We start from the raw sequence: 144,179 nt of genomic DNA, 5'->3' as shown, positions 1-144,179 counted from the left end.
CAAAAAGGAGTTAAGTCACATAGCCAGGAGGTGGCCCCCGGGGATTTGACACACGGCCGTGGACACCAGAGCTGCTGCTCACTCCACCACGGTATCACGCGACCTTCCGCGGGAGAGATGGTCTCGCCCCTCTTCCCTAATTTACAGTCTGTTGTCCTTCACTGAGTTTGCATTTGCCCCTCCCTGGGTCGGAGCAGCTGGAGAGGCCGTTTCCAAGGTGAGTCTTGCAGGAAGGACCCCCACCCCGGGGACTCATGCCAGAGGACTCCTTCTCCCCACGACACTCCGCTGACGCCTGGGACCCTGTCAGGGAGCAGGACCAGCTGCCCCGTCTCTGAATGGCCTCTCCACACCCTCGTTTTGTAGATAAGGGACCATGCTGTGAGGCGGTGGTGCGGTCCCCATCTGGGAACAGGTTTCCCTTTCAGCCAGCACGCTGGGGAACGGGCAGTTTGTTCAGTGACCGGGAGTGAAACCTCTCCTCCTTCCCATTCTCAGCTTGTGGAGGAGACAGCAACTCTCTGGTGACCTGGCGTCAGAGGACATGATCCAGCCCGCATTCATGAGGAAGCCCAACCCCATTCCCAGCCTTCTGATGGGAATGAGATGAAGAAATAATAAAGAAAATGCCAAGAAAACCAACCCCGCGTGCCAGGAAGCCCGGGGCCTTCGCTCAGCCCACAGGCCGCAGCAGCAGTGCCAGGTATTCAGGAAGACCCATCGAGGGGCCGGGCCGTGGCTCCCGGAAGGTCCCGGAAGGCAACTGGGTCATGGGGAAGCTAGGCTTCTTCATGTCATGGGAGATGCCAGTGTCACCTCCATCTGCATCGTGGCCCCTGCAGAGGGTGAGGGCCACTCTTCACACTCTGGGGGTTGTAACCCCCTGGTGGAAAAACACAGGTAATCGGGGAGCTCCCACAGCTCACCTGTGACACGGAGCAGAAGCATTCCTGACAGCAGTCCAGGGGCAGTCCACTGGTGCCGTGGGGAGGAGTTACCCCAAACCGGAGGGACAGGACGGGGCTGCGGAGGGTGCTGGGGTGAGAGTCGCCGCCAAGAGGAAGAGGCTTTGGCCTCCACCCACTCTCGTCCAATCTGCTGTCCCTGAACCTCCTACTCTGCATTTCCACAGCGACACTGAGTCTCTGTCCTCATCCACAGCTCAGCTGCCACCAGCCTGTCCCCTCCCTCCCTGTCCCCCCTCCTCTGCATAGCCCCTGCTCCTCCCCTGCCATCCTCTCACCCTCTTGCCCTCTGACCCCAGGGCATCCCCAGTTCCCTCTGGCTCCCTTTAACTGAGACTGAGCTGCCTCTTTTGACCCTACTCCAGAACATTCCCACTTTCCTTCCCTCCGCTCCCTCTAAAACGAATCTGATACACGGACCCATAGTCCTGTGATGACAGGTGTGGCGTTGGCATCTGACCCCACAGCCACACGTCTGTATTCTAACAGTGGCCACGCTCCACCCCAGCGGGCTGGTGTCACCGGCATTGCCGGCAGCGGGGCTTACCGGGCAGGGTGGGCTGGGGGATGTTCTTAGGCAGATGGTGCGTTTTTTGTCTCATAATCAAAGCACTGAGTCGCATGTTATTCCACTTCCCCTAAAACTTGTAGAGGCGCTGCTGGCACCCATCCACTCCCATGGGACCACTCCTGCACATGCACACTGCTCCCTTCAAGGGACAGCAAAGCCACCAGAAGGCAAGGGCTTCCCTGCGCAGAGTAATGGCTCACTCCTGGCAGAAGTTCTCTCCACCCTCGCACTTTTGTAGTGCGGTGTTTCTTTTCCCCAGATGTGTAGTCAGAATGGGATGAAATCAATTCTTTTTATTTAAGAGTGAGATCACTACATTGAGTGAGTAAATACACATATTTAAATGTCACATATAATTCAACCAAAAATCTTCTGCAAGTACATTTCTCTTCCCTTCCTAACATGTCGAGTCCCCCATCGAGTCCTTCCATGGGACTCTGGTGCCATAGAAAGAACACAAGCCTGGTGTCTGACAGCGGTGTGTCCTATCCAGCATTGAGCCACTGCTGGGAAAGAGGAATTGTCCCTCAGACTCTCAGCACACTGGTAGGAGAGAGCTCCTTCTTTCACAGTCCTCAGGCCTCTTTGTCAGAAGAAGAGAGGAAGGTTCTCTTGGGGGGCCATCGAGGCGGGTGCACTCACAGCTTGAGACCTCCACAGCCACGGGCTTTCCTGCAGAGACGAGAGGAAGCTCTGACCTCAGGACTTCAAGCCATTGCCCACGTACAACAAGCATGATCTGTGCAGATGGCATCTGTTTGTGACTTGTAAATACTGGTGACCCCATGATTCTGCCCTTGGCTTTCCCACTACTTGTCCTGTTCTTCTGAAGGGACTTCAGCTGCTACTCATAAGTCCAAAGATCCTAACCTCATTACTCCAGCTGAAATCCTTTTCTTGAACTAGTTCTCTGTTCCAAGTTCTTTGGAACTTGTTCCAAAGGCCAACTGCACATCTCCACTTAGGGACCACAGACATCACAAATGTAGCATGTCCATGTCTGAGTGTGCCATCTCTGCTCCCAAACCTGCCTCTTCTGTTTTTTCTGCCTCAGATGCTATCACACATTTAGTTGCCCCAACTAGAGTCCGTGGAGTCATCCTGTCTCGTGCCTTTCCTTCCCCGCCTCCCTCCCCTCACATCCTAGAAGTACCTAAGTCCCTAAGTCCCATGGGTCTCACCTCTCCGCGCCTCCATAGCTGGCACTTCTCCAGTCCCCCACCCCCAACTGCACTCATCTCCTGCCTGGAGGATCTCAGCAGCATCCTTAATGGGACACGTGCCACTCTGCCAGAATGGCCTTCCCTCTCCCCTGAGCATGGGACGAGTTCTCCTGCACCTTCATGTCACTGCGAGAGGCCTAGCATCTCTGTAAAGCCATCTCCAAACCCCCAGGTGGCCATGCATGCCCACTTCTGGATCAGACTCTGAGAACCGGGGCCTGTCATGATCTGTTTACGGAGCTGTTTCCCCATTAGACTAGGAACTTCCCCAGAGCTGCCATCCTGTCCTGCGGAACAGGCACATGGCATGTGCTCCATAAATGCTCGCTGATGCTAAGAGTAGATGAATGAGAGAACAGGGTGACTTTTGAAGAAATAGGCACAGGAAATAAAAGTGAGCATTAGTGATAACACACTGCTGTGGTCTGAATGTTTGTGTCCCCCCATAATTCATATGTTGAACACCCAATAGGGTGGGATTAGGAGGTGGAGACTCAGGAGGTGATCAGGGCGTGAATGGGATTAGCGCTGTGAGGACACGGGGAGAAGGTGCTGCCTATGGGCTAGGAAGTGGCTCTCACCAGACACCAAAATCTTTCCACTTCCTAGTCTCCAGAACTGTGAGAAATAAATTTCTGTTTTTCAAAAGCTGCTTGGTGTATGGTATTCTGTTACAGCAGCCCATATTAACTAAGATACAAACCAAAGCAATTTTATAATTATTTTTATAATTAGGAGTCTCATAATTTCTTATTCATGCAGAAATTTTTTAAATTTCAAAATATTAAGGGGTACAAATGTTTCCTTACATGGACACCCTTTATAATGCTTAAATCTGGCATTTCGTATGTGAATAATGTTCACTGTACCCGATAGGTAGGTTTTTACCCCTCCCCTCCTCCCACCTCTCCCTTCTTGGTTTCCAATGACCTTTACATCTCTCTGTGCCCATGTGTGCCCATCCATTAGCTCCCACTTATAAGTGAGAACATGTGGTGTTTGTTTTTCCTTTCCTAAGATACTTCACTTAGGATAATTGTCTCCAGTTCCACCCAAGTTGCTGCAAAAACATTATTTCATCACTTTTTATGGCTGAGTAGTACTCCATGGTATATATACATCACATTTTCTTTATCTACTCATGAATTGATGGACACTTAGGTTGATTCCACATCTTTGAAATTGTAAGTTGTGCTGTGATAAACATTTGAGTGCAAGTTTATTTTTGATAAAATGACTTGATTTCCTTTGGGTAGATACCCAGTAGGGGGTGACTGGGTCGAATGGTCAGTCTCCATTTATTTCTTTGCATAATCTCCATACCATTTCCATACAGGTTGTACTAATTTGCAGTCCCACCAACAGTGTATAAGCATTTCTTTCTCTCTGCATCCATGCCAGCATGTACTGTTTTTTGACTTTAAAAAAATTTTTTTAATATCATAATATTAAGGGGGTACAAATGTTTTGGTTACATAGATTGCTTTTGTACTGCTTTAGACAAAGTTATAAGTGTTTTTTGACTTTTTAATAATGGCCATTTTCTGACAGGGGTAAGGTGGTATCTCATTGTGGTTTTAATTTGCATTTCCCTGATGATTAGTGGTGTTGAGCATTCCTTTCTGTGTTTTTTGGCCATTTGTCTATCCTCTTTTGAAAAATTGTTCATGTCTTTTGCCCATTTTTAATGGAGTTTGTTTTTTTTCTTACTGATTTGTTTGAGTTCTTTGTAGATTCTAGATAGCCCTTTATCAGATGTATAGTTTGTGAATATTTTCTCCCATTCTGTAGGTTGTCTGTTTACTCTGTTGATTATTTCTTTGCTATACAGAAGCTTTTTAATTTAATCACAGGCATGCTTCTAGGCACAGCTGGTACGGTGATGAACAAAACAGATAGAAATGCTAGCCCTCGTGGAACTTACATTTTAGTGGCAAAATAAATAAAACATAAAATATGTCAAATCATATTAGTGCCAAGGGGAAAAAACAAAGCCAAGACAAGAGAAATGAAATAATGTATGGGGAGTCAGGAGACGGGAAGGCGACTTCTGAGAGGAGCTGAGGCAGAGGGACTCCCCGATGGGACATTCCAGGTAGAGAAACAGCAGACACAAGATCCGAGGTGTGCCAGGGGCATTCCTGGAGCAGTAAGTTATAGAAAAAAGGCACTTGTCATCAAAGGTGTGCGGTGTGTAAGAGAAAACACAGATGCAAAAATGAACCCATTCAACCTGGCTCTTGGAAAACTAAAACATTTGAGATGGGAGAGAGAAGCGAGAGTGACTGCGGGTGCCCAGGCAGGGGCTGTGATGCTCCTCCCGGGCTTTCCAGCTTCCTCTCTGCAGCACACTGTGGCTGGCATCCAAGGGGCCGGGGTGCCCACAGCACTAGGGGTTTCACCAGAGCCTGGCCTCCCCTGCCCAAGGGGCTGGCCGCCTCGTGTTACCCAGGAGCCCCGGCCAGGGCCAGCAGGCAGGCCAGGCACTCAATTGGGTACTGTCCGTGCACCCCGTGGCCTGCTTGCTGCAGGAGTGGCAGGGGCCTCAGACAAGGGGGCCTTAGAGAAGAAGTTGGCCACTAGCCCCACTGTGGCAAAAGAATTTGAAGGGGAGGGATTATTTCCAGTAAGAGAAAGAAGTGGCTCAAATGTGAGTTCACAGAGGGAGTCTGTCGTGTTTTGGAGGCAAGTAAAGCAGGAAGGAGAATTGCCCAAGAACCCAGGCAGGCTTACCTCTGCCCTTTGGAGTTGCTGCGGGCTGCCTGAGTGGGGACAACAGTGAGTGTCCCCCCCCTCACATGCTCCCCAGCTGGTCCTTAGGCTTGCCCTGTAGCCAAGGCTGGCAGGCCACGTGTGTGTCTGAAGACAGCCCTGGCTCCATGGACAGATGATAGGGACTTCGCAGAGCACCTGGCACCTGTGATCAGCCCCCCAGGGCCCTGCGCTGTCCCATCTACAGCAAGCCACCCTTTCTCTCTGCTCACCTGCCCCTCACGTCTCACCCCCTACTCTGTCAACACGATGACAAGTGCCAGATGCTGAGGATTAAACTCCCCGTGGCCCATCCATCCCCCACAATTTAGTGTGAATTCACCTAATGGGATTCTTTTCTCAGAGATCACCTGTCTGAGGCCGTGGGACTCGTAAAGCCCTGAGGAAGGGGACAGGGGTCTTTCAAGCTGGGGGTGCCCAGGGCCCTGGGCCCTAGCAGGATGTCCGGGGGCTGGGCTGGGGGTTTCCCAGATGTGCAGCAGGCTGTGCCAGGCACCCGGGCATGGGCCCAGTCCCCGTGGTGGTCCCCAGACCAGACCTGCAGCAGCAGCAGCGTGGGCTCCAGGGGGGACCATGGAGCTCACGCCCCCCCATCACTCAGGGAAGGATGCTAATGGGGGTCACTAGAGCTCCGTGTCCCGATCTGCAAAGGCAAGTGCCAACAGTGCCTTTCCCAAAGGGCTGAAGTATCAAACTTGGCCGAAATGACACAGCCTATTTCAAACGAGAATCAAATGAGGTGGATCCTGCCAAACGCTGAGGAGGCGCCTGGCAGTAGGGAGCCCTTCTGAAGGGTCAGGGCCGCACACCAACAGGTGACGGCTGCAGGACCGGCTGCAGGATCCCAGCTCTCAGGGCAGAACAGGAGGCCGCAGGCTCAATCCGAGGCGGCACCCCTCCCGGGGCCCAGCGGCAGGGTCTCCGTATCCCACCCTGGCTGGCCCTGCCTGTCCTCTGCTCAACCACTGGGCCTTCCCCCCAGGAGCAGAGACGTCTCCCACGCAAAGGGTCGTGGCCCCTTTCGCAGCTCACACCTGAGATCCTGAGATATTAACTTTAAATACATTAATGTGGCATGATTTTACCAAAGCTAAAATGCTGTCTATTGAAAGACACCCATTATTTTCAGTTTTCAAAAGAATGAAAATTTGCTGCCTATTAAACTGAGGGATTGGAAGTTGCTTCCTGAGATCAGAGATGTTAACATGCTGGGGGGGCTGCTTTTGGGAAACGAAGAAATGTGCTATATTATTTTGGCCAGCTTAGATGCCGTCTTGTGTTGCAGGTGGTATCTGTGGCAGGCACAAAACTTTTGAAAATGTTCAGAGCACTTAAATTAGGGACATTTCCCCCCATAAACTCTTCTGTCGGTTTGAGAGTTTCTCTCTGTGTTAGGTTTCACCAGCAGCGCTGGGGGCACCGTGTTTGCGTGGGGACACGCAGAACTCCTGGCAATGAGCAACCTGGGGAGCCACTTCACCCGGCCTTGGGCTGAGGCCACATGACGGGCTGTGTGACGGGCAGTGACGTGCTGTGGAGCCCGTGGGGGCCTGCTGCTCCTCCACCTTCACAGGTGAGGCGGCCTGGGCTCCTGGGCCAGGGGGCTCTGCCAGTCAGGGGGCCACTCGGGGCCGGCTGTGGCGGCTTGGTGGGGGACCCCATGTCTAGGTGCTGGGGACGTCATTGGACCCACGTCCCCTCTTTCCAGCCCCTGCCTGGCCGGCACCTACTGGCTGCCTAGGACGACGGGCGGAACTTGGACTTGCTTTAAGTCGGCGACCAGAGGGCGACAGGCCCCAGAACCCTTTGTGTCTTCTGGACCTTATTAATTTTAGGATGTTTGCAGACGTGCGCTCACACACGCATTGCCACACACCCCCACAGTCACACACGAGCACACACAGCGCACACTCACACACACCGGGGGCTTCACAGCCACCACCGGGACGAAACGGTGTTTTTGAAGAGGAGAAAGGCCATTCGGCCACCGAGGATGGGAGAAGGTCAGCAGAGCACAGAATCCTCCGCAGCCCCTCTGCCGTCCTAACCAAGGAGAGCAAATTCTACCTGCTTTGAAGCAAGCTAGTTTTCTATGAACAAAGAAGGAAAACTCCGTGGACAGCTGAGAACATCGTTGAGTGTTGTGGAAAGGTGTAGAGCTGGGAAGAAGCTTGGGAATCACTCACGTCTCATGCACACATGCACGCGTGACACAGCCTCGCGCACACACGAGCACGCACACACTACACGCTGGTCGCACACACCGCACAGCTCATGCACAAGCGCGCAGTCTGGCTGCCTGCAGATTTCTTTCTCTTGATAAAGAAACAATAGTTTCTTTTTTTTTTTCTGGATGTACCAACCTAAAAGCAGGGTGGTAGTTATAAAATTATCAATCCCGTTGGAGATATTTTCCTCACTAACCATAGTATGACAAGAACACTTACCTAGAAACAGGAACCCCAGGAATGGCCATGCTCACAGTTTTTGCTTTAGCAAACAGCTTGTGTTTAGCTGTTTTCTGCACTTGCACCTGGGAATCAAACGGTTCTCTCAAAGACCAAGCCTGAGACACGTTGGGCCTTTGCCATGGTGCTCCTGGTGCAACCTCAGCCGCGTGCAGGCCCGGAAAGCCGGTGTGAGCCGCAGGCTGCTGGGGAGGAAGGCGTCCTAGGAGAGTCAACCTGGCGAGAAGGCCAGTCTGTCCTGGGTGTGGCCGCGCTTAGGAAAGTACAGTCAGGTAGGTTTGCTTCCTCGGGACGAGGCCACTGCGTTTTCACATGTGAACAGTTTATCCTTGTCGTGGACAAAATCCAGCCCTGGGCCCTCAGAAATCCCTGGTATTGGAGCTGGGGGCAGGGAGGAAGGCAGGACGGGAGGGGGGGGCCGGCTGAAGACAGGGTGTGCTTTCTGGAAACTCACAGCTGGCAGGAGCGGTCACCTGACCAGCCTGCAGTTCCCCAGACAGGAGGGGCCTGCAGTGGCCGGGTGCGGGTAGGGGTGGGGTGCCTGCCAGGCTAGAAGCTCTCCTCTAGAAGTCTCCTCTCTCCACCTGCAGCCTGGAGTTCCAGAACTTTCCAGTACACTAGAAGCACTTGGAGAGTGGTTAAATAGAAAATCCTAGACGTTGCCTCCAGAGCTTTGGATTCACTAAGTCTGACATTGTTAATAAACACCATATATAATTCTGATACATGTTATAGCTGCTCTTGTTTCCAAATTTGAGACATTTCCTTACACCTAAGGAATCCTCAAGGAAACAAGAAAAGAAAGTAGGGAGAATCTGAACCATTCAACTTTTCTCCTCGTCACAAATCTGGAAAGGCAAGCAGGCATATTTAGCTCTACGTGGGCTTCAAGCCCTAATCGTTTCCTTCCCCATTCATCTCTAGCTAATGTGTCGTATTAAATTGGCCAATATCGTCTATTATTTGCCTACATGTTTACATTGGGCCTCCCGGATTGAGATCACCAGGATGTCTCAGAGTCACAGCAGTGGCATTTCTCTTTTACCAACCGATAAAATAATTTGGTAAATAAGATATGGAAGGCATGTTTGAAAGGAGGTAACTTAGGCAGGCACAGATTCCTAGAACTTCGACAGTTTAAAGGTTTACAGCAATTTTTATAATTCTATCATTTTTCAGACAAAGGAACTGAACCGTGGGGTTCAGTGATGTGACCAAGAGAGTATGCAGCAAAAGGAAAACTTCTAAAACCCACAAACTTAAGTACGCAACAAAGCAAAAAATCACTTTTCTCTCTTGAGGCATATTTATAAGGAAGATTTTCTGGGAGAGTCTCAATTATAGGTACTTTCATTCTTTTCCAAACGGCCATTTAAAATGGTTAAGTATATAGATCTATTTTTATTCCTTTGTTCAGGCTTATAAAAAATAAATTCCTTAGGCAAAAAGGAATTTTTTTTAAGAATGTTTTGATTCCTTTGTCAGGCCATATTTTGGGTTTATAAAATACCGTCACCATAACCACATTCTTCCCAAAAAGAGTAGGTGGCGGTGGCTTTGGAGCCCCCTCCCTTGCCCCTGCCAACGTTGTTAACTTACTAAACCCGAATTTCTACTTTACTCAAAATCTTTAATCACTCCCTGCTCTTCTTAGCCCCTTCATTATCACAACCAATTAAATGGCAGGAGTAATGTCATCTTTTTGACATCTGGAAGATATTACAAGTCTCCTTCCTCTCCCACAACTCCCACTCAGAGCCTGGGCAAAGACCCCGAGGGCTGGGGTCCGTGAGGGGCGTCTGGCCGGGGCAGGGAGACACCCGGGGGTCAGCTGAATCCTGGGACACTCCACGACTCCGGACACTTCATCCAACCCCTGGGGCCTCAGTCCTGCACCCTGAAAGTGAGAGACTCCGCTATCTGCATTTCTCAATCTGAGATGTTTAAACCCAGGGGTGCATGAAGACACAAAGGAATACATCAACTATTCTTCCTGCAAAGTCATTATTTGTTAGAAATTTAAAACATGATCTTATTAAAGCAATCAGGTTGATAAGAGAATAGCATACCAACTTTACAAAATACTACAGCTAAAATACAAGTTTTAAAAAAATTCCCTACATTCAGTGGAAACTTCTGGTTACACCGAGAGGCTCCCAGGGCACACTGCTTTCTGGCCACACAGGCCCCTCGGTGGAACGCTCTGGGAGCACCTCCCTGGCTAGAGGCGTTCTCGGGTCTACAGTCTGAAGACCCTACAAAGAGGGTGTAACAATTGTACTGAGGCCCTAATGCAGGCTTCATTTCACTAAGGAACCACTGCCTGGACAGCCTTGCTGGCAAGAGTGGCCTTTTTATTTAAACTGAGGTTTGGATTTCAACCCACGGGAGCAGTCCCTCCCAGCAGCAAACTTGGGGCAGATTCTCTGCAGTCCCTGGGCAGAGCCCCAGGAGTTTGCAATGCTTGAGAGGCCAGGGGAGGCTGCTGGGGTGTTGTGGGTGTGGACCGGTCCAGTGCCAGACCTTCGTCCCAGGCCGTGGTCCTTGGCCTCTCAGCTCAAGCTGCTCGGTGTCAAGTGTGGACCTGGGGTGTTTTTGTCAGAAGGAACAGCACACATTGCTGCAACAGCAACCAACCAATCCTCAAAGCCCACCCCTGTCTTAGGGAGGATGATGGAGAACACTGGGAGGGTGACAGAGGATTCCAAACAGGGCCTTAAAGAAAGGTGAGCATGCAGGCCCAGCCTCAGGGCAGCTCCCCTGGGAAGAGGACAAGGGCGTCCCCACACTGTCGGTTGCCACCGCACAGGGCAGTCCTCCGAGAGGAGGTGTCAAAGGGGACTCCATCTCTGCAACTGCCTGGTGATATAAATCCCAGAAACACCCTGAGGGTTGAGTTGCAATCTCTTCTTTTTTCATTTGTTTGTTTTCATTCTTTCATTTTCCACTTCAGTCTATGCATGGTTTATTTGATTCTAAACTTTGCTGTGATAATAGTACATATCATTGTGCCTACGTTTTTTCATAAGGCTTCTCCTATATTGATGGCAATTGCTTTGTGAATATTTATTTTTAGTGACCGCATCATATGCTGTGGCATTTCATTTTCAAAGATGTTCACAACAGTTCCTCCCACGGCCCTTTGCAGTAAGACTCTGGCACTTCTGCCTTCAACTCCTACCTTCAGCAGGGCGTTCTGTCCCCCCACGCCTGTGTCTGGCCCCAAACCACAGCACGTGGTGGGGATGATGCTCTGAGAATTCCAGGGCTGGGCCTCGAGAAGCCCTGTGGCTGTGCCAAGAGGGCCGTGTGGGGACGCATGGGGGATGAGAGGCCCCGTGGGGGGCGCCGAGGGCCTCCGCCTACAGCCAGCACAGCTGTGGGCAGGGGTGAGGCCTCCTCGGACCCGCCGGCCCATCTCGCCCCCCAGCTGAGTGACACAGGGTCGAGCAGCCACCCAGCCCAGCCACAGAATCCTGAGAAATAGTAAACTGCTGTTGTTTGAAGCCACCATGTGCAGGGGTGGTTTGTTGTCTAGCAGAGACTAACTGAAAGTAATGAAAAATTGTTAATTCAACAAATGTAAATCCCACCCCTCCAAAGCCTTAGAAGCATTTGCCCTAGCAGTCAGCCGAGCTGGGGAATTTATCTGATGGCGGCGGGAGGATTTACTAAGAAGAGAAGACTGAAAGGCACGGGCTCTCGCCGCCGTGTTACAGAGTTCTTGCACACACAGGCTGGCAGCTGCTAACACGTAGGCAGCGTTCGAGGGCACAGGTGTTGGCCCCAGACAGACAAGAGTTTGACTCCTGTCTCTGACACTTACACACTTAGCTGTGTGACCCCGGAACGTCTGAATGTGTTCACCTGTAAAGTAGAAACAATATCAAACTCCAGTGTGAGGATTAAATGAGAATATGTACAAAATGCCAGGCCAGGTGCCTGGCACACAGCTCTCCCCTCACCACGCACCTCGCCCAGGGCCCCCGGCGTGGGTGGGGGCTGGCGTGTCCCTTTCCCTGGCTGAGCGCACAGCGGAGCTCTTTCCACCGCTCTTCGCCCTACGTCCCCAGCGCTCAGCCCGGAGAGCAGCGAAACACAGACTGAGCTCGTGTGTGTGCTGGCACTCACTTCCTCGATGTATTTTAACTAAATACCCCCTGAGCACCGGGAATCAAGCTCTGCTCCAGGGGGATGTGGTGAGCAATGTGATGTGAAGGCCCGTCATGCGGGACAGATGCTAAGAGCACAGACAAATATGTCACCGTGAACTGTGACCAGCGCTGGGAGGAGCAGGACTGGGCCGGCAGGAGGCGAGAAGGTGGAGGCCCAACCTTGACCAGGTGCAGGAGGTGACACCGGCACTTAGCTCTCCAGGGGGAACAGGAGTTACCTAGGTAAAGTGGGGTGTGGGGGGACAAGTGAGGGCTATTCTAGGCAGAGGGACAGCAAGGTTGAAGCTCTTAAAGCCGGAAGGAACACAGACCTTTGGAGGCCCTAGAAGATGCTGCGGCTGGAGGACGGGGAGCGAGGACGAGGCTGGTCGGGCAGGAGGGGCCAGGTCAGACCTCACGGGCCTGCGGCCTTTGTGTTAAAAAACAGGCGGGCGGTGGAGATCTGAGCGGGCAGAGCCATAAGCAAATGGAGAGTCCCCTGGGGTGGCTGCCAGTGTCACGGCTCTTCAGGAAACAGAATGATCCTTTCGTGATGTTGGCCATGACCCTGGGAGATGGGAGGTACTAGCGACTCTCACCGAGGGGTCGGTCTACTCTCACACACGGCAGGCACAGAATAAGAGTTTTTGAACAAAGGAATGAATTAACAAATGAGGCTTTAGTGGTAAGCTTTCAAGCACCTCGGTGGGCTAGCAAGGAAGGAATTTAGAGGGACTGTAAGTGCGACTTCTCAAATTGCATCAATAAGGGGCTATTTATGCAGCTTTGATTAAGAGAAGAACCTAGGGTGTCAGAGATGGGAAGACAAAGGGGCTAGTTATGGTCAGAGTCCCCAAAACATGCCAAAAAGCATGTGAACTTCTCTTTTCATTACTTTCTGCTTTCCTCTGGATTCTCTGTTTTGTAAATTGCCAGTTAAGTCTCCGTTGAGCATCTGTTTATAAGGTGCTTAAAGATTCTGAAACGAAAGTCGTTGTGAAGACCCTGGAAGCTGTTGCTTTCTCCTCGTCTCTGCTTAACATCTTCCTCTGATTCTTTTCCCAGCCCCGACCTGGTCCTCTCTGATGGCGACCACTGTCATTTAAAAGAACCATTTTTTGCTTAAAAAACAGAAAGAGTTGAATTATGTTCTTTGGTGCCTATTCTCCTAAACACAAGTCCCTGCTGGAAATAAAGGAAGGGGCTCCTGCAAACATCCTCGCACGTCCCCCTCCGCGGAGTCCCGCTCTTCCTCGCTTCCCTCTGTGATCAAATGCACAGACAGAGACGCATGCAGATAGACATTGTGGGGAGAAGAATCAGGAGGAAAACCCACTAAAAATAAACACAGCTCTTTCTACTATGTATTTTAAAAGATGCATCCATGTAATTCAAGCTCAGTCATTTAGAAGCTGCCCCGCGCCTTGCCACATGGCATTGGAGTCCGGCCGCTGTGGAATGAGTCACCCTGTAAGAGCGGGTCGGACTGGAGGCTGTGTCAGAAGACATTTACATTCCTCTCCGAAATCTTTCTTTTGATAATGAAAGGGGTGAAGAGTTTAAAGTCACCACTTATGATGTCCTGGAATGTTCTCTTAAAAGAAGAGAAAAGACACTTGGAAAATGCACTCAGGGGTTCAAAGACATGGATGTAGGGACAGGAGGACTATGAAATTGCCTCTTCTGGGATAACGAGGGGCTGAGTAGCATTCTCCTTTTCGTAGTAACTTACCATTAAAAAGAAAAAGAAAAAGAAAGCTTTATTTCAGCATGAGGCATATGGCTGGCATTCACAGAGTGTTTATTAATAATAATGACTTATCTATGCCAAACTCCCTTTAGAGCAAATTGTCTCAGATCCAAATCCCACAATGAGCCAAAGGATTTCAATGCTCTGGCAGGAAGCTGGAAGGATCTGGACCAATTCACACATAGCAGAGCTCCTGCCCACACCACAGTGCATTTCCCCCCGACACTCAGCCCCACCCCCACCTCACCCCACAGCTAGTGGGGGGACCCCTGGAGGTCCCCCCTGCCTTTCCTTAGCTAATCAAGGGTATTGCTTTTTCTCCCCCATACCAGGCTTTCTGCATATTCTTCACAATGTAAACAAGGTTCTGACTTTGTTCTTCCTGCTGAGAGTGTGAACAAAGACAACCTTCATAAAGGGAAAAATGCCACAGTGGCCCTGTGACTCACCGGTGGTGAGAATGCTGGGTGGCTTCTCTGAGCACGGCCTCCTCCTGCAAGGGCGCTCAGGACCCTCCCAGTGGGCCATTTCCTACCCCTTCCCTGGGCTCAGCAGGATATTCACTTGCTCCAGCCCTGATTTTCTTAGTGAGCAGCCGGCACTTTGGGATGACACAGTCACCCAATGCATTTTTCTAAGTCTGCAGATGAGCAAGTCCAGGCCACAGTTTAGTCGCTCCACCTTTATGTCTGTCACAGATACATGCAAGGTGATGGGTGCCTGGCTTGGTGAGAATGAGCAGTATTGACCAGGGATGAAATCTGGACCCAACCTGTGCCACTCTGGGCTCACACTGCTCCACACCCCTTCCTTGAACCAGCGGTCCCCACCCGCTCGTCTGAAAGGAGCAGAATAGGATTCTTCATGTCACCTGGCAATCACCAGGCCGTAAAGGATTTTTGCCAACTTCAGTGCATTTTTGCCCCCAAACACATGTGCCCTCACAAACACAGGCAGCTATTCACACCCTCCTGACCATAAGCTGTTTCAGTTGCCGACATTTGCCAGAGTGTGTGGTTGGGGGTGGCAGGCGTGACTGCTTTGTTCATAGGTACAATAGAGAAAGAGTTTGCTTTGTTTTTCTAATTGTTATTCGAGTATACTTTCAAAAACGGCAATTTTACTGAGCTCTGTTGTGCATTAACATACACAGGAGAAATGTATTAGTAGCAGCCAAGGAGAAAGGAATTGCATGTTTTACAGATGCGGCTCAATTTATTTTCCATAAGAGCATGGCTCTATCTCCCGAATATCATAAATAAATTCCTTCAATAACTTAGGCCCCTCATGTAAATCAGGCATTCTGCTATAACCCTTGACCACAACAGTGAGCCACCAAGACACAGTCCCTGTTCTCAGGAAGCTTATGGTCAGTTTAAGAGCAGAGATAGCCAAGGAAAATAGGAATAAAATGCAATTTCAGTATTCTGGTTCTTGATCTGGGTGTCGGCTACACAGGTGTGTTCTATTTGTGAATATTTAAGAATTGTGCATTTATATATTCTTGTCTCTCTGTGTGTGAACATTATAATATAACATGTATAATCTTCATTTAAAGACTAAAGACACTTTCAAAATCTAAAATTACCATCTACAACAACTGTGAATGTAGAAAAACATAAAGGTTGGAAATTTCTAGATGATGTTATGGGATGCTGCAGAGATTTTAGTTCACTGAACAATGTCGAAAGGAGTGTGTCTGAAAGAAGAGGTTCTGGGACTGCAGAGTGGGGAGGGGCGTGGGCCCTGGGCAGGGCTCTGCTCACCAAGGAAGGGGTGGAGGGTGTCTTATCGGGTCCTGAAGTTAGCCTGGCCAACACGACCAGGTGAGTCCAAGCAAAGCATCTGGAATCCTGCACGGTTCAGGGAAGCATCAGAACGTCATGATTCAGGCCAAAGGCCAGAGCAGTTCCGGGGATGGCTGGTGCAACAGTGCTGCAGTGCTGTTCGCAGGAGCTCTTTCTGTTCAGGGAGGCTCACAGCCAGTGACTGCAAGGCACAGAGGAGTATCTGGCAGCCCAGGACTGGTGACAAAGAAGAGTGAAGGGAATATAACAGACTAAGTAAAGATGAGGCTCCTGGTCCTAATGGCACAGGAAGACAGAGGCAAAGCACAGGCAGATTACAGAGTGAGGATTAACCTGGAAACTCACTCCAAGAGGTCCAGACTACCTCTTCCAGCCAAAATAGAGCGGCAGGGCTTGGATCTATGCTTCCACCTAAAGCAACTAAAATCACTGAGCAAATCATCTGAAATAACAGTTTTCAGACATTACACAAAAAGCAGCAAGGGGTGATCCCCAAGGGGTGAGACACTAAATATACAAATGGACCAGGGCCAGACTACATGTAAAAATAAAGCTCTGACACACAATTGGCAGCCAGCCCAGGAAGTCAACCTACCATCTACACTAAACAGTCTGGAAGGCAACCTACCATCTACAGTAGCCAGCTCAGGAAGTCAACTTACCATCTATAGTAACCAGCCCAGGAAGTCAGCCTGCCATCTACAGTAGCCAGCCCAGGAAGTCAGCCTACCATCTACACTAAACAGTCTGGAAGGCAACCTACCATCTACAGTAGTCAGCCTAGGAAGTCAACCTACCATCTACAGTAGCCAGCCCAGGAAGTCAACCTACCATCTGCAGTAACAAGCCCAGGAAGTCAGCCTACCATCTACAGCAGCCAGCCTAGGAAGTCAACTTACCATCTGCAGTAACCAGCCCAGGAAGTCAACCTACCATCTACAGTAGCCAGCCCAGGAAGTCAACCTACCATCTACACGAAACAGTCTGGAAGGCAACCTACCATCTACAATAGTCAGCCCAGGAAGTCAACCTACCATCTACAGTAGCCATCCCAGGAAGTCAACTTACCATCTACAGTAGTCAGCCCAGGAAGTCAACTTACCATCTGCAGTAACAAGCCCAGGAAGTCAGCCTACCATCTACAGTAGCCAGCCCAGGAAGTCAGCCTACCACCTACAATTACCAGCTCAGGAAGTCAACTTACCACCTACAGTAACCAGCCCAGGAAGTCAACCTACCATCTACAGTAGCCAGCTCAGGAAGTCAGACTACCACCTACAGTAGCCAGCCCAGGAAGTCAGCCTACCACCTACAGTAACCAGCCCAGGAAGTCAACCTACCATCTACAGTAGCCAGCCCAGGAAGTCAGACTACCACCTACAGTAGCCAGCCCAGGAAGTCAACCTACCATCTACACGAAACAGTCTGGAAGGCAACCTACCATCTACAGTAGTCAGCCCAGGAAGTCAACCTACCATCTACAGTAGCCATCCCAGGAAGTCAACTTACCATCTACAGTAGTCAGCCCAGGAAGTCAACTTACCATCTGCAGTAACAAGCCCAGGAAGTCAGCCTACCATCTACAGTAGCCAGCCCAGGAAGTCAGCCTACCACCTACAATTACCAGCTCAGGAAGTCAACTTACCACCTACAGTAACCAGCCCAGGAAGTCAACCTACCATCTACAGTAGCCAGCTCAGGAAGTCAGACTACCACCTACAGTAGCCAGCCCAGGAAGTCAGACAACCACCTACAGTAGCCAGCCCAGGAAGTCAGCCTACCACCTACAGTAACCAGCCCAGGAAATCAACCTACCATCTACAGTAGCCAGCCCAGGAAGTCAACCTACCATCTACAGTAGCCAGCCCAGGAAGTCAGACTACCACCTACAGTAGCCAGCCCAGGAAGTCAGCCTACCATTATAGTAGCCAGCCCAGGAAGTCATCCTACCACCTACAGTAGCCAGCTCAGGAAGACTACCATCTGCAGTAGCCAGCCCAGGAAGTCAACTTACCATCTACAGTAACCAGCCCAGGAAGTCAACCTACTGTCTACAGTAACCAGCCCAGGAAGTCAACCTACCATCTACAGTAGCCAGCCCAGGAAGTCAGCCTACCACCTACAGTAGCCAGACCTAGGAATCAACCTACCATCTACAGTAGCCAGCCCAGGAAGTCAACCTACCATCTACAGTAGCCAGCCCAGGAAGTCAACCTACCATCTACAGTAGCCAGCCCAGGAAGCCAACCTACCATCTATAGTAACCAGCCCAGGAAGCCAACCTACAATTTATAGTAACCAGCCCAGGAAGGCAACCTACCATCTACAACCAGCTCAGGAAGTCATCTTATCATCTACAGTAACCAGCCCAGAAAGTCAACCTACCATCTACAGTAACCAGCTCAGGAAGTCAATTTACCATCTACCGTAACCAGCCTAGGAGTACAGCCCAGGAAGTCAACCTACCATGTACAGTAACCAACCCAGGAAACCAAGCTGCCATCTACACTAAGCAAGCAAGGAAACCAACCTACCATCTACAGTAACCAACCCAGGAAGCCAACCTACCATCTACAGTAACCAATCCAGGAAGTCAATCTACTATCTATAGTAACCAGACCGAGGATCCAACCTACCATCTATAGTAGCCAACCCAGGAAGTCAATCTAGTGTCTATAATAACCAGCCCAGGAAGCCATACCATAACCTCTGTAACAATTGTCCCCAAATATCCAGGACTTGATTAATAAGTGACAGCTTACCTACTTTTTGCCCCCAGCTTCAACCCAGGATCAACAGGAGAAAATCAGGTATGCACCTCTAACCAAACATACAGCTATCCTGCTTCTAGTTAGCCTACCTGCAGCTTCCCAGACCAAGAGCCCCCAATCTGGGCATTTGCCTGTTCTTATTTGGGTTGCTTTCATTTATTTCCACCTGAGGAACAACAAAATGAGCCATGACTACCTGGTTTACTTCCTGCAGGGAATTTCCATGCCATAGCACAGAGTGGAAGCCAGGTGGGTTCTCCCCGATTGGGGCAGAAAGAGCTGGAGTCTGAGGAGGTCAGGGTGATTTGAGTCAGAAGAGCAGAGTCTTGGATGGAGGAAAGCTGCACAGAAAGAGACCAGTGCAGAGCAGGATCAAGCCAGTTGCCACGGTAGTAACAGGAGCTCAGTGTCCTGGGCAGACCTCAGTTACCAGACCAGAAGGCTGATACCAACAGTGGCTAAGGGTTGCTTCTTGAAACATCAGCTCTCCAGCATTTCCAGCTTGCTCTTCCTTCAGGGTGGAGAAGAGCCCCAGAAAGGGAATCGTGGTTGGATATGGGTGAGGCACTAACGATGACTGCATTGTCTTTCTATTTCTAATTGGCTAAGAGCTTTGGTTTTTTTTTTTTTCCTCCTTCATGAACTGATGTTGAACTTGATTAAATGTGTTATTTGTATTTACTGAGGCCAGGAGTTTTGTTTTTCTACTTTATTCTGTTGATTTTATGAATTACGCTGATTCATTTTCAAGTGACAAACAAAGCTTGCTTCCTAGAATGAGCCCAACTTGTTTCTGATGAATCATCCTTTTTATATACTACTGGTATTGACTATATACTTTAAAGTGTACTTTATACAACATATCCCATAAAGTGTGTATAGTGCAAAGTACTTACTAATGCTTTATTTAGGGCTTTTGCAGCTCTGCTTATGATGGTTATTGGCCTGAAATTTCCTTTCCTTCTAATGTCTTTGTTGCTTTTGTTATTAGGTTATTCTGGCCTCATAAAATGAGCTGGGAAGTAGTCTCTTCTCTTTTCTGGAAATGTTTGTGGAAGATTGGTAAGATGAATTTTCCAGGATATGCTTCTAGACCTGGAGATTTGGGGAATGGGTTTAATTACAAAATCAATGATGTTACTAAAATAGTATTATCCTGATTTTCTACTTCTTCTAGAATTTGCTTTTGGTAAGTTGTATTTTTTAAGGAATTTTTATCTAAATTGAAAAATATGTGTAAAATTATGTCTTTATATGACTGAAAGTTGGCAAAATGTCAAAGATTACTGAATACAATTTTTATTGCATATATCGGAGTGTTCTGTTGATGGGCTGGTGATATTTGAAAAAGTAAAACAATAAAGACCAATGTGATTAATAAATTATTATGTGCTTATTTCATAAAATTTATTTTCTTACCTTCTGTTCAGTGAAGTCACTAGTTGTGCTTTCATAATTAAATTTTTTACATAATTTGTATTGTATTGATACTAATGCTAAATAAAGAAGATTTTCTTGAGTCTCTACAGTTATTAGATTGATTTTAATTAATTCTAGTTTGGAGAAACTGCTCTGCTAAGGCAGAAGCAACTGGAATTAGTAATAAAAATTTTAAAGAAATTCTTAGATTCAGTAAATTATAATACATATGCTATATTGAGTCATTTGTGAAAAATTACCTTTATCACAGAAAATGTTATAAAAACTTTTGTTTTAATCATATCACTTAAAATGTGATTTTTACCATTTATATCTTTATGTTATTTTAGTTTTTCTTTTTCCAAATTTTTAAATTTGGGGATGTTATGAAGAAATTTGAAAATAGCAATTTTATTGCTCAATTTAACTCTCTTCAATTAAGAGTATATTGTACCTTGATTTTTAATGGCCAGAAAAACAGTCTCTATAGAAATGAATTTTGGGATTCTTTGTATGTGACTCTTTTCCTTTTTGGTCATGTAAATATTTCATTTTTGTTTAATTCCCTTGCATTTTCTTGGACTGTAATTTCTTTTGCAAATTTCACATGTAATTTCTTTTTTTGTTCCAACATTTTATCATGAATATTTTCAGAGACACGGCAAAGTTGAATTTTCAGTAAATACCTACACATCCGCCACCTTGATTCTACCATTAACATTTACTATAGTTGGTTTTTTTACAGGTTTATTCACCAGTTTATCCCCTATACATCCATCGATTCATCTTACTTTTTGATTTATTATGAAGTAAATTACAGATTTCAGAATACTTCCCCCAAATACTTCACCTCACAAAATTTCCTTTGATTTTAAAGATATATATTTTTTAACATTTTTAAGTTTTAATACCTTTAAAAGTAAAATAGCTAAAGCTAGGCATATTAAGATAACATTATTAGTAGTAAGCAGCAGTTTATACTAAATATAACTATGAATAGCACAATCTAAAATTAAATTCATTTCGGCCAAAAACCACAATGAACTTTTTCATTTGATGATATTATGTTACTTTTAACTCTTCTATTTCATGCCCTATCCTGTCAAAATTAAATCTAATTTTTAAATACATTTAGTTGATATTCTATTGTGTCCCCCAAAGTAGTCATAAGGTCATATTTTATGTGTATTTCATATAGATGTTTCTTTCTAGTCAGATACAAAAAAAATCATAGATAATTATTGAATTGTTCTGAGTAATGTCATCTACATCTTTAGAGTTGAGAGCATATCTCCTTGGTAACAAGTTCAGACTAGACATCTACGTGGCACAAGAATGCTTTTGGATCTCTGGTCAAAATTCTGGCTATACCTTTTCTTTTACTAACCATGTGGTTCTAAGCTCTCCGAAGCTCCCCTAGAAAGTCTTTTAATTCAGTGCTTGTTTTAGTCCTTTTTCTGTTGCTATGACAGAATATAATAGACTAGATAATTTATAAAGAAAAGAAATTAATTTTTCAGTTCTGGAGTCTGGGAAGTCCAAGAGCATGGCACTAGCATCGGGTGAGGGCCTTCTTGCTGAGTCATAACAGGGCAGAGGGCAAACACGGTAAGAGAACAACAGCATTCATGTCAGTTCAGGTCTCTTTTCCTCTTTGTATAATGCCACCAGTCCCACGGGGACCCCACCCTAATGACTTCATCTAATCCTAATTACCTTTCCAAAGGCCCCACCTCCAACCAACATATGAATTTGGGCATTAAGTTTCCAACACATGAATTTTGGGGTACACATTCAAATCATAACAGTGCTGAATGCTAAAAGTTATTTTTCTTCAGGTCTCCATTTAAGTCAAACTTGTGCCTTTTACAACAGATATAAAACCAATGAGGTACTTAGTAACCCCAATTTTCTTGTCTTTGTTCTTCAGGTAGTTCAATAACATGTGTAATAAATATCAATTGTTCCACATGATTTTTGTTCCTGGTACAATCTAGTTGAAATAAGTAATATTTAATTTTTAAAATATTATGGGTGATTTTTTCTTCACTTTACTACTCCTTAAATTATTAATCTTATTTTGAATTCTCCATTCTAGAGAGTAGTCATTTATTTTATTACTTTTATCTGTCTTTCATGTTCACCATTCTAGCAACAAATTCTGAAATTATTTCTACTAAATCTATAAAGGCTCCATTACATTATGTAAATATTGTGCTGTGAATGCCTCAAAAAGGAATGCTATACTTAATTAATTAATGCTACTTATGTAGTCATTAATTCTACTTATTGATGTATGATTTTTTTGATATGCAAATGCCATGTCATGCTGTTTTAATCAAGAAGCTAAGTATTTCTAGTCATAAATAAAATCATTGGCTGAAGATAATCTGGAAGATTTGTTGTAAAACATTTCACTGTAGTAACAACATGTGTTCTTTGAGCCAAACATACAGAAAGTACATTTTTCCCCTCCATTTAAAAGATCTTGGTATAAAATGAAATCCTAAAATTTCTTCCATGTTCAACCAATTGAAAACCACAATTAATCTGAGCAGATTGTGTTTTTGTGGAAACATTCTCACACTGATGATGGGATAGCCATTTTCCAAGACGATCATTCAGTAAATAGAGCAAATCTCCTCAAGTTTCATCTTTCTACTCCAATTTACCTATTTTATCTCTGATAGGCAAGTCAGAGTTGCAAGTATTGCCTTCAGTTGGACTTTTTATTGTTATTTTCAAAATTGTAGTTAAATCTTCATTTAGTAAAGATTATAAAATTATGGGGATTTCATATGACCTTTTTAACTTGTGGATTTGATAAGAATAATTTTATTGCTCATATTTCTTGCTTTAATAAATGATTAAATATTTATCAATTAAAATGCACAATGTCTTCAAATTTCATGCATGTCATGTTCAGAAAAAAATTGCTAATTTCTATTTTTCCAATTATTAACCATTTAAGCAGATCTACTTTCTGAAAATATTAATTTTTTTCTTTCTGAGCTCTATTTTTGCATTTCTATTTCTGTTATGATCTCTACTTATACTCATTTTATCTTATTAAAGGGTTAAATATATAATTGTTTTTAAATGAGTGTATTTTCATCAATATTTATATATACGTAAATAACTAAATAAAACACTTGAAGTTCTTTTACACGTATCTTTCAAAAAGTTGTTTTTTCTAAAATTTTCAAAATTATTATTTAAAATCAAAAAAGAAAATACAAATTATAATTAATAAATATTGATATTCTAATTAAAATGTAGTTTTATGTTTTGAAATATAAATAAATCTTGTTAAATATTTATATAATTCTAGCATTTAACCTTATCTAGTTGCTAGTGTTATATTTCAATCAACATATTTACAGATTTAAGAGTAATACAAATTTTTCATATTACAAAATGTTCCTTAGATTTCTATGTCCAACTTTTACAAACGTATACTAATTTGTGATGAACCACAACTTAGAAAACCAAGAGAAGTAAAACAAAACCAGAGAAAAATGATGAAGAATCCTACTACATAACAATACATTGTTACATAAGAATCTATTGCCTTTGGGCTCTCTGAAAGGAAGGATTTGACAAGGTAATTAACATTTATTTTCTCTTAGGTAAGTCCTCCCATTGCTAAAACCCTCCCCACACCCCAAAGCAAAGTTCTTCTCCAAGGTCAGCAGGTGCACGAGCCTCAAACCTTTGTGGCATTTTGAAATAGTTGCCTTTTATGTGAGGTCACAGGGCAAGAGATATGGCAGAGGGTTTCCCTGGGGCCTGAACAGTGTTAGTCCTGAGAGTAAATGTTTGGGTTAGTAATTTTGTTTTCGGGCATTTGTGATATGCACAGGCCTCAAAAGTGTGGGGGCCTATGACAGAGGATGTCTTGCAAGGGTCTAAGTGTTATAGTGGTCATGAAAATACCATTTAAGTATATAGCTTCAAAATATATAAAGTAACAACTAAGAGGATCAAAGTGAGAAATACAGACTCAGCACTTTTAGCTGGAGTTTTTGATACATTCTAATCAGATTTATTAGATCAAGTAGATTAAATATAATAAAAGAAAGACAAGAACTGAGTAATACAATCAACAAACTCAACCTAAAAGATACATATTGAGCTTGATCCCAACAAACAACATACACGTTATTTTTGAGCACACATGGAGCATTCACTGACATAAGCCATAATATGGACCACAATATTCTATATTATTCAGATTATGTTTTCTGAAAATAATGTAATGAAAACAGAGATTAGCAATAATAAAATGGCTAACATAATCTTGTATAAATAAAAACTAAATTTGAAAAATTGTCAGATAATCCAGGCTAAAGAGAAAACTGTAAGAGTTAACAAAATATTCAAAATCTGCGAGATGGGCTGAAGCATCCTTAGAAAGAGATGAATGGTTCTGAGAACATATATCTGAAAACAAGAAAAATGGAAAACAAATGAGCTAAGGATTGCACTCAAGAAATTAGAAAATGAATAACAGAGAACACCCAAAGAAATAGGAAATAGGCAGGAAATATAAAAGCTGATATCTATAAAATTGAGAACAAAAACTTACATAGAAAAAGAACAAAAACCAAAAGGTGATTCTTTGAAAAGCTAATAAGTGAGATCACTGATAAAAATGATCGAGAAGAAAAGAGAGAAGATGCAAACAAACCACATTTAGAATAACTATAGCAAAATAATCTCAGATATAACAGACTTTAAAAATATTATGAAAGGATATTATAGAATACTATATCCTGATAAATCTGAAAATCTAGATAAAATAAATATATTTCTAGAAAGTAAAATAAAAAAACAAACTTCAAATGGATTAATAACCATTAAATTCATTGAAATGGTAATCAAAAACCTGTCCAATTTTAAATAGATAAATAAAATTCAACAAGTTCCTGATCTTGGTTTTAAAAACAAAGGCTACCAAACATTCAAGGAATTAATAGTCCTCATCTACTAAAAGATGTTGCCCCAGAACTTAGAAAATTAATTTTACAAAATTAGTATCTTGATACTGTGATCTGATAAGAACCACAAAATAAAATAAAATAATAGGCTAACTTTGCTTATGAATCTAGATGCAATAAGCATGATGTTTTAGAATTTAACAGTTCCAATTGCATACACTTAACCGAGTTCCAGACAGATTGAGTGAGAAAAGCCTTATGCCTAGGCATATCTTATTCTGAGGAAAAATAGAATGACAAACTTCCAGACAGAAAGAATTATTTATTTAAAAAAAAAAGAAATCAGAATAACAACAGAAGTTTTCATCAGTAGCACTGGATGCTGGACAACGGTAGAATAACACCTACAGCCTAGAATGAGTCAAGCAATGCAACTGAAGAATCCCATGTTCAACCAAAACTTCACTTATTTGTGAAGCTTAAAGAAAGATATTTGCGAATATTCCAAGGTTCAGAGAACATCGTCCATGTATTGTCGTCTCTGTGTCTAGGGGCTCCCCTTCCATGAACTCAAACAACCTAGGACCAAAAATATTCAAGAAGGCCAGGCGCGGTGGCTCATGCCTGTAATCCCAGCACTCTGGGAGGCCGAGGCGGGTGGATTGCTCGAGGTCAGGAGTTCGAGACTAGCCTCAGCAAGAGCAAGACCCCGTCTCTACTAAAAATAGAAAGAAATTATCTGGCCAACTAAAATACATATATAGAAAAAATTAGCTGGGCATGGTGGCGCATGCCTGTAGTTCCAGCTACTGGGGAGGCTGAGGCAGTAGGATCGCTTAAGCCCAGGAGTTTGAGGTTGCTGTGAGCTAGGCTGACGCCACGGCACTCACTCTAGCCCAGGCAACACAGCGAGACTCTGTCTCAAAAAAAAAAAAAAAAAAAAGTCAGGAAAAAACAATAAAAAATAACAATGCAACAATAGAAAATAATACAAATAAAAAACCAGTAGAGTATAACAACCATTTACATAGCATTTACATTGTATTAGGTATTTTAAGTAATCTAGATATGATTTAAAGGATGTGGGAGGATATGCAGAGGCTATATGCAAATACTATGCCATTTTACATAAGGGACTTGCACATCCACTGATTTTGGTATCTGCAGGGGTCCTAGAACCCATCCATGGATACTGAGGGATGAATGTAAATATATTAGGAAAATAATTTTTAAAGAGCTCTAATCAAAGGGTGAAAAGGAGAGGAAAAGTAATGAGCAACGAAACTTGAAATTAATGAGTAGTTTATAATAATCTAATCAAGGCAAACTTTGTAAGAATATGCAATATAAATTCAATATAAAAAAACTTAAAATGGAGGAAAACTGCAAGGGGGATTTTGATAAATTGACTGGAATATATATCTCAGCAAAATCTAGATGTCAGGATGGATAAAGAGGGAAGAAAGGAAGTAAAAACAGAAGACCAAATGTCTCTGTAGGGATGAGTGAGGAGTTGAGGACAGAGGAGAGTGGGAAAGTGACAATCTTCAAAACTCATGAACACCAGGGAAGGAACAGCCATTAACAGGAGTGAAAGGGGGCAGTAAATAAAACCTGATCTATGAACAAAAATAAGAAAAAGATGAAGTAGTAAAATGGTACAAATAATATTAATACATTTTATATATGAAATAAAAGCAAGTTATTAGAACAAACATAAAAAGACTAATTCTTTTTATTAAAACCAGATAACTCCTGATTGTATTAAAACCACAAAACCCAGCCAGCAGCTAAAATTTAGAAACTCACTTAAAGTAAAATAACAAAGAAGAATTTAAAATAAAGGGATAGGTAAAGGGCTAGTAGGCACATGCAAACAAAAAGAGAATAGAGATAACAGAGGACGTAAACAGATAGAAAACCATACCATGCTCATGGATTGGCAGAATCAACATTGTTAAAATGTCTATACTACCCAAAGTGATCTACAGATTCAATGCAATCCCTATTAAAATACAACATCATTTTTCACAGATATAGAAAAAATAATTCTACACTTTGTATGGAACCAGAGAAGACCCTGTATAGCTAAAGCAACCTTAAGCAAAACAAACAAATTGAAAGGCATCAATTTATCAGACTTCAAGCTATACTACAAGCCTATAGTAACCAAAACAGTATGGTACTGGCACAAGAACAGAGACATAGACCAATGGAACAGGACTGAGAACCCAGATATAAAACTATCCTCATATAGCCATCTGATCTTTGACAAAGCAGACAAAAACATATACTGGGGAAAAGAATCCCTATTCAATAAATGGTGCTAGGATAATGGATAGCCACATGTAGAAGATTGAAACAGGATCTATATCTCTCACCTCTCACAAAAAATCAACTCATAATGGATAACAAACTTAAACCTAAGGCATAAAACCACAAGAATTCTAGAAGAAAATGTTGGAAAAACTCTTATAGATATCAGCCTAGGCAAAGAATTTATGAAGAAGACCCCAAAAGCAATCAAATAAACAACAAAAATAAATAAATGGGACCTGATCAAATTAAAAAGCTTCTGCACAGCCAAGGAAACTATCACGAGAGCAAACAGACAACCTACAGAATGGGAGAAAATATTTGCATGTTATACATCTGATAAAGGGCTGATAACTAGAATCAGGAAAATCAGCAAGAAAAAAATCAAACAACCCCATTAAAAAGTGGGCAAAGGTCATGAACAGAAACTTTTCAAAAGAAGATAAACTCATGTCCAAGAATAATATGAAAAAATGCTCAACATCTCTAATCATCAGGGAAATACAAATCAAAATCACAGTGAGATATCAACTAACTCCAATGAGAATGGCTTTTATCAAAAAGTCCCCAAACAACAAATGTTGCCATGGATGTGGAGAGATAGGAACACTCATACACTGCTGGTGGGACTACAAATTATTACAACCTCTATGGAAAGTAGTATGGAGACACCTCAAAGAACTAAAAGTAGATCTGTCATTTGATCCAGCAATCTCACTATTGAGTATCTACACACAGAAAAAAAAAGACATTCTATGATAAAGACATATGCACTCAAATGTTTATTGCAGCACAATTCACAATTGCAAAGATGTGGAAACAACCCAAGTGCCCATCAATCCATTAATGGATTAATAAAATGTGGTATATGTATACCGTGGAGTACTACTCAGCCATAAAAAAGGTGAACTAATATCTCTTGTATTATCCTAGATGGAGCTGGAGCCCATTCTTCTAAGTGAAGTATCACAAGAATGGAAAAACAAACACCACATGTACTCATCATTAAATTGGTACTAACTGATCAAAACTTACGTGTATATATGGAAGTAACATTCATCAGGTGTCTGGCAGCTGGGAGAGGGGAGGAGGGTATGCATAAACTCATACCCAACAGGTGTGGTGCGTGCTGTCTGGGGGATGGGCACACTTGTAGTTCTGACTCGGGCAGTGCAAAGGCAATTTATGTAACCAAAGCATTTGTAACCCTGTAATACTCTGACATATGTATATATATGGGGGGGGGCGGGGAATGGCAATATTCCCTTTAAGTTCTTGAACAACTTTATATAAGAGCTGCTTCAAAATCTCTATTTGCTAATTTCACATCTAAGTCACCCTGGAGTTGGCATTTATTAACTTTTTTCTCTATCATGGGTCACAATTTTTTGCTTCTTTTTATATTTACTGAATTTTTATTGCATACTAAATATTGTGAATGATACAGGGGCTCTGGATTTAATTACGTTCCTGTGAAGTGTCAAGTTTTGTTCTAGCAGGTCTCCAAACTGTCTTTCCTGTGGCATTCAGCAACAGAAATCTCTCAGTTTGTTCAGCTTCCATCTGCTTTACTGGCCAGGCCTCTGGAAGTCTCTCAGCAGGCATGTTTTAATGGTTAGAAGAGGTTATTATTTGGGAAGAGTTTATATGCAGAGTAATGCAATCACTCCCTCCGAAGTTTTCTTCCTTTTGGGATTTTCCTCCTAATGGTCCAGTTGCCTTGTTAGACTTGAACTCTGACTTCCTAAACTTATAAAATGTTCTGTCCCTGCAGTGTAAATTAGGGAGTGCCATTAGACAAAACACACCAAACACTTAAATCTCATGGTAGTAGGCAAAGTTCTAAGGTAGTCCTCGAGATTCCTGCCCCAGCACGCATGCCCCAGCTGGCATCCCCCTGCATGTGGTGAGAGCTGTTAAAATGATAGTATTTTACTCCCATGATTAGGTTAATTCCATGGGAAAGGTGACGGGATTTGCAAATGTAATTAGGGTCCCTAATCAGTTGACAGAGTTAATCACAGGGGAGATTATCCTGGGTAGGCCCGACCTAATCACATGCACCCTGAAAAGAAGTCGGCGAGGTGAGGAGCAGCAGCAGCTCTCTTACCAGCTTTGGAGAGGCAGCCCCTGTGTTCCGGGGAGGGCCGTGGGGCAGGGCTCAGTAGGCAGCCGCAGGACCTGCGTGCTGCAGTCCTGCAGCTGCAGGCAACTAAATCCTACAGACAACCCAGTTTACTGCCTGGCAGAGGACCCCGCCTCAGAGGCGATTGCAGCCCCGGCTGTCCTTTTGCTTTCAGTCTGGAGAGACCTTGCACAGAGAACCCAGCTAACACGTATCCGGGCTCCTGCTCCAGGAAACTGTGAGATACTAAGTGTGTATTGTTTTCCGCCATTACATTTGTGGTACTTTGTTAGGACACAATGGAACACTGCTACATTTACTGCGTTTTCTCAACTCTTAAAGATCAACATTCCTTCAGTTTCTGGTAGCTCCCATTGGCTTCTATTTGCAATTTTTGGGGGTAGCATTTAATGCAGATTTTGTAAATGTTATCTGTGTTCAGGAGTGTTCATCTAGACAAGCTACTCCACTATTACTGGGAGGTTACTTTCTAACCTTCAACGAGTTCATATTTATCTCGGAAATCTTGAACAAATATGAAACTCTCTTTCGATCAAAAACAGTGCTTACTGAAAAGAAGGTAAAATTAATTGGTTTTAACCTTATTGACCTCGAGAGTATAAGAGGATCAGAGCACTCCAGGGAAGGGAACAGAGAGACAGCCCAGGAGAACGTGCCCTAATCCCAATTCTGCCTGACACTGGCCCCGGAAATTGAATTTTGCTCAAGAGAATAAGTGATTCACTAAGTAAGCTTCAATCTTCTCAACTGTGTCTTCTCTCATTACCACTTCTATTCTATTTCCCTTAAACCCTTGCTTGAGAATCATTTGTGCAGGGACATAAATCAGAATGTCCCCTCCTATGCAATGGCAGTGGCTTGTTTGGTAAACCACTTAGGAAATTTGGTTTCCCAACAACTTCTTAGGAACAAAAAAGTTAAATGTAATTTTTATTTGTGATTCTGTATTATTTCACAGGAGTGGGATCATCGTTTGCCAGTGTTTTAACTAGGCTAGAAGAGCAAACAAACAAACAAAAAGAACAAATGAGATTATTTCACATAAATCGATCTTAAAGGGTTTCATAGTCCCACATACACACTGAATGGTGAGGCCCCTGGAGTCAAGGGGCAGCAAGAGGAAGATTCGGTCTCGTGTTATTATTTGTGTACAATAGTAACACTGGTCGGCAACTCCTAGGAAGCTTCTCATCTTCTCCCCCATCTCTTCCAATGCTGCATAACTTAATGAATTTTCAAAGGGAAAATGATTTCCACTTCTGCATGTGGAGCAGTTTGTTTACAGCTATGCTTGCAAAAAAGAATCTGGAATTATTTATTGGTAATTTGCATGTTACTAAATAACAGATGGTCTGCAAAAGAATACCTCTTTTGCAACTTAAAAAAACGGTTGGATTTCAAATGCCTAATATGGAAGGAGTCTCATGTTTTATAAAAAGTCCTTCAAGGGACACCAAACAAGCAAGACCAAGCAAATACCTCAAAGATCAAAAAGATCTACTTAAAAAACAAGAGATCCTCTCTCAGTGGCTTGTGGTGGTTTCCACTGTTACAAATTGCTTTTTGTGAGATTGCTTGCAGGAGTTTCCTGGTGTCATGCAAGAACAGTAAAATACCAGTGAGGTCCTCAGTGCTGGGGTCATCACTGTGTTTCTCCAAAACAACCGAATAATAATAGTAACAAAATTTCATTTTAATTCTGTGGGTATGCTGCACGTAATGTCTTAAAACAAAACAAATAAACAAAAAAAAGAGAGAGAAGGGAAGAAAAGGGGAGGGGAGGGGAGGGGAAGGGTCAGACTCTGCTTGTTTTCACTGAATAGCCACCTGACCTTTCTTGGTGGAAGAGCCACCTCCAAGGACTCTTGTGTGGAGGTGTGTTGGGTGTGACACCTCTGTTTGCTTCTCAGTGACAGCCCTGCTCAATCGGGAAGCCCTGATGCTCTGAAGTCTGCTTGGAACATCCTGCCTAGCAGACTCCTAGACATGCTCCCTTAGGAAGATGCTGAGAGCTCTGATTCCAGGGCTCGGTTCACTTGTGTGAGTGGCTTTGAGTTCAGGGCTCAGGGATGGGTAATAAGGAGGTGGGGACACCAGCTGGCCGAGATGCCCTTGCACTTGTGAGACATGGGACTTGCTGCCTTGCACAGCATGGCTGGGCTGAGACTCTGGGAGAAGCCCTTGCTTTCTCTGGTGAGGAGCTGGTCCTCCTAAGAGCTCTGTGGGTGGGCAGGGATGCCCTCCTCCTCTGCCCCTCTCCCGGGGGACAAGGAAAGCTGATTGTCTGCAGGCTCTTCAACTATGGTGGAGGAGGGAAGTGTGGGGAGGTCGGGGAGGGGAGTGTGGGGAGGAAGATGAGGTCCTCTGGAGGCTTCAGCAAGGGCTGAAACCATTTTTGGTCCTCAGAGTTAGGATAACACAGTAGGATGAGTTGTGCCTTTGAACTAGGACCTCTTTAAGGGCTTAGCCATTCATTAGCAGGCTGGGTTTTTATTTTTTCAGAAGAAAGACAGGCAAGACTGACCTAAGAGCCGGAAGTTATTGGCAGTTGGCAAGAAACCACTGGGGCTCCTGTATAAGCTAAAGCATGTCAGCTACCAAGAGGAAAAGAACGTGAGGTGGCCATAAATGTCTCTCCAGGGCTGTCCAGGAGTTCCACTTTCTAAATGGGAGTCAGTCCTGTTCAAGTACGTGGAATTTGAGCCCAATCTGCCCTTTTTACCTCAGGTGCCCCCAGAAGATTCTAGTTCTTTAATAATAACTTGCTAACTGCTATCTGTAGAGTATGTTAGTGTCTGAAAGACTATTCACTCCACTGTTTTGTTGTATTTACATCATTTAATCTTTTCAAAATATTTTCCAGAACATATTTATAAAATTATTACCAAATGGAAAACAGTTGAAAAGCATCAGAATATCAACAGGGAATACTAGAAGGGTCCGTGTTCACACGGCTAGAGGGGCTTCCAGAAAGAAAACAAGGAGAAGGAAGGAAGGAAGAAAGGGAGGGAGGGTCCCTGGGATGTGTTATTTCAGTTTATTTATTAAATAGAAAGGATAAGTTGCTCTTGTTGCATCAGCCCTGTGAGCTGAGTGAGACTGGCTAACTTTATCCCCATTTTACAGATGAGGCAAAAGAGACCCAGCAGCAACGTGACTCACCTGAGGGTCACCAAGTTCCTTAGTGACACCACTGGGTTAGAGCCCAGATCTGTAGACCATGAGCAGCTGTTTCCACTGTTTCAAGAAGTGTCCCCAGGAAAAGTGATCTGAGAAGTTCAGGAAAAAGTAGGTGAAGTCATCTCACAAGGGGCTCACCGAGGAAAGGGTATCTCAGAGGTGCCTGGACACAAAAGACAGCCACTGGCTACTGCACATTGGGGTTGGGGTCAGGGTTTGGGGCTCATTAGAACTTCAGTGACAGGCTGAGGCTGAGTCAACTTCTAGCTAGGGTGTGCTTTTGTCATGACCAAGCCTGTAGCTTTAAGCTAATGGGCGTCCAGGAGAGAGAGGGAGAGGGAGAGGGAGCCAGAGAGTGAGCATGAGGGCTGGGGGCAGGAGGAGGGAGAGAGAGAGAGAGAGAGAGAGAGAGGAGGGAGAGGGAGATGGGAGAGACCCCTGCCTCAACACTGCCGTCTCCCTCAGCTTCCCCCAGCTCTTTGCCTCCACTTGGGCTACCCTTTCCCATGGGTCACCCTCGCCCAGGGCTCTGCACTCCTTGGTCTGCTGTGCGTGCCCTGTACTGCCATGGCCCCAACTGGGCCATGGCCTCACACAGGACCCTCAGCATCCACCTGGGGGTCAATGCCCATCTCGCACTCCCCCCCTCCCAGGTCCCGAGTGGAGCTGAGACAGATGTCCCCCGACCAGGCTCCCCAGAGCCCCCATGCACACGCTGAGGCGGGGCGGCCAGGAAGGAGGCTAAAGTGAGATTGGTTTATTTTGTCCGTCATTACCAACTCCGGTAAACAAGAAAGAGCTTGGCTTGGCACAGAAGGAATTTAAACTATTAGCGCAAATGGAGGTTTAAGGATTATCTGTGGATTTCCCTTATTTGTTCTCTTTCCTCCTTTGCCGCAGCTAATCCAAATTTGATGGGAAGTGAGGCATAAGCTCTTCCAGAAGCACCACAGACTCCTTTATGAGGTCGGCTCCCAGCCTGCTCAGGGGTTTATTTTTGTCACCCCTCACCTTCATGTCCCAAGCCTGTGTTCCTCCAGCTTAGTGCATTGTGCCATTGTCTTTCCTGAAGCCAGCGCCAAACAGGTTTTGAGCCAAAGCTGTTCTTGCAGGCCCAGGGCTTCCGTCAGCTCCTCCAGGGCATTAAACAGCAATGGCAAGCTCTGCCTTGACCGCAGCCTGACGCCTGGAGGTTTGGGGCCCCTGGGATAACACTTGCTCCTGCTGCAGACCTCCGCTCCTGACCCACAGATGTCCGCTAGCACCCGTGGCCCGCAGGTCCCCGAAGAGGAACAATGATCCTATGTCCATATCCCCTTGGGACCCTGGGGGCTGGGGTGGAAGTTTGTCCTTGCAGGAAGGGGGATGCGGACTGGCCCCAACCCCAGCCCTCACTAAAAGATGCACCTTCTTGAAAGCTGTAGTCTAAAAACCAAACTGCCTCAGGAAAATATTTGCATGGAGGCAAAAGAAGAAAAACAGTTTTTTCTTAAACTTTTAAAATCTTGAAGGCTGGTCCAACTTTTCCAAACATGACTCTGACCAGGCTTTGCTCAGTTTCTATAACAAATCATTTGCATCAAAGATTTTCCTTTTTAAATGAGTTTTATAGTCATTTAAGCTCTGTGTGAATTACTATCATTTATGATGTTCAAATTTGTTGTCAAATTATCAGAAAGCCAAAAGATAAGCTTTAATAAAAAAAGAAAAGTCATTTTATTAGAAATTAGAAAAAGAAAGATCTATGTCATTGAAGAATAAAAACTATACGCCTGTCCTCATCACATGGTGTACTTGAGGACTGATTTAATCGAATTAGTCAGGAGATGACAGAGATAAAAAGGAATCGTTTCTCTCCTGACGAATGAAAATAGACTGTGGATAAAATAAGCCAGATGATCAGTTGAACTTTAGAGCCCTGGTTCGGAGTTTGGGGCAGCGAAGTCAGCTGAGCCCGGGGCACGTGTCCGTCCGTCCCCCTTAGATCCCGGGAACCTGAGCTCCCAACAACCTTTTTGTCTTTTTAGATTCTGGGCTCTCAAATTCTAAGAATGAAAGTTACACAACTGATTTCTGAAACCAGCTCTTCCAGAGCTTCCACTAAAAGAAGGGTAAGGAAAGTTGTGAGATTTTAATTCTAGTTACCAGTTTGTCCCCAAACAGTTATGACTTAAGAACCATCCGTGGATTTCAGACCCCGCAGCCCGTGTGCGCATGCGCGCCAGCCGAACCCGCAGGCCCGTCCCCCCAGCCCCGGTCACGGTCACGGTCACGGTCACGGGTAAGCAAACGCTCTTCAGCTGGTCCTGAACACATAGCTTTATCTTTCTTTTTGGAATAATATAAAGTGAAGTTATTTGAGAAGTGGTTTCGGCCTCAGTGAAGACTGCGGCAGCCGGTGAGGAGTCTGCGACGGAGACGGCGCCACGCGGGTCCCGGCCCGACTCGCCCTCCGCAGGGCCCGCGGCGCTCGGCGGCTCCGTCCGCGGCCGCGCTCACTCCGTGCGCTATTCGGGGGCCTTTTGGAACCGTGCTTCCAAGAGGGAAAAGATGTAGCTTTTATGTTTTACCTATTAAAACTCCTCAGAGTGGCACATAAACATTTAGGGGGTTTTGTACGTTCCACACCTCACACTGATCGCGGATGGCAATTGCAGGCAGATGCCCTCCGTGTCACAGCTGGGTCCCAACCTCTTGACACGAAACCCCTGGGAAGGACCCAGCACATTTCTGTAACTTGTAGAAACAAATCACATCACTGCCTCTTACTTCCTGTCTCCCCATCCCCAATACCAAGGCCAGGTCAGATCTTGGGCCACTTTCCGGCTGGGGAAAAACTGGGGCTGAGTGCCCGAGGGCACCGGCGGTGGCCCACGCAGTTAAGGAGGAGATCAAGTTCACTGCGGTTCCTCTGCACAGAGAATCAGGGCCGACTTTAAGATTCCGACGGACATCAGCAGTCATTCAGAGTCCAGCCTGACTCCTAAACGCAGTCGACGCTCGCTTGACACGTGCCACTCTGCTTTGAACCACCTTTCGGTTTGGAGGGAAGTGAAAAAGGAACAATTTCTTAGTAATATTGAACTGAATCATAACTTGGCTAGAAAAGGAAGGTGTTATTAGAGATTTAAATGTATATATTTCTATGAAACAGAAATATATAGAACTTCAGTCTTAAACCTGTTCTAAAGACAGGCCGAATGGATTGGCAACCACTTGTCACAGACTCGCAGAGTCTTATCATGAACAAAACTTAGAGAGATCTTATTCTCAACCAAAACTATGTCACTAGTTGTGGTTGCCCTTCTGGCCTTGACAGGCACTACCCGAGTGCTGGCTGGACACTTCTGCTTGGACGTATCCAAAGCACCTCAAACCAAACTTGTCAAAAACGGAACATGTCGTCTTCCTCCACAAAGCGGCTTTCCATCCGTTTTCCCTCTGAGGGTCACAGCCTTCCCCATTCTCCTAACACAGAAGCCTGGAGTTTTCTCTCTTCTTTGTCCTCAGCATCTAACTGATCTGCAAGTCCTGTCAGTTGTGTTTCCCTGAGGAGCCGTCAAATTTCCTTTCCCTTCTCCTGCCCCATCGCCTCGGTTTAAACAGTCTTCTTTCCTGTGCTGGGTTGTTTCAGTAGCTTCCTAGTGGATCCTTCTGACTTGGCACCACCCTCAAAACCGTGATTTACACCACAGCCCAAGCCATCCTCCCAAGTGCAAACTAGTCCACGCTAATCCACAGCCATGCCAGGACCTTCAAGATGGTTTCCAGGGGAAAGTCTGTCATTGAGGACTCCGTCCCAGCCATCCAATCTTGACCCTGACGAGCATGCTGACAGTGTGCCATTGTGCCCACTGAGGGGGCCACAGCTGCCTCACAGAGCCGGCCGGGATTCCTCTGGGCACGGCGAGCGCGGAGCTGCAGAGGGTGTGCGGCACGGGTCGGCTGCACACGGCCAGAACCCGGAGAGGAAGGAAGACTCAAGAGAGAGGGTCAACGTCCACTTCATTACTGCTTCATTTCTTGAGATAAAATGATATGATATATGCGTCATGACTAACTGAACACTCTTGATAGACAAAGATCAAGAATACATGACCTCTGAAACATCATGTGTTGCTTGCAGATTATGCTTTATAACTCCCTTGGCTTTCGTTTCCATTCAGTTGGGAAGAGGCAGCAATGCTGTGGGATCTGGTTGCAAAGAGGTGGTGGCTGCAGTTTTAAAAACGTCTCGTGTATGAGCATGGGAGCATGGAAGCACACAGTAGGAGACCTGCAGCCCTGGACGTCGTAGCAGGGACCCGACCCAAGATGGGCTGCCTCACCCGGGACTGGAGGGCCGGCCCCGCGGCTTCCCGGACTTCACTCCGGTCGGATCCAGCTTGCTCGCAGCCTCCCCGGCTGGCAGTGCTGCTGCAGTCCGGCCCACTGACGCTTTCCGGGCTTTATGTAATTTTGGTTTACCTACGGAGGGGCCTTTAGAGTTTTATAAATGCTTTCTCAGCTATGACTACAACCACTCACTTTACCGAGAAGGAAACTGAGCCTCAGTAATGGAAATGTCTTGTTCAGATTCACAAGGCCAACGGGGAGGCTTGGGGAACAGAGACCCAGGTTTCCAAATCCTACTTCATAATACATGCAGATGTCCAGTGTACCTGTATTACACATGGGAGAGAGAAACACAGGAAACGAGCAGTTTGATGTGAGTTTTAAGCTTTGTTAATGGGAAGACTTGTGGGGCCGTGGGGAGGCTGGTCACCCCTGCATGCACTGGCGTGGCCCCGGTGCACAGGACGGCGTGGGGCCTGTTGCCTGCAGTGGGCTCAGTGCAGAGGGAGGGCAAGCCAGTGCTCTTGTTCTGAAGAGGCTGTGGACACATCAACCAGCATCAGAAAGGGCACCTGGCCTGTCTTGTGGGTGAAACTCCAGCTTGGGGACATGGCAGCATGTGGAACAATTGCATCGGATCAGCTTCTCCCAGGGAAATCTACAAGGACACCAAACCCTGCCAAGTGTCAGAACTTCATCAGTGCAGTGAAGGCCTGAGAGCAGAACGGCTTCCTAATAGTGTGCTTCCACTCAGGATTTTAAACAGCCACCGCTGGTCCTTTTATCTTGTCGTGACTATTTACTTTCCTGTTTTGCTCTGCTGGGACAGCCTCAGGCAGGGTATGATTCACACGGAACTGGTGACAGGCTGCACTGGACAGTTAGGGCCAAAGGCGACTGTCTTCCCAGGAGAATGGAGAGCACAAGTGGGTGGCGGTCACAGCACTGGTTCTGCAGCTGGGAGCAGGCGTCTGGATTCTGGCTCCCCTTGCTGAGCAAGTTTGAGCAAGTTGCTTAACCACGTCAGCCCCCGTTTCCTTATCTGCAACAAGGTGGCAATAGTGCCCGCATATCTACCTGCTTTGCAGACACTCTCCTTTGTGACATGCTGTCACCTCACTGAGTGTCTTACACACACACACACACACACACACACACACACACACACACACACACACACACGGGGCACATGCGTCAGTCTAGCTGGTTCCAAAAGAACTGCAAACAAAGTGTCAGCACTTTGGCCCACAGTGTCTAGCACCACCCCACACGGGAGGCAGGTATTTATCTACTTGATTTTCTTACGTGGGAGGGTATTAAGCAGCAGTGATGAAGGCAACAGAATCTAAGAAACGTCCAAACTCTACAAAGGTTTTTTTGGCCTCCCAGTCAGTTGCAAAATTTTATAGGTTTGACTCTAAGCCCTGACATTTACCTCAGGGGGCGGCAAGCTCTGGCCCACTGCCTGCTTTTGTATAGAGCCTGCGAGCTAAAAATGGCTTTTACTTTTTTAAATGGGTATGAAAGAAAAGCCGAAAGAACATGATTTTGTGACCTGAAAATTGTATGAAATGCACTGTCAGTGTCTGTAAATGATTCCTACTGGCACTGGCTAACTCACTGACACGCCGCCACCGCGCCTGGGTGCCACGACGGCAGAGTCGGGCGCTGTGACAGAGACTGCCCTGGGCCTGCCACATCCAAGGTATTTGCTCCCTAACAGAAGGTGTTTGCCAGCCCCGATGTACCCGGTTAAGTTACTCAGTCTCTGTAGGTCTCATTTTCTTGTCTGTAGAAGGGAGAAGATTCCGACTCAGGCTGAGATCACAATGGCAGCCCTGTGGCACAGTCGCTGGCACACGCCAGCCATGACGTGACTCTTGGTCCCTCCCTCCTGGCCCTCCTTCCCCTCAACAGCAGACAGACACGCAGTTGCCACACAGCGGTTTTGGGGGACACATCAGCCTCCCCGCTGTGGTGAGCAGGCCAGCTATGGCCTCGCTGTCACGTTGGCCCCCATATGAGGGCTGCTCAGGAACCCACAGCTGTGAGGGAGGCAGATGCTGCCTTGATAGTGTCAACCTTCCCCACCCGGGCCCTGCTTCCCTCCGACACATCGGCTCCTTATCACCACAGGGACGTGGCACCGCACACAGCCCTGAGAGCTCCCGCAGCCACAAAACATACCCTGACCTGGCTCAGGAGCCCAAGGAATTCCACCCATCTGCGTGGATTTGCTCACGTTTCAAGGACTTGGCTGGGTGTTGGCCATCCCAGGACCACCTGTGGGGGCTGCGGGGGCTGGTGCCCTGGGCTGGGATCTGTGCGGGTCCGGCTACCAGCAGGCCGGTGCACGCCTGTCCCACTGGCCACGGCAAGCTGTGAGGCCAAGCTCAGTATCAAGGGGCTGGGACTGGAAGATGTCCCCACCTCTGGATGGGGAAGCTGCGAAGTCCGTGGGGAAGGGCGCGGCTGGAGGGGGTGGCGACTGAGGCCAGGAGGGCAATCTTGGGGTTGCCTTCAGGGCAGTTCTGCCCTCTCCCCCTCCTCCGCTCAATACCTATTTTCCAAACAGGCTCTAAAGCCCATTCATAAGCGGAATGGGCTTGAAAGGAGTAACAGAAGTTTAAAATATCATCCCTCTTAATAGTATTTAAATTTTAACCGGGAAGCAACCTTGAGTAAGGCACGTCCGGCTAATGGTGGGATTTCAGGCAGCGGAGAGGAGAGAACCTGCTTTTCCATTTCCTTCGGGGGCACACGACTTAGGTGGTCCCCACCGGGCCAGCTGGCTGCAGGAGTGGAAATGGAAGCTATTTACTCAGGGAACTCTGACCGCACGACTGTTAAAATCCCTGGAAACCCTGACAGCCCCCCTCCGCTATCATTAAAGTGGCTTGGCTCCCTTGCCAGCTGGTGGGCCCGGGAATGACCCCCGCTCCCCACCTATTCCCACACGCCAAGTGTGCCAAAAACTACATTTGTCCTCCAATTGTCATAGAACTCACTGAACTTAGAACTAAGTCTCCAGACGTTCAATCCACTGATTCTTTTAAAAACAGTCTCTTTGTGTGGCTGTATTCTGCTTCAGGAATCAATGTTCAAGCTAAAATGTATTTATTTATCTGTAATGTCGCATTTTCTATATATGTTCTGCATCTATTTGGGTGATTTTGCCACTTTTTGCATATTCATGCCCAGCAGAGGGAATAGAAATGATCAGTTCTAGGAATTCTGTGCATGTGACTGGGAAGTCATGTGCATATTGTTGAATTATTTTTTGCTGGTGTGACCAGGAAGTCCGTGGGAACTATCTGTGTGTGTTCTCTAACCCGCCCTGAGCATTCAGTCACTTACTTCTTTAGATATTAAAACTCAGTGCACTTTTATTGTGCATGTGGTGGTTGGCATGCTCCATGCGGTTGATCCAGAGATGAATAAGACATGGATTTGTTCTCTAGAAGCTCAGCCCGTTGAGCACAGCTAACAAAAGAGAAGCTCGGAGACAATTCTGTCTGATGTGGCTGATAGTTCTCTACTTTTCTGGTGTTCAGAGACATGATTCAAGTGGAGCTGTGGCAATGCCTGAGACTGTACAGAGTCTGAAAAGGTGGTCTGCACTCCCCATCCACCCGCTTCCTGGGGAAGAACCGCGGCTCTTGTTTCTCAAAGTCCCACTGTGATGCTCTCTCTCCTTATCCAGCCAGCGCTAACCAGTTCCCTTCACTGCTTCCACGGAGAGGATGATAAAACTCAGCCAGAGTTCAGCCTCAAATCAATGAGTGAACATCCACTGTGCTCAGTGCTAGGGGCCACAAAGACCAGGCTAACGGTGGGGAGACCCTGCTCCCCATAAATAAATCCCAGGGCTACACACGCACATGAAATTCTGTCAGGACATAGATAAGGGAGAAATTAATGCTGATGGAGAAATTAAGGGCTTAGTGGACTTCCCCAAAGCCTTTGGAACCAGATCTGATTGTTTCCTTTAGTCAAATTCACTCAAACATGCCAGCATTTATATAAACATCAGTGCTTTGCTCAGTGATTCTGTGGGATTTCCAAAATGTGCATCTATTTAGTCTAAGATGAAACACTGGTTATAGGATGAAAAAAATTAAACATGCATTCCTTAGTTCTCGGACCTCAACCACAAACTGAAATCCCAAAAAGAGTCATTAAATCACAATGCGTGCTTAAAATAACAAATTTGAAATTAAAAGAAAAAAATGTTCCAAGACATTAAGCTTCAAAATGATCTCCGACTGTAATCCCTTCTGAACTTGGATCTGGACGTCATTTGAGTTCCCTGAAAACATCAAGGGAGAGACTGGCAGGGAGTCTTGGGAAGGAACACGGACAGGCCTTGCTGAGTGGGAATTTAGACAGTCGAGGTGCTTGTGTTCCTGTTGGATGCGGCGTTCCTAGCGACGTTGTGTGTGGACATCGGAGTCCAGAATCAGCTTTAAAACCTTACAGACAACCTTTTCTTTTTTTCCTTAAAGATGCCAAGTAGAGGAACAGATACAAGTGGGTTCACCTGGGGCTGTGAAGATGACTTCTTTGGATCCCAGGAAGGACAAATCAGGTGTCCTTAAAGGACAGAGCAGTCCTTGGGGCAGTGGTTCTCAATTCTTGAGAGGGGACATGTGCATATCAAAGTCACCTGGAAGCCTCTTACAAACTTCTACCCTCTGTCCCTCTGGAGAGATGGGGACTTTCTTGTCTGTTCCCACCCTTTGCCGAGAACCCCTGCCTCGGGGGAACGCCAGCTGGGGCTGTGGCACCAAGTCTCCAGAGAAAGAGAAACAGCCACTAGAGTATTAAAGCTTCAGCTTCACCTACCCCAACCTAGCACCCACCATAGCCAGAAGGCTGGATACATTTTCATAGCCTTCCAGTAATGATACTACAGCCAAAAATAATTACTTTCTGACTTTAATTGGTGGCTGGGTACTTACAATCTCTCAGAAGAAATCCAAAAAAATATTGCAAGGTGAGGGGGTGTCGTCACCTTGTACCCGGCCTAGGCCTAGTGCAAGGTCAAGGCAGGGCAGCCGAGGTGGAGGGGGTGGTGATAGAAGTAGAAACCAAGTCTTAAAAGGAATGCTTAAAGAATGAGATGTTTGCTGGAGGCAAAAAACAAAGGATGGATGACAGAGCTTCCTGCAAATGTTTATAGCACTATTGTGGGGAAGACGGGGAAGCTTTGTTTTGTTTGGCTCCAGAGGATAGAATTAGAACAGATAGGAAGAGGTTATGAAGATCCAGACTTTGCATTGACATAAAAAGAACATCTGAACAGAGTTGTTCAGGAAAGCAACGGTCACCCTCTAAGGAGGGAGGGGTCCCGTCTTTGAACTTGTTTGGGAAGAGCTGGTGAGCACCTGCGGGGATCTCAGAGGAGGCACTTCGGAGGTGGTTCAGTTGAACCAGATGACCTCCAAGGTTCTTTGTAGGAGGTGAACTGCATGTTTAGAAATTAGCCATAAAGAACCAGGGTGGCTTCCTGTGCTGATTTGCTGGGGGAGAGGAGCAAGGGGGTTGTTGATTCGTCCGTTTGTCTGCAGGATGAGTTCTTTCTGAGCTGGCGAGTGGGAATGCTGTAAACATTTTCCTATTCTGGTCCATATTTGTACAAACAAATGTGTTTTCATGGAAACTAATGTAAATATGTGCTTACTGATGAGTGCACTCGCCCCAAGCACTGACTAACCGAGACTCGACTTCCTTTTTCAACTCAAATATCTAAGCCCAGTTGTTTTAAGCATTAATCAACTAAGAAAAAAATTCCACATTTTTCTTAATTCTTAACTGTAGAAATTACTGGTAACAAAGCCAAAGCCATGGCACCTTCCAGACAAGCAGGGAGACAGACGGAGTTGGAAATATAACAGTGTGTGGTGAGAGGCCAGAACAGTGGGGCCATCGTTTAATGGAAAAGCCCCAAGTGGCACCACCCCACAGTGTAAACATGGACGGCCAGCACTTGTCCCTCTAAGAATCACAAGACTGCTCAAAGGCTCAGTCGCTGTTAATGCAATAGGCACACCAGTCACCGGGGAGTTGGGGTGACCACAAGGTCATTTTTACCAGATGATACCTCAATATCCAAAAGTAAATAGAGCAGGAAACAATTTACCCAAGAGTCAAAATACCAGAAGCATCCACACACCAGGATCATTTTACAGGGATTTAAAAATGAGCAGTAATTTTAGAATTTGCACCACTGTGGTAATGGAAGGATAATATGCTGTGGTCGGTGGGCTGGAGATGTCATAATCCGTTGGTTGCAAAGGACCTGTTACCCGGAGTTACCCAGGTAACATCGTGTGAGTGAGTGATGGAGACACACTGAGGTGCCTGCTAGCAGAACAGAAGCGGCTCCATCGCACTGCTTCCTGGCGTGAGAATTTCATACTGTTCATTGAACAAAGATCATTTCCTACTGAACTGAAGAGACACTGCACGTAAATGCAGAAAAATAGAACTCTGAAATGGAAAATTGTAGCTAGATCAAGCATATAATACTGGCAGATCTTTTCTAAAGAGAAATTAATTCTCCGCAAATGCTTTACGACAGATCCTAATGATAAGAGATCCTGCCAAATGCTCTGCTTCTCATCACCAAGATTTCCAGGAAATGATATTTCCATAAAGCATCTTCGGTTTGATGTTGTTTTGGGGCCACGTCTCAGAAAATAAGGGAGGATCACAAAGTATGACTTTCGAAGTAGAAACCACAGATGAACCTTGTCTGTGGACTTGGCATGAGAGAGTGTGTGCGCTGCTCTGGAAAGAACTCTGGACTGGACACAGTGGATGCGGGTTCAATGTAGGTTCCCCAAGCTACTAGGCGAGGGGACCTAGTCAAACCACTTAACATCCCAGAGGCTCCACTCCCTCCTCGGTTGTGTGGGAGCAACACGGCGCCCGTCCACACCTGCGCAGCTGCAGGAGTCCACGCCGTGTGTAGCATGAAAGCAACAAACGAGAGACTGTGTGGGGGTGGCGAGAGCACTGAATGCGGAGCCACAGAGGAGCTGGATTCCTGCTCACTCTCTCTCACTCCTGAGACTGGGAAGCTGCCTAATGTCGCCAAGACTTAGGTTTCTCCATTTGTTAAATGGAGATTATAATCCCTAACATTGGGGGGGAGGTTATGAGCATTAAATAGATAACTTTTACATGCTGCCAGCAGAGCGAACTGGAAATGGAAGGTGTGGACACAAACAACAGGTTGGCTGAGATTTATGGGCCTCCGTGTGTTCCAGGCACTGCGCTAAGTGCTCCACAGACGTTCTGCCACTTGATCTTCAGGACAACCTAGGGGTAGGCAGTGTTATGAATTCTACAACTTTATGAGGAAATTGAATATTAGAATAGTTCTGTAATTCACTAAATGTCACACAGTTATTCCTTTTTAAGGAAGTGCACCAGAAAACCTTCATCCAAATGAGGACAGTGACTCCAGGGGCTACCAGACCTATCCTGACAGTTGACCTCTGTTCCATTCTGGGAAATAGCATCGGAGTGAGGACATTAGCCACAAAAGAAAATGTCTTATTACTTTATATTTACTTCTCATTTTTTGTCCCAAAATGTTAGTACCCAGGTTCTTCACTTACCTTTGTCACTAGCCTCGGCTCAGAATGACTTTATTTTATACCACAAGTCTAGACGCCATCCAGAGACTTGCCACGGCTTTAGGCATTTGACAGAACCTATTTCAGGGTCCAAATTTTCTCCACAAAGAAAGTTTTGAGCAGAGGAAGCACTGCTGGGCTATGCACAAAACTTCCTCAGGTGATTTTGGTTTCAACAATCTGATTTATTCTCTTAGAATCACATGTGACATTCTCAGCTCTGGGGCTCCTATCTTCCCGACAGGATGTTCTCACCGGCCCCACCCCTGGGGCCATGTCCTCTGCCCTGCCATGTGGCTCTTGGCACGAGTCATTTCACACCCTGAAATGAAGCTTTCTCTTTGAGAGGTTTGGGTTGTTTTCTTAGTTGTATATGTTTAATATATACAACTCTATAATATGATGGTTTGATATATTTATTCACAGTGAAATGGTTACTGTAGTCAAGCTAACACAGCCATCGTCTCATATGGTTACCTTTTTAGTTTTGTGGTGAAAGTACCTAAAGTCTACTCTCTTGGCAAACTTCCAGTATACAATAGAGTATTATTAACTGTAGTCCTCAAGCTGCACGTTAGAGCTCCAGACTTATTTTTCCTACATTGCTGCAAGTCTATACTCATGGACTTCCAACTTCCCATTCCCCCCTCCCGCTCTGGTAGCCACCGTTTTACTCTCTGTTTCTATGTACTTGAGGATTTTTTGTTTTGTTTTATTAGATTCCACATATAGGAGAGATCATGTGGTATTTCACTTACCATAATGTCCTCCAGGTTCATCCATGCTGTCACAAGTGGCAGGATCTCCTTTTTTAAGGTTGAATAATATTCCATTATGTGTGTACATACATATATGTATATGTGTGTGTGTGTATGTGTACACATATACATGTCACAATTTGTTTATTCATTCATCTGCTGGTGGACACTTACGTGGCTTCCATATCTTGGCCGTGTGAATAGTGCCACAGTGAACACGGGAGTGCAAACATCTTTAGAAGGTGGTGATTTCATCTCCTTTGAATGTACACCCAGAAGAATCGCTGGGTCATATGAAAATTCTACTTTTAGTTTCCCTATTACCTTGATATTGTTTTCCACAGTGGCTGCGCTAATCCACACCCCATCAACAGCGTATAAGGGTTCCCTTTTCTTCACGACCCTCACCAATACTAACCTCTTGTCTTTTTGATAAAAGCCATGCTGACAGGTGTGAGGTGGTGCGTCCTGGTAGCTTTGATTTGCATTTCCCTGATGATTAAGAATGTTGAGCATTTTTTCATATACCTGTTGGCCATTTTTATGTCTTCTTTGGAGGAATGTCTATTTAGGTCCTTATCCCATGTTTGAACTGGGTTATTTGTACTTTTGCTATTGAGTTTGAGTCTCTGGTATATTTTGGCTCTTAACCCCTTATCTGATGTATGGTTCACAAGTACTTTCTCCCAATCCATTGACTGCCTTTCATTTCATTGACCGTTTCCCTTACTCTGAAGAAGCTTTTTAGTTTGGTGCAATCTACTTGTCTATTTTTGCTTTTGTTGCCTGTGCTTTTGGTGGGATATCTAAAATACCCTAGCCAAGGCTATTAATAATATCAAGGAGATTTTCCCCTCTGTTTTCTTCTAGGAGTTTTGTAGTCTTCTGTTCAGATTTTTGTGTATGGTGTTAGATAAGGGTCTAGTTTCATTCTTCTGCATGTGGATATCCAGTTTTCCCAACACCATTTATTGGAGAGACTATTCTTTCTCCATTGTGCCTTCTTGGTAGCCTCATTGAAAATTGGTTGACTGTATGTGCATGGGTTGCTTTCTGGGTTCTCTATTCTGTTCCATTTGTCTATGTACCATTTTTATGCCAGTATCATACTGTTTTGATTACTATGTCTTTGTAATATAATTTGAAATCAGGAAGTGTGATGCCTCCAACTTTGTTTTTCTTTCTCAAGACTTGGGGTCTTTTGTGGTTCCATATCAATTCTAGAATTGTTTTTCCATTTTCAGTGAAAAACGTCATTGAATAGGGATAGCATTGAACCTATATATCACTTTGGGTAGTGTGGACATTTTAACAATATTAATTCTTCTAATCATAAACACAGGCTATCTTGAAGCTGATGGAGCTTCAGTTTCACAACCCCTCATTTCCAGGAGCCCCTTCCAAGACTCAAGAAAGAGTTGTAGCAATTTAGTATTCATAATTTTGTATTCTTTCCCTTTGGAGGGTGCTCAACACTTAGAGTGTAACCTGAGCAGACTGTCTGTTTTCCTTTACTTCTCCTACCCAAGGCTGACTACTTCTGGCCCTGGAACATGTGCAAATTCATTATACGCTGGAGAGCTGTGTTGCATTTTCTCCACCATAGATGTACCTCTTGTTTTCATAGGGGTTTTTAGTTTACAAAGCTCTTTCAATAGTATTGCTTCATTTGATCCTCCTACCAATTCTGCAAATGAGGTTTAACAGGTATTAGAATCACATAAAAATATTAGGTGAGGCCAAGTGGTTTAATATTTAAGACCTGGGGTTTGGAATTATTCAGACAATTATAGGTTCCTCTTCTTGCTGGCTTTCCCTCCCATCTCTGAGCCTTACTATTTTCAAAAATAAAATGGCAATAGTAATGGCATCCACCCCAGGATCTGTGCGGATTTATTGAGATATGGCCCAGAGAGGTGAACACAATGTCTAGGCCACCCAGTTATTGAACGACAAGTCTCCTGCATCATGGCCCATGCCCTGTCCGAGGCACCCTGCTCTCTCTTCTGTCCTGCCCACTTCTTCCAGTGATGAGAAGGAGAAGGTGCAGGAGCAGTCTGCTACTTGCTTTGGGCCACAGCAAATATGCAGCGTGACTACGCTAACATCACATGCTGGCAGTAGTGTTGGGTGGTGTTGGCAATCTAGCTCTCAAGTCAGATCTCTGTATTCCAACCACAGCTCACCCTTTACTGTGGGAATCATGACATTGGGTGCGTTCCTTTACCCTCCCTACCCCAGCTCCCTCACCTATAAAATAGAGACAATAAAAATACTCAGCCTAAAATTTTGCTGGGAGTATTAAATGAGTGACTGCACATAGGACAATTACAGCATGTCTGGCATAGAGAAGCACCCAGCCAGTGTGAGCTATTGTTATTACTAGCCAGAGTCCACCTACCCCAGGGGTCCACCATCAGCTGCCCTCTGTGATGGCTTCACGCCCGGGGCACAAGGAGGACCTGCCTCTAGGAGCCCCTTTGTCTGAATCCAGGCCATCTGAGCTGAGGCAACTGATAAAGGTAAGTGAAGAACCTGGGTACTACTCCAGGCCGTCTTTTATTAATTTTCATTTTTTTATGACATCCTCTTTAGGAGCTTCCAGAATCTTAGGAGGATGGAAAGCATAACATATAGTTACATAAGGGGAAGGAGGGAGCAATTAATCCTAATTCATCATACTTAAAAAATATTTGTCATAAAAATGGCCAACAGCACCCATGCAGTGGCTGTAGTCATTCATGGGGGACCCATCAGCCATCAGCCACAACCCCACACCCTTGCATCAGGCCCAGCCTTGCCCCACCATCTTGCCACTGTTGGTGTTTGTGAGCCTTGGGAATAGGGGTCTGCTGAGGTCCACTGAGGCCCTGGGCTCAGGCCTTCTCAGCCTCTGGGTCTCTCAGTCATGAAGGACTAAGCCTCTCGTACACCCAGCCTGCCTCACCTTACCCAGTGCCACCTCCTGGCCCAAACTTGGGGATTAAGATCATTGTACCCTTTAATGGCATGACTAGAAATTCCAGCCAGCAGGTTCCAATCAATCAGCTCTACAAAGCAAGTCATAATTTGCTTTATTGCTAAACATTCAAAGTTCGGACATACCCTTTAATTCCTAATAGCAGAATCATGGCATAAACATCCCTCCAGGTCACTTCCAATGTCCTTGTCACTGAGGTTCTCCCCAGGTAGTCTCCCTGGAAGGTCTGGCTGAGGTCCTCTGAGTCTTGGTCTTCAGGGCTCTGCACTGCTGTTTCTTTCTTCCAGTACTCACTGCACAAGGTTGTATATTAATACATGTTATCTGCTCTTTCCTTCTCATTTTTAAAAAGTGCTTAGTATCAAGTTTAGCTATCTCTTGGTGAACACCTGCCACCTGCCAAGCATGCTGCAGGTATTTTAACATGCACGGTCTCACCCCGATTGTGCACAGGCAAGCCAGCCCCTTTTCTAGATAAAACTGGTGGGCTCAGACTTGCCAGCTCCCCGTCTTCCTCCCCTTTCTTCCCGCCTTTGCACTCCTCGCCTCTCTCTGGTCACTTCTCCAAGTTACCCAATCCCTTCCTCTGCCCCACCTGCCAGAGGGGGCAGCCTTCTAGCTTCCTACGTTATGATTCTGTGATACGTTTGGGCAAGTGCTGTGTTGTCTAGTTTTAAAGATGGAAAAATGAAGAGTTCAGTGACTTACCCAGGAACACACATATTAGTCCTCAATGGATATGGAACTATCTAGTTTCTTGGTTCCCATTTAAATATTCTTCTCAAAAGCAAATCCTTAAAACTTCATCATTCCACAGAAAATGGGGCTGCAGAAACTTGGAGTGCTATGTGCAGAGATACACCAGTGACTGCTGTTATCAAATACTGAAAACCTTGCTTGATTCCTGACACCGGACGCCTAAGGGCTAAGGAAGAACTTGTTGACCTTGGAGACAGCGTGTGAGGGGTGAGAGAGGTAGAGGTGGAAAGTCTGTATTAGCAGTTTTGCAAAAGACATGTTGCATCTGGAGCCCCGCGGGAAGTCTCGCTGCTCAGAAGATGCAGCCACAATTGTGGAATCCTAGAGCATGGGAGCCATAAGTGACCGTCCAGATCCCCACGTCCAGCTTGAGTCCTCCAGACAACATCTTGCCGCTTCACAAGGTCCTCTAGAAAGCAGAGCCAGCGGCAAGGACTCAAGCACTAACCCTTCACTTGGGAGGAACAAACCCAGAGATGTGTGTGACGAAATAAGAGGAGCCACACAGTGGTTCACAACAGCCACAAGGGAGCACAGCAGTGGCTCGGCAGGAGCGTCCACAGGGCACAGAGCATTTCTCCCAAAACGCTGCTGAAAGCGAGAATTTCTTTGGGGATATTCACAGATGGAAGAAGGAAGGGGAATTTGTCTGCCCAGCTGTCTCCCATCTCCCGGTTCTCATTGATCGAGGTTCACTGGGTGGGAAGATACTTCCCAGGGGAAACAGCAGCTCCTCGGTGATGCTCCGTGTCACATGGGATTGCATTCATTCAAGTCTGGAAGAGGAGTGGTGATTTGACACATAAGGGCTTGGCCTTTGGGCATATGGGCAGCAGGGCCCCAGGGATTCTACTCAGACACCAGTCTGCTCAGGGAGCTTGAAAGAAAGGGTGACAGTGGTGGTGCAGTCCAGGAGGGGCAAAGTGTCCTTGGGCAGAAGGAGGCAGTTAAGGGACTCTGAGAAGGTGCACAGGGTTTAGGTCCAAAACATCTACTATGTCATTGTTCAGCATCTAATCTACATCTCCAATGGTGAGGAACTTATTGCTTCATCAGAAAGTCTCTCTCTTTTTATTAGCAAAAGTCTGTATGATCCATGAGAGATTTAGCATCTTACCCTAGTTCTATCCTCCTGGAATCATGCAGAACAATTTTAATCCATAATCCACACGGTAGTTCTTTCGTGTGTTTGGACTTCAAGGGCAGAGTTTTGAGTTCTCATGGTATCACAGGCCTCCATAGTGTCTCATTTCATTTCAGTTATAAGATGTTTTATGTGTATCTGATTATTTTTATGTCTTCTCATAAAAAGTGTGTTCTTTTGTGTGCATAAATTTTTAACTTACACAAAGGGGCTGTGCTATAGATCTCACGGCGTTTCTTACTTTTTCACTCAGCACTGTTTTAATACAGTTCCATGCTGCTGTACTTGTCAGTTCACCCAGGCATTCACCACACCTATTTTTCCTCTTATTACTATGCAAAAAATATATTGTCATGCATGTCATTTTGTAGGACTGTATTAGAATTTTTCTAGAATATATACCCAGAAGTGGGATTGCTGGGTCATTGTTGACTAAGTACTTCCAGATTGATCTCCAAAGTGGCTGTCCTGTCTATATAACACAAGAGTTTTCTATATTCCTACATCTCTACCAACATTTGCACTTTCCCATTTTTTCAATTCATGTTTCTCATTTAAGTGCAAAGTGGAGTCTCATTATCATTTTAGTTCATGGTTTCCTAATCAGTAATAATTTTGAATATCTTTTTATATGTTTGGTCTCTTCCATGGATTGATTACTTGTTCACATCATTTGCCCATTTCTCTGTTGGATCCAGTCTTTCACTTACTTTTGGCAGATTCCTGGTAAGCATAGATATCAGTCTCTTTTTAGTTTATTCATTGTAAATATCTTCTCTCATCCTGACACCTGCTTGTTTTGTCTGTGGAGTCCTTCATTGACATAAACCTTTAATTTTAATGGAATCATTGTGCCTTTTGCTTTTTTGCTTTTAAGGTTATGTTCCGTTTTGTTTTGTTTCGTTTCATGTCTGACGGGTAACGAGGTTTGAGGGCTCATCTCGCACAATGGCATGAAAACTCAGTCATGGCGCTGATGAACCACAAACGCATCTACGGTTATGTTTGATGATCCCTTCCCCCTCCAAACATCAGTAATGCATTTCTCCTACATTATTTGATTATTTTATAGTTTATGCCTCCATTTTTTAGGTCCTTTGCCCACTTTTGTAAATAATGTTGGGCAAGAATCCAGTTTTATTTTTCTCCATAAAGAAAGCTGCTCAGTGATGTACTAGAGCAGCTTAGACTGGGTGACAAGAGCTGATTGTTAAATGTTGAGGAATTTTACAATTATCAGTAGTTTTAAATCAACCATCGTGGGAATTTTTGTACTATGGAAATCAGCAAATGCTATAAATCAAGTCTTTTTTCTTCCCCGTTTGGAGAACTGGTTTACCAGTACACCAGTGAAGCTATCTACTTAATCATCCTTTCTCTGCGGAGCTATACTGCTCCCTTTATTATGGATTAATGTCACATATATACAGGGATCTTGTCTGGGGTCCTCTGTGCCATCTAATTGGCCTATTTGTCTGTTCTTGACCAGGGCCATATTGCTTTGATTACTGTGTCTTTGAAGCTTATCTTAACAGCTCCTAGAACAAGATGCCACTCTGTGCTCCTCTTTTGTAAAGTTGACTTAACTCTTCACAGACCATTAAATATTAGAATATTATGTCTGATACATTTTAGAATAAGTTTAACAAAATATATCTGGCATTTGATTCATGTTGTTTTGAAATTATGGAATGATGTTGGGAGAACTAATATCTTCAAAAAATTAGTCTGTCCAAGAACATAGTTAAATCTTTATTTATTCAGATTCTTTTTTACAAAGTTAAATTCAGTTTTAACATGTTTTCCAAACAGCTTTTATTCATTATTTGTTAATTCCTGATGTTTTACAGATAATGTTACCATTGTGAATGGCATTTTCTAGTTAATTGTTGATCAGCTTGAAAAATGCTATTGATTTTGGAAATTTGAATTTTTGAAGTTTGCTGTCTTATTGTCTTCTGGGTTTTGCTGAATTTTCTATGCTCATAGTGTCTTAAAATAATGATAGGCTAATCTCTTTCTTTCCAGTGTTCACGCTGCTTTTCTTTCTTCCTTGGTGGCCAGCATTGCACTGCCACATTAGCTGCAACAATGACAATGAGCAGTCCACAGAGCCTGACCCAGAAATGGCCAATATGTGGGAACTAACATAACCACTATGTTAAATATTTTAATAAGCAAATATTTAAATACAGAAGTTAAATATGTCAAAGCATCTAGTACAACAGGTGGACAACATGCATGAACAGATCGGGGATTTCAGCAGAGGGATGTACACTGTAAAAAGAGTCAAGTGAAAATGTTATCAACAGAAATAAAAAATTAATATCAGAGATGAAGAACTCCTTCAATGGGCTTATCAGAAAACTGGATATATCAAAATACAGCATCAGTGAATCTAAAGATAGGTAAATAGAAATTATAAAAGGTGAAACATAAAGAAAGAAGAAAGAAAAAATAGACAAAGTGTACAGGAGCTATGGGATGATATAAGATACATATAATTGGAGTTGAGAGAGAGAGAGAGAGAGAGAATGGGCAGGAGAAACATTTAAAGAGACACTGGCTGAGAATTTTTTTTTTTAATTAATGAGAGTCAACTAACTACAGGTTGAAGAAGTTCAGAGAGCCTGAAGCAAGATTAAAAGAAAATACCTGGGTACATCATCATCAAAATGCAGAAAACCATAGATAAAAGAGAAAATCTTGAATGCAACCAGAAAATTAAAAAAAAAAACTTACAGAGAAAAAAAGTAAGAATTATAGACAACTTTTTATCAGAAATTAACCAAACCTAAATAAAATGGAGAGACATCTTTAAAGTATTGAAATAAAAATCAATCAACCCAGAATTCTATATCTGGTGAAAATGTCTTATAGAAATGAAGGCAGAATGAAGAGTTTTTAGACAAATGCTGAAAGAAATTTACTATCAAAAAATATTGAAGAAAGTAAGTGTTGGATAGCAAGGAAATTTGCATGAACACAGAGAAAAGAAGTGTGATAGAAATAATTAAAATAAAGTTAAATAAAATAGACATTTTTATTATCTTTAATACCTTTAAAAGATAACTCTCAAAGCAAAAAGATCAATAATGTATTGTGGGTCATATATATAGAAATAAAATGAATGACAATAATACCATGAACTGGGTAATTATTCAAATGTATATTTATCCACACACACTTGCTATAGCAGAAGATTTAAATAAGATTAAGAATCTTGTAACATAATACTCAAAATGTCCAGGATACAACTGAAAGTCATTCATCATACTATGATCCAGGAAAATCTCAACTTGAATGAAAAAAAGACAATTAACAGTTACCAACACTGGGATGACACTGAAATTATCTAACAGAAATTTTATAGCAGCCGCCATTAAAAAATGCTTCAACAAGCAATTTCGAACATGTTTGAAACAAAAAATAAAAAATGTCTACAAAGAAATATAATAAATACAAAGAAATAAAGAAGAAACAAATGGAAATTTTAGACCTGAAATGAAAATCTTTCCAAGTGAGTTCAGCAGGAGAATGGAGAGGACAAAAGAAAGAACCAGACAACTTAAAGATAGAACAATATAAATTACTCAATTCTAGCAATAGAGAAAAAAACTTTTGTTTTGAAAGAACAAAATGAACAGAGCCTCAAGGATTTGTGGTACTAATAACAAAAGATCTAATATTTGTGTCATGAGAGTCTAATAAGAGAAGAAAGAGAATGGGGCTGAAAAGGTATTCAAACAAATAATGACTAAAAATTTCCCAAATTTGGCAAAAGACATAAACCTAAAGATTCAAGAAGTGGAGTGAATTCCAAACAATAAAACCCAAAGAAATACACGCCAAGGCACAGCATAATCTAACTTCTGAAAGAAAAGATCTTTAAAACAGGAAGAGAGAAAAGGAAAATAAAATTTGAATGACACAGATTTCTCATCAGAAATCATGGAAACCAGAAGTGGTACGAATTTTTCAAGTGCTAGATGAAAAGAACTATCAACCCAAAGTCATATCCAGCAAAAATAGCCTTCGAGATTAAAGAGGAAATTAACTCAGCCTCAGATGAAGAAAAAATAAGAGAGTTTTTCATGAGCAGAACTATCCTAAAAGAATGGTTAATGGAATTTCTTGAAAACTGGGAGGAAATGATGAAAGAAGGAATCTAGGGAACATTAGGAAGGATAAAAAACACATGGAAAAAGCAAAAATACATATAAATAGACTTTCTTCTCCTTTTCTAAATTATGTTTGATTGTGAGGCAGAAATTATAACATTTTTTTTGATGTGGTTCTCAGTGTATGTTGAAGAAATATTTAAGTCAATTATATCATAAATGGGGGAGTTAAAGGTACTTAGAAAGAAGTAAGGTTTTTACACTTCACTCAGATTGATAAAAATGTCAACATCAATAAACTGTGATGAGTCACATATGTGTAATATAATACTTAGAGAAATCACTAAGAATCTATAAAAAGAGATACACCCAAAAACATTATATATAAATCAAAATGGAATTATTTTAAAAATCTAAGTAACCCACAGATAGGGAAGAAAAAGAAAAAACAGAGAAACAAAAACAGAGAAAACAGAAAACAAAAAAATAAAAAGGCAGACTTATACTTTAATATATCAGTAATTACAATAAATGTAAATTATTTAAATATACCAATTAAAAGGCAGAGATCAGCAGAGTTGATTTTTAAAATTTCCCAAATATATGCTGCCTAAAAACTCTCTTCAATTATGACATATAAAAGTGTGTAAAAAAATATACCATGTACACATTAATTAATTTTAAAAGAAAGCAGGAACCTCTTATAAATCAGATAGAGTACACTTCAGAGTAAAGAAAATTATCAGGTTCAGAGAAGGACATTATATAATGACAAACGATGAATACACCAAGAAAACAAAGCAGTCCTAGAGGTTTATGCAAAATATGTGAAACAAAAACTGATAGAACTGAAAGGAGGAATAGGTAAGTCTAAAATTATAGTGGAGGTTTCAACACCTCTCTGAACAACTGTTAGAACAACTAGACAAAAACTCAGAAAGGATGTAGAACAACTAGGTAATGCTGTTGAACAACAAGATACAGTCAACATTTATAGAACATGTCACCCAATAACAGCAGACTATATAGTATTTCCAAATGCTCACAAAACACTTACCAAGTGCTGTGATTTCAATGTGTTCCCCAAAGTCCATGTGTTGGAAACTTAATCTTCAGTGCAGTGGTGTTTTGAGGTGGGTCCTAACAGGAGGTATTTAGGTTATGAGGGCACCATTCTCCTGAATGGGTTAATGCTACCATCACAGGAGTGGGTTTCTTATAAAAGGACAAGTTTAGCCCCTTTTTTGTCTCATACTCTCTCTTCTCTTCCTCCATGCAATGCCTTCTGCCACGTTAAGATGCAGCAGGGAGGCCCTCGCCAGACGCCAGCCCCTTGATCTTGATCTTGATCTTTCCAGCCTCCAGAGCTGTGAGCCAATAAATTTCTGTTTATGATGTATTACCCAGTCTGTGGTGTTTTGTCAGAGCAGCACAAAACAGACGAAGACACCAAGAGAAACCATAGAACTGAAGTTACACAGAGTGTGTTCTCTGACCATAATGGAATCAAACTAGAAATCAGTAACAGGAAAATAACAGGACCATCTTCAAACTCTTAGAAACTAAACAACACACTTTTAAATAATCCATGGGTTGAAGTGGAAATCTCAAGGAAAAATTTTCAAATAATACATTGAACTGAATGAAAACGAAAATACAACATACCCAAATTTGTGGGATGCAGCTGGAACAGTGCCGAGTAGGAAATTCCTAGCACTAAGTGTTTACATTGGAAAAGGACAATTCACCAGTAGTTCTTGGAAAATCTTCTAAAACTGGGCACCAGTTGGTATTTCAAGCCTGTGCATTTCTCATTTTTTTAAGTCCCACATAGTCAAGAAATATTATTACATCAGATGATGCTGCTCAAACATTATTTACACAATTGCAGAAATAAGTACAAATATATCCAGTAGTCACATTAAGTGTAAAATAATTTAACCCATTTAAAAGATAGAGATTAAATTTTAAAATTCAGCTACATATTAATTATGAGAATGAAAATAAATCAATTTTGAAAATACAATGCCAAGTTTTTCCAGAATGATACTTTTATTACTTATATATAATCTAAAAACACAGAGAACAGTCCCACATATTATTTATGGATATATATACAATCACAATGTAAAAAAATATGAACTAGAGGGACACTTGCCAAATTTGTAAATTTGTGACAGTGGTTCTCTGAACAGGTGGTGAGGACGTTTGTGCTCGGGTGTCAAAAATGGAAGCAACTTTATCTTCTACATATTTCATTTTAATAAAATTGAGAACAAAAAATAACTAAATGTTAACTTTTTTGTCTTTTACAGTGCGTATTTGGGTGTTTGGGTATGTTTTTGCTTAAAAAAATAAAGGAAAGAAGGAAGACCTTTAGCATAAAAGCACAGGGTCCCCTCTGTCCTGCCGGGGTGAAGCAGCTGCAAGGCTCCATGGGAACAGTGATCGCAGGAGATTCTCGTCTAAGAATGGGCATAACTTGGCCCTTTGACTGCTCTGGATGCTAATAAAACAGTGTACTGTGTACAAAAGGGTGCTGTGCTGATGGGAATTAAATGTGTGCAAGAAAAATGCAGTGCCAGGGTTCCTGTCTAGCTCAAGCTTCGGTACTGATGTTGGCGCACACTACAGTCACTTGCGTGGCTCATACAAAGGGCACTGGCTGCTGCGGAACCTTGGGAAACTCAGCGAGATTGGGCTTCTGAAGAAGAGTATTTTCAATAGTTTGTAGGACTACATGACGATCAGGTGACATGTCTGCTGAGTCTTCTGCATCCTACAAGCTAACATATGTGTAGGCTACTGAGGCTGTGGTCCCCGAGTGTCAAGGAACACGCTGTGATGGAACAGCCCCGCACCCCATTTCATTGTCATCCGACAACCTGAGATTGTGCCCTTGAAAAAAATAATAAGGCCCGGGAAGACTGGTATTCGGTTGGTATGGAGTACTTAAAATTGACAAGGGAATAATTTTTTATTCAATTGTTTAAATTCAGCTATTGAGCAAGCCACTAGATTTCTGTGTTGCTAAGGAAATGCAGTTGCAAAATTATATGTAAATGAGAACTCACTGAAAACTCCTTCTTGCATCTAAGCCAACTTTTCCTGGTTGAATGGCTTTTAAGAATCACATTAAAGCCTATTCATTATGTTAATATCGAAGGCCAGCTTCTCACAGACTCATCCACCCAGGGAGTCCTCGCCATCAGCTGTGAGAGCCAGGGGGACGTGGAGCCCTGGGAATTGCTGAGAATCAGTGTAACAGTCTCTGGCAAAGCATGAGTGTGGAGCCCATCTGTCTCCTTCGGGGAGAAGAGGCTAAGGACAGATGCGAAGTGAAGAGGAACCCCTGGGACGGGAGCCACCGAGTGCCAGCTCTCTGCACTGTGGGTCTTGAGACAGACACACACGCAGACACACCTGTTCACACACATCAGGATGTTCAGATGTCAATCAGAAGAATCCAGGTGTCCTGTGCGTCTCTGCTTACATATTTCTTCTTATAATCTGGGTAAAGTCCACTTCTGTGATTCTAAACTCTTAGTAAATAAAACATGTTCATTTGCACTAATAGGTAGAAATGTCACAAAGCTGATATTTTACATAAAAAAGTCAAGCTCATAAAATATTTTCACATGTAATCCCCTAAGACAGAGACCAGAGGATTTCTCCCCTTTTGTCACAGGCACAACAGGTGAAAATGTGGGTTCAAAAAATATTAAAGAACCCCCTGCCTCCCCCTGCCCCCTGCTCATAGTAAGAAGTCAATATGCATTTGTCGACTTGAGCTACTCATGCTAACAAGAAGCATATAACACAGAAATAATTCAAATAGCCAATGCAAAAGCAATTTATATTTAGGTTTGAAATACAATCGCGCACCACATAATGACGTTTCAGTCAACAATGGACCGCGTGTATGACAGTAGTCCCATGTGACTATAATACCGTATTTTCACTATACCTTTTTAATGTTTTCACATGTTTAGCTACACAGAGACACACCATTGTGTTACGATTGCCTACAGGGTCCAGCACAGTAACATCTGTGGCCTAGGACCAGCAGGCCACGCCAGGTAGGCCAGGTGTGTGGCAGGCCGCACCACCTAGGTTTGTGTACCTGCACTCTGACGTCCACACGATGACAGAATTACCTAATGACACGTTTCTCAGAATGTATCACCATTGTTAAGTGACACATGACTTTATATTAAAGGACACCCATTTCCTGGTGACATGGTCTATCTATGAAAATAGGAAATATCAATGAATTTTGGACTTCACCACCTTAAATAACAATGACCAGGAAATGAAAATCTGGAAATCTGGAAACCTCTAATTTTTCTAGGCTTTAGTTGGGCTAATTTCTCTCTATTTCTCCTCTTTCTTTTTTCTACTAACCTAGTGAATCAGTTTGGGGAAGAAGTGGGCGTTATGGGCAACCTCTCTGCCCTCTAACTGGTCCCAGCGAGGGTGACAGCAGATTCCACCTGCCCTCTCTCCAGTCTCGATTCTGGAAAGCAAAATCTTTCAGATCCCATTGGGGAGCAAGGCCGGATCTGCAACCCAGGGCCAGAGCTGGTGCCTCGGGGGACAGCTCAAATGCCAGCCTTTGGACCACACGCTGGCAACTACAACACATCATGAACAATTAATCTGCGGCTCTCCAGCATTCTCAGGAACGGATGTTATTTCTAGTGCCCGACTGTTCACTATGTGCTGCTTGTTAACATGAATTTGTGTGTCATGTTCAGGGCACACAGCAGTGCACACAGCACTGGTAGTTGGGGGAACTCGAGATACTGATTTTCCACTCAGTACCTGGCTGTGTCATCCACAACCTGCAGAACAAAGTCCGAACTCCTTCCCTGGGCACTCAAGACCCTCCATAATCTGACTCCATCCTAACTGTCTCATCCCAGCATCCACCACCCAGGCCCGTGGTCCTGCCACGCAAGACGTTTGGTTTCCAAGACGCACAGCAGAGCTCTGCTCTGCCCCGGGCTGCTCCCGCCAAGAAGGCCCCTCCTCTCCCCTGTCGGTGGGGACCTCACTCCCTTGGGCCCACACCTGTGCTCTCAGCACTGGTGGAACATGCAGATACGTGTCCTCCTAACGTCAAACTCGGGATATCAGGGGGGTGACCCCAAAACGGCCCACTTCTCCTTAGCGGCATGTTATCTATCGCCCGTTAGTCCATTAATGGGTTTGAAAGTGGAGATGATGGAAACAGGGAAATAAAAAGTGCATCTTAAACAAAAGAAGAATCGTGCAGTCTCACTCACAGTAAGAGACATGCTAAGTAAAATTCCACTAAGATACAATTTCTAATCTAGCAGTTTAGCAAAGTCAACAAAGTTGGATAAAACAACTATGTTCAGGCTGCAGGGAAAAGGGCATTTTCATTTACAGTTGGCAGGTTTGTAAATAGGTAAAACAGCTGGGGATGACTGTCTGGAAATCCCTGGTAAATTGTAAGTACATCTGTCCTTTCACCCAGAAATTCTACTTCCAGGAATGCATCCTGTATATTATTAATAATATATTGGTACACACAGGAAATAACATATGTAAAAAAGGTATTTAACACATCAATGTAACTGTAATGGAGTATAAACAACCCAAATGTCTATTAGTAGAGAACTGATTACATATACTATGTAGGGTGCATTAATACAATGCAATTCCAAAAAGAATGAGCACATTCTATCTGTACTGACCGGGAAAAATCTCTAAGATACATTGTTATGTAGGAATAGACAGCATAGGTAACACTTGAATAGCGGGAAATACATGTTTGTATTTTCTTGTACAAGCATGAAGAAAATCTCTGAGAGGATACATGAGAAACCAGTAATTGTCGTTACTTGTTAATTTTCTTCAAATTTGGAGGAGGAAGGAATTTGGAGATGGGAATGTGATAGCAAGAAGGTTTTGATCATAATTTTTTACACTTTTCTGATATTGTAAGCCTTGCTAATGTGTTACCTAATCAGCAATTTTAAAATATTACAATTGGCTTTGTCATTTCTTGGGCTAACTCCAAACATTGGAAACAACTGCCTGAGGTGCTGTGCTGAGAAGTCTGAGCCTTCATCTTGGCTCATTGGGAAATTGTCCTGACTGATCATCTGCAGCCGGAATGAGGAGGCGAAGGAGGTGAGGGGGAGGGGAGGAGGGGGGAGGGGAGGAGAGAAGAGAAGGGAGGGGAGGAGGGGGAGGGAAGGGGGCCGGGAAGGGGGACAGCTTTGCCTTTGTGATACAGGCTTCTTCTAGGCTGAAGCACCTCTTGGAATCATAGGTTAGATAAGTTTATTACCATCTATTTTTCCTTTTATTTGAACAAAAATAACCTATTTTAGAACAGAATGCTATTACTTAATTGTAGTGTTGTGTGATTTGAGAAATAATTACCCACCAATCCATTTAATTCAAAATTTAATGAAAAGACCAGTAGAACTGAAGGAGGAAGGTTGGATTCAAATTCCACCAAAATTGCAGAGATCCTCTGTCATGTTGGAAGTTACTTAAATCACGTGAGTTTTTATGTCCTTTTATGTCAGCTACGTCTGTCTTGCTCTTCCTCCCAGGCTGTTGTCAGATTCAGTGGGGACACGGTGAGGGCTCTATGCCTCTAGAGCAGGTTGTGACAGTAGACTGGAATGACGCAGCCGTCTCCAACGTCACCTCCCAGACAGCAGTGTCTTCGGTGCTGTCTACAGGTCCCTTAGGGTGTGGCAGTCTGAGCCACGCGGGGTTCCAGGGGCAGACACAGTCCAAACAGAAGGTGATAGTCCAGCTTTCTGCTCTTCCTGGTCACGGTCAGCTTTCTCTTGGTCTTCTGGGCGACAGCAGAACCAGGGCACAAACCGTACCGTAATTCCTACAGTGAACCCGGGAGCTCAGAGCCCACCGTCATCTCGCAAGACGAATCTGTTCCCCCAAAGGCATCCTGGCAGACTCTGCACAAAACGGCTCATTTGCCACCTTGCTCTGGGTCCTCAAGGGTGGCGCTTAGATACCACCTTGGTTTTTTCAGCAGACACCTGTTCACAGGCAGGGAGCAGCCACTGCACATCCTTTAGAACAAACCTCTGCACACTCGTAATCAGGCACGATGGTCTCTTTCTGCCTTGCTGGCTCTACTTCTCCAACTCCATGGGATGCGCTTGGAGACCTCCAGGTTAGCAAAGCGCGTGGAGAGGTGCATCCTTGTGTCCCGCTCACAGAAGGACGTATAAAGCAAATGTTATCTCTAAGTAAGTTTAAGGGAGGCCATTATCTTAAGTGAAACTCAGAAAACAGAAAGGCAAATGCCACATGTTCTCACTTGTAAGTGAGAGCTAACTAACGTGTGCACGTGGACGCAGCGCATGGCACGATGACAACGGAGACTCGGGAGGGTGGGCAGCTATGTAATGGGTACATATACATTACTCGGGTTGTGGATACACTAAAGTCCAGACTTCACCACTGCATGATATACCCATGTAACAAAATTGTTCTTGTACACTTTAAATTTATAAAAATAAATAAAAACAAGTTCAAGGCTCTCTGAATGACTCTCTGGTGTGTGTGCCACTGATGAGATTTAATGCCACCCCGACACACATCACTGTGCTCTTACACAGAAGGGAGTAGGAACGACTCGACACTAGCCAGCAAAGTAGGTAGCAGGAACATACACTTGGCTTTGGAATAAGTATCAGTCACACTATGTGTATGATTACTATTCCCACTTGTACTTTGATACGTTGGCTGGCCCAGAACATAAGCCCCTGGAGTTGGAAGAAACGAAACTGGCCAGAAGAGAACTGGTGAGTAAAATTAATCCCTGTCACAGTCTTCAAAGGGCCCGCTGTGCCGGAGAGAGCGGCTGGCCCGGCCCCACCTGGAGCGGTGGCAGGGCAGGGCGTCCCTCCGCCTCTAAGGGCAACTCAGCCCCTCCCGCCCGCTGGCATCACGGCCTGGGGCAGGCTGACAGCAGCACCCGCAGTGTCTTACAGAGTCCTGAGGGGAGGGACGGTTATTACGTAGCCTGGATTCGGAAAAAGCCCACATCGAAGGTTAACAGTGATATTTGCACACTGAGAAAGTTTTGCCACCATGAGAAGGAAAAAAAATCCCTCATTCGACGGGGGCGGGGCGGTCCCTGGATGCACAATTTTGATTTTCAGATTAAAAGGTCCTGATGCTTTTGTGGCTGGCTGCTTAATCCTTTGCCACACAGTCCCATTGTCCCACTTGAACTCACCATAAATGGGGAATAAGCTCCTTCCATGAGCTCCTTAATTTCCGCAGAGGCTGAAAAAACTCCCTGGCAACTGCGTCCCGCTTTGCATCCACGCAGGGGGATTTGCAAGGCTGGCCCCACCCCCGCCCCAGGCACACACAAAGACTTCTACTTTTTTCAGAGATTACACGGTGGGCATAGAAAGAGCAGCTGAAACACGTGACTTGTGACACGGTGTGAATATCTGATTTACTGGGGGTTTCCTTTGCTGGGGCTCTGAAGGAGGGAGCTGCCCTCCACCCGTCAAATGATAAGAAGTCTGCGTGTCCTTGAAAGGCTTGGAGTGCCTTTCATCTGAGGAACTCAAAAGCACTTTGACTTATTAGAATAAAAGAAATACCCGGAGAAATCGTTATGGATAAAGCCTAGTGCCTCCCACCAGCTTCTGATAAGGCCTAATAACCTTTAGGCTTCCAGCAGCTTCCACACTGTGGCCAGGGCTGACCTGGCTCCTGGGCAGGAGGGAGGAGCATGTGTCCTGCTGGTCTCTCTCTCAGGAACTTGGTGCCTGGAAGTCCGCTGGTACCTCTCCGTGCAAGCCCTGGGCAGAATCACAAGCCCAGTAAGCTCTCCCTGCCAACAGGTTCCATCAGAGCCAATTCCTTCCTCTGTTCTCAGAGATTCAGGGCAACCTGGGAGAATGGGACCCTAAGAGTATTAAATACCCAGTAAGGAGAGATGCTGATTCCAAAAACAGGCAGGGATTGAGGACAGGAGACAGCGCAGGATCCGCCTGTTGTGGAGGCCGTGGGTGTTTGTTAGGTTTTCTCACCTCTGACTCTAGAGGCAAATTAGGAAAATGAAGGTGTTGAAGTTTTAACTATGGTTGCTCAATTTTACACAGTCACCAGCTCTCTGGTCTTTCCCTTCTGTCACCAATGTGATTACTAGTAAAAACAGCTTAAAAACTTGCTACCATTCAAAAATGCCTTAAAATGGATATATATTTGTAGGTGGCCATCAATTTTCAAATGGCCATTTTTAAGACTTGAAACAAAGTTAAACTCCATAACATTGCGAAGTTAGAAGCAGTTAAAGTAAGATTGTTCATACCTGGGATCTATGGTCTTTCCACATCATCTTCCAGTTCAGAAATGAATTTTAAATTCGGGACAGTCTATCATCTATTCTGGAAGAATGAACTGGGAAACTCAAGACGATGGAATTTGTATTGTGCTGTTAATAGTTTTGTGGTGGTTGTTTGTGTGTTATTTCATTCCCACGTCTGCACATGAATGTGCGCTCTCCATCTGTCAGTTCTGTGACTACAGCTTTGGTCAAAATGAACCATTCAGTAATGGAATAGAAACAGTGTGAGGTATTTTTTTTTTTTTAGTTAGTTGATTTGATTAAAACTTGGTAACACCGTGGCTGAAGTTCGCAAGCACTGTTGACCATTCACTGTGGCTTCATTCTGTGGTTGGATGCAGATTCTGGAAACCGGAGCCTGGACCCAGAGCCCGGACCCAGAGCCCTGGTCATGTGAGCAGTGGGGTCTCCAGGCCCCCAGCTTCTCCCTTCTCTCGGTTCTCCTGACAGTTGCCTGCATCTGGAAAACAGTAAATAACCTCATCCTTGATGTGGATTCATTACGTTCTTCAAATTCAGAATCAGCTACTAACTGATTGTGAAGGATGTTTGAAATCGAAATGAAGAGGAAATAATTAATGGGGAAGACTGTGATCTAAGAGGAAAGGTTAGTCCTCCTGATTAAGACAGAGTCAGATGCTGCGTCCACTGTGTGTTCCCTTAAATTTGAGAGCTTTTGCAGTACTTTTTAAATTAGCGGAAGATAAGAAATTTGGCTGCATTTTGTGTGTAAGAAGTAAGGCCAAGCTCTCAGTTGATGTGTATCTTCAATGGCACTGGTTGTGTCACAAAGGCAGATTTTTGGAGTATTGTTATCTACAAAGGGAAAACTGTGTACAAGAACAACCCCTCTGAGGATGAGACCTCCAAGGCAGTATGGCTCTGCCGGCAGACGCCGTCCACGGCACCGGCCCCGCTTACAAACTGCTGCATCTCTGAACAGAGAAGGCCTCTGTGCTCGGATCTCCCCACCGACTCAGGACAGCTACCAAGCCTCCACAACATAGCTACGCCTCGTCTGAATCCATAACTGGTTTTCGGAAACCTGAGCCTTAGAAATTGGCACTTGGAAGTGTATTCCTACATTGGGCAGTGAGACACATTTCTGCACTGGGTGGACAACCCCCTCTTCCCACGTCACCCTCTACCTGCCTGCCACACACGAGTGGGTGCACACGATCACATCAGCTGGTGGTGAGGCAAGGCGAAGGGCTCCCACATGTGAGGGCGGGAGCACAAATTCCCTGCATGAGAGAGAACCCGAGAGAGTTCATTATCAGGAGGTCTTCCTTCCCCAGCCAGCTGCACAGAACCATCTGTCACTGTGGCCAGGAAATGCTGGCTGAGACCTCAGCAAAGGAGCCAAGAAGTACTGGCCATCGTCTGGCACCTGTGTAAATGTCTGTCGCAGCAAGAGTGACCCCCACAGTCACCTCGACCTGATTCAAGCAAGAAGTTCCCCACCAACCTCAGCCTGGTTTGGGAGGCATGTTTGCTGCTTCCTCCCTCTCCCTGGGATGAAGCCTGAGTCTCTAGCTCGCAGTCCCACAGCCCCCCCTACAATGGAAGTTTCACCTCCTCCAGCCACAGGAAACCTCCCCCGAGGCAGGGGTGGGGGCGTCACTCAGTCCTGACATCAAGGGCTTTCCTTGGAAATACCCAGCCGGGGGCTTTCTTCTGACTCATGAGCACTTGCAGCCAGGATGTTCTGCGCCTGGGCCCCATTGTTTGCAATGTCAACCGAGAATCCAAGTCTACACAGTCAGAGGAAAGGAGGAGTTCCCCAAGCACCTCTGAACCCCAGTAGCCCTCGAATACTCCATTCCAGCATCCCCACCTGCCCTCCCTCACCATCCATGCTTCCTCCAGCACAGGTGATGTGACCTGTTCTTTCCGACAGTGCGAGGAGCAATGGGTATGCACCGAGCTGGTATCAGAAACACTTGGGTAAGTCAACTGATTAACAACCATACATCGAGTGCTCACAAAATACACACAATACCAGTGTCACCTCTCATATCTTAGCTTTCCTGTAGCCTGAAGTCCACAATTCTGTTCTGTGAAACAGGACAGCAGCCTATTTGAAAATAAGATGCATTCGAACGTGCAGACTGATATGTCTATTTAAAAGTTCCATCATACTACTTAAATAAGTACAGAAAGAAATGAATTCAAAACGTAAAACTGTCACCTGTAGAAGTACATACTAATAATATTACTAACAATAAAGGAAATGTGAGCTTAAGCAACTCTAAGTATCATTATAAACCTAAGCAACAAATAACATAAAAATTATAAAACCTAGTATCAGCAGGATTGCGAGTGAGCCGTTCACTTTGCTGTGGCAACATGAATTGCTGCAGTGTTTCAGGTGCTATGTAGATGAAGAGTAAGCTCACTCACTGTTCGGGCTTAGACCTTCACATGCCAAATAACCCACCACAAAAACCAACCCTAAGAAAAAAGTTAATGCCTTGTGCAAAGATAGAGGAAAATTGAAATCAACTTAAATACCACCAGCCCCAAATTATTTGCATGAAGGTAATGTTCTAAAGTTTTCAAAATAGTGAGAGAGTGGGACCATAACATGAGGGCGTGGTTATGTGATGGCGTGGCTGGGTGAAACGGTGAACCGAATCGGGGACATGTCTCTGTGAAGGAAGCTGTGCCAGCCCTCACCACACCCCTCAGGAAGTTGGAAATGATGCCCAGCTCTCCAGCGCCCGAGGTAGGAAGGCCTCACCCACTCGGAAGGAGAAGGCAGGTAGCACCAGGTGGTGCCAGGCAGCTGGTGTAGTGGCCAAGCACATGGACCACACCTGGCTTTGAACTCGGGCTCCACTTGTTCACCGTGACCGTGGACAAGGGACCTAACTTCTTTGTGCCTTGGTTTTCTCATCTAAAAAAAGGAATAATACTTTAAATGAGTTAACATTTGTGAAGCTCCTAAAAAATCGCTGAGCTTGTATTATGCGCTTGTTAAAAAGGCGTATGTAATAAATGTTCTAAAGCATTATTAAGGTGCACAAGCGGCACATTTTCCAGTTCTCCCCTATCTTGGGTGAGAAAGGAAGGTGCTCCTTAGGAGCCAGTGATAAGAAGGGAAAGTTTATTGCCGCAGATTGAGAAAGATCCCTAAATCAACAGAAAAGATTTGATGGCTAATGAGTGGATGGATTTGAGGTGGCGGGAAGAAGGTGTGGAATGTCAGGCCCACAGCTGGGAGCAGTGGGGACCACGGGGGCGGTGGCCGCACCAGGCCCTGTGGTCTGTTCCTTGTCTTTCCCAGCCCCTTGGCATGGCGGCTGAGTGGACGGTCCCGGCATAAAGACGGGCTCACAGCTGACGAGGGTGGGCAGTGGTGAGTGCGAGGCCATAACGGGACTTGTCGTCCGGGCCCCCTCCTGAGGGCATGTGGCAAGGCCCACGGAGTTTAGCCAGCGTGCTGGATGCAGGAGGCTGCCGGGCAGCCACAGAAGAGCACGGTGCCTCCCCCTGCATGGACGGGGCCTCGGACTGGCGAGCAGCGTCCTCACCAGGGCAGGCGGCCTGAGCAAGCCACCAGCCCCTCAGCAGTGACGGGGACTAGGGTGATGGTGTGCGAAGCTGCTGGGAGACCTGGGGGCACCAGACCAGCTGCGGTTGTCGGGCTGAAATGATTCCGGGCCTATCTGAGTGTATTTGCAGGCTTCTAGGAGAAAGGAGAGTTACAAACTTTGCAGGCCACTTAGCAGTTCACACGGCTTGACGTACATCACACCCACATTCGATTTGACATTCACGACTCCACATTGGGTATTACTGAGTCTCCTGTGTACTGCTCAGGAAATGGGAGCTCAGAGCTGTTAAGTTACCGGCTTAAAAAGATCACAACTGTTAAGAGGCAGAGCCCATTATTGACTCCAAGTTTTACAATCCAGAATCTGTGTTCTTTAGTCACGCTTCATGGATTGCAATGAGATATGGAGTAGTGTGCGCCTGTGAAATCGCACTAATTAAAGAAGCAGAATTAACACATAGGGTGCAGCATGTAAAAGCAGATGTCTGGGCGCTGATCAGAGCAAGAAGTGAAGAGGAACTGATGCAGAGAGAGTTCAAAGATTATTTGCTCGTAGCTCCTATGAAAATGTCCACGTGTTCATCTTAAGTGAACGTCAGTATAGAAACTTCCCACATGGGCACAAGTTTAAAAATGGTTCTGCTATTAAAGATGAGATTTGCTGGCTCTTCTTGTTAGCTCTTCTTCATTTTTCAGATTCCATGGGGACGCAAAAGGGGAATTGCCGTGTCATTTGCAAAATCCCTCTATTGTTGGGGAAGTCGAATAATCCTCAGTACCTACACCATCATACAGGTGCGTTTTCTCTCCAAGAAAGAAAATAGTTGAATGTGCATTTTGTCAAGGAGCATCTTTAGTCACTCGAGGTGTCTACTTTCACACCTTGAGAGAACTCAAAGGTCGTATCTGCTTATGAGGCTGAGACATTTCCCCTTTGTCTTAGTTACCTGTCACTGAGTAACAAAATACCACAAACTTAGGGGCTTAAAACAAAACCCCTTTATAATTGGATCCTCTGCTCAGGGTCCCACAAGGCTGCAGTCAGGGTGTTAGTCACACCACGTTGTCATTTACAGCCCATGGTCCTCTTCCGAGCTCATTCCTGGTTGATGGCAGAATGCAGCTCTTTTCGGTTACAAGGGGACCGAGGTCTGCGTTGTTGCTGGCTGTTGGCTGGAGACTGCTCTCGGCTCTTGGAAGCCGCCCCCGGTTCCTGACCGTGTGTGGTCATCACGGATGACTCTGTACTCGAAGAGGATCCATTTTCCCCTCCGGCAGTGATTCTCCCAGGGAATGAACCAGTACGGGGGGGAGGGGGGCAGCCCTGGGTATGACCTGCCCTTCCACTCTTGCTCGCTCCCCACGAACTTGGAGGCAGGTGGGAGATGGGAGGGGTGTTAGGCAGGAAGCAACACACCTGTTATACCTCCCTGGGGCTTCTGGGGCTTCAGAAGAGCTGGAAGAATTAGACCCTGGGTGGGACGGTGCCTTTATGGGATGACAGCAGAAGAAATAGATAAGTGTGTTTTCCAGAAACTCATCTTCTTTGGAGAAAAATGTTCTCAGAGGATGAGGAGAGCCATTAGCCAGCCTCACTGAGAGCTGTGCTGTGGCTCCCAGGCTGCACTGGGGGTCGCAGAAGACACCCCAGTGGTGGAAGCCAAGCGGTGTGGCACCCCCGGAAACAGGGCGGGAGCCCGTGCGCCATGGCAGTGCAGGGACTGCCGTTTGTCTGGAGGGCCAGCTCGGCCACCCTGGCCAGCATGCAATCTCCCAGCCCTTAGAGGAATTCTTCCTGTCATCTCCTGAGGATCTGTAAGGCGAACGGGAGAACGCCCATGTGAACTGCCAGGGCTGCTATTCTCAGTCTTCTCCTGGTCCGTAGGACCCACAGCGCGATGCCCCCTGCTGGGCAGGGGTCTGCAGGGTCCAAGCCGAGTGGTGCGAATGCCGACCCTCTCTCTCCCACGGAGCCACGTGAGTGAGGACACAGCATCTGCGGTGTAACCAGTGTGCCACTCTCACTTATTTTAAAAAGCAAATAACTTACAAAAGATGATGAAATCAAGCTTTAGAATCAGATGGATCTGGGTCAGTTCCATTTTCTAGCTACTTGTGTTGGGCAAATTGCTTATGCTCTTCACATCTTGGTTTCCTCCACAATAAATTGGGAAATTCATGGAACTGACCACTAGGATCACTGGGAATGTTAAATAAGTACTGTGATGGTGAATCTTGTGTGCCAACTGTATAATAAATCATACACACACACACACACACACACACACACAGGTATATATGCACACGACTGGCTCTGTTTCTCTGGAGCACCCTGGTTAATACGAGGATATATATAATATGCACAGGCTCCAGAACACAGGGAGTGCTTAATAAATGTCACCAACCATTGGCAGTAGCAGTAGTGTGAATACAATAGCTTGACTCACCTGCCCGCTGGCTCAGCACTGTGTGAAGTTAAAACTGGTGTTCTAAATAGCATCAACAGAGTGGAGCAGAACCTCTCTCCTCATGGAATATTCTAGTCTAGTCTCAGCCTAGAGACACTCACCTTGCTCAGGTCCCCGTGTATGTCCCGGAGCTGTACAGTGTCTGGGCTGGGAGAAAGCTTGAAGGTCACGTGCAGGCCTCAGGCCGCAGGGTGCAGATGGTGGGGCTGAGAGCAGAGAGCAGGAGTGCCTGCCCTGGGCCGCTTGCTCCATTCTCTGTTATGGAACCTACAATAAACAAAACAAGTAGCTGACAGAGATTAAGAAGGATCCAGGTGGCAGTTTTAGTCCGTGCAAAACAGCAACCAGCATTCCCAGTCAGTGAGCCCCTCTCAGATCACGGAGGCCTTCTCCCACTTGTTCACACCTCGGTCATCACCCATCTGCGGGACAAATCCCCTGCCTGACATGCCTACGGGATCACCCTTGTGGCATTCCCAGCCAGACCGCACCGCCTGTCGTCTCTGCTTTCAGACAGGCGCAAAGGCCTGCTCTCTCGGGTGGTCAGCAAAACCAGCCCTGGCCAGCTGAGGCCCTGGTGGTCTTGGGGTGTCCAATGGTATGTCAGAGAGCGCCTCCTCTCGGCGGGGTCTGCATTCTCAGCCCACAGAGATGAGGGGGCCACCACGGAGTAGCTGCTGCTCGCATGGCACCTGCTACATGCCAGGAGCTGCTCTGAGCACGTCGCACACATGGGCTCATTGTCCCCTCAGGGTAACACTCTACAGACGAGAGGAGTGATCTGCCCAGGGTCACCTGGCACGTGGCGGGCTCATGGGACAATGAAGGGCCAGGGGATCCCCGCCTCTCGGCAGCCTTTCATTACCAGAATGAGCAGGAAGGGCTGTGAATTATTCTTGACTGTGTGTGGAGGGTTTTAGATGCTTCTTTTCCATTTGGTCTTAGCACCGTAGGAGGTAGGGGTTTCACTACCAACATGCGCACACGCCGCAGCCTAGCCACACCGTGTGTCCTCCCCCGCAGTGTCGTCCTCCTTGGACTTACCACTGTGCAGGGCGTAATTTACTTAGTGCTTTGTTCTTTCTTCCCCACTAGAACGCAAACTGCAGGAACCCCCCGCCCCCCGCCTCTTCTTTCCTCTCATGGGTGGAACGTGGTACACTTAGGATGTGGCACTTAGTCGGTGGTCAATGAGAAGCTGGCGGACACGTGCCTACCTCACAGATGAGAAAACAAGCTCAGGGCAGTTGTCTAACTCGCCCACGGTCACAGAGCTGGTTAATCGCAACCTGGGGTTTGCTCTGGGCAGTCTCGCCTGGAACCCCCTTCTCTTTCCTTTCACTCTTCTAGTCATCAGAAAACTCTTCATTTCTATTGAGCAGAACCTTTTCTCTTGAAGAGCAGAAATAATTTGCAGCTCCTACAAGTGTGTTGTGCTATTTCAAGTGTGTTATGCTATTTCATTGAACTAAGTGTGTTGAAAAGTAAAATAATTTGCTTATAGCTAACGGCCAAATTCCGCTTCTGTGAACGGTGCTTGCTTACTCAAATGCTTGGTAAACAAGGCCCAGGCCCTGGGGGGGGGGGGTGACTACAAACAACTTACTGATAAAGGGGCCGAGGCATGATCAGCACGTAAACAGCCTAACAGCCAGGACAACGTTCCTAATCGCACGTAGACGGCTTGTGCAAGGGGTGTGTGTGTGGGTTTGGGCAATCAATATTGGACAATCTTTTGTAACAAGCTATAGCAAAAGTATAAAAGGGCATATGTCCCATTGAGCGGGGTCCTAGTTCGTAAAGAGACCACTGCGTTGGTGCTCTGGGACTTGGACCCTGGCTCGAGCCAGCCAATAAACTCCTTTGCCTTTTGCAGCCTTGGACTCTGCCATTCTGTTCCTGGGGCGGAACGGGGAACCGGTTCTAACACTCTAATGTCTCCATTTGTCATTCCAGTTCCTAGCTTGAGTCATACAAAATGAGTCTCATCCCCTTACTCCCTGCCAGTTTTCCACCTTTGCAAACAGTTATTGTTCCCTCTCGTGCAAGCCAGATCCTTCCGTAAAGCAGCTTTGTCCACCTCAACCCTGGATACATTCGAGTTTGGCCTCCTAAAAGCATGATACAAATCTCATCTCACGGGGGCAAGGCCTTTCCCAGGCCAAACGGAAGCTCCCGTTGTCTGGCTCCAGGGGTTGCTTGCAATCCCTGCCATCACTACCCTTGTGCCCCGACGAGGCCCCATCTATGCCCCGACAACGGCCAGCCCTACTCTTCTCTAGCTCGACACCTGACGTGGCAGGTCCCAAATCTCAAGCCGTGTATACAGGTGTCCTCCACAAAGGCAGTGTTACGTGGGCAGAGAGAGGAAAGGCCACTGGCAGGCTGGCCACCCGTCTGCGGGGCAGGGAGGTTGCCAGCCCCCAGCAGCTCCTCTGCAGGCTGGAGTCAAGACCGAGCAGGCCTGTGCCAACGTCCCATTTTCTCTGTGTTCAGACTTGGTGGTATCACATTCCTCGAATAATCTTCCGTCCTTGAGCCCGCAGGGCATCGCTGTGTGGGAAGGGCACCCTTGCCTAACGATCTTGGCTAAATACAGCATCTTGCACTAACTCGGGTGCCCCTTTGCCCCAGGCTGGCGTGAAAGGCGGCAGTTGGACTTGAGTAAACAGAAGTCTACGGTGGAAAACCTCTCAGTCAAGCCCCAACTCAGGAAATCCTGCATCGTGTTTGCCATTCTCATCTGTAAGAAAGGCTGAGAAATTGTTCCCCGGCTTTCGTCTCAGGATGGCGTGGTTGGGTTCTGCTGAGGATAAATGACAAGATTCCCACTTAAATCTTCGGTAAGACTGAAGAATGGCTGCCTGCACACAGCTGTGAAAACACACGGTGCTCCCACGTCAGAACTTCATACTGATCCTGGAATTGCCAGGACTCTGGGGAGAGTCTCACCATGTACCATGTTTACGGTGCTCCTCCCCAGCTCACCAAGAAGTGGCACCAACGCTGGCTCTGGCCAGAACAAAGCAGAGTGACACGGGGTGCATGACACCAAAGGGCTTCTCTTCTGGTGCTATAATGGCATTTATCTGTGAGCTTGGCCGCTTTTAGGGGCAGCCTACATGACTTTAGTAAGTTCTGACCCTTTGAGATCTTTCACCCGGAAATCTCCAGAACATTCTGTACCCTAACATGCCTCATTGAATTGTGGCCTAGCAGACATTAAAGTCTCCATTTTTCAAATAGGGGAGGTAGGTTCTCTGAAGTTAGCAGCATTCAGAAGCATCTTGGAAATGGTACCAACACAATTATTTGAAGTATAAATGGCTGTTTTGATCTTGGAATCACCTGTGCAGGCTCTGCTGCAGCCTCCTGGCCGCCTGGCAGCTGCGCACGGAGGAGCAATTGCTGCAGGCGCACGGTGGCTTCGGCTCCCACACGGACATCTCCCAGTGGTAGCAGTGGCACCTTTCCCTTCGCTAAGCAGCCGGGGTGCTGGACAGTCTCGGTTGCCCTCGAAGGTGTTGTTCTGTTACTGGGCAGCTGGACTTCTCCTACGGCAATGGGCAGGGGCTGTCCCTTCAAAAACAGACACGACGGAAGCTGGGAGCAGAAGCCCAGCGATGTCCACAGGAGACAGGCAGAATGTCCGCCCTCGGCCAAGAGCGGGTGTTGGCTTCTGACAGCCTCGAGTCAGAACTGTGGCGTCCCCGTCACCGCACACACTTCTTCCCTGGGACGTGACCCACCACGGGGAGTGTGGCGGGTCGCTGTTCCCACTTGGCTTTGCTGTGCTCTTTCTCCACCTGGCAGCCCACGTCTTGTCTTTATTTTCTTGTGCTCCTCCCTTGCTCACCCCTGCGAATCCTGTTCCTCAAGCAGTGCAAAGTCCCCGAACTCCGGCGCTCGCCTGCATCTGGTTACCCTGGAGAGTGGCGGATTTCATACGTCCTCTCCTGACCAAAACATGAGTGGTCGCCGTGCTGACCCAGAAGCCCCCCAGAGTGCATGGCACTCCCGGAGACAGAGGCCCAGCCAGGCCGTGTGACGCACACGCATAGAGCACTGTGCCCAGAGGCCTCGTTGCATGGCAAAATGCTGTTTTTCTCACATTTTCCTCAAAGACAACAATCTGCTCACCACTTGAAGATTTAAGGTCTTATACAAGAGGAAAGACATTTCATGAGAAGGTAACCCCAAAAGAGAAATCCAAGGTCAAAGTAGAATGGCTAGATACACACTGGGATTAATATACTCATTAGTTCTTAATACAAGGTAAGCGCTAGAACTCAAATGGGGGTTTTACACATTTAGGGAGGGAAGTTGGACACATATAGATGACATTTTTTCCTTTCGTGAGGCCTCTGTTCCCAGGGGGGCAGATGATGCGTCTGGTTTATTCAGTGAGTGTGTCCTGAGCTATGAAAGACCTAACATCTACAGCTGTGGCAATTTTGCACACAAGGATATGAACAGTAAATAAAAAATGACAAGCAGCTGGGCAGGAAACACTCAAAGGAAAAGTGAACCACGACTGACAGGCAGCGCACACGTCCCAAAGTGAGGGATGGCATGACTTGGTCCAGACATCGATGGTGTCAGCTCACCTGGGCCATCAGAGGGGCCTTTACACCTTTATCCTGGGCCACTGTGCCCTCCCGGGGCTGCAGAGAATGAGCCGTGGCGCTCAGGGCCACGGAGCCTGCTTGTGCTGACTCAGGACGCGTGGACCGGATTCCCAGTTCTTCAGCCATGAGCCACGACACTCCCTGTCTGATCCTTCCTCCCACACGGCAAGAACCTGGGGCGCTGCACCTGAGCCGGGGCGGTGCAGTCTGCATGCCACAGCTGGGCGCAGCAGCTCGGATAGGACTTGCCCCTGGGACAGGATGCTTGGAGACAAGGGAACCAGGCAAGAGAAAACATCTTATGTGGAAACCAAAACCCAAAGCTAGCAGTCCTTCCAAATATGAGGTGGAACTGAAGAAGCCAGGCACAAGGGGGAGACCCAGATATGAAGCAATAGTGCAAAAGGATGGCACGCAGTGAAACATGCAGGAATTCCTTGAGCCGTAAGAATATATCCAAGGCCAGGCTTTGGAAGGATAGGATAGGAGGCAGACGGGAAATGTACACGGAGTGAGAATAAGGATAGTCTGGGAAGACGTCATTTCAGTTGTGCGTATGCGTGAGTATTGGGTCCGGATGTAAAATGCGATTCCTACTGCGGGTCTTGGCTAAGAAAAAAGGGCTTCGGTCATCTACAGCTCTGTGCTTGGGAAGTTGCTGGGTGTGCAGCTCCACTGAACGGGTTCCCACCAACAGCAAGTCCCCAAGAAGTGACCCAAGTCCCCCCAGCAAAGCATACCACACAGCCCCGAGGTCAGGGGCCTTTGCTTGGTGGTCAGCTGTGTCACCTCTTAACCTCAAAGAGCACTTTTCCAGGTTAGGCCTGAAGGACACGTGCACCCCAGGCTGGCCCTGCCCCACCCCACCTGCACCGCAGCCCCAGTGCTGTGTGTCCTGGAGCCTACTTGACCCAAGCTGCTGCTGAGCCCACACTGACCACAGGGACCACCACGACAGATGTCTCTCTAGGGTGACCTTCTTTTACACAGTCACAGGGAGGACAAATTTCACTGAAAAACTGCAGCTCTGTCACCGCTGGCAGAGTCGCACCGACCCACTCTTTCACACGCTTCTCCCACAGGGCTGCAGACTTACAGAATCTTAGGGTAGGAGAAATCCTAAATGTGCGGGGTCAGCGTCTGCCTTGGTCGGTCTTCTCACCTCTAGTCCCACGCTCCTCTGTAACGTGTGGCAGGAGCCCTATGTGCCCTTAGGGAGTAAAGAGCTTTTGGTTCAAGATGTACAAATAAAGCCCGAAAGGCGAATATGATGAGGAGGTAACGTATGATTTAATTTCACTCTGAGATAATAATAACGCCCGTGAACATATATTCTGGAAAAAAATGATATTGAGAGAGTGGTAAGGAAGGCTGGGAGGGGAATGAGAGGGACAGCAAACAGCGTGGCAGAAAGAGAGCCGGGTGCCCCGGAAACGTCCCCGATGGCAAAGACGGCAGGGACAGGGCCAGGGAAGGGGCGGTTCACAGCCTCTCTGCCTGCGCAGGCCGTTGCATAGCTGTGATGTGGTTTCACGTCGACCTGACTGCAGCACGGCTGCCCAGGCTAAGCGCGGTTTCTGGTGCGTGTCCGCGGGTGTTTCCAGAGGAGGCGGGCACTTGAGGTGGGGACAGCACTGGCCCTGCACGGCGTGGTCCCGCAGCATCCAGTCCTCTGAGGGCCCGAATGAATGAAAAGGCAGAGGAAGGAGAATCCAGCCCTTTCTCCTTCCCGCCCCGCTGCTGGAGCTGGAACATCCCCTCTTGACTGCTCTGGCCCGGGACTGTGATCTGCACCGGCAGCCCCCGGGTTCTCTGGCCTTTGGCCCTGACTGAGTTACCCAGCCGGGTTTCCAGGGTCTCCGGCTAGTCGACAGCACATTGTGGGCCTTCTGGGCCCCCATAGTCGTGGGAGCCAAGTCCTGATTTTATGTATTATACTATTGGAGAGCCCTGGTTAATATAGTAATACTTGCTTATTGTGAAAAATGTCCCTTTAATTTAATTCATGTTAGTCAACAAACAGACGTCACAAGGTTCAAGGCTCTGAATTAGGCACTGCACAGAAATAACTGAAAGGCCATCCCTTCCCTCCTGCAGCTTACAGTCCGTCGGAGAAGATACATTTGCAAGTACTAAACCATAATGTAGCACACAGGCACACTGAGATGGGCAGAGTGCTGTGGGGACAGGCAGGAGCCACGGTAGCGGCTACAGGGCAGGAGGGAAGGCTCATGGAGGGGCACGCATCTGACAAGGAACTGAGGGGGAAGCAGGACTCTCAGGTCTCAAAGGGCCGGGAGACCAGGGCTGGGACAACAGCAGGGTGAACCCACAGGCCTGGGAGCCTGCAGGGTGCTGGGAACGAGGTGCGATGTTCACCTCCTTTCCCCGTGGCTGCTGAAACACTATCTGCCTGCTAGTGCTGCAGCTAGTTTGATAGCAGATATCAAACTATCTGTGGCCATTGCTGCTATGACAAATTGCCACCAACTTTGTGACTTAAAACAATATAAATGTACTATCTTACAGTTCTGGAGGTCAGAGTCTCACTGTGCTACAGCCGAGTGTGAGCCGGGCTGTGCTCCCGCCTGGAGGCCCTCGGAGAGAATCTCTGTCCTTGCCCCGTTCCCACTGCTAGAGGCTTTGCCCTCCTCTCCCCACCCTTGCTCCTGCCGTCATGTCTTCTCTGACTCGGGCTCTTCTGCCCCCTTCCATTTCAGGGTCTCTCGTCATCACATTGGGCCCATCTGAAAGTCTGTGGCCAGTCAGTGGACTGGCGATGTTAATCCATCTGCTTCCTTTCCCTTCGCCGTGTAGCCTGGTTCCAGGGATTAGGACGTGGACACCCTTGGGGACCCCATCATGAGTGGTCAGGAGGCTGCAGCCAGAAACAAGGCGGCGGCAGAATTCTCAAGAGCTCTGCAGCTGTGCGGAGGCATCTGAGCGCCAGGAGGACGTCCTTGTGGTTAAGCAAGAATTAACTAATATCCATCTGGCACTTGGCATTTGACACTGCACTTTTTGTACATTATCTCATTTGATCTTGGAAACGGCCCCTTGTGAGATGTGTTAATATTATTCTTATTTTAAGGTGGGGAAGCCAAAAGCAAACAATGCAGGAGACTTGTTTCAAGATCACCCAGCAGGTAAGAGGAGGACCCAGGACTCAGCCCCGGGCCTGCTGGTCGCCAAGCGCGTGCCCCTTCCCTCACGCACAGGCACAAGGTCTAGCAGTGAGGCTGTCTCTGTGCCAGTGCTATGAACTTCGTGTTGTTCGCTTGCTTTCTTTATAGTTTTGGAATTGAATCATTAAAAACAATTACATTTTCTTATTACATAAAAAATATTCCTTGAATTAATCCACATACTGTGTCTTCCTCAGAATTATAAGCATACAGATAGTTGCAATTTGTCCTTATTCTCACACAGTAGCCTTGTAGAATTAACAACCCTCTGTCCTCAGTTCTGTGGCAGGTGGGGAAGCATTTGGAGCTTGGCCCCGAGGCAGAGAAGTCTGCGGCCCGGCTTGCTGTGCAGTCCAGGGCTCCCAGAGCAGACAGCCCTCAGCGCATAGACACTGGCTTCCTCCTTACAGCCCCGGCCAGCTTGCCTCTGTACGCGCCTACGACGACCCTTGGGGCTCCCCCAGCCTCTTCTTCTGGTGTGTCTGGGGTGGGGAGCAGCAAAGCCCCTCGGCCTGGCAAGGGGGCCCCTGTCCTAGTCTCCCATCCTTGAGAGGCCCTGTACTTTAGCCCCACACCTTGCTCTGCCTCCTGCAAATGCCCCAAGTAGCTCAGAGACTCATGCCTGTGGGGTTCTCCAGGCTGTGGGTGGGCCCTGGTTCCAGGGGCAGCCCAGCACGGCCATCACTCCCACCAACGGGCACAGCAGATCCTTTGGGATCTGGCAGCCAGACGGTCCTGTCACCCTTGTTTAGGTTCCACAGTCCTTGGGTCTCAGCCCATGTGCAGTCAAACATGGGTTCTTGCCGTCTGTGTTCCAACCTTGGTGCTGCCTCTAGCTCATGGCACCGGAGGGTGTCAGAGGTGCCAACTGGTGTCCCTTGTGTCAGAGGTGCCAACTGGTGTCCCTTGTGATGCACAGCACCCACTGGCCAGCCACCCTTCACGGGGCATGCACACGTGTGTGGTTAAATCCACCTCCTGTGATGGGACTTCTGGTCAATGTGGCTGCACCCTGCTCGCTTGGGTCAGTCTGACGTCATGCTGGGCAGGGATGGGTGGTCTTGCACAGGTGGGCTTGCTCTCCTTGTTCTGCTGCAGCCCTCTCACCTGCCCTCCTACTGGTGGTGGTGTGAGGGGGCAGATGCCGTCCACACTGAAAGAGACCCCACTCTGCGGGAGCAGCAATGGCAGCCTAACGGGGTCCAAGGAAGGCACAGTGGGAGACGGGCTGTCCTATGTTCACACCACACAATTCCAAACATCACATGACCAGAAAGCAAATCTGCATTTGCATTTTCCTTCATCCTCTGGGTCACCCTGGCATTGGTGGTCCACATCAGCGAAGCACAGGAACAATGTCAAGGGAGTCAGCAGAAGCCAGCGTTCATGGCAGCGGACTCACGAGTGACGAGGCACCCAGTGACGCATCCATAGTGGAGCATGGGCTACATTGTCTCAGTACAACAGGCTCCCGGGAGCCACGGCATGGTGAGTGATGACAGCATTGCTACCTTTTTCTCAAGGACACATGACTGTGGCCAGGAATGGTGCGCTGGATGACAAAGAACGTGACGAGATGGTCCTGGGCAGCACGGAGAACCGCCATGCGCACTGACTGGATGATAAATAAACACACAGAAGTCCCTCATCTGCACCTGCTATTCTAAATCCCTGTTGACAAACCACTGTAGCTCACGTGAATTTTGAATTTTAAAAGCAAATTGTATAAACAGGGATCTCACAAAAAATATTTGCTCGGAGCCCTGCAAAGTCTAAAATCAGCCCTGGTGAGCAGGATGGTCACCAAATCTTGGTCTTAATCTTGTTTTAAATCCTATAGTGTCCTCCTTCAAACTGTGTCTGTAGCACCAGTACAGTGTCCAACAGTCAGTCCTTAATGAGTATTTTCCGGATGAGAGAGAGAGAGAGAGAAGGCTGGGGTTACTAGTCATGCCCCTAAGGTTTTATTTTTGATCTCAAAAGCAGTGCATGATAAGGGAGTTATCCTAAGCAGTGAAATAAAAGTGTTGAATTTACCTCTTTTGCTTTTAGAAGGTGAATGTGAAATTCAAGTTTTAGGCAGACTTCAAATTGAAGCTCGGTTTTAGATGAAACATTCTCACGGTAAAGAGGCTCTGAGACGGCGGGCGCCATGTGGGCGCGGCGTGTGTCGGGCTGCCGTGGGACCCTGGAACCCTCTCTGAGCCCCGTGCAATGGCCAGCACCACTGCAGGTTAGGGAACGCACTGGGAGCCACGAGGACAGCCACACGGGGCAGAAGGGACATGCTCTTGAGTGGTGAACCCACAAATGAACATACAAGTCCAGCATTCATAAATGTTCCAGAGAAGACGGCACGGCTTCCAAGCAGCAAGCATTTCATTACTAAGCAAATTAGCTGATTTGTCTCCGTTTTACATCTCCGGAAGACTGCAGCATGGCAGGTTCCCGCACTCAGCTCCCCCCCTGCTGCTGCCTTTCATTTTCCCTTCCTCAGTTTTGACCCCTGCCAGCCGCCCTGACCCTGAGCTGTGATGCTGTCCAGCACGCTGCCGCGTCAAGCCTGGGTGCTTAACCAGATCACTAAACTGGAAATTTCTCCGATCTCTGTGTTTTTAGAATTTGGGCTGAAAATGAAGTTTGAGGGCAAAGTACTCTTTATAAGCAGAGACTTAACAAGCATGAGCTTAAAATGCTGAAGTGGTTGTTGTGTCTGAAAATCTACATTTATAAACATGTGTGATAAGGCACATGCACACACACATACACACACACACACACAACTGGAGCCTCTGCCGTATGCCTCCTTGCTGCCTAACTGCATTTCTCAGGGTCCCATCAAACCCTGGGAAACACTTAGTTTTTCGAAACTAAAAGTTGAATAACTTTTATTAGATACAATTTCTTCCCCAATTAGGAACATGGAGATGTGGAAAATCGCATTTGGCAGATTGGGAAACTGCGACAGAAGGCCTCCTGGGCATTTGCCAGCCCCACACCCGTGGCCACCGCTAGCCCTTGCACATCGATGGAGGCCTCAAATACCCACTGTGTCGAGCCCCGCTGGCAGGCACCACCCGGGGCATCTTTGCTCACCATCTCCAGTCCTGTACCTCTGCGCACTTCCCTCGTGCTGACTGAGAAGGTGAGCTGGTGAATGCAGTTTTTGTTGGATGAATGAGCACATGAATGAAGGCTGCAGGGGACAAGGCTGTGTCTCCCTGGGGGGTGGCCTGGTGAACACCCACCTTCGCACCACCCGCTGGACACACTCAGAGGAGAATAGAGGCCAGGCGGGTGAGGAAGCCACGTGTGTGAGGAAGACGGAGATGCAGCTGTCTCCAGTAGGCGCTGCCTCAGGGGTTCCTGGGGGAGAGATTCCCCTCTGACCCAGTCCTCCTGCACGCGGTGCCTTTGGGACCCAGGTGTCTAGGTCTCCACTTTCACTTCCACAAGAGGCAGCAACATGCTCTTTGATGTCAGGGGTGCCAGAGAATTATTTTCCTCCCAAAGCAATTCACTCACTGGTGTATAAACATTGCAATAACTAGGCAAGAGGCAGTCACAGCACTGCAAGTGTTCCAAATGGGTGAAAAAGGAGAGGTCCCTTTGTGGCTCAGTACTGTTTCAGCTTTGCCTGAAAATCATGGTCTCGTTAAAGTGAAAGAATCATGGACTCTTTGAGCTGGAAGAGGTTTATAATCTAGTCCCTCATTCAGCCAACTCAAGAATTCTCTCTACACACCACAGCAGGATCTGTTAAAAGTTTTTCAAGGATGAAAACTCTCTAGCTAAAGAGACATACAGGGCATGGCCATACAGAGCCTCTAGCAACTGCAATCCGATGCACACCCTTGCAGCTGCTACTGTCTGGGGGCACACCATGCACCATGCTAGGTGCTTTGAGTGTACTCTCAGTCCTCATAACAACTTTAGTAGATAGAAACTATTAGTATCTATTAATACTCCCATTTTGTAGATGAGGAACCTAGGGGTTAGACATGCTAAATAACTTGCCCTTGGTCATACAACCAACAGTTGGCACAGCCAGGATTTAAAATGAGGTCTGTCGATTTCACAGCTAAATAGGTAGCATAAGCTCTGCTTCTGTCCACTGTGGCCTCAGAGGCCGCACAAGAAAGGGTCAGCTTAAGAGATGCTTCCAAAGGCTTGGAGAGCAAGTACACACCTCTTTCCTGAAGATGCTTCAAAATGCCAAGAAACCTCTCAAAATGTGACACTGAAAACTGCCTGTCCTTCTACATTTATGGCATACTGTGGAGACGTCGCTTCTCTTGTTAAGAAACACTCATAACCCAGCTCTTTAGTAATCTGTTGTCAAGTGTCACCATTAACCTCTTTCCCCTCTTCTGGAAGGTGAGATCCTATTCTCACACCTCCAAACTTTTGGCACTTTTCATGTTTTTGTGGGACATTGCCAGTGATGATATCAAAATCTTATCTTCAATTCTTGTGTTTTATGAATAGTGTTAGGAGAATCATGAGAAAGAAAGGCCGATTTTCCTCTCCATCAGACATTTAAGACATTTCTAGTAGATTTTAACAAACTTGCCATTGTGTCAATGAATAAGGGCAGGTAAATTGTACTCTTGCATGAACCCATTCTTTTCAGTTCAATATTTTAAAACACATTTTACTAAAAGTTTTACTCAAGAAATGTATCATAGACCAATTTCGTTTCTGTTGATGGTTTTGCCAGGATCTTCGTGAGGCATTTACAGTTTCAGGAGACCGTGGCAATGACTTACACTTTCAACCCCGAGGGCCATCCTCCCCTCTACTCAGGCTGGCCTCTCTCTTGTCTATAGCGCAGTGCAGAACGGTTGACATTTGGAGGTCAGGAGATGGGACGTCTTTACAATGCATAGCACGGATCGGCCTCCCGTGAATATCTGGTGTGATCAACTGGGCCACCAATACTAGTTTAGATGTTCAAAGTCACCTCTGATGAACAGGTGGAGCCTGGAGGACTTTTAGGGCAGTGAAACAGTTCTGTATGATACTGTAGTGGTGGATACATGTCATTATACATTTGTCCAAACCCACAGAAGGTACAATGGCAAGAGTATGCAAACTATGAACTTAGTTAACAATAATGTGTTGATATCGGCTCATCAATTGCAACAAATGTACCACACTGATGCCAGATGTTAAAAATAGGGGAAATTAGTGGTGAGAAAGGTCACCAGGGGGTTTATGGGAACTCTGTACTTTTTGCTCAGTTTTTTTCTGTAAACTTAAAACTGCTCAAAAAATATAAAATAAATTCTACTTAATAAGGAAAAAACTCTTCTCTTAGCCAGTATGCAAATCTGCAACAATAAAATAATGAGAAGGAAAAAAAGAAAAAAAGGGAAAGAATGAGAAAGAGAGGAAGAAGCATTACATGACAAAGAACCCAATTAGGAAGAAGACATAACTTAAGAAGTGCAAGAAATTTGAATACAACTTAAGAAAAAGAAGAAAATCCCAAAGTGCTTGACACATAAAATTTTGAAAACACATGTTAATAACTGACTAATGAGGCTGAAATTTAATCAGGAAAAACGTAAAATAATGCAGAAGCCAATGAGGCAGTAGAGAGGTTAGCTGAATCTGTCACGGCACAAAATGAACTGGCAGCAGGACACACAGTGCAGAATTCCCTCTGTCCAAATCGGGATTAGCACCTGGGGCAGAGCAGAACAGGAAATACGAACAGTGAGCACATCACGGGCTAGCTTGTGAAATAAAATCTTCCCTAAAAGCAAGTGTTTGGGCTTTGCAGCTGCCCTCCGAGCCAGCGCTGGTTATCAGAGGGGTTGAGCACAGTCATCGATGGCTGGGAGCCACCCTAGCATTCGACCACTGTAAAGCATCTCTGTACAAATCAGAAACAGGCACCAGCTCTAGGAGAATAAGTTGGTGATACAGGGATGACTTTCTGCCTGTTTCAGTTAGATAAAAGCAGCCTCTCTGAGCAGAACAATTAGTACAAGTGTCCTTTCTCCAGTCCGACACATACCCTTGTGAGGGCCATGTCTTGGCAGAGCACAGGCCGGGTTTGAGCTCCCCAATGTCCTCTCGTAGATACCCTGTACAGGGCACAACCTGCACAAATGTTCCTGACTTCCTTACACGGAGAGAATCATTCTGCAAGTATGTAGCCTCCAGTTCCTGCTTCCTGGGCTAAGATCCTTGATTAATAAGCAAATACACTGATGCCTAGAATTCTTGATCCATGAAACCTCAGTCAGCTTGAGAAGGTTAAACTACCCCTCTTTGTTGGATACAGAAATATACAAGTATATGAGACTTTTAAAAATAAATATGGAGTTCGAGTAACTCAAACTTAAAAAGAGTTTGAGTTACTCAAACTTTTTATATTTATACTCAAATTTATATATTAAACTCAAATTTATATTTATAAATAGAACAATAAGATTTGTGGGTTAAACTTGAACCCTTAAAATTAGATTTTAAGATTAATAAGTTTAATCAGCCAAAGATGCAAACTAAGCCAAATAACCCATAAATAATCCTTTCTGCACATAAAATCACTGATCTAACATTAAAAAGAACTCCATAAAACAATAGGAAAAATAGGATTTGGGGAAAAAGAAACGCAGATTGAGGTGAATTATAGGGCCAAAGAAATAAGTTGAGCATCGAAATAATACTATTATAGAACCAGTAAATAGATTGAAAACAGCAAGAATCAAAATATGTAGTTAAGGTCAGAAATCAGTTACTAACATAAATTAATGGATTAAAATAATCAGAGTAAATATAATGAAAAAGATAAACCCTTTATAACAAAAAGAATATTATAAAGTTAGTGTCCTTAAGAAAACCCAGCAAATAAAAACCTAAAAGTATTCAAAGATACATAAGGAAAAATATCTTCCTGAAATGATGGAAAAAGGGACCTTTCAGATCATAAAGGTACATTTTCCCAAAAATGGATATAAAAATGATGAATATAAAAACTTATCCTGGTTATTACTAACCTTCAAGGGAAAAATCAAGAATCCTTCAGTCATCCAAGTAGAGAAACTCCTGGGGCCTGGCTGGCCTCAGACTTGTCCACAACAACATTCACAGCCAAAATACATTGGAGCAATGTTACAAGGGAAAGATGTTCTGATCTAAGAATGTCACACCCAACCAAGATGTTATTCAAGTACAAAGACAAAAGGTCAAAAGTCCCACATATGAAAGAACTCAAGAAATATAGCACTCTTGAGTTCTTCTTGAAAAACTATATTGATGAAATCAAGCCAAACAAGAGCTAAATGGAGAAACTGAGGACTAATATTTCATGCCAGAAGATAGTCAAGCAATGTTTACAAGGTTGAAAGGGAAAGTGGTCCAGGAATTTGATATCCAGCCAAGTTTTCTTCCAAGCATTTAAGAATGAAATTCAGCTAACCACGTCACAAATCAAAATAAAGAAACAAGGAATAGAATAACCACAGTAAAAGAACCAATGGTGAATAAGAAATCATTTACAAATAGAACCAAGGCTAAACAACCTATGGTTACAAAAGGAAATATAAATGTTAGGAAACTTAGGAAAAAATACAATAAAGCATAAGAGAAGAATCAGGAAGGAGAGTAAAAGTACTGAAATATCTCGTTTTTCACAACAGGAGTGAATCTATCCTATCTAGTATTGAAATGTATTTTAAAACTGTCAATGACTCCTACCACTTATTGTTTTCCCAATCTTTTTCTTTTTTATGTTTTTGAGACAGAGTCTCACTCTGTTGCCCAGGCTAGAGTCCCATGGCATCAGCCTAGCTCACAGCAACCTCACACTCCTGGGCTCAAGCAATCCTCCTGCTTCAGCCTCCCAAGTATCTGGGACTACAGGCATGTGCCACCATGCCCAGCTAATTTTTTCTATATATTTTTAGTTGTGCAGATAATTTCTTTCTATTTTTTTAGTAGAGACGGGGTCTCGCTCTTGCTCAGGCTGGTCTCAAACTCCTGAGCTCAAACGATACACCTGCCTTGGCCTCCCAGAGTGCTAGGATTACAGGCATGAGCCACCGCGCCCGGGCTTCCCAATCTTTTTCAATAATCATAGAAGGATATAAGGAAAAAAAATCTCTCATGGCAAAAAAAAAAAAAAAAACCATCGATCCGAAGTCTTGAAATCCCTTCATTTTTACATAAGTTTCTACTTAAGAGAAATTATATTTTATTATTTTTACTTAAAAATAGAATGCACAGCATGATCCCAGGTTTATAAGATGACTTTGTGTGTTGCTGCATTTATTTGTATATTTTTATGGAAAGATGGCTGGAAATTTGTTCACATAATGCAAATGACACTTATTTCTTTGTGATAAGGTTTGGGGTAGTTTGTTTCCTTTCTTCTTTGTGTCTTTCTGCATTTCTTAAATTTTTACAATAATTATGAATTTTTTTTTCCAGAAAGAATAAAGTAGTTATTCTTAAAGGAAAATAACTTGGTCTCAGGTAGTGAGAAATTGGTGGATGGGGAGGAAGAGAGTTACACATCCCAATAGTCAGTTTAAAAAGATTCCGATGAACACAAGACTAATCTAAAAGATAGGCAGAGAAGCCACTTCCTGACTTTGTATGATTTAAAACACACAAGAAGACTTCAGCCCATCCAAACCAATCATTTCTCCAAATGATCAACTATGGTTACAGTGACATGAATTCATTGAACAGATCTCCTTCCAGCCTGCTGGTGGCTGAAGGATGAACACCCAAAGGAATGACAGATACGTGCTGGCAGCCCAACCGAGTGAGGAAAGACAACCCCAGGGCCAGACGATGGCTGGAGGCCTGGGACACAGAGAGGCTGAGGATGGAAGGAAGCAAAGATGGTGGGCAGAAGCAAAACTGGCCAAGGAACAGCAAACTAGAGACCCAAAGACTGAATACAGCACACAAGGAGGTCAGTTTGAGAACCAAAGTCAATTAAAAACCAAGGGAAGCTATGGTGGGAGAGTAAAGGTTCAGATGGGCTCACCTAAGACAGTTGCTTTGGACAAAGGTTGCTTGCTAGACCCTTCTTTGGGAGGCCCCTGGCTCATGTTGCAGGCTTCCCTGAGGAGTGCAATGATAAGGCTGAAATATCAAGCAGGATCTGAGTGGGCGACCTTGGATGTCTCATTAGCAGCCAGAAGCAGCAGGAGATGTCTGAATCTCCACTGGGAGGGGGCAAACCACAACCTTAAAAAGTGTGCATGTAGAGAGGGGTGACAGGTGAGCCCCAAATTCAACTTGACATCTTCACGCTTTCCTCTGTATACAGCTGGTCTTGCCCCTGTTGAAACTATAGGACAAACCTCTTGCAGTAAGCAGAGGCCAAGGTACCAAAGAACCGATAGCAAAGGTATATTCAGGTGGCAAGTGGCTGGGCTCCTTGAGGTCAGGGTGAGGGGATGTATCTGTGCGGGTCCCTCTGCGCACACTACCAAGACTCTCACCTCCTGAACGTTAAGCTGGCTGGCCCCAGCTAGAAGGCAAACAGTCTGCTCGGCCCCTGCTTGCACAGCGGTAGTATAGAAACGGCACTGAGCTCCTTGTAAGCTAGTTGACTCGCCCTGAAACTCGGGATTTATTTCCAATTAGTAATGGTGTTTAGTAGAAGGTGCTCCTCAAGCAGCCTTGAAACACGCCCACTCTGTCAACAGGGCTCACAAAGACGGTGTTTGGCAGCACCATGACACAGTGGGCCAAAGCAGGAGAAGGGATTAATATCAAGCAATAGAAATTCATTTAAAAACCAATATTAGTCACTTTAGTGTACACCCAAAGACTGACAAAGGCCAAGTGCATACTGCTTCGCTATTGTGAAACTTGGAACAGAGACTAGAAAAAACAGGCAGGCACAGGGTCAGACTGGGAATAAAAAAGCCACAGATAAAATGTAATAAATGGTGTTTCTCTGAAAAGAGGCAAGATGCTTCCCTTAAAGGAAGTCGAGGACTAAAGAGATGTTCTGAGCACAGCTGCTGAGAACAGCTTCTCATCGCCACTGTAAAGAACACAAAGCAAACACCGTCCCTGCCTACCTAACAGCCGGGAGTGTGTGGAACACACTACAGAAATATGACTAGTGAGTGAAGAGGTAAGAGACACGTCCTGAACGTGGAGGTTCAGCAACCAGCGGAGGAGCCACTGGTTGACAGCGTAGCCTCGGCCAGTCATGCAGACTCTAGGCCTCAGTTTTCTCATCTGTGAAATGGTGCCGTTGGTCAGCACCATCCTCTTAGCCCCAGACCACAAGCCTTGCAGTTTTCCCACATGGCTCAATGCTCAGATTCTCCAGTGGGCCACTAGTCCAGTGCACTCTGCCTCTTTCCCTCCCCACCCCTGCCCCACCCCAAACACCTGCCTCGGGTCACCTGAGCTCCCACCTGGGCCACCTCGGGAGCTTCCTCCCTGACTGAGTCTCGCCCTGTTCTAATCAATCATCAATATGACTTTTAAAGCGATTTCCCCAAAACCTGAACCTTCTTATGATTCTTGCGTGTGTAAGGCCCTTTGATGGCTCCCTGTTGCTTTCTGGTTAGAGTTGATGCCCTTTGATTTGGCACAGAAACAATGATGCTTACCTGTCTGGGCTCATCATCTTGCTGTTCCCAGGTGACCAACTGTCCCAGTTTTCCCAGGACTGTCCTGGTTTTGGTCCTATGTCCTGGGAAACCTCTCAGCCCCTGGCAAACCTGGGTCCTTCTTTACAGTCCTAAGGGCTATTTACAGTTCCTCAAGGCTCCCTAACTGGGGCTTCCCCTGGATGTGCCTATAGTGGTCCTACAAAACCCAGCCAAGCATCTCCTTGTCTGGGACAGTGGTTCTCAAAGGGTCCCAACCAGTGGCCTCAGCATCCCCTGAGAACTTGCTAGAAATATAAATCCTGAGGCCTCATCCCAGACCTACTGAATCAGAACCTCTGGGGGTGGGAACCAGCAATCTGGTTTAAAACAGCCCTCCAGGGGATCCCAGTGCACGCTGTAGTGTGAGAACCACTGCTCCAGCAAACCTTCCCTGAGCAAGGCCTCCTCCCCAAAGCAGACTTGCCAATTCCCTTCCATACATTACCATGGGCCTCTTTCCTATTTTTATTGTCCTCAACCCACTAAGTCACAATTATTTGCTAACATGTCTTTCTCCCCCACCAACTACAAATTTTTTGCAGTGTTGCCACTTTCTGTTGCTTTCCAGGTAATATCAGTCTAGGTTTATAAATCTCCGGCAGTTTTATTAGCTCTTTTGTTAAGGGAACATCCTTATTAAGTTATATTTAGTTTCCTAAGCCAAACTACGTTGGAGAGAAATATATAATCCTGGGGGGGGGGGTGGAGAATGTTAGCGAATGAAAAGGAACAGGTGCTCGTATGTTTCCTTGATGTATCTGCACCGGTAAATTTTGCCCTAATTCTCATTAAAAGCCACAAATCTTGACTACTCTCATTTCATATCTGAATGATAGACATTTTTTTCATGCTGTAAAGATTGTCACCACTTTTAAAACTATCTTATCTCTTGAACTCTAAAGCTGAAACACTGAATTTACAAAGACAAAAATGAAACAAAACCTCGGAGCAGCTCCAAATCACTCCTGAGCATTTCACAGCCTCTGAGTTTGCACTGTCTTTGTACTAGGAAGAACCCACACTTTTGGTCTCAATTAAAAACACTACCACATGTCTGCTATTAATAATGACAGCAATTTACTTCTGTTGAAATTGAAAGCCTTCAATTCACTTTGAAAAACCTAAATGCATTTCACATGGTTTACAGACATGTTTCAAAGCTTTCTTCTCCTTTATAGGTCTTTTTTTTCTTTTTGTTTTTTAAAATAGACTTAATCTTCAAAGTTTCTCATAGCCATTTGGTGTCTGAAGATACAGATCTAAACACACATATGTATATGCATATGGGTGTGTATTGATATTGATATTTATATGTTGTGGTCAAACAAATAGTTCTGCCTTCTGAGACAGCTTGTAATTGTTCTTGTGAGTATAATTTAACTGGATTTTTTCCTAGCATTTTTACTTGACATGTTAAAAGTCAGTGAAACTAATGAAAAAGAAAAAGAAAACTTGCAATGAAGAAACATAATTGTTTTCAGCAAAACATATGTGACACTTCAGATGTATGTTTTATATGGTATTGTCTTGAAAGACCATACAATTGGAAAGAATTTTAAAGTAAATCATTAGGAGAAAACCTAAAACAGCTAATTGACATTCATAAAGTACATAAGTAGAGATGTGATTTTGACCACATCAAATGTCCAAGTTTTAATAGTCCAGTTTCATGCTCTGAACATTTAAAAAACAGATTCTGATTCAGAAGGATTTTGCCCTGCCTCAGACACGTGCAGGTCTGGAGGAGCAGGGTGGGTCAGGAACAGGCACCTGGAAGCAGTTAGGGGGGCTTGTCAGCATTCATCGGGAAGCAAGTCCTACGCCAGGGCTTCAGATTTCTGAAGGACTCAGAAATTGAAATTAAGTAAATGGTTTTTGAGGCCCTAACTTGGAAAATTCTCTTTTAAAATTATCTTAAAACCATTAAAAGCAAAGTTTGGATTTTTGTTTGGAATTGTTCTATTTGAGCATCTTCATCAATCACATTTGTTGAAATAGCTCAGCTGCCCCATTTTGCTGAATAGACACAAAATAAAGTCATGTACAGTGCTTAACTACAATGTCCTTAATAGAGAAAATTTTCTGTATTTATGAGGGACCAATTGAGCATTTTTACTTATTCATTTATTCATTTGAAACTGTGATTGGTCCATCATAGATGCTTAGTAGATTAAATGTTTTAGTATGTGCTCAGTAACTATTGTAAATTCCTAAAAGATACTGCGTTGTATTATATTGCCTTTTTAACTTAACTTGTGTTAATATCTGAACACAGCAAATATTTCAGGGTTATCCAGTTTGGCTATGTTCACAGAGACATAATGTGAAAGGAGTACACAGATGTTGGGGTGGTGACGAATGAGAAACTAGTTGGAAATGACAATATATTGGTGGGTCAAAAGTAAGCAGGTAATAGCCTGAAAACCCAAATGCTTCTGTATTATTATGCTATCTCCATATGGTTTACAGATAAACCAAACAATCTCTTAAACATTATTAATGGTACAAAATTCTCATTGCTTGATGACTGACTATGCTTCTTTGAAAAATCTTTGAAAATCTTGCTTTAGCACATTGTGATAAAGTGTTTTAAATATCTGGCTCTAAGTTCAGTTTGCCTGAGTCTTGGGTGTAAGTAGCCCTGGGGGCCGAAGGCAGCAAGACTCACATTACCGGGCTCCGGATGGAAGACACCTGTTGGCTGGGTGTCCTAAATCATGACACTTATTTTTCAGTCCCACCCACCAATTTTAGCAGAGTTCCCATAGAAATTTGCCTAAAATATTTTCACTTACTTATGTCAATCAAAATTTTGTACTGTTATGTTGCTTTGCAAACATCAGAAGGTTTTGCACTTTAATGTTTGGACATTAAATTGGACATTTCAGAAAATTTTCTTTCTAAGTTTTTTAGGAGTAGAGATAAGAAGGTTTTTTTATATTACTTTAGTAACAAAGTCATATAATGATTGAAATAATTGCAAATATCTATTTTCATTTCTTCCACAGTGTTTCTTTTGAAAACCGCCTCCTGGCTCCCTCCCTTCTTACCTTCCTTCTCTTCTTCCCTCCCTCCTTGTTACTTTCATTTCTGCTATGACTAATACTTGTTTTTGAGGCTTGCTTCTTCAGGACACAGCTCTCCCCCACCCCTGCTAGGTAGCTTTCCACTGACATGGTATTATTGTCACAGACCTTTTCTAGGTCAGAATTTCTGAAACATGTTACCTTTTATTAATAAGAAATAATATACTACTTATCTGTAAATTAGACAACTCTTCTAAGAATGTTACCACAAGATAGCAGTAAACCCCAGTGTGGCACAAAAGATTTTCATGTCAACTCAAAATCTCATTACAAAGTATTGTGAGTATTTCCCATTTAAAGTTCTTAGTAGCCTGCCATGGGCGGGGAAGGAGTGTGGGGGTGGGGGGGGTGCCTCCACTGCCACGGGGTCCCCATGGGGACCAGGTGTTTGATGTGAGACTTGACACCTCCTGACACAGACCAAATGGGCCAGTCTATGGATTCAAAATTAGGAAAGCTTCAGTTTTCATTATTTTTAACATAAGAATAACAATAAGTAGAAGTTCTACTATTTCCTTCCTGCCCCCGCTAAGGCAGGAAGTGCAGACACACCACTTAGGAAACAGCCGTCCTCTGGCTTCCCTGGCCGTGTTCCTGCGGTTCTGTCCTCTCATCTCCAGCCTACCATCTGGGAAGAGGCGAAACTAGAGCTGCATTGGATGATGTAGCATCTACACATACCAGGGACACCCTGAGAAAGCAGCAGCTACCTCTGTCTTCTCCCTAGAAAGTGACCTGGGCTTAGGGAAAGCTTTGACGATCTTCCATGAACTTGCCAGAACAGCTCAACTCAGAGTAGAAGTTCCCTGAGCACTGGGGAGGGACATGAGGAGCTTCTTCAACCCTCATCAGCACACAGGGTTGGGACTCAGTCCAGGGCAGAGCCCATGATGACAAGTATGACACACAGCCCAGACCTCCAGTGACCCAGGTGCTGCCCAACCTCTCGGGACTATAGTCCCAAGGTGTTGGGACTGGGAGCCAGTTATCTTGGCTGACCTCTCAGCATCCAGTGATCTCAGCTTCCATAGTCACACCCCAAGCATTGCTTTCCGTTCCCCACTTGTTTTCCTCATTGAATGTTCTAGATGCCTTTTACAAAGAGGCCCACCAGTTTCCTCCATCTGAGCTACAGAGAAGATTGAGGCAGATGCAGGCATGTGGAGCCCAGGTACCAGGCAGCTGGCCATATTGCTACAGTGACGATTTCAAAGGAGCCTGTCAGACACTAATGTCCCCACTCCCATCCACAGCAACACTCCAATCCCACCGGTCACACCCTCACAGGTATTCATTCCCATGCAGATCAGCAACTAATTTCTGACCCTGACGGGATCTCACCTTTGGTCCAGTATGAGCTAATTTTAACAGGGAGCAGGTTTCAGCCTAGACATTCAGACCCCTGCTGCCCATAGCGCAGGTTTGAGACATGGCTATCAGAATGGCCAAGCCATGGTGGACACAGCTGTGAGCTTCGGGTGAAAAAAAATCACCTAAAAAAGTGTCCAGTCCATAGCATTAAATAACAGAATAGAAACTATTTTTCCACCATTTGGAGGTCTATGGCACTCTACCCTGGGAGCCCACTGAAGCATACTGCCCTGGAGGCCAGAGACCCCATCACTAATAACGTGGTCTAGTGGGCCACGCACGAAACACCACGTAACACTATCAGGATCTCCCCTGCACCCCTGATAACTGCCCCTCTGCTTTGGCCTTGTGAGTCCTAACCACGTTGGTGCTACATAATTAAACATCTCTTTTGTCATCTGCATTGAGACTGAACAAAGCCATCAGGAAGCTGGGACAATAGAAAATCAGTGCACTGAATGATCATTCAATGCAGATACAGCCCCAGTAATGGCTCCCTGTGCACTGGCCTTTATGAACAGATGGCTTGTTTTAGTTTTACGAAGCCATGTTGTCTAATCTAGCGACATCATCTCCACTTTATGCATAAAAGGAGTTGATTCTGGACTCCATGGTTTTAATATTGTCCTTTTTTTCTATGAATGTTCATGTAAAAATGCTCAAAGAAGATTATAAACTGGCTGGCAGTATCAACTGTGCCCAGTCTGCTTTTCCTCCAGTTTATTCACATTACCATGTATATTTTATGTACATATGAGGTAGGCATGGCGTGTGTGTGCACGTGCACACACACACACACACACACACACACACAGAGGGCTTGTTTATCAGCTACCTGAATATGGCTTCATGTAGGTAATAAGATACAATGTTGTTTGATAGTACTATTATTTTTCTTTGTGTATGTAAATTCATGCCATATTTTAGCCATTCTCTATATTTTATGAACTGTAAATTAAACTGCTTCCCTAAAAGAAAATGAAAGCTAGACCATTGCATTTCTGCTTTTGTAACAGAAGTTTTGTAACAGCCTCTGTCTCCACTTGAAATGAAATTAACTTAATAGGGTGAAGATGTCACATCCTCGTATTACTAGATGAAGTTCTTCCACTTCGGAAGAAGAAAATAAACAAAAGGGAAATTTTAAATAAACATGGACAGTGGACCTCTCAGTAGGACTAAAAGAAACTTTTCTTTGCATTTCCTATCTCTTAAAGAGTCATGAGGCTTATTGCAGTCCAGAAAAATGTTTTTTAGGTTTACTCTTTGTTTTTTGTCCTTTTATTTCTGTTTATTTTAACTTCAAAGAGTTTTGTATCCAAATGGAATAGAAAGTAGGAAAAATTGCTTGCGAAGTCTGGTAAGAAAATCTCTCTGCTTTCATCTGCGAGAACAGCTAACCTCTTTCTGCGGCAGCAATCAGGTGTCTGTCTGAGTCTGACCTGTTTGTTTATTTAAACCAAGTACACTAATTTTCATAATGAGCTATAAAGAAGTTTGTTTTAGCTGTCATTTTTGAGATCAAAGACCCAAATGTAAAGACAGACTACTCATCTTTTCCTTAGGTACTACCGAAATACCAGAGTAATTTGCTTGAGTCTTGGGTGAGCGTCCCTCACTCCACCCAGCCTCAGGCCACCATCACCACTTTTGAGGGCTGTGACCCATCTTAAGATCCACCCAGAGCCTGCAAAGTCCATCATGGCACAACGTGCTACGTCCAGGTGTCTTCAGCATCTTCCTATGTCATGGTGTTCTTGGGCCATCGGCATATTTAACAATGGGACCATTGCCAGCTCTTGAACACACTGACTGCCCATCTGTTGGAGAAGACCCAGCAGGGGACAGGCACTAGGTATCATAGATCCCCAGTTTGCTGGTGACGGAGAAATCACCACCAGGAAGTGAAAGAGATGGAGATCAGAGCAGAGCGTGGGATGAAAAGTAGGCAGAGTCTTTGGTTACTGCCTGGCATGTGACATCTTCCGAATTAACGCCTTCCAGAACATACAGTGACTGGCCAATGGATAGCGAGAACACAGTAGGGGAGGGGAAGGAACCATAGGTGAGAAGCAAACAATCTTAAAAATCTGACTATGATAATAGGTGATTACCTGGAGACAAGTCCCGCTTTTCCTCTTTGCTTTCACGTGGGAAAGGGAAGAGTTTTGCAACCTGATTAACGGCTCAGATAATTTAGATACTGGATCTATATTACATAAGGTGGAAAATAGAGTAGAACTAGATAACATTTACAAGTTAGAACAGAACCAAAAGACAACACTCAGTGGCATTACCAAATTCTCCACCCCCAGCTAAAACTAATAAATAAAAGACCAGAGCTATAATGTAAATGAAAGAGAAATCTGGCTGCCCCAGGGCTCTAGATAAACGGAGCAAAGCCAAGTGTCCCCACTCCCTCCCCACTCACCCCTGCAGGGGTGGGCAGCCTCTGGAATACAAGCACAGCGCTCACTGCAGCCTTTAGCGCTGGTAAAGGTGCAATGCCTGGGGTTGGGGTGGTTACTGGTGCCGTGTTCTGAGCTCTGGGGATTCCATCTCTCCAGGTCCATTCTGGCTCTGGGCTTCATGTGCAGGTTAAATACAAGAACTCAGATAAAGGCTACTGCTTTAGGACTTATGGATTATTTATATTTTAGCATGGATGAGCTTCTGAAACTGGCATCTCCGAGGCGGGCTGGGCAAAGAAGGAAGTCCAGCGAGATGACTCTCTCACCCAGCAAAGCAGAGCACAGCCCAGGGTGTGCCAGGGGGCAGAGAAGCCAGGACACGTTTGTCACTGAGAATCCTCATCTAATCCTCATGCTCCTCGGTGTTCTTCTGGTGAAAATAATGGTGCACGCATATACACAGTGTCTGAAACACGGTGGATGCTAAGTAAATATTTGTTGAATGAATGAATGACTTAAAGTGACACGGAAGGCTCTTGTTATATTCCAAGCAATAGTCATAACAGATGGCGCAGAATATGGAAGGATTTTAAAGGAGGAAATCCGAGCTGCAGCCCCTCGGCCACCCTTCCCGGCTCCTGGAGCTTTGCTGTGGACGTGGCCCCGCGTGGACTGGGTGATGCGCTAAGTGCTTTATTTTACACAAGCCACTTCCCCAATCCCCCGTCAACTCCAAGAGGCAACTCTCATCACCATTATGACCACTGGGCTGCACAGGAGCTCACACACAGCAAGTGATACAGCCCGAATTTCAATCCGGTTCTGACAGACCCTGAGGCCTGCTCCCTTAACTGTAGGTGCTGCCGCCTCCCTTGTTGAAAAAGTGAAAATACACTCTGGTGTGTAATATTACGATTCTTTCTATTCTGATCACAAGTGTTTGGGAAGCTATAATTTAGTAGACTCTCATGGGAAATTTTATAAATCACTGGTTTTCAAATGCTTATATCTGCTGGCCGTGGATCCCACATGCACGCGACTAGCTTTGTCACTGTAGAGATTTTAATTTTCAAAACATATATGCATAAGAGGGGAAATAAGTCTTGGTTCTCAATAAACATTTGTTGAACCAAAAAAGGTTTGAAATGTCTTTCTTTCCTTGCTGTTTGGCTCTCTGCACCTGATGGCTTTATTCTAAGATTGCCCTGTAATATTCCTTTTCCTTATTCTGTCTTATTCTTAGATTTTCTCTGTTCTTTGGCTCGTTGGAGAGAGCTAATATTTGTTTTCAAATGATTTAGCAACAATATGATTTCAGTTTTTGCTTGTGCAGGAGTCTCTGGTCACAGACATGCTTAACCACCAACTTAATCTCTTTGGGTGAACCTGGCCATGGCAGGTAGACTAGAACATCAACGTCCACATCACTTATTATCCAAGGTGAGGACTTGACAAGTCTTGGAGCTGGACGGCGCATGCGTGGACATGTGCCCCGGTGGTAGATATAATAACTCCTTCTGACTGGATAGCGCTTCCTGATGCTTCCATTCCAGCACCTGGTACACCCCAGGGCCCAGACCTGCACCAATGCTTGGCTGCCATGGCAGGGTGGGGGATAAGGGAAGGGTGTGTGGGAGGAGAAAGGGGAGGGTCTCCTATGCAAAGTTTTGTGTAAGCAGTTGGTCAAGATTTCAAACCTGATCTACTGAATTCAGTACAACATGCTGCATCAACCCTCTCTAAATGGCTTTACAGCAAGCCATCCCACCTCTAAAGGTGTCAGATTTCATGTGGTCTGTCTGTCACAGTGGCTTCTATGGAATTGGTGACAATGTTAATTTCAGCTTGGGCTGGGGATGGCTTAACATCACCTTCATAAAGCTTGAACCAACTGCTGTCCCTATACCACCACCCCACCCCCCAGGTTCTTGGAGAGCTGCAAAGTCTGAGCAAGGTCAGCACATCTAGCTATGCAGTGGAAAGGATCATTTCTCCATGCTTTGTTCTATGTTAAAACACTGGACAGATGGGCCTGCAAATCTGGAAAGCCATGGCAGAACGTATATGGGGACGTAGCCTGTAATTTCTCTGCTTGTCCATCTCTCCCCCAGACCATCCAGGTCTACTCTGCACCATGAATGGATTCTTCTGGAGTGTCTCTCCCCAGGGCTCACCCTCACCGAAGCACAAAGGCCGTCCCGCACAGAGGGGCACAAAGGAAACAGCTACTGCAAAGGAGACCAGACACGAAACAAAACAAAACAAATCCACTGGTACCACAGATAAGGTTGAATCGCTTAGTTGACAATGTTAAAAAAATTATAAATGATTGTAAATCAGGAGCTTGTAGTGAAGTAAAAATTACTTGGATACTAGAACAGAAGAGCCTAACATACCTCCAGAAGCAGTAAAGGCATAAAGGAAAGAATTAGTGATGTGGAATACACATTTAAGAGGAAATTCAGCATACAATTAATTGAACAAACATAATGCTCCATGAGGTCCCTGCTTTCCAAGTTTTTAATCATTATGAGAGAGAGAATATGGACCTGAAGCACAAGGCAGAAGTGGAAGATGCCCCGAAATGAGATGGGGAGATCTGGAGTCTAGCCTTGCCCCCAGCTTGTGTGACCTGGAGAAAGTCTGACCTCAAGGGGCTTCAGTTTCCTTGTGGCCCTAAACCCTCTGCTGTGACCCAGAGCTCTCTGCCACCCATCACAGGTAGACTCCACCTCCAGTTGAAGAGTGTTGCCTCAGCATTTCTTGCATCTACATCTACTGACTGTTTTGGAGTTGCTCAACACTTCTCCAATTTCAGGAAGGAAGAACTGAGGTCTGGCCTAAATGGAGCAGAGCAGCTCTCCGGTTTGACCCCCTGCTGTGTCCGTGAAGCATCTGCAGATACTACGCCTGACAGAGACTATGCTCGGTCCAGCTGTCCTCGCTCGGGGAGATATTTTGTGCCTACAGTGGTTTGGCTATCGCTTCTGACCTGAGATCTGCCAACTAGTCAGCGTTGGCCTCTCATGCCCAGAGAAAACTTCCCGTACTCGCTGGCCCTATAGCTCCTTCCAGATAAGCTCGTCCTCATGTTGACTTCCCGTTCCATGAACTGCCTTACAGTGTGGCTGGTGTCTTGACCCAGTTTTGGATCTCCTTGTCTCTTCTCCAGCATGATTTGCCATCATATTTGCTGTTTCTCACTTGACTCAATGGGTCCATTATAATAAACCATTTGGTGCTATCCAATCAATTGAAAGTCCCTGAATAGTTACTAATTTAGGCACTGGGCTAAAGCCTATGAAAAATACAGAGATAAATCGTGAGAAAATAAGCTGTATAAACATGTAAGGTTTTCCTAAATTTATAGGGTTAATTTGTTTTCAACATTGGTGCATTTTCACTGCTGTCTGTGAAAGTTTTCCCCCTCACTCTATGCATAAGGACAGATGCAACATAGACACCAAGCTCTGTATATGAAAATAAAAGGTTATGAGTTAGAGCCTGATATGCTCTTGCAGAACCGAATACACATTCTCAGCGCCTGCATAGCCATCGTGCGCCTCTCTGAACTTCAAGTTTGTGTCTCTATGTTAGAATAGCCTCGACTGTTCTCTGGCCCTCACAAAATTGTGTGACGATCAAAAGAGACCATACATTGAAAGTCTTTCGAGAATTTCAAGGTGTTACACAATTATGGAGATTAAGCATCATGTGGACTTGGTGATGTCAAATTTGGTGGCCCAGTGGACTGTTTTGTTTATGCTCAACTCTGCTTTAGAGGCACAGGCTTCAAATAGATGAAATGTGATGTGTATGGCCACTGCGATGCTGATTGTCTTTCTGAATGTGCACAACCCAGAACACAATCACACAGCACTCGTACATCCTAACAGGGCTGGTCCAGTCCTAACACTGAAAAGTTCAGAAACTTGCAGCAGTGGGCAGCATTGTAGTGACTAGCTGCTCCACTTGTCTATTTTATTGATTGCAAAAATCTGTTCTAAAAACTAAAATGTTTGGATATTTCAAAATCAGTGACCTATAGCACTAAGCATCTAGACTCCAACTGCAATAAATGTCCAAATAGCCTATATAACATTCCCACCTTCCACTTTAGCATGAATTTTGTAAGACACATCTAAATCAATTTTCTACTTCTGAGATGTGAAAGATTTCTTTTTTTTTTTTTGGGTACTGCCTTAGAGCTGAAAATAGCACCTTACTGAGCACCAGAAAACCTAATGATTCTGCCTCCATAAAGCTGTGATTTTTAGGCAAACCATCCAATCTCTTTAGCCTCAGTGTTCCCATCTGCAAAGAGAGACTAGTAATAGCTAAACCATCTAAATCAAAGACAAACAATACTTAAACTGATGTCACGATGAGGTAATCAGATGGTACATTGCCACTCCAGATGGTCAGTCAAAGTAAAACATATTTGGTTTCATATAATCAAAACATATTCAGTGAATTAAAGAAACAAAGTTATTAAAATGTTTGATATGTGATTAATTATAATAGGACAAATCTTGTAATTTATTCCTCTTGTACAGTGTTTCTCAAACTTTTTTTCATTATTGCCCTCCCCAGGAGGCTTTTTAAACATTTTTTTCTAATTCCCCTCCCCCATTAGATTGTAGGTACCATGGATATATTTTACATCTGTTTAAGTACTGTGTTCCTTTGGAGGCCACAGATCATGGTAATATCTAAGTTTTGTCCTCTCACCCCCCCACCAAGAACCAGTTTTCACCTTCTTGAGGGAAGTCTTGTTGAGAATGTATGGTCTAGTCTAAACTCATTATTGTCAGTGAGTTATTTTTTAGGGTACACTTATGCAGTGCTTAACCACATGCAGGTACATGCTGCTATTACCCCTATTTCGGAGGTGGGGACATTGCGCACAGCCAGGTCAAGTAACTCACCCAGAGTCATGCAGCCCCTGGTGAATCCGGCTCAGTAACGATCGTGCTGCATGGCCTGTCATTTGTCAAATGTATTTGAGTGTTGCTATGTGTGCCATAACAACACAGGGCGTGCTTGGATTGAATGCCAGAGTTTTTGTGTCTTCCTGTTTCTGTAGTTGTGTGCCGCAGTGGCTTAGGGTGGTGTTGGCTTCATAAAGACTCTTTCTTGATGGTCTGATCTTATCCTGCCTCATTTGCCAGGCCAACAAATGCCCATTATGGAAGCACTTGTGAAGGGCTGGGGGAGGGGATACAAACATAATACCCAATTTTCTTCCTGCCTTCAAAGAGCCAAATAATTTAGCTGGTCAGATAAAGCAATTAGACATACAAGGCAACCAGCACTGCAGGAAAGAATATTCTAAAAGTCACATGAAGATACAGACAAAAATGCTACTGAGGTCCTTAATTGGCTCCTGGCCATGAGGGTTCTCATGTTTTCTTCCAGTGGTAAGGGTCCTCAGTCTTCTCATCAGCCCCCCAAAAGCTCTTGTGGCAAAGGGTGAACGGCTGGTTCAGCTATATCCCAATGACACTGTTCTGTTCCTATTTCGGATGGTTGTACATACATATCTGATACTCAGCAATCAGTCAATACATGGGAGAATGAATGAACGAATGCTAAGCTCACAAATATTTTATTGGTTTTCTCTGATAAATGTCAGGAATATAAAATAGACTGTAACATTTAATTTCTTAAGTGTGGTGCTCAGAGATACAGCTAAACTACATTTTATTTTCCAAATAGACCTTGTTCTAGTTAGCATGTTTTTAAAATATAACTCTGAAGTATGCCCCTTTCTAAAGACTCCTCAGGATGATTTTATTATCTTTGCCTCTGAGGAAGCTGGGTAGGATTTTTGAAATTTTATGTCTTTAACATTTATCAAAGTCCTGCTGTGGGCAAAATGCTGGAAATGCTGGTTTAGGTGTTGAAAGGGGTGTACAGATGACTAAGCCACTCCTGGCCTTCAGATGCTTCCAGTCTGCAGGAATTTTCCATAACATCACAGGCTTGGCACTGACATCCTCTGAGTTTTGAGAAAAGCCTATTCCTGACGGCATTTTCCAGCCTCTAAGGATGCAGAGGAAATAAAATGCTTTTGACCATATTCACAGTTGAGTAAATTTTGGAATCCATGTTTTAATTGGTCTGACCTCACTTAAAACTATCATTTTCTTCAAGAACCAAAAGACCTAGAATCTCAGAAATTCCAAATGACTCACAGGATGGCACAACTTTAGATAATTTTCACAAGTGCTGCATTAGAAAACCACACGGTGGCTCAGGTTTTAAGGGACATTGGTCTTTGCACTTCCCAGGACAACAATGAAATTGAGCTGCCCAACTATCCTGTGCTCACTAGAAATCCAGGCACCCTCCAGCTCTGTGCCCAGCACAGGACGTCCCAGGAAATTTGTTCATGATTCAGACTTCCTAAGAAAGAGCAAAGGACTGGTTCTGCCTCAAAGATAGAGTTGATTATAGCAGCCCATAGTTAGAATCAATAGTGTTTGTGGGAAAAGACTGGTTGGTAAACATGTGAGAGGCCTGGAGAGTGAGTGACTGAACAATTCACAGGTGTTTCAAGGGTGCCTGTGATCTGCCGTGTGGTGGGAACCTACCTGCTTTGTGTTTCTTCTTCTGCATCAACAGGACAAAAGTTACTTATAAACAGCTCTGAATATTCTAACACACTTGTCGATGCTGCTACGGGAATCCTTCCAGCTGCCCCTGCCAGGGACTCTCTCATCATCACCAAGACGTGGACACACACACACCTGCTTGAGGCCTGGGCCCTTACCAGTGGCCTGGGGCATTCCCTGTGCTTGTTTCAGGGGTCCAGATTCTGAGCTGGATTTAATAACTGCTTTAGTGCCTCCCTAGCAATGCTCTCTTCCTGATTTTATTACTCTAAGCATATATCCACCGATAATCACTCTAAGACAAATTTATACTGTCTCTCTTTTCTCCTTCATTATTCTTCTCCAGAAGCAGGTACACTAAAAGCAAAAGTAAAAAGTAATACAGAAAGTGAACCCTATCCCTAGGAAACATCTAGACCTTCTCTATAGGCAGAAGTCGATGAGGACACTCCTAGGAGTAGTAACTCTGGCAGGATGTTATGTTGAGGGTCGAGCATTTAAATCTGTGACACTCCATGTGGAAAATAAATGGGCAAAACAAATTTCAAACTGCTGACATCATTCTGGCTATGTTTATACCACACCAATAAAACTAGTTGGAAAAACAAAAATTGAAACAATTTGACTATCAAAATGACACCAAATGATGACTAGCATGTTTTTTTTAAAATAACAAAATCAAATAATTAAGTAAATGTATTACCTAATTGTTCTGCTCATATGTGATGAATGACCTTAACGTTTTTCAATTACTGTCAACCAAATCGCGTATACAAAAACGCAACCTCCCTAACACCCTCTTACATTGTTTGCTTGTTTCAAATATTCCCCGATGGACTAAAAGACATTGAAAAACTGAACACTGCCTCGTATGTGTTCTTGGTGACAAGGCTTTTGTCCTGCTTAAGCGGCCAAGTATGCTGGTTACATCATTTCTAACTGCCCAACATTTGTGAAGAAATCAAGTTTTTGGTTTAATGTGAAAACCTTATAAAATGATAATCTGCTACCAAGCCCAGCAATCGGCATGAGCAAGTGATCAGGAGCAAGTCAGGCCCAGGAAGAAGCGGCAGCGCTAGGCTGACTCAAGATAATTCTTCCCTCATAAGCATCACGGCACTGATCTCTTTTGCCCACACAGGGATTCTTTCATCTTCAAGATTTGCAAACAGTGGCACATTAATCCTCGCAACATCCTTGTGAGCGAGGCAGCTGGTACAGGTTTTGATTCCCCGTGTTAATGACGGAAAGATAATAATGATGGTGATAAAAATGAAAACACATCGAACGGTATCAGCACCATCACATCAAGACACTCATGGTTTTCTCAGGGGGAAAAATGAGAAAGTGGAAACTGTCAGATGTATTCCCATCTATTTTCCTAACACACCGTTGCTAAGATCCAACTAGTTTTGAAAGTTTAACACAAAAAGAGTTGAATTATTGCATTGTTCAAAGGGGAAGAAAACTCTCTTGAGAAACCAAGCATTTATTTTGAGTGTTTGTTTTTTTTTTTTAATGAAAAACACTAACAGAGTTGAGTCAAGAAATGTTCTCTAGACTCCACCGGGTCTCAGTCTCGTGTAAGCTCTTTATCCTAGTGTGAGGAGGAGGTGACATTTAGCTTAGGAGACGGGGTAACCCTCCTTCTGGGAGGGGGAAGGGCCCAAGCAGGACCTCCCGGTAAATCAGATAGCTACTGGGGCTGCTGCCTTCCAGGCCCTGGAGAATTTAGGGCCTGAGTGGAAGCGGCTCCTTCTTAAAAGCCAAAATAAAATTGAACAATCGCTCCCCTCCCCCACAAGACCACAGAACACAAATAAAATCAGCGTGATCGGTGATCGTGGTTACTCGATTTGCTCTGGGAGAGAGGAGGACTCAGACCGAGACGGGGCCTAAGTGCACGATCCTAGAGGCTGACAGGGAGAGTGTCTCTGAGATTTCTCCCGTGTTTCAACAAGTCATTTGCCTCCCGGAAGGGGGAGGAAAAAGTGAAAGGGCTCCTGCAGCCTACGCCATGCCCTTCACAGGTTGGGGCCTGCGACGAGGCTCCTCTGCTCCCCGGCGGAGCCCAGGCGCTAACTCCGGGAGGGATTTGCGGTGAGACACGCGCTGCACCCATGAGGAGCCCAGCGCTGCAGCATCCTCATCCCGAGCCATGTTCCAGAACTCCCTCCCTTCCCTCTCCCGTGCGCGCGCTGCACACACTCCCGACCGTGGGCGAGCACACTTCGCTCCAGTCCCACCGGAGACCGCCAGCCTCGCAGCCCCTCGTCCCTTTCCTAACACCTTTCACAAGTGGGGACCCCAGGCCATCCAGGGGAGAGGAAGGGTCCGGAGCTGCCGGGCAGAGGCGGGGAGGGTGAAGGGCACACCGGCGGCGTGCAGTGCCAAGGGTTTGGAGCCCCTCGATCAGGAGGAAGCTGGCCAGGGGTGGGTGGAGGAGGAGGACGAGCAGGAGGAGGACGAGGAGGAGGAGGGAGAAGGGCGCGCTGAGCCAGAGGGAGGAGAGAAGGGGCCCTTGAGTGAGGAGAGGAGGAATGAGGAGGGGAGGAGATGGGGAGAGGGAGGAGGAGGAGGCGGAGGAGGGGGAAGGGGAGGAGGGGAGGGGGAGGGGGAGGAGTGGAGGCGGGGCCGGAGGGGCGGCGCTGCCCGACGCGCGCTTTCAAGTCTCCGCGCCCCCACCCCCCAGCGGCGGCGGCCGGGGGCGGTGGCGCGGCGTCGCCTCCCCGGCCGACCCCTCCCCCGGCCCCTCCTCCGTCCCGGCCCGGCCGCCCCGCCGGCGGCGCTCTGGAAATATGAAGAGACGCTGCAGCTGCGGCGGCGGTGGCGGCCACTGCAGCTCGGAGCGGCGGCCGGGGCGGGACGCGGGGCCGGGCGCGGCGAGGCCGGGGCGGGACGCGGCGAGGCCGGGACGCGGACGGGGGCCGGGCGCCGACAGCCGCCCGACGGCGCCCAGGGAGCGCGCGCCCCGCAGCCCCGCGCCGTGCCCGCCGGGCATGGGGCGCGCCGCGGCCGCCTGAGCCGGGCCTGGCCGGGCCACTCGCGGGCTGCGGCGGGCGCTCGCCGGGGCCCGGCCCGGGCGGGAGGGCAGTCGCGGACGCCGCGCCGCCGAGCTTCCCGGGGACCGATCCGAGGCCGGCGAGCGGAGGGCCCCGAGGAGCACTGGAGATGTCCTGTCCGCGCCGCCTCCTGCTCGGATACCTGTTCCCGGCCCTCCTGCTTCACGGTGAGTTCCCGAGGGCGGCGCGCTGCGAGCTCCGAGCCCAGGGGCGCCACGGAACCCCCCGGGAAGGCGGGTTGCGTCGCAGCCCTGTCTACACCGTCCCCTCGGCGGGTGCGAGGAGAGCCCCACGCCCGCCTGCTCAGCCCGGGGAGAGAGGGGGCTCTGCCCGGCTTTCCGGGCTCGGGGCCCCTTTCCCCCAGCGGCGCCCAGAGCCGCACTGCTGCAGGATTGTTCTTTCTGGAAGGGTGCGAAGCTCTCCCACGCCACACCTTTTATCTCCAGAGTCCCTTGCATCAAGTCTGAGGGAGCACTTTCACCCACTCCACTGCATTTTCTAACCGTACGTGTGTAGCCTGTCATGAATCGCGGGCTTTGCGAGTCCACTTCCACAGTGTCAGGGTGCAGCGGGGCCCTTGATGTGGCCCAAGCTTTCACACGACTGTAAAGAGAAAGTGTTCATTTAAGGGGAGACACATCCCGCGGGTGTTTGTCTGCCTTGGGGGACTGGAGTTTGTTGTCTGCGTGCGCATTGGCTCCCTGTTGAGAGGCTGGTGTGGGTTTTCTCCCAAGTGGACTGTTGGGTTCTCTGGGTGCAGTTTCAAGAAACAGGGGACTCCTAGTAGCCAAGATGTCATCATTAAAACCATTCTCCTAAGGTTCACCAGAACTTGACGCTTTATTTCCTGTGCTTCCTGTGCCACATTTTCTCAGGAGTTCTAGTAAACCTTTAGCTCAAGAACTTAAGCACTTTGAAAGGGTTCCAGGAATTGCACTGAGAAAAATAAGACAGAATTGCCTTAGGGTGGGCAAGGCAGCTTTCAAGGCAGGTGGGGTTGCTAATCATGACAGGCCGTGGCAAAGCACATTGTGCTGATTCAGGTGTCCTGTCCCTAATGGCCAGACACCTGACATTCAGTAGAGTGACCTCACGGCTCTCATTCCTCAACACCCACCACAGCACTCCAAACCTGCAGCTGGCTCCAGCTTCAGAGTGCACCATAGCCATGACTGAAAATTAGGCTGGGGACCCCCCAGAGGATCAAGGAAAGGGAAGAGATTGTAAGGCACAAGCTGCGATGCGGTTTTATTTGCAGTCCTGCCGGGGTGGGTGGCTCTCGCAGCTCCACAGGCCTTGTGAACTTGTCTGGCTGGGCCAGAACTGCCCATTTGCCAAGGTGTGCTCTGAGCCCCAGCGATCCCATAACTTTAAAAGTCAGGATGGAAGGCTTGCAGTTCGAGGGCAAAAGAGAGAAGGTATAATTATAGGGTTGGATTCCTAGGCCCATCTGCTTAGAATTACAGAGCAGTTTTAATCTTTGGCTGAAACATGAAACAAATCAGAGCCAATGAACAGATCAAACAGCAGCTGCCACACACAAGAAAAAAGAGAAGAGAGAGATGAAACAGGGAAAATTGTGCCCTTTAAAAAAATCATAGTATCTGTGAAGAAAAAGGTAATATGGTCAGATGACTTTAAAATAAAAAATTACTTGAACATTTGGCATAAAAAGATTTTTTTTTGCATAAAACCATTGCTTTTTAAATTACAAAAACTATCCTCAGGGATGCAACCTGGTCTAACTCTGAACATTTTCTACCTCACTTCGGAGGCAGGGGTTGTAATTATACTTCCTACCAACCAGTCCAAGCTGGGATAATAATAGCTGGCAGGTAACAAGAGCCCAAATATATCCTCACTGAGCGTGTAGTGTAGCCAGAAATCTCCCAAATTTGATCTGGAGTCTGCGGTAACTCCCTGGGATCTGGAGGGGTTACCCAGACCGCTGATCCTGGGAGGGGAACGGGGAGCCGAGGAGTAACCAGAAAGGGCAGTCTGAGCTATAAATGGGAGCACAGTGGAGCCAGGTCATGTGTGTGCTGGCATGTGTGTGTGCATGTGTGTGCACATGTATGCATATGAAGGGAATATAAGATGAAAAGGGAGTTTTGCAAAGTTTAATTGGATGATATGGATAAACTCACAAAAAATTAATCCAATTTAAAAATGAGTGTGCAATGGCAGAATTATTAAAACTAATAAGTTGCCCAAAGATCTACTTAGATCCAGCAGGGAGTGTTGGACTTTAGTGCAGAAAATAAACAGAGGGAATAATTGTTCAAGTTATAAATCTTCAAGATTTAAGAAAGCGTTGTCATAATTAGATAGGGTAATGTAAAGCACTAGAAAGTATATTCTCTTTTTCCTACCCCCAGACACTCCCCCCCGCCAATGACTTTTCCTTGACTGGAGTAGTTTTAACAGCAAATGGGCATTAATCAACCTAACCTAAGAGAATGTTTGATGAGTAGGTCCTACTTGACAGATAGGGGGTTTGCAGGCATTTAAAAATTCTGTAGTAACAGATGGAACTTGACTATATATTTAAATAGAAGTTATAAATCTGAAGGACATTGCCTGAAATCTTAGAATGGATTAATGATTTTTTCCTGCAAGGCAGGCATTTGATTTGCTAACCATGTAATACCTTTTGTCTGTTTATAATAGCAACTTAGTAGGTAAAAGCATGTGTTCTATGGTTATGAATGTTCTTGTAATAAACTTTAATAAATTTTTTTCAGACACAACTTACAGATTATTTGTTACACCAAAAATCAGGTTAACAAGATGAAAAAGTGCGTCCTGTGTGAGGATGCTATAGATACCATTATGTTTGGCATCCAGTCTTTGTTCAGTTTTTGGCTACTTCTATTTCAATTCATTGCAAGTTATAAATCACCCCTAAATCCTATCAGTGAGTAAATTAGGCTCTGGCAAGACTCGAGGCTCTTGTTTATTTTTGCTATTTTTTAAGACTGTAAATGTAGAGACCCAAGTTCAAAATTTGATGGCATAAAAGTATACATGTCAGTTTTACTTCCCTCCCCTTCAAATTCTGAAAACAATTGCATTTCTTAATCCAAATAAAGCCTATTGAATGTCACGAAGGTATGCAGCTGGAAGATGTCCATTATCACTGTTTTCTTTGCTTAGATAAAAGCCACAAAAGTTTCAGATGTCAAATTCTAAAAATCATTCAGCTCCAAAAACACAGATTAGCATGAGGTATCCAGAACAAGTAGGGCTTTAATGCACAGCAAAGTGCTAATTCTCTTTGCTAATGGAAGTGTTTGATTTTAAGTTTTGGAGCTGATGTTGGGAGAGATGTTCTGTTCCCAAATGCAGTTTACTTTTGTAGAATTCATTGACTTTTCTGAGAGGTACAGTTTCTTTCAGCTCTTTGCTGTCATGTGAGCTTATTCTGTCAAAACTTTTAAAAACTGTGTAGATTACCAAATGAGAGCTTAACCAACAAAATGTGGGGGAACATTTAAATAGGGTAAAATAGAAATCTTTGAAATACCATTTTACCGAAGACAGTTTTTGTAACCAAGACAACATTGTCTTTCCTGCACTTTTTTTCCTTCTTAGTCATAGGAAGAAAATGAAATCTTGAAAAGAAACATGACTCATCTGTACATAAACAGGGGCAAGGGTCTTGACTTAGACAGATGTTCAATATTCTCTTGTTAAATAAGTTGACTTGCCTCAAACATGTGGCTAAGGAGTTTTATAATAGCCATGTTCATTCTTTTTCTCCCTAAATGAGAAAAGAACTAAATATAGGTGGGTGATATGACTATGTAATTACATAGTACTATTTAGGGACAGACTGATGACAACTTGATATAATCAATCAAAGTGAAGCATAAAACTTTTCAGACTAGAAATAGAAAATGATATGTGAGTGATTGTGTCCTGAAAGCGTACACAGCAGGGTATGTCTTCAATAGACTCTTCACCTGGAGTTGAGGTGATCACAGAGAAAACATCAGGGTAAAAAAAATCTGCTGCCATCCTCCCAGTGGGACTTCTTACTGTGTTGATTTTGTGTGTATAGGGCATTGCTTAGTTTGCTCCAATTTAGGAATAAAATTATTCTGGAAAGTCATGTGATAGGTAAGTACATATCCAGGTTACCGAAAGGATATGGTGTCACCCTAAAATTATTAAGAGTATTCTGTTCTGTAAGCATTTTCCAGCTTCATTCATTCAGCTAGCCATTTGTTCAATAAGTTCATTTATGAAGGCCTACTATGTGGCCAAGTGCTAAGGACAGGGGCCAAGGGAGAATGGCACAGTGTGGTTGATTGTACTATTGCACTATTTTTCCTACTGGGAGTCCCACAAGCCTGAGGACACACACACCACACACACACCCCCGCACACAAGTGTGCTGAAGTGGGTGGGTGTGGCAGCGATCAGCTGCAGATCCAACAGGCAAACTTTGCAACCTCTGCTTCAGCCCCAGTGTCCAGTCTAAGTAGAAACGGAAGTTGCTTTCAAATAAAGTTAAATGGAGCCAGGAATTTGAAATATTGACTTTATTATATTTCTCATAAAGGGAAAATAGTTCTAGATATGAAGGTTTAAAGATTGGTAAAAGCAGTTCTCTTAGCTTTTGTTTACTGCAAAAAAAAAAAACTGGAAATAAAAACAAGAACTTGGTAATAAGCACAGATAGTAAAATCCAATACTGTCTGTGATATATACATGCTTTATTCTGAAAAATGGAAAGCTCTGTTGGAGTTTATCTACCAGTATCCACTTCAAAGCACACATTTACAGTAAGAATTGCTTATTTAATTGGGCAGGGCAATTTCATGGCTAAGTAATTACATGCATTTAATCTAATCAGTCACATTTTATGTATCAAGCCAGTTCTGACTTGAGAACACTTTTCTCACTCTGATTATCAAAGCATGTAGGGCACATTACATAAAATACAGAAACATGCAAAATGAACAAGAAAATAATCAAAACTCTACCCAGAGACAACCATTATTAATATTTTGACATTATACTTATTTAGCCTCTTTTAAATTAAGGATTTTTTTCTGAAACATTAGAGTACGTGTATAGAGATTAACCTGATCAAAGATTAGTTTAGTTCCAAGTGTTCTTGAAAATTATTGTTTCCTTCCCAGTGAATTTTACATTTTATTATGTGTATTTTGGAACTTTTGATTTCCCAGTCAATCTAGATAGGCAGATGAAAAGCTGTGGAGCATATCTATCGAGATAATTCAGATTTTTAAAATGTTATTGAAAAATCAGAGACTTGGACATAGAGTATGCTGTCCTTTTTCACTTTCACTCCACGTGTCAATAATGGCCTATGCCTAAGACATAACATAATGGTTGAGCACACAGTAGGCACTCAACCATTTGTTGAATGAATGAAGGTTGGATTTCAGAAGGCTGGTAGGCACGGCCCTCTTCCCTCTCCCACTCTCTTCAGAGCCTGCGTCTGTGGAAAGGCTTGCTCGCTCACAGCCCTGTGGGTTTAGGACGGAGATCTCCTGTGGGTGACTGGCAGAAGTACTGTGTGTGTTCCCTTTGAAACTGTTCCCAAGGACTGCCTTCTGTACACATAACCTGGTAAATTCAAGTGATGTGAACAGGTAACCTGGACATACAGGCTTTTATTTAGGGCATAAAACTCTGTGTAAATGGTCAACCTGTGCTTCTTTTCATTTAGGGACTCTTTTTTTTTTTTTTCATCATTGGGAATTTTTAGTCTCTCAGCAGTAGACTGTTGTGATTATGATTGTAGTTAAGATCATTGTACTGTCATTTAGGATTACTGCTGTGGGGTGATTTATTCCTTGGGAGTAAATCACTAGTGCACACACACAGGGACACACACACAGGGGCACACACTACCCACATGTGAATAAGCCCCCCAGACCTCCAGGATCTCATTTAGTGCTCTGGAAGTGGCAATCTATAAAATTGTACCCTAAAGCCCATAGAACTTGATTTGTTTCTAACAGGTGAACAATTCCCTTGCAGAGTCTACTTTTTATTCTGACATCCCCTTTGCCATAATGACTTTATCTGGGCCCAGGCCATAGGACTCCTGGTGTATGAGACCTTTTTATGGTGAAGTCATTTTGATAACTTTCTTACTGGGAATTCCTCTGGACTGGCAACAGTGCTTGGAGGGCTTCCAGTTTAGTTGGATCATGGACTGACTGTTAGGTTCACAATAGAGTCCGTCTGTACCTGTATAGTGCTAGCATTTGATCAAATGAGGTCATATATACATAAAGTGAATTGTCAAGTGTTATACCAGCATTAGTTATCATTATTATCATTTTTAGTTTATATGGGAGAAAGAAAGGCACATAGCTGATGACTTACCCAAAGCCACCTTGAAGATTAAAAACTCATAGCCACTTGTTTTTTCCTTTAAGATACTGTTTTTCCTGAATTCATTTTCAACCAAATTAGTGAATGGGAACCCCATCACTTAGACCCTTCAATTAATGAAAACATCTGGAATCCTCAATTAATCAAAATATTGATGTTATTTGTGTGTGCACTCATATACATAGCATGTGCCTTCCCACTCTCGTTTTATAAGTAAAGTCAGGGGAAAGAACCTTTCGTGTCCTGCCCAGTGTTGTTACCTATTCATTCCTTACCCTCTATCCACAGCACCATCCTACAGGGACTGATGTTCCTAATAATGACCTTGAGCCACTTTATGAACCTAAATCATCAAAGAAACATCACAATGTCAACTGCATTTGATATATAATAGCAGAAGTCTCAACAACCAGATATTGTGATTAACTAACACTTCCAGTTACACAAATAATCCAATTAAGTGGAAGAGTTTAAAGATTATCATCGTATATAAGCACATTTATTATTATAAATAATAGGTGTATGCTCACAGGAATTATTATTATTAGCTGCCATCCTTGAGTTTTGCAGGATGATTGATGTATGAAGACACATAGATATTTTACAAAATTTCCTTTTCAGATGTAGTGCTAAATTAGTGTAGCTTACTTGCTTGCTCCCCTCTCTCCTCCTATTCCTCCTCCCTCCCTTCCTTTCATTTTTTAAAATATAACTTCTTGGTAATACTTCCCCACCTCCCCCACGGTTCAATACCTCTCAAGACTACAGAAAATGTTTACTATTATACTGTCTGTTGAAAGCAGTTCCTTTCTCTTATCTTTCTCATTTATTTGATCAAAAAACGATATGACGGAACCATTGCAGTTGTCTCATAATTGATCGTCCTGCTTCCAGTTTGTCTCCCATATTCCTCCAAAAAAGGGAAAAGCAATCTTTGCAAAATGGAATTCTTGTCCTGCCATTATACTGCATAAAATCTTCTTGTGGTGTCTCTGCACCTTTTCGGTGTAGTCCCCTCTCAGTCCGACACCTGTGCATGGTGTGCTTGGTCGTGGGCCCACCTGCCTCTGCCCTTGTCCTGGGCCACCTTGTGTTCTCTCCACCCTGAGCCATTTCCAGTTCTTCCTACACGAATCTCTCCGTCCCTCCTCCTTATGTTTGAATGTGCTGTGTGCTCTGCCTAGACCACTTCTATTGAGTCTTCAAGGCGTAGATGCCTTTTCATGAACTTCCCTGGGAGGAATTCAGACCCTTTGCCCTCTGTGTGGAGTCCCTCTACAAGGCCGTCTGGTTTCTCACCGACTGAGGCCCCCACGGGCATCATGTGCTCTGTGCCTAGAACAGTGCCTGCCTGTTCAGAGCATGCTGACTGTTTGAATGAGTCATGTGCCAGTTTCAGTCTCAGATTTGGGGTTGACATAGTTCAGGCAATGCAGCAAACATGAGGGTCCCTGGTTGGCCAGAAATCTAAGGCTGGTCTCCTTGAAGGGGACACCATGGCTGTTCCTCGAGAAGGAAGCCTTGCAGTACAAGGTGTGACTTCTGTGCTCGGCCTCTCCTGCAGCAAATGGCCTTTTAATTCCCAGCCATTGAGCAGAACTGGTGCTCTCAAGAAGGCCGCACACACTCACCACATCAAGACGGGCCGAGGAGACACTGGAGACCACGCACCGCGGTTGACTGAGGGCCTGAGGCGCAGTTTCTCCTGCTTTACAGCTGCTTCTCCTTTCACTGGACCCGTTTAATTTTGCTCTTCAGGAGTAATCAAGGTGATGGATACTTTCAGGGAAAAGATAAAAAATAAATAAATACCAATCCCATTTTTCTGTCCTAAAAACATAGTATCACTGTAGAGTGAGCCCTGAATCACTGTGTGCTTGTGAACTGCGCAGCCTGTGGCATTCTCTGGCCGCCCACGTGGGTGCTCTTGCTGCCCCGCCAGCCTCGCCAGCTTCCTGAGCTTTGCTCATTGCAGTGAGACCGGTAGCAGAATGGAAATTTGTCTCTAGAAACCCTAAGCAATTTAATGTTCATTTCTTCCTGCTTTCCAATGACTGGCATATTTGCTGTTCTTGGATTTTATTTCTTCCACCACTGGTTAAAAGGCAAAACTGTGCCACTGTAGTCTCACGAATGACCCCCACGGATGCTAACCCACATTCCCTTGCCTCTCCCTTTGAATTCCCGGCCTCCTTCCCAGAGCCCTCCTTCATCATCCCGTTCTTGTCCTGTGACATCCAGGCCGATGAGACCTTGAGAGGCTTAAGCTCAAGAAATCTTTGTCTTTATACTTCTGGCCCCTAAAATATACAAAGTCATAGTTAAGAGGTATTTGTTAAACTGACAAACACAGAGCCCGGCACTTTGGGCCCCACTGTCTTCTTCATCAAGGGTCATCGTTGAACTTTGCTTGGGAGCCCCTGTGTCTTGTCCTCCAGAGCCCAGAGTGAGACCTGACTCTGGGTGACTTTCACCATTATTTTAACTGTTCTGTTAGTTAGAAGGGACTTTTTGAGGGTGCTCTAAGAGCCTTATTATTACTTCAAATAATAGAAGCTAACCTGGAATGAGAGGCACTATGCTGAACTGAGGCCAACCTTAAGACCAGTTGGGTGATGCTTTATCCCCTCATTACAGATGAGGAGCCTTGGCTTGGAGAGGTTAAGTAATTTGTTTAAGGTCACGATGCTAATAGTGTGTGTTGTTGATTGCAAGTTACCCGCTTTTTTCCTGAGGTCTTTGCAGTGGGTGTGCCCTTCTTGGTGCCTTGGGTTTCCAGTCCCTGGCGGCCTGCAGGCAGGACTCATGGGGGGGACATGGCCTTTGCTTGTGTGACCCTGGACACAGATGCTCATGTTGTCTTCATGTCACTTCATTTATGTGCATCCTTGGTACTCATATCTCGAATTTAGTTGCACATAGTCTGGTTTTGAAAATCAAGAGAGTAAACTTTGGAGTCAGCATGCTTGGTTTCTTCTCCATAACTTACTTATAAATTATACTGTATATCAGTGCTGAAAAGAAAAGTCACTGTGAAAATCAGACAGATCTTGTAACAGAGCAGTGTAGGGACATTAGTGAAGCAAAGATTTGTCACTGGAAGAATAACCTCAATTCCATATTTCCTCATGCAGCTCCAATCAATTACTTGGAAAGGGTGATATCTGCATTAAAAAGTAGGCAGTGTTTGTGTTTTGTTACTGAGATATGTGCAGAGCAAACGATGACCTGTCCCACGTGAAGCAGTGCCATGGAAGGCAAGGGAAATGACCAGATTTCTTTGAATAGATAAAAGAAATGTCAGAGCCATCGGAGGCTGATGTGAACAACTCCTGGATATCTCACGACTGTTGTTAAGGCATTGTGTCATCGTTTAAATGCAGATGTTCCTGTCACTGATGATAAAATCATGGTACATCTGAGTAATCATTGATGTTGAATTTGATGAAATCCTTCAAGTGGCAGATCCAGTTTCAAACCCAAACAGCCTAGCTCTAGGGATTTCCACATCCACTACTCTCCTGGCTTTTATTGTCTTTATTGGGAAAACGTTAGCAGGGTGTAAAGGGGTTTACAAATCAAGTTTTAGAACACAGCTTAGTTGATAGTGAGATGATGGCTTCTTTACTGAATGCTTAGTGCCCTATTTAAAGCAGAATCTCCCCCAACTTCCAATACCTGGTGGCTATAATTAAAATCTGTTTTAAGTTAGCCACAATTGATCACTCCATTGACCTGTCAGCAGCAGGTTGTACTGTGTTTCCATTCCTTGATTGCCTAACAGGGACATGGAGGAAATGCTTACAGTCATCGAGACAATTGCAACTATTAGGGTTGGCAGAGGTGCAAGGAAGAGTTCCCCTCTCCCCTCCTCTAGTTCAGAACCACCCAAGACATCAATACCGGTGTCAGGCAAACGGGGATTAAAACATTAGAATAGTGATCCTCGATCAGAAGACACAGTGTTGATGTGTGTCCATGATAGGAGTGCTAACAGGTCACCTGAGTGTGTCAAACTTTCCACGTGGCCCAGTGCCACAGCTGAGCAAGTGGGAGGCCAGGCCCTCACTATATGGGGGGAGATGATCAGAATGCATGTATTTAATATTTGGTAAATAGGCTGGTTTTGGAAAGAGAAAGAAAAATGACTGAGTCAAGCATGGTTGTTTCTGCCTCTGTCTATGTGCATTTCTCTGTAACTCATACTGCTTCACCTGGGGAGAGGTGATTGAGGGAGAGGAGGGATTGCCCAGGAGGACCACTCTAGAGGAGATGCCTTCCCTCAGTGGAAATAGAGGCCTCAGGAAGGGGACCCTCACTTAGTAACCATGACCTTGAATAATGACACCACCAGACAGATTTTTCATTTTAGAGTTTCCCTCATTCTAGCCTGGGCCAGAACCAGTGGACTTGGCTAAATGGTGAGGTTGCATTTAATGTGAACATGGCACAGTCCTCTGTGTCTAAAATCTCTTTCCATAGTTTTTAGTTGGCTGAATAACGCCCTTAGGTGTCTTTCCTCATTGACCTTCATTGCATGTAAGATCTGCAAGAACAACAGAACCTGTTGTTCCATCCCAAAGCCAGCATTTTATTTAGAGGAAAAACCTTAGAGTTCAGATATGGAAACTTCTGTCTTCTCAATGGCAAGACGTTTCATGAAAATTCATTTGATCCTCTGAATATTTTGGCCACATGATGGCAAATATCTGAATATTTTAAAGATATTTGAATGTTATCAACCTGCAGGCCTGAGTTTATCCAGGTAGATTTTCATCATATTGATACAAGTCACTATATTCTGGATCTAACTTTTCATTTTCAAATGATCTCATAAACCATGGTTTCTCTGTGAAGTTACTTGGGTGATCATTAAAAAATATGTAGTTGCCTTCTTATAAGCAATACTCTAACAGGTGCATTTTATTTATTTTGTGTATTTTTCAAAATTTTATACATTTGTCTAGTGTCTTTTTTGTTAAAACAGTGCTGAATACGTAGTAGGCCCACCATAAAAACCTATGATTTATTAATCATTTCAGGAGTGAATCTCAAAGGAGACAGTGGGCTTTCATATTATAACTCCATTCAGTTCAGAATAAAGTAATTTTTATTACTTTATTCTGAACATTAGGCTGGTAGGTTTTGGCCAACCTAAACTAATTATACTGAAGATTAACTCAGTGCTAGTGTTCCTTTACCTCTGGGAAATAAAAGTATGCAATCATCTTACAGTTATTCTTAATTTAAAACTTTATATTGTATGTTTAGCATGTTTCTGGATTTTGGGGGGTGAAGGGCTGGACTTGGAAGATAATGGGAGGGAAGGTCACACGCTCCCCCACTATAGGAGGGCATATGGCTCGCACCCCTGGTGAGCAGCCCCATGGAGGGCATCCGTTTGGAGACTAAGAACCAGAGGATGCATGACTTGGTGTGGGCTGATGGGAGCCAATCCAGGGAGCAGGACCCAGCTGGGAGTCTTCTGAACTATTCACTTGGCCTTTTCCTTCGATTCTGCCCAGGCTGCATTTTTACCAAGGCTGGTCTCCTTGCTCTTTCCTTTCCTCACCTAAATGTGTCATTTTGCACATCCACCCTCATGATGTCCCCTTTCTCAACCCTCTCTTCAACCCCACCTCCTCCTCTTTGATGACACCAGAACATGTCTGTGTCCATTTCTCTCTGCTACAACACCTGTTCCATTCACCTGGCCACACCACGCAAGTACTCATTTAGATGCATGACCTTCTTTGCTGTTCCATAGATGCATGGCTTTGAGCTCTGGCTTTGCCAGGAACTAAGTGACCTCAAGCAAACTATGGTCATTATTTCCAAGGACCTCAGTTTTCTCACCAGGGAAATGATCTCCAAAGACAGCTCCTACTTTGAAATGTGTGCCCTATGAAAGCGTGCACAGTGATAAAACCTGGTAGAGTAAGTGAGCATCTCCCACCTGCAGCCATTCCCTGCTGCAGAGGCAGTTGTTTGACCTGATTCACATCTGCTGCTGGTTCTTCTCTTGGCTAACTTTCTTCTTCTTTTTTTTTTTTTTTAGGGCTGGGAGAGGGTTCTGCCCTCCTTCATCCGGACAGCAGATCCCATCCTAGGTCCTTAGAGAAAAGTGCCTGGAGGGCTTTCAAGGAGTCACAGTGCCATCACATGCTGAAACATCTCCACAATGGCGCACGGATCACTGTGCAGATGCCGCCTACGATTGAGGGCCACTGGGTCTCCACAGGGTAAGAGCAGCAAGGGCAGAGGGGGTCTGGGAGGGACCAGAGAGCACACTTCCATGGAAGACCCTTCTTATGGGTTCCAGATGCATAGAGATTTGATATAATCTACAGTGATTTAGGTGTTGTCTAAGTTCTAACTAAGAACTAAACCACTCTTTAAAATTATGGTTGGTTAAGAAACAGAGCTAAGTACTGTAGAAATCTTATGCTAAGGCAGAGATTATATTGTACCTCTGTTAACCACACAGTATGAGTGAATAGATCCTTGTTTACTGAACTCTATGGGACCACTTGCGTATAAAAAGAAACCATTAGCAAGTGAAATTAAGAGTCTGCATTTCACCAGTGCTGAAACATGACTTGCAAGCTTCTTATGGGCTAAATATTCTAGCCATATTCTGGTAATTTAATATACGGCTCCAGGGTTCTAAGAGTAAGTTAAAAGCTACCTCTACTAGCCAAGGCGTAGTTCTTGGATTCTTTTCCATGCTGTGAAGCTGAGATTTATCCCAGTTTGAGCTCTGGCTTATCTTCCATTAGAGCTTTTAAAAATAACATAGAGGCAGATCTGTGATTTTTTTTTCCTACCCATTAAATTGTTGAGAATTAACAAGACTAACTCTGGGATCTGATCACTCCTCCCTGTACACTATTCCTGGGATATGGATAGCAGCCTCCAGGTCCCGTGGGGAGGGATCAAATGAATATGGAGAAGAGAAAAAAGAAATTTTATAATGTAATGAAAAACCAGAATTTTTTTTTCTAAAACATGAGGTCTTTCAAAATAACCATATGACAAATAATTTGTGTAAACACTCTTAACATTATGTTCTGTAAAATTATTTATCGTTTTATTCAACAAATATTTATTGAGTGCCTACTGTGTGCCAAGCACTAGTCTAGGTTTTGTGTGTGTATATATATATATATATATATATATATATATATATGCGCATATATATATATATATATATGTATATATGGCAGTGGGCAAAACAGACATGGTCCTTAGCTTCAGGGATTTTACAAGCAAACACACATAGTGCTATGAAGGGGGGCGGTAGGCAACAGATGCTAAAGGAGAATGCCACGGGACCCTATTTTAGGATCAGGGTGGGGCCCAGGAAGTCTACTAAAGAAGGGGACCCTTGAGCCAAGACATCGTTGTCTGTGCAAAGGCTGCAGGAAGAGCTTTGGATCTAGCAGAGCCAGCAGAGGCAGGGCTAGATTGGAGGAGAGGTGTTGGAGAGCCCTGTGGCCGGGGTGCAGTAAAGCAGGGAGGACCGCCAGAGGAGCTGAGGTGCTCTTTGCAGACCAGGTCTCCTTCTAACCCAAGAGGACTGGGAAGTCATGGAAGGGTCTTGAGCAGGGGCCATGCTTAAAACATAGTCCAACTTTATCAAAGGGCACTCTGGCTGCTTCATGGCAAATGGATGGGAGAAAAAGTGATTTGGGGATAACCAGTTAAAAGACTGTTGCAACTGTTCTGGCTGGAGAGGACAGAGGCTTAGGGAGGAGGAGTGCAGGGGTGATTGAGAAGTAGCTGGACCTGAGATCCACTGTATGTGGGAGGCAGAAGAAACAGGTTGTTGATATTTAGATAAAAAATTAAAAATATGAGATCTTCTTTTCTAAACCTCAGCTGTTTTGAATCACTGCTTGCGCTAAACTTCTCTTGCCTTCGGGGAGAAATCTGGGGTGTTTTGTCTCCTTTTTCTCACATTATGGATGCTCCAAGTACTGCTGAGTGCTTTATGTCCATAGGATGTTATTAATACTTGACATCAGTCGTCAAACTTTACATAGTAACAGGTACCCACTTCTAAGTAGTATATGTCTTTTACCAGCCTGTTGACTAAAAAATTAAAATGTTAGCAATTTTGAGACCCTATTTTGTTTGGAATTTTAACCTTACTGCCTGATTTAGTAACACAAAGTAGGCTCAAACCAGAATCTATATTAAAGCTGTAGACAGGAGCAGAGTTAGAGGCCAAAATTGATGAGCTGAAAGTCATGGCGTAACTGAGACGAGGATCTAACAAAAGTTTATGGACAGATTCTTTGAACAGTGCTTGAAGAACTCCTCCTCCCTCTCCCCATAGAGACTGTGCTGGTTATGTATGAACTGATGACATTAGAGTGGTTTGAGGACACCCTGCAGTAAAAGCCACTCCCGTTGTGCTCTGTAGATCCAGCCTAAGTGCTCTGGCTTAGGACTCTAGCATTGCTCTAAAGCTACAGTGTCAACCAGCACAAACAAAAGAAATCCTTATTTCTGCTATTGGGTTAGCTTTGCTTTCACTTAATTATCCCTTTATTTTTCTGCTAGAGGGAAAATTAATTTTGAATGGATAAGAAGGCAAGTTTCCATGTGCTACCAGGTGACTGGATTCCATTTTCAGGATGACATACATTCTGCACCTGCTTACTCTAGACAAGGCCCATGGAAGTGTTCAGGAAGTGAGCGGTTTTTGAATTAGCATAAGGGAACTTTTTTATAGGCCAGCACTACACTCCTCTTCCCTATCCAGAAAGAAAGAAACTTCTATGTACGCCAGGCCCACAGGTGGAGGTGAGGACAGCAGGTGTCTGCTCTCCTGGCCTGTTCCTGAAAGGAATGGAAGACTTTCCAGAGTAGAGTGAGTAGGAGCTCGTCAGCCGAGCCAGACAACCTGGATGCTCGGTCTGGCTCTGATACTTGCAGGTTGTATGACCTTGGACATGTTCCTTAACCTTGTACCTCTGTGTCCCCATCTGTAAAGTGTGGGTGGTAATACCACCTCCCTCCTAAGTTGTTGTGAGAATTCAGTGGATTGGTATCTAGGCCCTTAGGGGCCTACAACAGTGTCTGGCCCATAGTCAGTGATTATTTCTGTAGTTTCTTAACACTATAATAAATCTCTTCCTCATGTCTTCGGCTTAAAAAGGTCTTTCTTTCCCCTTTTCTTCTTCAGCTGTGAAGTGAGGTCAGGCCCAGAGTTCATCACAAGGTCTTACAGATTCTACCACAACAACACCTTCAAGGCCTACCAGTTTTATTATGGCAGCAACCGGTGCACAAACCCCACCCACACGCTCATCATCCGGGGCAAGATCCGCCTCCGCCAGGCCTCCTGGATCATCCGAGGGGGCACCGAAGCCGACTACCAGCTGCACAACGTCCAGGTTATCTGCCACACGGAGGCGGTGGCAGAGAAGCTCGGCCAGCTGGTGAACCGCACCTGCCCGGGCTTCCTCGAAGCCGGCGGCCCCTGGGTGCAGGACATGGCCTACGACCTGTGGCGGGAGGAGAACGGCTGCGAGTGCACCAAGGCCGTGAGCTTTGCCATGCACGAGCTCCAGCTCATCCGGGTGGAGAAGCAGTACCTGCACCACAACCTGGACCACCTTGTCGAGGAGCTCTTCCTTGGTGACATTCACACGGACGCCACCCAGAGGATGTTCTACCGGCCGTCCAGTTACCAGCCCCCGCTGCAAAATGCCAAGGTACCGGTTTCCACCGCTGCCCTCAGACCCTGCCTTCTCCTCTTAAGTAAAGTGGGTGTCACGGGGGGAGGGGACCTGTGAAAGGGAGAATTCCGTGTCTCCCAGGGGCAGGCCGAGGGGGGCTGCTCCGAGTGGAGGAGCTATGGAAGGCTAGTTGGGGGCACTAGCCGCAGGAGACCCGGGTCTGCCACCAACCTGCTTTGGGATGTGGCCCCGGTTGTCCTACGCCTAAGGCTCCTTCCGCTGTCACATCCTAGGAGCCCCTCTGCGATCCCGAGCAGAAAGCATGAAGGAATGTGGAGATGCTATGGCCACACTCGGGAAAGATAAGGAACTGCAGGGACTGCAGGCGGGACAGAGGGCGAGGGGACAGTGGGATTCCCGCGGGGTTAGACGCCACAGAAATGTCACCTGGGTCACCGCCCTCAGTCTTCCCAGCGCCCTGGGGGCGGAGGCGGCGTCCGGGGGTGGCGTGAGTCCCGGTGGGTGCCCCCATGAGCCCGGCCTCTTTCCTGCAGACCCTCGTTCTTTCCATTTTACTGCGAGAAATGTAAAGCCGCTGTGACCGGGGACTGAGGAGGGCAGGAAACAATTAAACCTTACAATGTTCTGTTCTTGAATGATATTCCAGTAATTATATTTGGAGCTCACAAGGCATTTCCTTCCCACAAGCTCAGAACGTATGTCCGCGTGTAACTCGATCGTCACCGCAGAAGCCTGTGAGGTCGCCGCGGGGCGTGGGGGCTCCTGGTCAGTCCGAGCAGGGCGCCCTGTCTGCCCTGGGCGGCTGGGCCCTGCTCTCCGGAGGGTCCCCAGCTGTCCTGACCGGCTTTCGGGAACGTTCTCTAGCACAGAGGCTCTAACCGCAGAGCCCGCCTGACTTGTTTGGTGGTTTCTTTGTTTTTTCCCCCTGATGTTACTGGTGACTGGTGGAGATGTCGCAGGGCACTTTTGTGCTGGAGAATGCTCACCGTTTATCTTTCCGTGTCCTTGCTGTTGTGAGCTCGTGCAGTGAAGGTAGCCCTTGCGATGATTAGGACATACCCGCCGGCGGGGGCTGCCTCCTCTGGCTGCACCTGGTCAGGCGTGGGGTCTCTCAGTGCAGTCCCGCCAACTCTCACATGGTCCCGTGTGGATGTGAAGCCCTGCAGGACCCGTGCCCTCAGACCCACACTCCCTGCCCTGTGGCTGCACAGGTGTCTCGTTGTGGGGACTGGGGATGCCACTGGGCTTTGTTCCAACACAGAATGGAAGCCAGGCTCACTTTGTCCTGCCTTTGAAGTTTCAGAGGCATGAAGAGGTCAAGGTGGGTCAGGGCAGGGAGTGAGGGGCGCCCCTAATGCCACTCGACTGTGGCAGCTGTTGGGGTCCCAGAGGCTCTCCTAGAACAGGCGACAGGGAAAGGGGCCCACAGCTCTGCCCCTTCAGCATGTTGAGTCTCCAACAAAGGCATCCAGAGGAGCATCCGCTCCCCAGGGTGACACCTGGGCCAGGCATTAGTGGGTCCCTTGGGAGAGTGGGTAGGAAACCTGTGCTTCTGCTGACGTTTTGGGACCTTTCCAGTTGGTCACATTATCCAGAGGCAGCGCTGAGCACTGGAGCTACACAGCGCTTCTTTGGAGTCTCTGGTTTGAGCAGGGAAAGGGGATTTCACACCCCCACGTTTGGCTTTCTCTGAGTACGGTCTAGCCGACTTTCAGACGATCTCAGTGATGAGAGACACGTACAGATGTCATGAATAAATCGGGCCAGAGATAATCCAGAAACCACCTTAGCCAAGAGTGTCCCAGCCGAGCCTTTGTGAAGGCCTGCTAAATAGCAACACCTTTCTCCTGTCCTGCTCACCCTCCAACAGAGACACTAATGAGCAGCGAAACCCCAAAAAGCGGGAGAGGGGAGCCAGCTCTGAGTGAGGGGCAGGTGCCGCCAGGGAACGTGCCGAGGAACAGGCAGGGCCGGCTGTTGGCTCCATACCTGACCTTGGGCTGGTCCTTGGTGCTCACCCGGGTTCTGGTTCCATTTCCTCGCCCTCATGCACCTGTGTGGGCTCTTTGATCACTTAAGCTCTTTTTAGTACTGGGGGCAAAGGGATTAGTCACAACCACCTTTCTTTTCTGACCTCTGTCTCCCTCCTCTCAACTTCCTGTGGTGTTCTGACAGGTCAAAGCGATATTCCCAAGGCTCACTCTGTGATTCTCTCTCCCACCCCCTAGTCCAGGAAGAGGGACTTTTCATTCTGGTTAGTGTCCCTCTGTCTAAGCAGAGCTTGTCTGTGGCTCCCGGAGGGAAAACGTCTTGAAAGTGAAAGTTACATTAAATACTGGCATGGGAATTAAGGATGGCAGTTGTAAAGTTGACCTTTTTAGATTTTTTTTTTGACATTGTCTAGATAAATTGGCAAGCATATGGGCTTTGGAAATGGAAGCCAATCCTGGAATCCAATTCTTTTGCTGTCATCAGCCATGTGGCATTGGTAGTTATCTGACCTATTGGAGCCTTCGTTTTATTTTTTTCTATAAAATGGTAAAAATATAAGAATCAGTGGGGTTAATGTGCAGAACGCTGTCTGGCATCTGGAAAGGGGCCCTCACCAAAGCTCCTGTCTCCTGCAGCCTGGAGTAAGTCGCCCTTCTGGGCCGACGGCTAGCAGAGGACAGGAATGAGAATGGTGGTTGACCAAGGGATATCAGTGTTTGATGGTACCTACCATAAAACATTTCCCCCCATTTTCTCCTCCCTCCTCTGCTAATACAGTTGTGGGAACATTTACCCATATTGTTAAGAAGTAGATTCTTTAAAGTCTAGACCTGATTCCCTGATTCCAGAACTGCTAAGGGTAGAAAGAACCTCAGGACCTTGGGTATTATCCAGGACATACTGTTAAGTGGGGGAAAAGAAAAAGGAAGGTACAGAATAGCATAAATAATATGGTACCATTTGTATAAAACTATTAAAGAAGAAGAAGATGAGCTTGCAAAGGAGTCATATTTCTGGAAGGTTCTTCCTGATTGCCTCTAAGGGAACTGTGTGGACTTTTCACTTTTTGTACCTCTTGCATTTTGTGCTGTTAGCTTACACTACCTAAACACAATCACCACACAAAATTAAATTTAAAAAACAAAAGCCAGCTAGGACTCTGAGGCTCAGAGGGTTGCTGTGGCCACAGATGGAGGTGGCGGCCCAGCTGGGAGGAGGACCCAGGCTTCCAGAGCCCGCCCCACTGCCTGGCGGGATGGCTGAGGGGGTCAGTCGAAGGCTGTGTGGCTCTGGGAGCTGAAAGGGCCCATTCTTCTCTTGTTGTCCCTCGCCTTGTACCTCTTGGCCTGCAGTATGCAGTGGAGTCTTCAGGAAGTTTTTAGATCCTTCCCCAGGACAGCTAAGAGAGGGAGTAAATGCACTTGGCTGTTGGTGTCTTTGCAGACGCTGGGCACTGCAGAGCCCGGTTGCTGCATTCCCATGAGGGCCCTGCAGGAGCAGGTTGTCTGAGCTGGCTGTGACCACCCGGCCGGGACAGGAACAAGGGCTGGGAGAGCGTCTCCAAAGACCGCACAGGCTGCCTGGGAGAGGCCGGAACCTCCTCCTTTGAACTCTTCGCCTTTCCTAATTGCTGGTCCATAGAGACCTGGCTGAAAATTAGTCTAAATGCTAAATTGAGTTTGAAACCACGAGTCTCAGCCCCTCTAGAAACAGGACACCATATAAAAATAGAAACTTTAAGTCAACTTGTTTTTTTAAGCTTTTTGCAGCTTTGCTGTGAGGTTCACAGTCCTTTGGCAAATAAATTATCTTTGAAGAACTTCAGGTGTGCTGGGAGGGTTCTTTCAGGATGGAACTGGCTACTCTTCATTAAAAAAACAAAATCAAGACAGCTTAAAATAACCCTGAAAGAAGATCCTTTGCCTGAATCGAGTTTAGCATCAGGGCAGCCATTACCCTCTGCCTAGATTCCTCAGAACCGGGCAGTTGGAGGGGTGGCAGCCAGGTTCATTCTTTCAGTGATGGAATCAAATGGTTATTAAAAGCAAATGATTGCCAGGGTTGTTAGAAGCGCCAGCGCTTCAGGATCAGACTTGTAAGCAAATGGAATTGGTCTTTCTCCAAAATCCTGCACTGATTTAACCACAGGGTTGTAAATCAAAGGGGCTGTCTGAAAACCAGACAGCTTTCCCTGAGCTATGTATGTTAAATATTCTGCCCTGCACATGTTCGGCAGGGGAGCTGCACATGGGAGGGAAAAAGCACCAGGTTTTGGAGTGAGCACTGTGGAAGGAGAAAATCCTCCTGCACTGTCTCTCTTGAAATCCGTTGGAGCCTCTGAGCTGTGAACCAGCATGTGTTTTGGAGGTAGCTTGCCTTGCAGAGCCTTTAGAGTCTGTGTTAACTGTGAGACTTCCTGATAGCTGTGACACCAGAGGGACGGTAGGTCAAGTGGCCTTGGACAGTGGACTTTTCAGCCCAGCTGCAGGAGATGGCTCTGCAGCAGGGAGGAGTCCCCTTACGCGTGTGCTTGGCTCAGTTCCTGGATGGCTGGGTGATGGGGGTCGCTACAGTGTGGAAGGGGCCAGGTGCTTGCAGAAGAATTCCATGCCCCTCTCTTTCTGCCTGTGTAGGGAGGGCAAAGGGATTTGCAGAGGTGATGGGAGATGGAAGAGGTGGCGGAGGACCAGAAGTTCAAAGAGGCATGACCTAAAACAGTTTCAGAAGCCAGTCCCATGTGAAGGAGGACCCCAGAAGAAAACTGTGATCACTCGCCAGAGCCCAGGTGTTCACTCTAAGGCAGCAAATGTTGCACATTCTATGAAAAAATGGAGCTGGCAGTTGGGGTCAGATGAAGGGGTCTTGACCCTGAAAGGGTTGCTTTTGCAGACGTTTTATTTGGGCCAAGGTTTGACGATTGCCGGCCTACACAGCTGCTGGCATACAGTTTTACTGTAGAAACAGCTCATGATATTTCTTGATTCCAGAGTATTTCAGCAGATAAACAGGCAGGCAAGGTTGCTTTATTTAAGGAGCTAGAGGACCAGGAAATATCTGTTGTCAGGGACAATGCAAGGGGTAAACATTTCATCCCTTAAAAGGCAAGAAAACTGAGAGGAGGCAACCAAGGCCTGCAAAAGCAGGAAATTAGCCATTTAAAAAGTACGCTCTAAGACCCACCTTCGGGAGTGTCAGCTCCCTGCAGGGAGAGAGGAGGGGGATGGGCCAGGCCAGGGAGCTTCTGGATTTATAGCAGATTTAATTTAATTATTTAAATTAGTCTACTTTAATTATTTAAATGAATCAAAATGCATAGGAGTGGAAGAAGCAATCAAACAAGTAAAAATAAATAAAAATTCTCTTTGGAAACCATTCTTAAAGTCATTTCTCCTAAAAAAGCAGCTTCCTGTGGTCCTTTTTATCTAGCTGTTGGGTCTGTAGTCATGTATACGTCGAGGCAAGCAGGAAGCAAGATGATCTTTTGTGTGATCACTGATGTTTCCCAAAACAGGAAAGGCCTTTGTTAGTTCATTTCTTAGATTCTAAACTTCACAGAAAGCCCATTTCTAGAGATATACTGTGGCTCCAGGGGACCCACCAAGTGCCGCCTCTGAACTCCAGGACACACGAGAGTATTTGGTTGAGTTTTGCTCCCCTGAGCTTCGGTGGCCGACTGCAGACCTGGGGAGTGTTCCTTTCTCCTGGCCCAGGCCCTTTCCTGGGTGTCTGTATCTGGCTGTGGGTTGCTGTGCAGTGTGTCCCCGAGGCTCTCCGAGTCCCTCTGAGTGCTGTGTGCCCTGCGCATGTGCCCCCCTCCCTGCAGGGTGACCGGGCTGCACCGAATCTGTGCACTGCGGTGCCAGCCCTGCGTGCCAGGAGCAGGTGTCTCAGCCTGGGCTGCTGTAACAAAGCACCGTAGACCAAGGGACTCAGAAACAACAGCCACTTATTTCTTACAGCTCTGGAGGCTGGAAGCCTGAGGCCAAGGTGCCGGCATGGTGGGATTCTGGTTTGTTCTAGGCAGTAGACTGCTGACTTCTCACTGTGTCCTCATGTGGTGGGGAGACAGCCAGAGAGCTCTCAGACCTCTTTTATAAGGGCACGAATCCCATTCACGAGGGCTCTACCCTCATGACTGAGTCACCTCCCAAAGGCCCACTTCCTAATTCCCTCACATTTGGAGTTAGGACTTCAACATGAATTTTGAGGGGACACAAACATTCAGTCCATTCCAGCAGGGTAGACAGCCAGCCAGCATGGGTAGCCTTTACTCAAAGCTACAGTTAAAGAGATACAATGTAGGTGGCCACAGCTACTCACCCTAACCCGTTCTGCAAGTGGAATCACTGACATCCTTCTAAGTCACCAAAATGAGCCTGAGTTCATAAGTTCCTACAATCCCAGATCAGAAAAGCACCCTGAGGTCCCTCCCGCAAAGTGTATGAGCACTTGCCATTTGTGATGAATTGTGTCTTGTCCAGTGTGCAGTGACAGCTCTCTGTCCATCAGTCTGTCAGCCAGGAGCCCCTACCATATCCACTGCCTGTGCGGCTCTCTCCTGGATGTCATGGCACCCGGTCCTGGCCTTGAAGAACTTCCAATGCCATGGAGAAGACCTGGGGTGTACCTGCACGATTATCTACAGCAGAAATTTAATCAAACACATGGAAATTGTGCTTCTAAAGAAAGCTTTTAACATGGGCCATTTGCCACAGCAGGTTTCTTTCTGAGAAACAAACATTCATGTGTTTTTTGTCTCAGGGAACAAAGAGAAGTTTCCATCATCTGTTCCCATTTCTCCTCCTCCTTGAACAAAACTTTTAGCCCAAGAAATACTGCTTTTGAAGCCTTTGTGTTTTATCCAGGCTGCTTCCTTAGTTGATCTATTCACAACAAGATCATATCTAGTAATTTCTTCCATTCTAGGAAGACGGTGAAAACAAGTGGACACTGTCAGCAAATGTTGATGAACTGACTCGCCAGAAATAAATATTGGCAGGGACAGGAGAAAGCGGGAGGATCCCCATCAGTCATTGACCAGAGAAGACCTTGTCCCGGGGCTGCAGTCTTGGGTGGGGACTGTCCTTTGCGGGACCCCAGCAGACAGGGGCAGCCCAGGGCCAGGAGGTGGCGCTCAGCTAGTCCTGAGACCAAATTAGGGTCCTGATTCTACTTTGGGTTTGTAAAGTCATCTGAGCCAAGTTATTTTCTCTCCCTGGGCCTTGGCTGCCTCATCTGTAAGGTGTACCCATGGTCTTTTTAGGAGGGGGAAGGCTTAGGGAGATGATGGACTCAACCCCCGCCAGACTGAAACGTCCTGCAAACGCAAGCTGCAGTTACCAGGGAGCCGGGCAGGAATCAGAGGGCAGAGTAGCCACAACCCCACTTTTTGCAGAAAACATTGCTTCCTTATAAAGTGTAAGGCTTATTTTTCATTTTTAGAATAAGCTTGATTGTTTTTTCTTTTCTCAGATTAATTGCATGGGGATCTTTTTTCTCCCCTCCCCCTTTTGAATTAAAGTGTGAAGAACAGCAACAAGGAAACACTTTCTGGTCCTTCTGCTTTGACCTAAAATCTGTGTACGGAGCTCTGACTTTACATTGCCCTTGCTAAGATTCGGGGGAAGGGCGGCAAGTTGGTGAGGCAGGGGAAGGTCACTTCCCAAGTGAGAACCATCTGTAGAACAGGGATCTAAAGAGACAGAGGGGAATTCAGTAAAGCGAGTGATCCTGCATAGCACACAACGCTCTTCACGTTTAAAAACTCTACATGTAATTCTCTTTCTGTATACTCATCTTGAAAGGATACCACTTAAGAAAAGCATCTTAGAAAAGAGAAATATTAGAGGCAGTATAATATATAGGCTTGAATTTCTGTTTCCTTGTAGTTGTACCTGTAATTTTGATTCAAGACAAAGATTGTGAGAATTAGGAGTACTAGTGATTTTTCTTAAACCTGTCTACAAAACAGAGCTGTCTCCTTATACATCCATGGCTAAAACTCTTCCCTTGTTGACAGAATCCACAAAGAGGCCAGAATACTTCCCTTGTTTATGACATCTTTGAGTTAGCTTTAATGACAGCTAAAGAGTTGTTTCAAAAAGTAACTAGTCAACTCAACAACAGCAAAATGATTTAAAAATAGGTGAAGGGCTCGAACAGACATTTCTCTAAAGAAGATTTTCAAATGGCCAGCCAATAAGCACATAAAAAGATGTTCAGCATCACTAATCACTGGGGAAATGTAAATCAAAACCACAGTGGGATACCAAGTCACCCATTAGGATGGCCATTACAAAAACAACAACAACAACAAAAAACAAAACCAGAAAATACCTAGTTTTGGTAAGGATGTGGAGAAATTGGAACCCTTGTGCATTGCTGGTAGAAATGTGAAATGGTGCAGCCACTGTAAAAAATGGTATGGTGGTTCCTCAAAAAAATTAAATATAGGATTATTATATGTTACAGCTGTTCCATTTCTGGGTATATACCCAAAACAATTAAAAGCAGGGACTCGAACAGGTATGTGTACACCCCTGGTCATAGCAGCATTGTCCACAGTAGCCAAAAGGCAGAAGCAACCTAAGTATCTATTGACAGATAAATGGGTAAACAAAATGTGATGTAGACATGCAATGGAATATTAGTCTAGCTTTAAAAAGATGGAAATTCTGACACATGCTGCAACAAGGATGAAGCTTGAGGAACTTACGCTAAGTGAAATAAGCCCGTCACAAAAGGACAAATGGTGTATGATTCCACTCAGGTGAGGTTCCTGGAATGGTCACATCCATAGAGACAGAAGGCAGGATGGTGGTTACCTGGGGCTGGGGGGAGGGGAATGGGGCATAGTCTTTAATGGGCACAGAGTTTCAGTGGAGGAAGATGAAGAGGTTGTGGGGGTGGACGGTGGTGATGGCCGCACGGCAGTGGGGACGCACTAATGCCACTGAGCTGTAGGTACACTTAAAAGTGGTTAAGATGGCAAATTCTACGGTATGTGCTTTTTACTACAACAAAACTAAAATAACTAGTTTAGGAATTTGGCAAGACCAGTGCCTAAGAGCTAGGCTCTTCCCGCTCCCTGCACCCCCTCCAAATTCTAACAGGCCCAACCGATGGGAAACAAGCCTCTTCCCCCTAAGCTGCCTGGCCTGCTTCCTCTGCTACCCAACAGACACACTTCCGCCCAGGCCTGTCATTCACCTGAGGTGACCACGTGCCGCCAGCTCCTCCTCTCGGAGCGGGGCGCCCGGCCCCGCTGTTCGTAGAGAAAGCCTGGCCTGGCGCAGACACCTCACGCCGCCCCGGGCCTGGCACTGCTCTGAGCAGCCGGGCAGAGCCGCGCCCACCTCCCTCCCCTGGGGTCTCTGCCTCGTCTGAGCCACAGCAGTTGGTCCTCCGTGGCGTCCAGCGGCGTCCGGTGCTGGAACTAACTTATTTCCCTTCCTCCCGGCCCCCATCCTGAATCCATACTGCTGTGTGGGGAAACAAACTTTTCAGGGATTGAGACTCTCACCTCAGAATGGCCAGAAATGAAAAACAATTGATGTTTTTAAATTCCCAAATTACAGATAGCAAACCCAGTTGTGGGGAATGGCATGAAGGGGGCTGTGGGGGTTGGGGCCGCCCCTCAGGCTTTGAGGACCTGCCTGCCACCAGGCGGAAGGGCAGAGTGTCACGGGAGCAGCAGGCATTGCAGCGACGAGCTCCAAATGGGAGCAGCACGTAGGTCCTTGTGGGCAGCTTGGAGACGGTCTTGCTCCGCGTTTCCTACCCTGGGTGAGTGCTCCTGGCAGCCCTCTCTCCTCCCACAATGTGCTGGGCTCCCCGTAGGTGGTGCTGACGCTGGCACTGGGCCGGGACGACCCCTGCCAAGCCTCCGTGCCTTTGTTAACGGGCAGTGGCGGGAGGACACATGGGCTGTCTGTGCAGCCCCAGCGATCTGGATCCAGGTTCTGGGCTGGCGTCAGTCACAGTGTGTATGGTGAGGTCCCCAGTCAGGACACAGGCACAGTTTCAGTGATGACGGTCCTAGCACTGAGGGGTTTAGCTTGCTGTGTGGCGGAGCCCTGGGCTGGGCATGTTACATCATATTAACTTTCCATCCTGGATTTTGAATATCAGAACCACCTTTCAGGGTGAAAAATTTAGAACCTTTGCCCCATAGTAGTTTACTAAAGAAACATAATGGCAAAACTACTGAATCAGTGATGCTTTCTTTTAATTCAATTTGTATTTTATTCACCCTAATGTGCATTCAGAAGACAGTGGCACACCGGTGGCAGACAGGCCATCTGTTTAGTTGCTATACCAAGTGGGTGCCCCTCGTGGGAACCACCTTGCATTTCTTGCAGCAGTTAGACAAGTAAGTATAATATCGCCATTGTATAAATGAGGAAGTTGAAACGGAGAGAAATGAATAACTTGCCCAAGGTCACCAGCTGTGAAGTGGCTTGGAGCTGGCCCGTGGCCCTCAGGACCTGGCCGGAGCTGTCTCTCTCCGTGCTACAGGTAAGCGCAGGCCCAGCCTTGTGCGACGCTCTCCGCTCTCCGACTCTCCTGTGGCTCACAGAGGCCGGCTCACTGCGGCACAGGCTGCAGGGCAGTTTCTCCGCGTGCCCCAGAGCCTCTGTAGGAAGCCGCAGGCTAACAAATGCGCCCCAAGCCTGCGACACCAAAGACTTGGCCTTCGTCTCACGGCTGTGGCTGTTTGGTCCCAACATCTAGAAGCCACAAACCACGTTAGCAGAGGAAACATTCTCTTTCGTGAATTGCAACTTTACACTCATCTGATGAACACAGCAGCAGCGCAAGTTAGCTCTCAGAGGAGGAGAACGGCGAGAGGGCGGCTGGAAAGCCCCCGGCTCCGCCTCCCGGACCCCCGTCCTGAGAAGGCCGAGTGTTCAGCCCGTTAGCAGCCACTACAAAATCACATTCAGTGGGGGCTGTAAACCCAAAGACCTTGGTGCTTGAGATCTCTGACCTTAGGAAGGAAATGCTGGAGAACAAGGGCACACCAGCCCCAGCCACAGAGCAGTGTGAGGCTGCACCTGGACACGGGGGCCTGGGGCTGGGGTGACCGGGCACCCCTGTACACCGAGCTACACTCCGCTACCTCCCCACCGCCGCCTGATCAGATGGGTGCGTGCTGCCAGGGGCCAGTGTTCTGCTAGCCCAGTGGGCTCTGTACCCCCCGTGTGGGAGGAGAAGGGCAGAGAGGTGACACCACGTGCAGGGTGCGGCAGCCCTGGCTCAGAGATGTCCTGTGACCTCAGTCAGACAGTGAGGCAGTGGGCAGCGTTCAACACCCAGCACCCCATCTTCCACACTAGATTTTCATATCAGCCCACGTTCCTCCAGGCAGAGAGCGTGGCCGAGGCCGCCGTCTCTGGAGTGCGCGCTCCCTCACAGGGGGCCCTTCTGCGCCACTAACCTGCACAGCCCTCATCCCCAGCCTGTCAGTGTCACAAAGCACGCTCGGCAAGGGAGGCTCTCCTGCAAGACAGAGCTGTAGCTAGCGTGTGCCAGTTACACCGCTTAAGGCTGGGAAAGCAGGAAGCAAATTAAGAGCCCAGAAACCTTCCAAACCTGGAGGCGGCAGACACAAACTGGTGGCAGGTGTGCAGGTGAGCTCGCCTCGCAGGGGCCCCTGGCTCTCGCCTTCCTGTGGGCCCCTCCTCCAAACCCTCCTTTGAAAGGACCCTGCCTTCACTAGACAACTCCCTTTCATCCACAGCCATGAGAATCCTGGTCTTTTTTCCCTTTGTCCCATTTTTTTTTTTTTTTTTTTGAAACAGAGTCTCGCTTTGTCACCCAGGTTAGAGTGCAGTGGAGTCATCATACCTCACTGCAGCCTCAAACTCCTGGGCAACAGGTGATCCTGCTGCTGCAGCCTCTTCAGTATCTGGGACTACAGGCGCATGACACCACGCCTGGCTAATTTTTCTATTTCTTGTAGAGAATGGGGGTGGGGGAGGGTCTTGCTCTTGCTGAGGCTGGTCTCGAACTCCTGGCCTCAAGCAATCCTCCCACCTCGGCCTCCCAGAGTGCTGGGATTACAGGTATGAGCTACCAGGCCCAGCCCTGTAATTTTTTTTAATTAAAAATATTTAATTGTAAAAATACACATAACATAAAATTTTACTGTTTTAACCCCTTTTAAGTTCTGTGGCATTAAATACATTCACACTGTTGTGCAGTCATCTCCACCATTCATCTCCAGAACTTTTCATCTTCCCAAACTGAACCTCTGCATCCGTGAAACACCAACGGCCCTTTCCACGTCCCCCAGCCTCCGCAGCCACCTGTCTACTTTGTTCTGTGTGAATTTGATCACTCCAGGTACCTCGTGTAAGTGGGATCATACAGTGCTGTCCTTTTGTGTCTGGCTAATTTCACTTAGCACAATGTCTCCGGGTTCATCCGTGTTGTAGCATGTGTCAGAACTTCCTTCCTCTCTCAGGCTGACTCATATTCCATTGCATGGACAGACCACAGTTTGTTGACCCTTTCATCCAGCCGTGGATGCCTGAGCTGCTTCTGCCTTCCGGCTGCTGTGAACAATGGTGCTATGAACATGGGTGTGCACATATCTGTTGGAGTCACTGCTTTCAGTTCTTTGGGTGTACAGTACATCTAGCAGTGGAATTGCCATATCATATGGTAATTGTAGGTTTAATTTTTTGAGGAACCACCGTACTGTCTTCCATAACAGATGGACCATTTTACATTTTCGCCAGCAATGTGCAAGGATCCCAGTTTCTCCACATCCTCACCAAGTTGCTATTTTTTGGTTTCTGGATATAGCCATCCTGATGGGTGTTTGGTGTTGCCATTCTCTTTGAAATCAAGTGCCCGGCACATACGGTCTGAAAACGTAGTAGCATCCTAAAGAGAGTTCATACCGCGGCTGAACTATTTCGGCAGGCCTGTGCCGTCATGCAGACACAGGTGTGCACTTGTGTACACGCACACGCTCCTCTCTGTGCCCCAGAGCAGGGCTCCAGTTGCCTCCTGGGTGTTCAGGTTATAAGTGACAGTGGCCCGGGTGCCTTGCTCAGCCCCAGCCCGGGGAGACCCACCTGCAGGGAAGCATGTGTGCACTGCTCTCGGGGAAAGACAGGGTCTCTGAGTGTGTGTGTCTTGGCTGCAGCACCACGACCACGCCTGCATAGCCTGTCGGATCATCTACCGCTCGGATGAGCACCACCCGCCCATCCTGCCCCCGAAGGCTGACCTGACCATCGGCCTGCACGGCGAGTGGGTGAGCCAGCGCTGCGAGGTGCGCCCCGAAGTCCTCTTCCTCACCCGCCACTTCATCTTCCACGACAACAACAACACCTGGGAGGGGCACTACTACCACTACTCGGACCCCGTCTGCAAGCACCCCACCTTCACCATCTACGCCCGCGGCCGCTACAGCCGTGGCGTGCTCTCCTCCAGGGTCATGGGAGGCACGGAGTTTGTGTTCAAAGGTAGGACTCCCGCCTCCAGTCCCAGCAACGGCCTGTGGGCAGCTCTGGGACGTTCTTGTGGAGACAGAGCCTGAGGGAAAGGACCTCTTCCCTGTTTGAGGTGCTGGGGAGGAAACTGGGCAGCCGTTTCTGCCTCGAGGCAGTCCATGTGCCCCCGTGTTCCTCCCTGCTGGCACCAGGGCCGGGTGGGCAGCCTTGGCCTGCGGGCCGGGTGGCAGAGCCACTCCTTGCGTGCGAGCAGCTGTCAGGTGCGGCTCAAGGAGGGCGTGACTGCGAGTGAAATCTCAAGTCTGCGGGTTTCTTTCCTGTGTACAACTGTGGCGGATTCCGAGCTGCCCTCTGATCCCAGCACACTGCTTGTGTGCCACGTGCTCTCTGGAGGTGTCAGTGACAGCTCTGGTGCTTAGAGTTGTCGTTTCCAACCCCGAGCTTGCCCTGCACTTGAGGTGGTGACACACTTGAATGTGGGAACATCTTTGGGAGGGAAGGGCCAGGCTGCGTGCTGAGGAGGGCGGGGATGAGCCGCACCGGGCTGTCAGCAAGGGAGGTCTTGTGGTTGCTGTTTCTAGAGGTGTTTTTTTCCCTAAGTCTGAGCATCTTTGTATTAGTAATGCGGCATCAGCCCTGTCACGCCATATAAAGAAAGAGTGGCCTCGGTCCTGGTGACTCCTCCAGGACAGCATTCCGTGAGGCAGCCCGGTTGCTACGGAGTGCTTCTGCAACCAGACGAGTCCCAGAGCACCCCAGGCTTTGCTCCGGGAACACTGGGCCTATGACAAATTAACAAGAGAAGACACTCTTTATCTGATGCCACCCCAGAGCTCATCGTGTTATACACGCAATGTGGTCCCCTGGCAAGGCCTTCCAAAGCAATTCTCTACAGGTCCCAGGATTTTTATTTAATTGGTTTACTTATATTTTTCCTGCTTGCATCCTAACTTACTTTAGATGCCCGATTGTATGGGCCTGTATTAATGTGTGACAATGTTAACAACTAGGATAAGTGTATAACACTAAAACTTTTAGAAACCTCAAAACCTTTTCATAAAAACAAAATTCCAGCCCCTACTGACTATTTGTTCAATCTTAAAGCATCAGTGTCTCCAGATACAGCTCCTTGGGAACACTCGTGCTGTCGTTTCATTCCACACTCGGAAGCGAGACCACCTGCAGTCTGGGCTTGGCCTTCACACCTAGCAGTGTCGTGTTCTGGCCACACCTGCGGTGTGTTTGGGGTCACTGTGTTTGGGGTGATGGCCGTGCACCGCCACGTGCGGGACTCCTCCCACCCGAGCATGCTCTGATGGCCACCGTGGTCAGGTGTGTGGGTCGTAGGTGGGCTTGTCTTTTGAACGGAAAGCCTTGTGGAGAGGGAGCGTGGCCTGTGTTTGCCGGGTGGATGTCTGCCCCCCACGCCAGCCCCTTAGTCACGCCACTCTCCTCTCTCCTCTGCAGTGAATCACATGAAGGTCACCCCCATGGATGCGGCCACAGCCTCGCTCCTCAACGTCTTCAACGGGAATGAGTGTGGGGCCGAGGGCTCCTGGCAGGTGGGCGTCCAGCAGGATGTGACACACACCAACGGCTGCGTGGCCCTGGGCATCAAACTACCTCACACGGAGTACGAGATCTTCAAAATGGAGCAGGATGCCCGGGGGCGCTACCTGCTGTTCAACGGCCAGAGGCCCAGCGACGGCTCCAGCCCTGACCGGCCAGAGAAGAGGGCCACGTCCTACCAGATGCCCCTGGTGCAGTGCGCCTCCTCTTCGCCCAGAGCTGAAGACCTCTCGGAAGACAGCGGAGGCCGCCTGCACGGCCGGGCGCCCGCGCGCGGTCCCCGGGCCCTGCTGCTCGCCGGGCTCGCCTGCCTGTTGACTCTACCGCATTGGAACATCCTCAGATAGAAGAAGCTTTTAGAAAGTTATATTTTTTCAAGCCAGGATTCCTTACAACTTACATATTTTCTTTACCAAAAGAAAGGACATTGATTCTTTTGATGCACTTGAATGCCCGAAAACTGTCGTTCCCTTTCACCTCTCCCTCCCTCCCTGCCCTGAGTCATGAACAGCCAGTGTTTGAAGTTTCTGCTTTGAACTCCGTCCAGCCTGATCCCTGGCCTGAGCCACTTCGCAGCAGTAATTGCACTTTAAGACGGCAGAAAGTTTCGGGCTAGTGTGTTTGGTGGCAGGGCTGGGAGCGAGGGCCTCTTATTTTTTTCCTCTTTATTATATTTCTGAGTTGAACTTAGAAGAAACAAGTATCAAGCTACAGCTTTTCCTGCCATTCTACTGTGGTTGTATCCTGTCCTCCTCTGAAACTGCTTTACTCTCTGAGTTGTATACGCTGGAATTCGATGCAGAGTTGACCTGGGACTGGGATCCAGACACCTTTTATTAACCAAGAAGAGGCGTGGTGTAGATATGTACATATGAAGACACGCGGCTGAACCACCTTCACAACCTCTATGCAAAATAGGAGAGAATCAAAGCTTTCATTTCAGAAAGGTTGAGTGGAAAAGTACCTGTAATTAAAGTTTCAAAGTAATTTAAGCTATTTTTCCAACAGTTGTTTCACCTTATTGAAAGAAGAGGTGTGGGTTGTATGCTGGTTTCTGGTGTGGCAGGAAGCAGGCCTGACCCTCCCTGCAGACAGGGTGACGGGGAACTAGCAAAGCAACCCTGTTGCAGGCACACAGGAGCAGGTCACGGGGTGTCTGCTTGCAAGGTGTGAAATGCCACATGAATGACAGCGAAAGTGCCCATTCATTGCAGTTCCCTCTTCGCAGGGGACCCAAGCCCTGGCTCTCACTGTCTGGCTGGGGGTGGGCAGAGGGAGCTGCATTCTGGCATCTCTGCCACCACGCCCTCGAGACAGGGCACACACAGACACAGACAGTGCACACACACAGAGACGGAGCAGCTGGCTGCTCAGAGAGGGCCGCTGTGGGGTCTGTGCCGGTGCTTGCTCCGTTGGCCCCCAGCGCGCCGTGCAGCTGGGGCTTTGTGTAAGGCCATCTCACCACTGGACATGCTGGCTTGCCTCAGTGTCCTTCCTGCCAGTGACTTGGCTCTGTCCCCACAGTGAGTTTCACGGTCACCCCATTCAGGTCTGCGTCCTTCTCACAGAGACGTTGGAGACCCCTTCCTTTGGAGTATAGCCAACAGTGCTGTCTCACACCAAATGTCACTGCCAAAAGACAGGAAGGGAAACGGTGAGTACCCAAAAGGCCAGATGGAGCTAAAGGCAAACATGCAAGCCCTGACTGAGGTTAAGAGTCATCCTTGTATTTAAGAATAAGTTTATGAAGTGCTGTAGCATTTGGCGTGGTAGTAGGTTATGAGGATGGCATGGAGTACCAAAGTGCTTTATATTCAGATTGTATTTTAAGTTGTGGTGCTTATTGACGAGGCACATTTAAAATGAAAATACTAACTTAATGTTGCCAAGTTTAATAAACACATGTCAAAAATGCTCTCACAAAAGACATTTTATCTATGGATCTATTAATTAACACTAATATTACCTTTAAGGGACATAATAGAATCATGTGAAAAACCATGTTCGCTGCTAGAGAATCCCTCAGTGACTTACCATAACCCAGTTCCCAGCCACTCGCCAAGACAGCTATGTGTAGTTTTTAAAAGTATGTTACACACACATGGGTGTACCCAAACGTATAGGTACCAACATGTAACAATGGACATACATGTACGTATGTGTTCGAGATGATGTGAAATTCATGCGGCTGTATCATTTTCTGATACAAGATGAATCATTACAGAGAAGGACCAATATAATTCATTCACAAGTCATGACACACTTAGATTTATGCCTGTCATGGTGTGACTCATGTGCATTACATCTTATCCTGGCTACGTTAGCACAAATGAGGATCTCTACACCAACTCCCCTGAGTGCCAGGACGATCTTCACGTTACGAGACTTGCCATCACCTTGCAGAAACATCCATCTCTATTGAGAGTCAGAACTACTAACTCAAGACCAAGATGCTGTCTCTGAGGAAGGAATGATTGACCCTAGAATATTCCATGACAAGCTTAAAATACTCCATCATATGCAGTCCAGGGCTGGCGAGTCTCCCCCTAAGTTAGAGGCAGGTGGTTCCACTTGGAAATGCCAGGCTTGGGCAGGGTGGTGAGTGATAAAAGAGGGCCCTCTTGGACTCCAGGCCCCGCTGGGATGGGCCCCCTCTCCCACGGGGTGGCAGGCTAAGGAGGGTCAGGCTCAGAGAGCTGTCCTTTGGGCAACAGTAAAATTTCGGTATAAGCAGACTTCACGATCTCTAAATCCAAGTTGATCCTGGGATCAAAAGGGAAATTCCTGGACTCCCAGCTCTACCTGGTGCACAACCAAAGGTCAGTTTGCTCAGACAGGACAAGCCCACTACCGTGTGCGAGAGCAGTAGCCAGGCCTGTGGCCTCCAGGCCGTGGCGTCTTAAAGGTCCACAGCAGGGGTCCGATCCTGTGGCGGTGCCCGAGGGTGACTCAGCCGGGCCGACACCAAGGGCCTGTTGGGGAGGCTGGCAGGCCAGAATGTCCCTGCAGGGCCGCGCACGAACCTGTAAGAACAACTGGATTGTAAGGCTCTGTGGTTTCTGGGTGAAGGAAAAGCTTTAAGGATAACAGAAGAGCCGTTCTCTACTCTGCCAACTCTAAATATATCCTGAAAACAAAGATGATGCTCGCATAGTGCACACAGACATTGCGATGTTTTGTTTCAAAATGATCTCCCCAGTCCCTATCAGACACACGAGGATTGTGGCAGTGGGATGCAGAAGCCAGCAGGTAGCACCTAGGTAGGCCCTGCGGGACACTGTCCTCAGGAAAGTGCCCTGAGCCTGGGGCGAGGTACTTCGGGGGGGTGGTGGATACGGAGAGTGGGTCCACTCAGACACGCCTTCCCTACGCACACAGACCTCTCTGGCCTTGAGACAGCGGAGTTTCCACGATTCCAAACCTTTTTCATATGGGTACATCTGCATCAACAAGTAAAGACAGTTTGGATAAATGTTTCCCACTGATTTTCTAGGTTTATGAGAAAATGCATAAGCATTCTTTTTTTACCAGTAAAAGAATCATTATTATATGTCCTAAAAAAACAAATTGAATTCTTCAGTTCCTTATAATGATCCAAGAGTGTTTCTGGCTGGCAGGGTGATCTCGCTCTGAGTATAAAATTAGACTCCTCTTTGATCACGATCCCATTTCCCTGGTGTTTCAATGGGCAGAAGTAACACTACCTTGAACAAATCGGAGAAACGTGGCCTCCAGCTTCTCCGTTGGCTGAGATGTGATCAAATCGACATATCACACTTAATACACTTAATACTCCCCAATCAGGGGGGACCTGAGGCCACGTGGTTTGCGGTGGGGCTGGGTGCATACCCGTCTCCTTTACTCAGCTCCCCTTGAAAGAAGGTTGCAGTGTCTGACTCCTGGCCTCCCATTCCAAGAACAAGGTCATGGTTTCCGTGGGTTCAGTTTGGTCTCTGTTTCTGACATCTACTGTATAAGCACCTCCGTAGCCCTCTGAAACCCCCTGAGCAATTCCATCCCCTCTTCATTTAATGAATCCTGTGTAGCTGTGACATCGGAATTCAGAAGCACGAGACGGTTTGTGGGCACAGAGAGCTGTGTGGTTTGCAGCCTTGGCCTCCAACCTCTGTTGACGATCACACTAGCTCTTGTCTTCCTGACTGGAGGAGCAATTGGCACTTTTGTCAGCCTCTAAGGAACTGCTCCAGCCTTTTTATTTTTCATTAATTCGCTTCCTTCCTAGTGAAATTAAAGGCAGAGGAGGATCCTCCAGGAGGCTGGAAATTGTATTCTGCAAGGACCTTAGGCGTTTGAGGCCTGGTCTTTCTGCAGCTGATGAGGTGCCATATGCAAGATGGCTGAGAAGCTTCAACCTCCAGCTTACTCCATAATTGACTGAAGTTTCTAAGGAATTCCCTGCCCTATTCACTTGCCTTATTTTAACAAACATTTTTAACAGCTGGTCAAATTTCTTGGGCAACGTACTCTGGAATGTACAAAACAAATGACCTGTTTTGTACGTTGATAAATATATTATACAACTGAAAAACAAAAAGATCTTTGCACTGAAAATACATAAAGGTCTAAACAGGTGGTCAGATACTAGTCACTTCTTATGTAAATGGCAGATAACTCTAAAAGAGTGATTATAACTTTGACCTTCAGAAAATCAAGGTTACAGTAAACAAGTGAGGGCCACTGTCTACTAAGAGAGCTCATATACGGAATGTCTTCCTGTCCCCTAAATAAAACAGTCCAGGTTCTCACAGGCTAGGACCAGGGTAACACATCTACCCTGGGATCAGTTTATATAGATTGAAAAGTTGAGGTATCTCTTGCCTGTTAAAGTTTTATGCTCCATCTTATTTGGAAAATGAAGGTATATTAGATCTAGGTTCCAGCATTATTTGTATAAAAGAAAATAGGTTCATAGGATCTTTAACTCTCAGGTCATAAGTAGAGCACCTTAAAAAGTCCCTTAAAAGAGCCTACAGTGTTCTATGAGTTCTAAAGCATATGAGAGTATATTGCATTGTATTAGAAGCTGGCAGCTCGGCAGTTTATGAAAAAGAATTGTAACAAGAAGATAGCTCTCCACCAACTTTGCCACCTTGCTATACCTGACTAGTGCAAAAGGCACCTTAGTAAAACACAGGGCTGGTTTGCCCCAAGAGTCCTTTGCATAGCTTCTGTACAGATTTTAGAATGTATTCTCTTCCTAACACACGGAGAGCACGAAGGCCTCCACAAATACAAAGGCCGACTAAAAAGCCGTAATACTCTTTATAGAGTTCTCTGCCACTTACGTAGGAAGAGCAGCAACTAGTATCTGACCACCAGTTTAGACCTTTATTTCAGTGCAAAGATCTTTTTGTTTTTCAGTTGCATATATATTTATCAATGTCCAAAACAAGTCTTCTCTACTACGTGTTCCAGATTACATTACCCAAGAAATTTGACTAGCTGTTAAAATGTTTGTTAAAATAAGGCAAGTGAATAAGGCATGGAATTCCTTAGAAACTTCAACCAATTCTAGAGTAACCCGAGAAGGTATTATTAATCCCATGCTATTGATGGTAAACATGGAGCTCCCCGAGGCTAAGGGGTAGGAAGCTGGAGTTTCTATCTAGCTCTTCTCCTTTCTTTGTCCCAGAATTTTAGCCTGGCTTTCTTGAATGACACTGAATATATATGACATTCTACTTGGTTCTTTACATAAATTATCGTGTTTAATTTTCACAACAACCTAGCATGGTACTTTATAGTTTTGGATTATTACTAAAAAATCTAGCTATGATTTTCAGCATGTTTGCCGTAACTCCCACAAACACACACCTTTTTATTTGTTTATTTTTTTAAGAAACAGGGTCTCACTCTGTAGCCCAGGCTGGAGTGCAGTGGCATGATCATAGCTCACTGTAATCTTCAACTCCTGGACTCAAGCAATCCTCCTGTCTCAGCCTCCTGAGTAGCTGGGACTATAGGCATACACCACCACACCTGGCTAATTTTTTAATTTTTTGTATTTGTAACCCAGGCTGGTCTTAAACTCCTGGCTTCAAGTGATCCTCCTGCCTCAGCTGTGCCCAGCCACCTTTTTATTTTTAAGGCCTTTATCACTGACCCCTCCAGAACATGTGGACACAGTGAAGCTCACAAAGCATGTGGCCTAGGTTCTTACTAGGGGAGAGAGAAAGTAGTAATTAATGGGGTGTCAGTCTCTGCTTTTAAGTTTGAGAGTGGGGCTTAGGAAAGCCTTAGGATTCTGTTTCCTTCCAAAAATCATCGAGACAGAACAATGGGTGCCCTCTTCATAGCAAGTGGGTGATTTCAACTTCCGAACATCCTCAGGCTTGAGTGACCCTCAGTTCCTCAGCCAGTCCAAGAATGACTCCTTCCAGATCTTTCCTGGTCCAAGGTCTCCAGTCTAGTGAGCGAGGTGCCTTCAGGGTGGATTCCTGCACACGCAAGCACACACTTGCTATTCCAATGTCAAGTGACAAATATTTGAACATTTCGGGTAAAGCTAGGGAGATATCAAATGCCCTTGAAACTCCTTTGAAGAAACATATTGTGCAACTGAGGGATCCTCGGAGTGGAAGTGTGCAGGCTTCGGTGTCCCAGGCCACCAGTACACTGCAGTGAATTGTTCTAGAACACTGCTCTCGTGTTGGTGCTGGCCTGTCCCACCTTCTGGGCAAAGCCACATCTGTGTGGTTAATAAAGTAACCCATCACCCAGTCAGTCACTCACTTGGAATCGCCATACTCTTCCCAATGTTTGCACCCAAGTCACATGTCCAGCATGGCTTCTGTCCGTGGGGCAGTGGTGTCAGCCCAGCCGTAGTCTGGTCATTGCTCATATGCAGGCCTGGGATATAGGGGCTCCCGGCTGTTGCTAGCCTTGGAAAACTGCACTAGCCCTTATTGATTTTCCTAAATTTTTGGTACATACTTTTGGAAATAATCTTCATTTCCCCTTGTAGATGATGAGCTTTTGAGTTTGATTTTCTCTCTTTGTTGAATGTCTGATTTTATTATAGGGAACATCTGAAAATCATTTTTTCACCTCTAGGTCACCTCTGATCAGTAGACGATGGTGTACAGCAGATCTCTGGAAGTTACTCATCTTGTGTAACTGAAAAGTTATGCCCGTTGGACAGCAGCTCCCCGTTTTCCCCCTCCCCCAGCCTCTGGAACCAGCATTTTACTCCCTGTTTTTATGAGTTCGGCTATTTTAGATACCTCATGTGAGTGGAGTAATATAGTATTTGTTCTTCTGTGACTGGCTTATCTCACTAAACATGATGTCTTCCAGGTTCATCCATGTTGTCACACATTGCAGGGTTTCCTTCTTTTGTAAGAATGAATAATATGCTTTGTATGTCACATTTTCTTTATGTATTCATCCATTGATGGACACTTAGGTTGATTGCATAGCTTTGCTATTGTGAATAGTGCTGCCATAAACATGAGAGTGCATATATCTGTTTGATATACTGATTTCCTTTCTTTGGGGTTTATACCCAGCAGTGGGGATTGGTAGATCATATGTAATTCTATTTTAGTTTTTTGAGGGACATCGATTTGTTTTTATAGTGGCTGCACCGTTTTACATTTCTACTAGCAATGCACAAGGGTCCCAATTTCTTCACAGACACTCCAGCACTTATGTTTTATTTGGTTTGTTGTTTTGATAAAGGCCATCCTAACAGGTGTGAGGTGATACCCTATCATGGTTTTGATTTGCATTTCCCTGATGATGAGTGATGTTGAGCATCCTTTCTATTCTTGTTGGTTGTTTGCATGTATTCATTGGAGAAATGTTTATTCAAGTCCTTTACCCATTATTAAAATAAAGTTATTTGATTTTTTTTTGCTATTGAGTTGTAGGAGTTCCTTGTATATTTTGAATATTAACCTTTTATCAGATATTCAGTTTGTAAATATTTTCTCCCCTTCTGTAGGTTGGTTTTTCATTCTAGGAATAAATTTCACTTAGGGGGTGAAAGACTTGCACACTGAAAACTATAAAATATTAATGAAAATTTGAAATTAAAGAAGACACAATGAAATAGAAAGACATTACTTATTTATGGAAAGAGAGGCTTAGTATTGTTAAAATGTCCATGCTACCCAAGGTGATCTACAGATTCCATGCAATCTCTATCAAAATCCCAATGTCATTTTTCACAGAAATGGAACAAACAAACCTAATATTCATATGAAAGGACCGCAAATAGCCAAAACAGTCTTGAAAAGGAACAGAGCTGAAGGTATCTATTTTTCTGATTTCAAAATATATAACAAAGCTGCAGTAATCAAAACACTGTGGTACTGGCATAAAGACAGACATATAGACCAATGCAACAGAATAGAGAGCCCAGAAATAAACCCACACTTGTGAGTCAACCACTTGTTC

General features: G+C 45.8%; 1 protein-coding gene and 1 pseudogene across 1 annotated transcript; one reads left to right on the top strand and one right to left on the bottom strand.

Annotated features, from left to right (window-relative positions):
• Nucleotides 1–51,013: 51,013 nt before the first annotated feature.
• Nucleotides 51,014–51,098, bottom strand: LOC123622000 (annotated as a pseudogene).
• Nucleotides 51,099–104,644: 53,546 nt separating this feature from the next.
• On the top strand, nt 104,645–136,754 carry APCDD1 (APC down-regulated 1). The gene is made up of 5 exons (XM_045527226.1): nt 104,645–104,808; nt 117,078–117,261; nt 120,213–120,744; nt 133,880–134,201; nt 135,657–136,754. Exons 1-5 carry the CDS (start codon nt 104,751–104,753, stop codon nt 136,103–136,105), a joined length of 1,545 nt encoding a protein of 514 aa, XP_045383182.1. The 5' UTR covers nt 104,645–104,750; the 3' UTR covers nt 136,106–136,754.
• Nucleotides 136,755–144,179: the final 7,425 nt, after the last annotated feature.

The sequence above is a fragment of the Lemur catta genome, chromosome 16 (assembly GCF_020740605.2).
Source record: "Lemur catta isolate mLemCat1 chromosome 16, mLemCat1.pri, whole genome shotgun sequence".
NCBI lineage: Eukaryota > Metazoa > Chordata > Mammalia > Primates > Lemuridae > Lemur > Lemur catta.
This window is presented reverse-complemented; position numbering and strand designations above follow the sequence as displayed.

Coding starts and splice junctions, on each gene's coding strand:
- APCDD1 (XM_045527226.1), top strand. CDS start 104,751: ATGTCCTGTCCGCGCCGCCTCCTGCTCGGATACCTGTTCCCGGCCCTC. Junction 104,809..117,077: donor CCCGGCCCTCCTGCTTCACG/GTGAGTTCCCGA, acceptor TTTTTTTTTTAG/GGCTGGGAGAGGGTTCTGCC. Junction 134,202..135,656: donor CACGGAGTTTGTGTTCAAAG/GTAGGACTCCCG, acceptor TCTCCTCTGCAG/TGAATCACATGAAGGTCACC.